We start from the raw sequence: 144,179 nt of genomic DNA, 5'->3' as shown, positions 1-144,179 counted from the left end.
TCCTAGCCTCCACACCAAGATCAATACTTGATTGATTATTCTCTTCTCCATACCCCTCCTTAAATAGACAAGAGATTTAGATCCAATCAAATACCTTTATGGGTTAGGAATAGGATTATTTAAGTTTAAATCAAATCCACACTTTCTAAACTATAAGGTTTCCTAATGGAAGTAGGAGAAGCGCCAACTTGTGCCTCTCCCTCCATGCCGCACGCCCAAGGAGAGGGGGCTGTTTTCAGCACCCTCTCCTCCAACTTGGTCAGCCCAATAGGTGAGAGATTACTTGGTAATCATGGCTAAGTGCATCAAATATAATTTGGTTCAAGTTTGCACTCAATTTGAATCCAATTCGAATCTGATTCGAATCAAAATTGAAAAGACTGCTAATCTTAGTCTAATTAGGATTTAGGTCCAAGTCCAACTTCAATAATTAATCCAATTTTAGCCTCAATAAAATTACGTCCAATTAAATTAGATCTAATCTAATTTAATTAGGACTTGAGTTCAATCTTTCATAATTTTTTGAATCATAGATTTGATCAAATTTATCTCCAGAATCAAACATGTGCCTCATGTGCAGTGGTAGCTGCACATAGTCAGTGTATAATTCTGTATGACCCATAACTTAATTCTCAATTACATAAATTTATATGTTCAATCAAGTCTCATACTTCTAAATTGAACATATAAATATCTGATCAATTCTCTCCTATGTTGTTTGACTTTGTACATGACTCCATAGGTTCGAATACTAAACCAGTAGCATGGGAACCACTTCCTATACTAATCGAAGTAACCATCTAGTAATGATACCCGATGTCTAGATAGGTCGAATAATTGTAAAGCAACATTCAAGAACCTCGGCATATGGTTACCATATAATTCATCTTTTTGACCCTAATACTCAAGGTGATCTAAAGTCTAACTGTCAACCCTGAAATAGTCATCCATATTGTATTTTAATCTTTTTCAAATTCTATGATAAATCACAAGAATTATCCTAATCAAGATTTTACTGGATTGAAATACAGTGATGCATTAACTCCTATAAACTGGAGGGGTCAATCCCATCTTGACTCATATACCAACTTTACAAGTACTTGACTGTATCCAATAGTATTTTATCACTGTATTAGAAATACAAGTAGTCTAACAAAGAAGCATAGTAAGTTGCTTGCAAGTCATCATGGTGATCTCAGATTGGAGAGATACTTATGTCCATATCTTTTGCGAGCTGCTCTTGACAGTAGAGTGCTCCATAGATGAGTCACTATTCAGTGATGATGTATTCTTACATCTCACTTATATGCCACATTAGTGTCTCCACACTTCTTGATTAAAAAGATAATTAATCTATATGGCATACAATGATCTATACTCGATAAATGTTATTCTCTTTGTTAATAACGTATCATTTAATCGTGAGCAAGTTTAAAAACTATTCGATAAATTCCCTTTTATCGATTATATTATAGTTTTAAAGACTTCATCATAATACAAGAGTTCAAAGAAAAATACACTTTTATGATGAACTTGCTAAAAATAATTTTTATTCATTAATAATTTATATATATATTACAAAGAGCTCAATCATCTATAGATAGATAATTAGCATTAGGACATATTTCCCAATAGGACATAGAGAAGATCCAAGGGTTCCTGATAGGTGGAGTCTGGGTTTTTCATAACAATTAGTATCAAAGCTTGGTGGAGTGTGAAAGTGAAGGAGAAGTCATATAGGGTAAAAGCAAAAATCTGCACACCTATTCCATGGTATGTCTCAGATTTACTTTCATTTTTTGCAGTGGTTTGGCCAATCGGGAGCAGTGGGTTGAAGGTGGAGGCTGAGAAGATTGACAGGAAGGGATGTTTCCCTAGGTGGAAGGTTTGGATGTATGATTTGTTGATCCAATTTTGGTTGGAAGCGGTCCTGGTGGAAAGATTGGGGTGTATGGTGGTTAGGCGATAGGGATCTTTGGGGAGAAGGATAGTATGGGGGTAGTTTGGTAGATAAGGAGAGTTCACTCAAGGGGTAATAGTCGAGGGGAAGCTGAAGAAGCAGCTGCCACCTTCGGATGTAGAAAGATGGGGAAAGAGTCAGGGATGCATTCAATGGTTCAATCAGAGCAAGGATTTGCAAAGCGGATGGAGATGGCTAATCCATGGAGCATCGTAGTGGATTCAAAAGGAGGAGGTCCTCTGGTGGTTTCGAAAATTCCCACGGGATGCGGAGATATCCGAAATGGATGCAGCGATGGTGGAGATCCAATAGAACAAAGCTGGATGACTGATCTTGGATCAGGTTTATCTTTTGCAAGGGCACCAGGAGAAGTCACGATTCAGGTGGAGCACCGACCAGAGGTGCATCCATGGATAGAGGATGTTTTGTCACAAGTTCAGAGCCAAAGAGTGTAAGGATAGGTGTCAGATTTCAACACCAATGGTGGTGACGCATTGCATGGATCTATGCGGGGTTGCGATATCGTGAATCAAGGATCTAGGGAGATCGTATCAGATGGGTTGTTTGCAGTAAGAGAGGATTCAGATACCTATGAGGATAGTGACGAGCCTCGAATGAGATAGGTGGGTCTGAGCATCGGGTAAGGTTTGAGCTGTAGTTCCTCTAGATGATGTTGAAGCGATGGTTGGTGCAAGGACAGAAAAGGATAAAGTACTAGGATGAAATTTTCTAGGGTTCAATCACTAAAGGAGAAGAGTTTATGAGCTCTTAGATTTTGGAGGAGCCTGCAGGGGTGCAGTGTATCCAAGATGGCTTCGGAGGTATCCACGAAGTGCGAAGAGTCCGAAGGGGGAATGATGGTATTCGAGGTACAATGGTAGGCCCAGTAGTGTAGTATTGGGTGGTTGGTCTTGGGGGGACTCAGATATAGAGTTGGCTTCTACAGCATCAGGAGGACTTTGGATTAAGGTGTAGCATTGGGCAAAAGTGGTTTCACTGGTGGAGAGGGATTTGGCATGAGTTTAGAGTGGCTTTATTCTGAGGATACTATATCAAGATATGCAGCGAGTGCCGGTTCAGGAATGTTGCGGCTTCTCCAAAAAAGTCCAGGATAGGTGATGCGGCTGCTTAACAGAAAAGAGTCTATAATTTTCAGGATGGTACCGAGGAGCAAGTCAGGGTCTTCAGCTGTAGAGGCGGTCATCCCAAAGGGTCTCCAAGGACAAGCAGAAGCTGAAGAGGGTTGGCGGTGACAAGGATATTTACAAAAGTGGCTATCCAAGCATGCAGCGATAGTGGGAGCATGCAGAAGAATATTGCTAGGTGTGCTAAGACTTGGGGGCACCAAGATGGAGATTGTAGGAGTTAGTGTGGTGCTTCCAAGCCTTGGGAGGCCAAAGAAGGAGCTAGGGTGTTGTCTCCAGGAGGCTAAGATAGGGTTTGGATCCCAGGGCTAGGATAGAAATAGTTCTAGGGTGGAGGCAGTGTATATTTCTCCACAGGCTCGAGGTTCAGGTGATAAGAACTTCGAAGAGCTTGGTTGGGGCTCTGGATATTTGGAGACACAAGGTGGAGCAAGGAACCAGAGTCAGGGCTGAAGCTATGGAGGAATGAGCAGATTTAGGGTGTTAGTTGGCTCAAACTGAGACTGGATCGACTAAGTCACAGGTGGGTCGACTCAATATCAGTCTGGATAAATTAAATCTCAATAAAATAGAAGATAGAGTTTTGAGAATCTATGGTATGGTATGCAGATTAGTCGACGCAGACCAATCTTAATCGACTAAGTCCCAGTTTAGTCGACTCAATCTGTGCACAATAGATTTTTTGTTTGGGTCTAGGATTGGATTTTGATCCTAAGGTCTTAAGATCTAATTTGATAGATCTTAAGGGGGCTAACCAAGGGTTTGGATTGGGATTAAGTCCAAAAGATGAGTGTTAGATATATGTCCTAGCAGCCAATCTAGTTGACACATTGTAATAAATCTAAGACATAATTTCATACTTAATACATTGATTTAATCAATAAAAGGGCAAGTTTAATTTTCATTCAAGAGTGATGTGTCCTTGAATCATTCATAGAATTAATACTTCGATATATATTCTTAAGATGTTGAGAATTAGAAGTATGTATAATTAATTCTTAAATACTCCCGATCATAGTATCATTATGAGGATGGTGATTAATCCGAATAAATCGATGTACAGATCACTTTCTTTGGGGTAGTTGAATCTTTAGTCTACAGTATTGAGATACTGAGCGATGAGTATGAATAATTGTTAGAGAACAACTAGTACTGAGTGTGACCATACAAGAGATTGCTTAGATTTCTAATCAATCGTCAATGATTGTCTCGATGCTGTAATTGTGTAAATGGTCTTTTGATCTATGATGGTACGACTACTCACAATGAGGCTACTGGAGTTTGACTGACACATAAACATGATCTCATCAAGACCTTATAAAGGATGTTGGCGATAGTTAGTTCACTGTAGGAGTAGGATGCACATCTAGATAGAATCTATTGATTTTGATAGAGAGTAATCCTATGAGATTTGAGAGGCAAAATTTGAGAGCCTGTGGCCATAGCAGTGTGATTGATGAAATAGAGTTTTCATGAAGATCATAATTAAACTTGAGTTAATTAAATTTATCATATGACTGATGATGAGATTTGACAATTTATTCATGACCTGCCATCTAGTCAGGACTCATGATAGAGAGACTGAATCACATATGAACTATGCCATGAGGTTTTTTTCGGTTCTACTGGGTTGTCACTACATACTGCTAGGTGTTACGGTGGATTGTGAGAGCTCACTAGGGTTACTTAGGATCGACAATCCTTAATAAGTTAGAGTGGAATCATTCTGATCCATTAAAAAGAGTTTCAATGATACTATGATAGAGATTATTGTATATCTCACTATCAAATAGAATTGAACCTATAAGATCACATAATAAAGGGATTAGATCTAGAATAAGCAATTAGACTTATGAAGTCTCAATTGGATTTAGAGAATCCTATTGGGTTCAAGGTAACCTTGCTAGCACATGGTTGAATCCAATTTTTTTTACACTTGAGTTACTTATTTGATAAGATTAATTTGAGTTAATTACCTACTAATAATCTTAATAAATTAGATTTATTGGGATCTAATTATTGGGTGCCTAGAATTTTAGATCATATGAATTAAGGGTTCAAACTTTTAATCAATTTTCTTGATTGTTTGCATGGGGTGCCACTTGATTTGATCAAGTTAGGCATGCCCACCTTAAAAAAGGTGTGTGGGACTAGCATGGGACGTCCCCTAGGCCCTATGTGGCATGTGAAAAAGTAAGTGCAAAGGCTCCAATAGTTGGCACCTAATAGATCGCCTAAAGGGGGTCAAATATCTAAGGCAACAAGGATTCCTAATGCAAGTAGGATTTGTATTAAGAGATTATTGGATTTTGAATAGGATTCAAATCTTTTACCTATTTAAAGGGGCCTTCTCTAAGTCTCTTATCATCAGAATTTCAGCAGCTCCCATGCCTCCCAAGAGTCCCCACACCTCTCTCTTTCTTCTTCCTTTGAATCCAATGCCCAAAGGAGTTGGGCATCCTCCATCTCCATGCCCAAGAGGAGCTTGGGCATCCCATCTTCTTTGCTAGTTTTCAGATCTTGGTTGCTTCATAATCAAGAAAAGAAGAGTAAGAAAAATTAAAAAAAAAAAGATTAAAAAAAAGATCAAAGAGTTGATCACAATCCAGACTTCGTTTAGATTCGTAAGGTAATTATTCTAAGAGAAGAAAGATCAATATCAAAGAGGACTGTTCCCAGCTGATTCTGAGTAGATACCCATAGAGATCGGATGTTTATATGGCTAAGAAAGAATCTACTCTCTTTCAGATCTAGATTTGAAGAAAGAAATTATAAAACAGATATGATTTGATCACATATTGAATTTCAGCATAAAATTCAACATGTGTCCAATTTCAGCATATGAAGTAGATTCATATATTTTATATTTTATGCATGCATGATTTTGATTAAAAAAAATTTAATCTTCTATTTCATTGCATTGTTTAAAAAAAAATTTAAAACAGACATGCATGTCTCGACACGAAAATTCCAATAGTGGTATCAGAGCCATAGGTTTCATATGCATGAAATTGACATCAATATTTTTGAAAAGAATTTCAAAATCTAATATTTTTAATACATGAGATATATAGATGATTATTTTAAATCTAAAATTTATTTTAGATTTAATTCTCAGTTCATACATTCGATATGTGAAGGCATCCATAAATCTGAAATTTATTCTAGATCGATTTCTAGTTCATATATATGTGATATATAGATGCATGCATAAATTTAAAAATTAATTTGATCTGATTTTTGATTCATATATGAGATATATGATTATATATTTAGATCTAAAAATTAATTTCAATATAATTTATGATTTGTATGTGAGATCAATGATATCATATTATGATCTGAATTTTTATTTAGATCTAAATTTTACATACATATATGAGATATATGCTTGTATGTTAAATCTGAAAATTAATTTCATGACTTTAAATTTAACTTTCATACAAAAAATTTAGATCTAAAATTTAATTTTAAAATCTAAAATTTATGTTTGTACATAAAAATTTTGGTCATGAAAAAATCAAAAATTGGGTCATGTAATTAGATTGCATTTAAAATTTTTGATTTGAACATAATGGGTCTAATTCAATTAAGTAATTGATCAAATCGAGTTAAGTATTGATTAAGATTAGATTAATTAAGTTTAAGATCATACAATTATTGTTAATCAAATCGATTAAATTCTTTATGTAGAATCGATTAACCTAAGGACCTAATTTGGCTCAATGGCTTGAGCCTAATTTACTTAAGCTAATCTATTTGGACCAATTATCCTATTGGTATCTAAGATAAGTAATTAAAAAATAATTATTTAATTAGTTTTATTTACTAACCTGATCAATTTATTGGTGTCTAAGAAAAACAACGAGGGGACCTCCATTAATCGCCACTTACCTAGCCAATTTAGAAGATTGAGTCTTGAATAAGGTTGCTTGATGGTTTGATTTAGCCCATACCAATTAGATTGGTCATACAATGATTGATTAGATAAGACCTAAATCTAAATCTCTTCATAAATATTAAGTCTATAGGTCTTCCACCGTTGTAGATGTATGGATGTGGTACTGGTGTTGATTATTCTTGACTAATCATAGTGATTCAGTTGCACCGAAAATATGCAACCACTCTATTAGTAAAGAGTTACTCCAGAGTGAGGATGGGGTTGGACCTAATAACTATTAGGTGAGAGTTCCAATAATAGCTTTGCACCTGCTTGTGAACGGTGGGTCAGATTTAACTAAAGAGTGTGATCAATAACTGTTAAGTGAGCCTACATAACTTAGAAACTAAGTAGCTGCAATATGCTTAGAAAAGCATCTGGACAAAGGGTTGTCCACGCATCGGTGTACATATTACCAATAACTGTTAAGTGAGGTGCATGGCATCGGTGAAACTACAGTACCCACTAAAAATTTAATTATCATGTTAGAATTTTTGTTTCTTATCCAGAGAGTGAAGGGATCCAAAAAAATAGTGGAAGTCATTGTTTGCTTCTTAAAATCTCTAGAGCAAATATAAATTAAAAATACAAAAATCTAATTTGAACCTCTACTCTCACAGTTAAATAATGTCAGCTTCAAACCCTCTATCCCGCATCCTTAAGTCTAATCATTTGATCAAAATCAATTATAAAGACTGGTTTAGAAACCTCAGGATTGTCTTGACTTTTAAAAAATTAGGTCATGTACTTGACCAGGAACTCCTAGTGTTACCAAACCATCCTACTGCAGAATAAAGAATAGTTTATGAAAAATGGATGGATGAAGATAGTCGGATTAAGTGCTATGTGCTGACTTTCATATCAAATGAGTTGCAGAGCCAGCATGAGTATACACTCACTGTCAAGACTATGATCACTCATCCGCAAGAGTTGTATGGCGAGCTGAGCTATACAGTGCGCTTCGAAGTATCCAAAAGACTCTTCAATTTGGAGATATGTGAAGGACAATCAGCCCATGAGCACTGTATGATAATGATCAAAGATATTGAGAAGCTTGGAAAACTCAAGCTTGATATGCAAAAGAAATTACAAATAGATTTGATCCTTCAATCCCTTACGAGTTTATTTAGTCAATTTATTATAAATTTTCATATGAACAAACTTGATTGCTCTATACCCAAAATGATCAACATATTGGTCACTACTGAGGAAACTTTGAAGAGTTCAAGGGATACTGTTCTCACTGTGGAGCGGACTTCTTCATCCAAGAGAAAGTCTGGTTGGAAGAAGAAGAATAAATCCATGAAGAAGCAGAAGAAAGAGAGCAAGCCAAAGAAGGATATTCTGAAGAAGACTGAAGCAAAGAAAAAGTATTTTCATTGTGATGCTGAAGACCATTGGAGGAGGAGCTGTCCACTCTATCTGGAGAGCTTGAAGATCAAAAAGGATGATAAACCTTCAGAAGGTATGTTTGTAATTGAATCTAACCTTATGGTTTCTTCTACTTCTAGTTGGGTGTTGGACTCTGGTTCGAGTGCTCATATATATACTTTAATGCAGGGTCTAATAGAAAGTAGAAGATTGAGAGAAGATGATATGATCTTTCAGGTCGATAATAAAGCAAAAGTTACTGCAGAAGTCGTTGGCACTTATCCTCTTCGATTATCATTAGAATTTAGATTAGATTTGAAAGACTATTATTTTATTCTTATAGCTGGTCGAAATTTAATTTCTAGATCTGTGCTAGCAGAGGATGGTTTTGATTTTAATTTTAATAAAAAATTTTATTTTATTTATTTATAAAATAAATTGATTGCACATGATTTTTTAATTGACAGTCTTTATCACTTGTATATTGATGTGAATGTGAATTTGAATAAGCAAGTAGTGAGTGCCATAGGTTAAAAAAGATCTAAAGATAAAATTAACTAAAAGTACTTATGGCATCATAGACTAGGCCATATTGAAAAGGACAGGATAAACAAACTGAAAAAGGATAGGATCCTTACCTTTTTTTGATTCAGAGTCATACCCAGCTTATGAATCTTGTCTTCAATGAAAAATAGTCAAGTTATCCTTTGTAAGATATAGGGAAAGGGCCATCGAGCTACTTATCCTAGTACACATCGATGTGTGTGAATCATTTGATGTACAGATCAGGAGTGGTTATAGCTACTTCATCACCTTTATCGATGATCTGTCATGATACGATGTGTATCTGATGAAACACAAGTCTGAAGTCTTTGAAAAGTTCAAAAAATTCAGAAATGAAGTAGAAAAATAAACAGGCAAATCCATTAAGATTCTTCGATCGAATTAAGAAGGTGAATACCTTAGTCGAGAATTTTTGAGATATATTAAAGACAATGACATAGTCTTTCAATAGACTCCTCCTGGAATATCTCAACTCAACGGGATATCTGAAAGAAGGAATAAGACCCTATTAGATATGGTCAGATCCATGATGAGTTTTACTGATTTATCTTTATTTCTTTGGGGACATGCCTTATTAACTGCTGTTCACCTATTAAATAGGATTCCATCAGAATTCATTCCTACCACATCATATGAGATATGGCATGATAAGAAGCTGAGTCTAGGTTATCTTTATTGGAAAATATGTCTCAAAAGCCAATCATCAATCTGTTGACGGTTGAGCAATTTTATATTGTAATTGATTTGTTAATAAATAAAATATATTTTTGATATTTTCATCAAAAGTTTTCATCTTCTAATGAACTCCATTGTTGTGATGAAGTCCTTAGGACTATTTAGGTTCGATAAAGAGAGAATTTATCGATTAGTCCTTAAAACTGTTCACGACCAAATAATAGGCTGTTAATAAGGACGACAGCTTCTATCGAGCATAGGTCACTGTAGGCCATATGGGTTGGTTATCCTCTTAACCAAGAAGTGTGGAGACACTGGTATGGTATACAGGTAAGATGTAAGGATACATCATCATGGAACATGACCAACTCCAAAGCATTCTACTGTCGAGAATATCTCTGATGGAATATAGGTATAAGTGTCCCTTAGACCTGAGATCGCCTTAGTGACTTGCAAGCAACTCACTGTGCTTTGGTACTGGACTAACTAAATTTCTAATTCAGTGATGGAAGGCTTCTGGGCACAGTCAAGTACTCACGAAGTCAAAGTATGATCAAGATGGGATTGACCACTCCAAGAGTTGGAGAAGAATGAGTCACTGTATTTCAATTTAGCAAAATCTTGGTCAGGATAATCCATCAGATGGATTTGATATTTTGAAATACAATGTGGACAACCTGATCAGAGTTGACAGTTGAACTCTGAGGTATCCTATGAGCATTTTGGTTAAGGGGATGAATTATATGGAAACTATATCTACATGGGTTCTAAGGATGTTGTTCTACTTATTCGACCTATCCGATCGTCGGATACCATTACTAGATGGTCACTTCGATTGGTATAAAAATTTATTCCTATACTACCAACTTAGGTTCAGACTTATGAGGTCACACACATTAGAGTTCACAATCCGATCAGATGGCTGATCAATGATTAAGAATCATTCTAGGATTAAACGATCAATACGATTGACATTAAACCTAGTGCAAGTGTTGCAGGAGGATCAATTAGTAATTTGATTGCTAATTGACTTAATTTGATTAAGCCAATAGATTGAGATTAAGTCTAATTGAATATAATTTAATTAAATTTAGTTTGGACTTGATTGGATCAAGTTCAATTGGTTTATTGGATAAGCCAAGTGCAAGAAAAAACTAGTCCTAATTCAATTAGGACTTAGGTCAACCTAATTTCTAATTCGATTAGAAAATTAAATCAAATTTAAATCTAATTTAATTTAATTAAATTAGATTCTTAATTGGGTTAAGACCTATTTTAATTGGATTGATTTGGTTTTGGTTTGATTTGGTTTGAGAAACCAAATTTTAACATGTCATAGATTGAATCCTAGTAAGACTAGGATTCCATCTTGCGCCACCTTAGCCCCCCACGCCCACTCTCTCTTATTTTGTATGACAAAACCTTCTCTCCCAAACCTTCACACATGCCCAAAGCTTTCCACTCTTTCTCTCTTTCATGGAATGTGGTTGTGGACCAAGTCAAAGTAGGAATTAGTTTGGATTTTAAATTCTATGAGATTAGAAAACCAAAACTCTTTCTTTATAGCACTGATTTTATCCAAATTTTTTTTGAGATTTTTGTGGTTTTTATGGCATATATTGTGCATCCTTTGTTGGTAGTCCATGATAGAAAAAGAAAGAGGGGGCACCCATGAGCTGGGCACCCCTTGTCTTGCCCTGTTTGGATTTTTCTTGACTAGGTATTTGACCTAGATAAAGATTCTTCATATCTCTTTATTTAAGATGAATTTTCTCTTAAATTTTTATGGATTATAGAGCATTGAGATACCTTTGGGGTGTATGAAAATTAGGGAGAAAGAGTGTAGGAGCGTAGAGATATAATAGACACAAAACTAAGTGTCTGGGTTAGAGCAAAGAGAGGAAGCAGAGGGTCTTCTTCTAGGGTTGCTGAGTTCACCTCTTTCCTTCCTCCATCTGTGAGTTTTCTGAGAGTGTCTTACATCTAAAACTCTTTTTTCTATTTTTTATATTTAGAAGAGTCCAAATCAAGAAGAAAGAGGCATCTGATCGACCATCGAAGAAGGATCAGCACAGTACTAGCATACTGTGCTGATTTCCTGGGCTAGGACTTCTAATCGTGATTCGTGGGCTCGTGTGGATGACTCCTAGAGGTCGGATGTGTGTGTGGCTCACAATATCATTCTCAAGTCCATATCAGCAAAGTTAGAACATCTAACTTGCAAGGTAATAGATTTGATCTATTATATTTTACATACATTAGATGTAGTATAGAAACATGTTGATATGATCAACATGTAGTTCTTACTCTTTATATTTTAATTTTTGATTTAATATCATGTAATAATCATGTAATAAGATCTTAGATCTAGAAATTTTCTAATTTTATAAGATAAATTTTGATTTATTTTAATCTTCCGCTGCCTGATCTTGAAAAAATTTTAAGATCTAACCCTGAAACCCTAGATCTGGTTCCTTCAATTGGTATCAGAGCCTAGATTATTTATTACATGATTATTTATACATGCTTAGATTATTTTTTAGATTAGATCTAATTTATAATCTGATTTTTAAATCTAAAATTAAAATTTTTAGATCAATCACAAACTGTAGGTTGTCCTGCTGTAAGGTTTACTCCTTATGGTGCAAAGGTTGTCCTAGTTCATGTAGATCTATCTTTAATCATAAATTTGTTAGATGTGATCTAGATTAAATTTATGATTTATTAGATTTAAATGGTGTTTAAATCTAAAATATAATCTTTTTGTTAATAATTTTCGTGCAAAGAACCATCATATATTTGTTTGGAAAATTTGCGCAGTTTAAACTTGAAATTATTTCAATTACATGAACTTGTTTAGATTAGATCTAAAGTAGTTTCATGCTTATTTCACTTGCATTTTGATTATAAATCAAACATGCAACTTAGTTGGTAGAACCATGTTGTAAAAATATTTTACAAACATGAAAATTATTTTCAAAAAATCGAACCCCAACCCTCAGCCCAAAACTTAATTGAGAATTAAGAAGTTGTTTGATTAGGTTCTAGGATTGTGAATTGAAGAACCTAAGACACAAACCATAACACATTGGGTTAATGGGTTAGTGGGAATTAGGTCTATTAATTGGGTTAGACCTAAGGTTAGATTAAAGATGAACTTAATTAGAGAATTGACTAAATATAATCAATTGTTGTCTTAGATTAGGTCAAAGATTTTCTAGATCAATTACAATAGTTGTAGTTGGTCAAGTCCATATCTTTAACGAGAACCAAATGGACTTGATTCTTGGCTAAGCGGTCTAGCACGAATTGTTAGGTTGATCTAATCGAAACTAATTAAATCAGTTGGTGTCTAAGGTAAACCAGACCTGTGGTTTTTAATTGGCAGTCCGCTTACCTGACCATTTCTGATGGTGTCTAAGGCAAGCTTTGGCAGACCCTCCCACTGATCGAACTTACCTGGCCTCTTGGTGAAATTATATTTTGATCAGATCACTTTACTATTCGAACTGACCCATGTCAGCTAGGTAAATCAGTGAGACTGATTTAGGTGCTCCTAGACCAGCCCTTTTAATGGTCTCCCTTAAGCTGACTTGGTGAAGCCAGTGGGAGGATCATGATAAGCTGGTTCATCTGACCTCCTCTTCTAAATCAATTAAATTCTCTAAAATTATTAGGTCTTTAAAATGAAATAGTTATGATGATAACTAGATCATAGCCTCCCATTAAGTGGATGATAATGGATCCATCAGTTGGATAATCATTGGAGGCCCAAAGGCCTGGTGCTTATCGGCTAATGGAATTGTCATTCATAATATGATTTTTTGACTGCATCTTTCTAAATGGTGGTTAGGTTAGCCAACCAAAGTTGGGCCTAATCATTCATTAGCTAGATGGGCCAAGTATGGTCATGTTAATGGTTGGACCTAACCAGACCTTTTCAGTGGAGGCCAAAGCCTACTGATTAGGGACTGAAATAAAATTAAAATTACTAAAAATTATTTAAAAAAAAATTGGTTATGAACCAATCCTTAGATATATATGGGTTGGCCAACTAAAGTTGGGTTTGTGTGCAGTCTAAGTGGATTCTAGCACCCACTAAGAAATTAGGATAATTCCTCGAATTGGAGGTAGAGACTACTAATTCGAATAAAATAGTAGGAGAAACCTTTTGATTAAAGTTCAAATCTTCATATTTAATGAATCAATTACTAATTAGGTTATTATTTTTCTTTGTACAGATATGGCTACTTCTCTATCGCTCCGATCATTGTTGGACAATGATAAGTTGGTGAGACCCAACTTCGGTAGCTGGTATCGAAAGTTGAAGATAGTCTTGGTGTTGGAGCATGATCCTAGCTCCTCCCATGGACCTTGGGTGTAGCAGAACTAGCAACGAACAAATCTGGAGACTTCTGGACTCGATTGAAGGCCCTTGACGAAATCAGCCTGGTTGCTGTCTTCTTCGTTAGCCTTTCATTCCAGATGAAGAACGCCTCTAAGATCACCTCTAAAAAATTCAAGATCTGGTACCCAACCAGATCAGGCCTGGACCGAGATCTTTCAATTCATAGATCTCAAATCAGGATATTCTAGATAGGGAAGAAGATAGATAGAACCAGACCTTGCAGATCTGTCCTGCTGCAGTCTTTCCTGTAGATCTGTTGATGGAGATCTCACCCGCACCTCAAACAACCTCAGATCAACTCTAGATCTGAGAAAAACTTGTACCAACCTCTTCGCAAGAGATTTCAGGTCCTGGACCTGATGTTTGGGTGGCTGCAAGAGAGGGAGAGACAAAGGGTTGGCGGCACAAAGGGGGAGGGGCTAGCGCCTCCCCTGCTTTTCCTGCCTTCTATGGACCTGGCGGCAAGAAACCCTAGGGTTTCTTGCTCCTGGGGTATGGAGAATAGCTGGAGAGAGAGGGAGAAGAGAGAGAGAGACTTGGAAGAAAGAGTTTTTGTATTTCTTTACTTAATCAAACCTATACAGTGCATGTATATATAAACACAAGGTCAAGTGACCCAAATCCAAAACTCCCTTGACCAACTCTAGGGGAGATTAGGTTAACCCAAGCCCATGCACACCCATGACTCGACTTAATCTCACCTATCCTAGACCCAGACCTGGCCCATAAAGAGTTGGTCCCTTGAGGCCCACATAACCTAGACCTCAAGAACCCGAAAGGCCCACAGCCTTTCAACCTAAGGCCCAACTAGCCCTAGAGCCTCCATGAAGCCCTCATGAATGATGGACCTTGGCCTTAGCCTTGGTCTCCTGGGTCTTGGACACACCACCTGGATCACAAAAATCTCCACCTTGGTGTCCCAAGGCCTCAACCAGCTCCACTCTGTCCATCAGCCGAATCAGCTCAACACATCTCTGAAAGCTGTCCCGTGGAAGTACCTTCGTATGTGTATCAGCTGGGTTCTCCTTGGTGTGTACCTTTACCAGCTCCACCTCGCCATCCTCCACAAGCTCCCTGATCTGATGATACCGAATGTTGATGTGCTTTGTCCTTGCATGATAGACTGAGTTCTGTGCTAATAGAAGTGCACTCTGGCTGTCACAGTGCACTCTAATGGCCTCCTGAGTAAGGCCCATCTCCATCAACAAACCCTTCAGCCAAATTGCCTCTTTAGCTGCTTCTGTCAGCCCGATGTACTCTACCTCTATAGTGGATAGGGTCGTGATAGGCTGCAGACTCAATCTCCAAGAAATAGGACCTCCATACAAGCTAAAGATGAAGCCTGTCGTAGACCTCCGGGTATCCACATCTCCACCAAAGTCTGCATCTACATAACCATCAATCAGCCCCTGAGCCTCCCTGGACATGTCAGAGTATCCCACTGCACCTCCTCACTGTCCGTAGCAGATGCCAGCTCCAACTGAACCCGTCAGGTATCTGAATATCCACTTCAGAGCTCTCCAGTGCTCCCTGTCAGGCTGCGCCATGAACCTGCTAACCTGACTCACTGCATGAGCGATGTCTGGCCTACAACAAACCATCACATACATCAAGCTCCCAACTCCTGAAGCATATGGAACCGTCTCCATCTCCTGAGCCTCCACCTCAGTCTGTGGTGCCATGGTCTTCGAGAGTCTGAAGTGACCAGCAAGTGGTAGCTCCGTCGGCTTTGCTCCCTTCATCCTGAACCTCTCTAAGACCTTCTGTATATAGTCCCCTTGAGATAGATGCAGCACCCTCCGGGCTCGGTCTCTGAAAATCTCCATGCCTAGGATCTTCTTTGCAGGGCCCAAATCCTTCATCTCAAACTCCCGAGATAAGGATGCCTTCAGATCCTGCACAACCTTCCTACTCTTGCATGCTATAAGCATGTCATCCACATACAAGAGTAGGAACACCCTAGAACCATCCTCAAGAGACTGAACATAAACACAGGGATCAAACTCGCACTTGGAAAGTCCAATGCTGCACACATAGGAGTCGAACCGCTTGTACCATTGCCTCAGCGACTGCTTCAGCCCGTACAGCGTCTTCTGCAACAAACAAACCTTTCCCTCTGATCCTGGATCCCTGAAATCGGGTGGCTGCTCCATGTAAATCCTCTCCAAATGCCCATGGAGGAACGCCGTCTTGACATCCATCTGCTCCAGCTCTAAATCTTGAGCTGCTACAATGCTCAGCAACACTCTGATGGAAGTATGTCTGACGACGGGAGAGAAGACCTCGCTGAAGTCAATGCCTTCCTTCTGGGAGTATCCCTTGGCCACTAACCTCGCCTTGAATCTGATACCTCCCAGCTCTGAAGGCCCTTCCTTGCGACTGTAGACCCATTTACAGCCAATGGGCCTCTTCCCCTGTGGCAACTGCACCAATCACCACGTCTGATTCTGGTGGAGAGACTGCATCTCCTCGGACATCGCCTGGACCCACTGCTCTCTGTCTTGGCTCTCAATAGCCTCCTGATACATATATGGGTCTCCATTCACTGTCACCAGGGTATATGATAGCATCTCCTTGAAGCCATATCGGTCCGGTTGCCTGATGGTCCTCTTGGGCTTGTGTAGGGCAACACCGATATCAGTCCTCGATCCAGCTCGCTCCTGCTGGACCTCTCCACCTCGATCATCCATCTGAGTCCTCTCCACCTGTGGAGACACCTTAGGTAGGTTCTCCACCTGAATGTCATGTCCTCCCGTAGTACCTACAAGAGGCAAAATCAAAGAGATAAGCTGTCCAGTAGCGCCCTACTAGACCTCCTGCTCCTGCTGCTCCTCCATGCCTGCTCACCTCCGTAGGACTGACTCCTCATCAAAAGTCACATCCCGACTAATGATGATCTTTTTTTTCAAGGGATCCTATAGCCTGTATCCCTTAACTCCTCGTGGATAGCCTAGAAACACCGTCTTGCATGATTTGGCATCTAGCTTGCTCCGCTCACCAGCTCCAATGTGCACATAGGCCGTGCATCCAAATACCCATAGATGGCCTAGCCCAACTATCCTCCCAGACCACACCTCCTCTGAAAGCCTGCCATCCAACCTGGTGTGAGGTGACCGATTGATCAAGTAACCCACTGCGTCAACTATGTCAACCCAGAATGCCTTTGGAAGCCCTGCCTGCAGCCTCATGCATCGTGCCTTTTTCAAAAGTGTTCTGTTCATTCTCTCGGCCACCCCATTCTGCTGTGGAGTCCCCTTAACTGAGAAGTGTCTCCTAATCCCACACTCCTCACAGTAGTCCTAGAACTCTCTGCTGGTGTACTCCCCGCCATTGTTTGACCTCAGACACTTCACGCTCCTCCCCTGCTCCTTCTCCACCTCAGCTCTTCAGATCTTGAACTTGGTGAAGACCTTTGACTTCTCTCTCATGAAGTAAATCCAGAGTTTTCTTGAGAAATCATCAATCAGGGTCATGAAGTATCTGGCCCCATTCCTAGCTGAAACTGGGGCTGGTCCCCACACATCCGTGTGTACTAACTCCAGAGGGGCTGCACTGTGGGTTGTACTGATGTTGAACTGAACTCTCCTCTGCTTTCCCATCTGGCAAGGCTCACAGATCTCCCCTGTAGCACCATCCTCCAGATCAGAGATGAGTCCTCTCCTGCTCAACTCCCTCAGCCCCTTGTCACCCATGTGGCCTAGGCGGTAGTGCCACATCCTGTAATCCCCCTGCTGGTCCTGTGCTGTAGCTGCTGCATCAGACTCTCCGGTCACCACAGATCCCTCCTGCGATAGAGGTTATTATCCAACCTCCTGCCTTTCATCACTACCATAGCTCCATTGGAGATGTTCAGTACTCTGCTTCTAGCCCTACTGCTGAAGCTGTATCCACTGCACTCCAAGTAGCCTAGTGACATCAGATTCTTTTCCAGCTCCGGGACGTGCTTTACATTTGTCAATATCCTCACAATCCCATCAAACATCCTCACCCTGACTGTCCCTATCTCAGCCACCTTGCAAGGATGATTGTCGCCTAGAGTCACTGATCTCTCATCTGTCTTGGTGTATGTCGCAAACCAAGACCTATGTGGTGTGTAGTGATGTGAGCACGCAGAGTCTGGTGTCCACTCCTCTGTGTAATGCCTGTGACCATCTGATACCACAAGTAGATCATCCTCCACCAGCTGCCCAGCAACTGCACTCACTGATTCTGAGCCACTTTTTTCTCCCTTCTTGCTCTTTCATAGTGGACATTCTCGCTTGAAGTGCTTGAACTCATTGCACTTGAAGCATTTCATCTCTTTCTTTCCCTTTCTGGACTTGGACCGCCCCCTGGACTTGCTTCTGCCTCTGCCTCTACCTATCCTCTCCCCTACTACCAAACCCTCCTGGAGAGCCCGATCTCTAGTCAACTTTTTCCTTTGCTTATTAGACCTCAGCATCAAGATCATGTCCTCATATTCCAGAGTCTCCTTACCGTAGAGCAGTGTAGTCACCAAAGAGTCATATGATCCTGGCAGCGAACACAAAAGCAACAGGGACTTGTCCTCCTCATCCAGCTTCACCCTGATATTCATCAACTTCGTGCACAATTGGTCAAACCTCTGAATGTGGCCAATCACATCAGATCCCTCCTGCATCCGAAGACTGTACAACCTCTTCTTCAGCATTAGCTTGTTGCACATATTCTTCCCCATATACATGGTGTGCAACTTCGACCAAAGGCCCTTTGGGGTCTTTTCTTCCAGCACTGAATACAACACCGCATCCACCAAACATCCTCTGATCATCGAGCATGCTTTCTTCTCCAACGATGCCCACTGTCTATCTGTCATTCCCTCAGGCTTCTCATCCAAAGCCTGATCCAGATCTGCTTGCACCAGAAGATCCTCCACCTGGATTTTCCATATGAAAAAATTTTCTTTGCTATCAAACTTCTCAAAATTGACCTTCATATTGCTGCCCATGACTGGATCTAAGCCAAACAAGCAATATAAAATCAAGAAGTGTAGAATATACTTTGATGGTACCTTGTTGAAAATTTTCAGCACTTGGGATCTTCAACTTCTCGTGCTCGAAATCGCTTTCTCACCATCGTGGATCTGATACCAACTATTGGAGTATGATCCTGACTCCTCCCACAGACCTTGGGTGCAGTAGAACCAGCAATGAACAAATCTGGAGACTTCTGAACTCGATCGAAGGCCCTTGACGAAGTCAGCCTGGTTGCTGTCTTCTTCGTCAGCCTTTCGTTCCAGATGAAGAATGCCTCTAAGATCACCTCTAAAAAATCCAAGATCTGGTACCCAACCAGATCAGGCCTGAACCGATCTTCCAATTCATAGATCTCGAATCGGGATATTCTAGATAGGAAAGAAGGTAGATAGAACCAGACCTTGCAGATCTCTCCTGCTGCAGTCTTTCCTGTAGATCTGTTGATGGAGATCTCACCCGTACCTCAAACGACCTCAGATCAACTCCAGATCTGAGAGAAACTTGTACCAACCTCTTCGCAAGAGATTTTAGATCCTGAACCTGATGTTTGGGTGGCTGCAAGAGAGGGAGAGACAAAGGGTTGGCGGCACAAAGGGGGAGGGGCTAGCGCCTCCCTTGCTTTTCCTACCTTCTATGGACCTGGCGGCAAGAAACCCTAGGGTTTCTTGGTCCTGGGGTATGGAGAATAGCTGGAGAGAGAGGGAGAAGAGAGAGAGAGATTTGGGAGAAAGAGTTTTCATATTCTTTTGCTTAATCAAACCTATACAGTGCATGTATATATAAACACAGGGTCAAGTGACCCAAACCCAAAACTTCCTTGACCAACTCTATGGGAGATTAGGTTAACCCAAGCTCATGTACACCTATGACTCAACCTAATCTCACCTATCCTGGGCCCAGACCTGGCCCATAAAGAGTTGGTCCCTTGAGGCCCACATAACCTAGACCTCAAGAACCCGAAAGGCCCACAGCCTTTCAACCTAGGGCCCAACTAGCCCTAGAGCCTCTATGAAGCCCTCATGAATGATGGACCTTGGCCTTAGCCTTGGTCTCCTGGGCCTTGGGCACACCACCTGGATCACAACACCTGGAGCATGAACGGATCCTATATGTGATAATAGATCCGACACTTGAGGAGCCAGCTGCCAATGCACGTGGAGCAGTCAGAGACACTTACCAGAAGTGGCTTAGTGATCAGATCACAGTACGCTGCATCATGCTGGCTGCCATGAGCAACGAGTTCAATCGTAGATTTTAGACAACTCAGCCAAAGAACATGCTTCAAGTGTTGGAGGATGCCTTTGGCACACCTGATGATGTAGAGAGGCACAAGACTAGTTGTGCTATCTTCAACACCAAAATACAGGATGGTGCCTCTGTCACTGATCATGTATTGTACATGATCGAGCTGATGGAGTATTTGAACAAGCTTGACTTTCCCTTGCGTGAGCAGCTTGAGAAAGATGCAATACTGAACTCACTGTCCAAGTCTTATCTCCCATAACTCACTTATTATAGAATGACAAAGCCTGAAGTAAACTACCACGGGTTACTGGGGTTGCTTCAAAACTTTGAGAAGGATCACCAACTCCACAAGGAGTCGATGAACTTAGTAAAGTGAATTTCAATGCAGGGGTAAAATAATAATTTTAAAACTTTTTCAAAATTATAATTTTACAGTGAAAATTATTAATTAATCTAATTAATTAATATGTATTAATCTTACACCAAGATCTAAATATGATATATAGCATACATTTAAATTTAAAATTTAAATTTCTACAGTAAATATTTTACTGTTATGTGTTCAGAATACATTACCTTCGTGCAGGTAGTCGATCATCGCAGTTTGATCACCGTCGGGATGGTCTGATTATCACAATACAGTCACACAGTATGTCTGACCTCTATGGATCATCCACATAAAGCTTTCGATCTGATCAGCTCCTCACGAATGCTAGTTCATTGTAGAACCCTTTCGACAGCTGATGCTGATCGAACTCCTTCGATCGGTGTCTATTGATTCCTCGAATACTCTGGATCATCAGCAGAGAGAGTAGAGAGATTGATGAAGCTCTCTCTAAAGTTTGGTGGGCTCACGACACTCGTAGCTCACCTTCTCACTTCCCGAACCCTAGGTAAAAACCCTAGGGTACTCTCAGAAAATCCTGCGCCCCTTTTCTTTCTTTTCTTTTTCTCTCGAAAGTTTTTTGATCTTTGATCCCACGCACAAGGCCTTCTCATGCCACTCTTTCTTTCTCAGATCAGATATTACACATGCCCCACCTTCTCATCTTTTTAAAAATAGTGCAAGACGCATTGTTTCAACATTTTCACCGCGTGAGAGGATAAAGCTAGGTGGTTGCTCACTTGAATTCAAATCGAATTTGAATTCAAATGCCAACCAACCTATCCTTATCCACTTAAGGTGTGAGAAGGGAGGGGTGTGGGCTTCTTTGTGTGTGGAGAGTATACATGAGAAACTTTTTCTCATGTAGAAAAAGTGGCGCACAAGTGGATAAGGTGGCGCATGAGATTAGTTGCCCATTCAAATTCAAATTTCATTTGAATTTGAATGGCCAACCAACCATCTTTATCCACTCAAAATGGCACACATAGGAGGGTGTGGGAAGGCTTCTGCATGGGAGAAAATTCATGAGAACTCGTTTCTTGTGAATTTAAATGGGTGCAGGATGAGGTGAGGTGGCGCAGGGAGATAAGTCAAGGTGGTTTCAAATCTAATTGAATTAACCTTATTAAAATAGGTTAGGCACAGTTAGGCTAAATTAAACCCAACACAATTATGCTTAATTAGGCTCAATAAAATTTTAATCAAATCAGAAATTGACCAAGCCCAACCCCTGATCAGATCAGGGACCAAACCACCTCAGCGATTAGGTCAACTCTTAACCTAATCGGGTCAAACCCAACTGAATCCAATTCAATTGGACTTGATCCAAAAATAATTACTCAATCAAATTGAGTTAATTAGTGATCAAATCACGAATTAAATCTCTCATAAATACTGAATCCAAATTCGATGGGCAATCAGGCATCAAAGTCCATCGATATGAAACCTTGATCGAAGAGTCCCAAACCAGTGGGACTCTTGACCCTGGTACCCAAAATGTGTGAAACTCATGATCAGAGAATCCTAATTCTTGATCACAGAGTCCCAGACACGTAGGACTTAGAGTCTCCGAGCATTAAGACTCATGGTCGAAGAGTCCCAGTCCAGTGGGACTCTTCACCAGCCATCAGATCAGATAGGAACCTCTAATGTGTGTGACCCCACAAGTTCGAACCTAAGCTGGTAGCACAGGAACCAATTCTTATACTAATCGAAGTAACCATCTTGCAATGGTATCCGACATCTGGATAGGTCGAATAGTCACAATCGCAACATTCAGAACCTACGCGAATATGGTTACTGTATAATTCATCCCTTTTGACCCCTATGTATAGGACGACTCAGGGTTAAACTGTCAACCCTGATCAGATCATCCAAATCGTTCTCAACTCAAACAGTCCTGTGACTCCTCACTAGGACTACCCTAACCAAGGTTTTGCTAAATTGAAACACGACTGTACATGGCTCCTGAACTGGTGTGGTCAATCCCATCTTGACACACGCACCGATAAGTCAAGTACTTGACTACACCCAGCAGCCTTCCGTCACTGAATTAAAAATTCAGGTAGTCCAGTGCCTAAGTGCAGTGAGTTACTTGCAAGTCACTATGGCAGTCTCAAGTCGGAGGGACAGTTATACCCATATCCCATCGGAGAAATCTTAACAGCAGAAAAAGCTCCGGAGTCGGTCACGTTCAGTGCAGATGTACCCTTACATCTCACCTGTATGCCATACTAGTGTCTCCACACTCCTTGGTTAAGAGGACAACCAACCCATATGGCAGACAACGACCTATGCTTGATAAACATTGTTGTTCTTGGTAACAACGTATCATTTGGTCACGAACAGGTTTAAGGACTAAACGACAAATCCTCCTTTGTCGAGTCTAAATAGTCCTAAGGACTTCACCACAACACAGGAGTTCATTAGAAGATGAAATAATTTATCATGAAAAATACTAAAATAATTTTTATTTAATTTATAATTCATATACTAATACAAGAAAGAGCACAACCGTCAATAGGCTGACGATTGGCTTTGGGATACTATTCCCAATAATCTCCCACTCGGCCTAAAGCCAATCGGTGCAGTATCTAATACCCATCTTTGACTTGAAGTCATTGAACTCCTTCACCGCAATGGCTTTAGTGAATGGGTCGGTCAGGTTCTCCTTCCCATCGATCATTTGAAGGTCGACGTCACCTCTATCGACGATCTCCCGGATAAGATGGTAGCGACGCAGAATATGTTTCGTCCGCTGGTGTGCCTTCAGTTCTTTCACCTGAGCAATAGCTCCAGAGCTGTCACAATAGAGCAGAACTGGACCAACAAGGTAGGGTGCTACTCTGAGCTCGATGATGAATTTTTTCAGCCACACCGCTTCTTTGGCAGGATCTGATGCAGCGACATACTCTGCCTCGCAAACTGAATCAGCCACAGTATGCTGCTTGGAACTCTTCCAACAGACAGCCCCTCCATTAAGGGTAAAAATAAATTCCGACACACTCTTGCTGTCATCATGATCAGACTGAAAATTGGAGTCTGTAAATCCTATAAGTCTCAAGTCTGATTCACCATAAACAAGCCACTGATCCTTAGTATTTCTTGAATACTTCAGGATGGTTTTAACAACCTTCCAGTGATTCTCCCCTGGATCAGATTGGTATCTATTCACTACCCCTAGTGAGTATGCCACATTTGGTCATGTACATGTCATGGCGTACATGATAGATCCCACTGTCGAAGTATATGGAATTCTACCCATACGCTCTCTCTCTTGAGGTGTTGTCGGACAATCCCTCTTTAAGAGAGAAATTTCATGGCCTATCGGTAGATAGCCTTTCTTGAAATTCTTCATGCCGAACCTCTTTAGCATAGTATCAATGTACGTGAACTGGGATAAGCCAAGCAACCTTTTAGATCTATCCCTATAGATCCTCATCCCTAGGATGTAGAAAGCTTCTCCCAGATCCTTCATGAAGAACTGTGACGACAGCCAAATCTTTATTCCCTATAATGCAAGGACATCATTCTCTATTAAGAGAATGTCATCCACATACAATACAAGAAATACCACTACTGGACCATTAGCCCACTTATAAATGCAAGGCTCTTCTCCGTTCTTAACGAAGCCGTACGTTTTGATCGTCCTATTAAAACGTATGTTCCAACTCCGGGATGCCTGCTTAAGTCCATAAATGGACCTTTGTAGCCTGCATACCTTAGACTCATCTGTGGATGTGAACCCTTCAGGTTGTATCATATACATCTCTTCTTCCAGCTCTCCATTTAGAAAAGCTGTCTTCACATCCATATGCCAGATTTCATAGTCCAGATGGACAGCTATCGCAAGCATAATCCGAATAGATTTGAGCATTACCACAAGAGAAAAAATCTCGTCATAGTCTATATCATAACGTTGACGATATCCCTTGGCAACCAGATGGGCTTCATAGGTCTCCACCTTTCCGTCTGCGCCCCTCTTCCTCTTGAAGACCCACTTACACCCTATAGGTTTTATACCTTCGGGTGGGTCAACCAATGTCCACACATCGTTGACCTTCATGGACTCCATTTTGAATTTTATGGCCTCTAGCCATTTCTTAGAGTCAGATCTCTGCATTGCATCCATGTAGGTGATCGGATCCTCATTTTCATCAAGTTCGACAGGATCACCGTCCTGGATCAAGAAACCATAGTATCTGTGTGGTTGACGTGGTACTCTACCAGACTGCCTTAAGGGTGCAGGAACAATGGGCTCCATATCTGATCTAACCAAATCCGGTTCAGGTTCAGCAACTTGTGTTGATTTTTCTAGCTGTCGAACTTCCTCAAGTTCGACCTTAGAGGCAACAGTCCCTTCACCAAAGAACTCCTTTTCCAAAAAGATTGTCTTAAGGCTGACAAACACCTTTTGCTCATCAGCTAGGTAGAAATAATACCCTTTGGTCTCTTTTGGGTACCCTATGAAATAACACTTATCAGACCTAGGTCCAAGCTTGTCCATAATTAAACGTTTAACATAAGCCGGACACTCCCAAACCCTAAGGTGCGAGAGTACTGGCTTACATCCTATCCATATCTCATATGGCGTTTTGGTTACAGACTTACTCGGAACCCTATTTAGAAGGTAACAAGCTGATTCGAGCGCATATCCCCAGAGAAAGATCGGCAGACCAGCAAACCCCATCATGGATCGAACCATGTCCAACAAGGTCCAATTCCTCCTTTCAGACACACCATTATGCTGTGGTGTTCCAGGAGGAGTCCACTGAGAGAGAATCCCATTCGCCCCAAGATATGTCAGAAACTCATTGGAAAGATATTCACCTCCTCGATCAGATCGAAGAGTTTTAATATACTTTTTTATTTATTTTTCTACCTCATTTCGGAGTAGTTTGAACATTTCAAATGACTCTGACTTATGCTTCATTAAGTAGACATACCCATACCTCGATAGGTCGTCTGTGAAGGTTATGAAGTAGAAATATCCACCTCTTGCACTTGAGCTCATGGGTTCACATACATCAGAATATATCAGACCCAAGAGTTCACTAGCTCGCTCACCTTTTCTAGTAAAAGATGATTTGATCATCTTCCCAAGAAGACAGAACTCACAGGTTGAAAGTGATTCACAATTACCAACTTCAAGAATTTCTTCTTGAGCCAACCTGTTTATCCTGTTCTTATTGATATAACCTAGCCTACAGTGCCAAAGATAGACTTCTGACATATTTTTCATTCTAGGATATTTATCGGAGGTTTGAACCACATTAACAGGCTGTGATAGTAAGTCAATTTCATTATTTAGTTGTCCAACAATCATTGTAACATCATTCAAAATGATATTACAAATATTTTTTTTTATTAAAAATTCATAACTGTACATGGCCAAAAGGCCTACAGAAATAATATTTAATAAAAAACTTGGACAATAGTGACATTCACTCAGAATTACAATACGAGAGTTGATTACAAGGTTCATGATTCCTAAAGCTAAAACTGAAACTTTGCTTCCATCTCCAACGTTCAGGAACCTCTCGCCTTCATCAAATCTCCTACTGACCTGCAGACCCTGCATCGAATTACAGATATGATAAGGGCTTCTGGTATCCAATACCCAGGCAGTAGTATCACAAATGAAAAAGTTGTAAGGTGTTATCATATAATTACCTTGCTTCTTCTTCGGCCTATTCGGGTCTAGGGAGGCAATGTATAGAGGACAGTTCCTCTTCCAGTGTCCCTGCTTTTTGCAAAAGAAGCACTCCACCTGGCTCTGGTCGGGCTTGCACTTCTTGGTCTGACCATGTGCAGATGTCTCAGCATGCGGCTGCACCTTCTTATTCTTCTTCTTCTTGTTCTTCTTCCCTTTCTCAAAGGGTCGACGACCAGAAGAAGACCCTCCCACAACATTCACCGACTCCTTATGGAGCTGGTGGTCCTTCTCAAAGTTCTGCAGCAATCCCAACAAGCCGTGGTAGCTCACTGCAGGCTTTGTCATCCAAAAATGAGTAAGGAAGGGGAGGAAGGATTTGGGCAAAGAATTAAGGATCGCATCCTTACCGAGCTGCTCGTGCAAGGGAAAGCCCAGTTTACTTAAGTGCTTAATCATTTCGATCATGTACAGTACATGATCAGTGACTGAGGCCCCATCCCTCATTCAAGCATTGAAAATGGCACAACTAGTTTTATGTCTTTCAACATCGTCAGGCATGCCAAAGGAGTCGTTCAACTTTGAAGCATCTCCTGCGGCTGGGCGTTCTCGAACCTACGGCTGAACTCATCATTCATTGCCACCAGCATTATGCACCAAACGGTGGTGCGGTCGTTGAGCCACCTTTGGTAAGTGTCTCAGACCATCCCTCTAGCATTCGGGGCTGGCTCCTCAGGTGTCGGATCCGTTACTACATAAAAGATCCGTTCATGCTCAAGGATGATTTTTAATTTTTGATACCAGCTATCGAAATTAGGTCCCATGAGCTTGTCATTATCTAATAATGACCGAAGCGATAGGGTAGTGGCCATAGTTGCATAAAGAAAAATCAGACTTTTATTAGTACATAAATTATTAATACTAAAGACTTAAACTTTAGTCTAAAGTTTCTCCCAGTATTTTTACGAACTGGTAGCCTCAACCTCCAATTCGAGAAATTATTTTAATTCCTTAGTGGGTACTAGAATCCACATAGACTACACACGAGCCCAACTTTGGCTGGTCAACCCATGTGCATCTATGGGTAGGTTCATAACCAATTATTTTTCTAAACAACTTCTAGTAATTGATTTTGCCCCAGAACCTAATCAGTAGGCTTTGGCCTCCACTGAAAAGATCTGGTTAGGTCCAACTATTAACATGACTTGATTTGGTGAATCTGACCAATAAATGATCGGGCCCGACTTTGGCCGACCAACCTGACCACTATCAGAAAGACTCAACTAAATGATCATATAATGAATGATAATTTCATTAGTCAATAAGCACCAGGCCTTTGGGCCTCTAGTGATTATTAAACTAATGGACTCATTATCACTCACTTAATTTCAAATTTTGAATTTTAAATTTTAAATAAATTTTAAATTTTAAATTTTAAATTTTTGAATTTCAAATTTTGAATTTTAAATTTTGAATTTTAAATTTAAAATTTCAAACAAATTTTAAATTTTGAATTTTGAATTTTAAATTTTTGAATTTTGAATTTCAAATTTTAAATTTCAAATTTTAAATTTTAAAATCTAAATTTAAATTTTAAATTTAAACTTTTAGATTACTACTTAATCTATGCATGCAAATGTATATCATATTTTAGAACCTGCTCTGATACCATTTGAAGTGAATTTCAATGTAGGGGTAAAACGATAATTTTAAAACTTTTTCAAAATTATAATTTTATAATAAAAATTATTAATTAATTTAATTAATTAATATGTATTAACCTTACATAAGGATCTAAATATGATATATAGCATACATTTAAATTTAAAATTTAAACTTCTACAGTAAATATTTTACTGTTATGTATTTAGAACACATTACCTTCATGCAGGTAGTCGATCGTCGCAGTCTGATCACCATCGAAATGGTCTGATCATCACAATACAGTCACATAATATATCTGGCCTCTATGGATCATCCACACGAAGCTTTCAATCTGATCGGCTCCTCACGAATGCTAGTTCGTTGCAGAACCCTTTCGACGGCTGATGCTGATTGAACTCCTTCAATCGATGTCTGTCAATTTTTTAGATGCTTTGGATCATCAGCAAAGAGAGTAAAGAGGTTGATGAAGCTCTCTCTGAAGTTTGATGGGCTCACAACACTCGTAGCTCACCTTCTCACTTTTCGAACCCTAGGTAGAAACCCTAGGGTACTCTCAGAAAACCCTGCGCCCACTTTCTTTCTTTTTTTTTCTCTCGAAAGTTCTTTGAACTTTGATCTCATGCACAAGGCCTTCTCACGCCACTCTTTCTTTCTCAGATCAGATATTACGCATGCCCCACCTTCTTATCTTTTTAAAAATAGTGCAAGATGCATTTTTTCAGTATTTTCACCGCGTGAGAGGATAAAGCTAGGTGGTTGCTCACTTGAATTCAAATCGAATTTGAATTCAAATTCCAACCAACCTATCCTTATCCACTTAAGACATGAGAAGGGAGGGGCGTGGGCTTCTTTGTGCATGGAGAGTATACACGAGAAACTTTTTCTCATGTAGAAAAAGTGGCGCACAAGTGGATAAGGTGGCGCATGAGATTAGTTGTCCATTCAAATTCAAACTTCATTTGAATTTGAATGGCCAACCAACCATCTTTATCCACTCAAAATGGTGCACATAGGAGGGTGTGGGAAGGCTTCTACATGGGAGAAAATTCATGAGAACTCGTTTCTCATGAATTCAAATGGGCGTAGGATGAGTTGAGGTGGCGCAGAGAGATAAGTCAAGGTGGTTTCAAATCTAATTGAACCAACCTTATTAAAATAGGTTAGGCACAGTTTGACTAAATTAAACCCAACATAATTAAGCTTAATTAGGCTCAATAAAACTCTAATCAAATCAGGAATTGACTAAGCCCAACCCCTGATCAGATCAGGGACCAAACCACCTCAGCGATTAGGTCAACTCTTAACCTAATCGGGTCAAATCCAACTGAATCCAATTCAATTGAACTTGATCCAAAAATAATTACTCAATCAAATTAAGTTAATTAGTGATCAAATCACTAATTAAATCTCTCATAAATACTGAGTCCAAATTCGATGGGCAATCGGGCATCAAAGTCCATCGATATGAAACCTTGATCGACGAGTCCCAAACTAGTGGGACTCTTGACCCCGATACCCAAAATGTGTGGAACCCATGATTAGAGAATTTTGATTCTCAATCACAGAGTCTTAGACATATAGGACTTAGAGTCCCCGAGCATTAAGACTCATGGTCGAAGAGTCTCAGTCCAGTGGGACTCTTCACCAGCCATCAGATCAGATAGGAACCTCTAATGTGTGTGACCCCACAGGTTCGAACCTAAGCCAATAGCACAGGAACCAATTTTTATACTAATCGAAGTGATCATCTAGTAATGGTACCCGATATTCGGATAGGTCGAATAGTCGCAATCGCAATATTCAGAACCTATGCGAATATGGTTACTGTATAATTCATCCCTTTTGACCCCTATGTATAGGACGACTCAGGGTTAAACTGTCAACCCTGATCAGATCATCCGAATCATGCTCAACTCAAACAGTCCTGTGACTCCTCACTAGGACTATCCTGGCCAAGATTTTACTAAATTAAAACATGACTGTACACAGCTCCTGAACTGGAGTGGTCAATCCCATTTTGACACATGCACCAACAAGTTAAGTACTTGACTACACCCAGCAGCCTTCCATCACTGAATTAGAAATTCAGGTAGTCCAGTGCCTAAGTGCAGTGAGTTGCTTGCAAGTCACCGTGGCAGTTTCAGGTCGGAGGGACAGTTATACCCATATCCCATCAGAGTAAATCTTGACGGCAAAAAAAGCTCCGAAGTCGGTCACATTCAGTGCAGATGTACCCTTACATCTCATCTGTATGCCATACCAGTATCTCCACACTCCTTGGTTAAGAGGACAACCAACCCATATGGCAGACAACGATCTATGCTTGATAAATATTGTTGTCTTTGGTAACAACGTATCATTTGGTCGCGAATAGGTTTAAAGACTAAACGACAAATCCTCTTTTGTCGAGTCTAAATAGTTTTAAGGACTTCACCACAACACAGAAGTTCATTAGAAGATGAAATAATTTGTAATGAAAAATATCAAAATAACTTTTATTTAATTTATAATTCATATACTAATACAAGAAAGAGCACAACCATTAACAGGCTGACGATTGACTTTGGGATACTATTTCCAACACTTAGTGGGAGGTTCATCTTCTGGTTCTCGACCTTTTGAGAAAGGAAAGAAGAACAAGAAGAAGAAAGTGAAGAAGATGCAAGTTCAGACTGGGACATCAGTGCAGGACCAGACCAGAAAGATCAAGCCTGATAAGAGTTAAACTGAATGCTTCTTTTACAAGAAGTGGGGGCACTGGAAGAGAAAATATCCTCAGTACATTGCCTCCCTAGATCCGAACAGGCAGAGAAAGAAGCAAGCTGTTGCTGGGCAAGGTATTTATATGATAACTTCTTGCAATTTCTCTATTTGTGATATAACTGATTGGGTATTGGATATCGGTAACCCATACCATATTTGCAATTCATTGCAGGGGTTGCAAGTCAGTCGAAAATTTGAGCAAGGCGAGAGGTTCCTGAACGTTGGAGATGGAAGACCAGTTCTAGTTCTAGCATTAGAAATCTTGAAACTTGTATTTGAGTCCCATACCATTGTTCTTAATGATTGTCATTTCTATCTCAATTTTTTTTAAAATGTTATTTCTGTAGGCCTTCTGGCCAAAAATTATTATGAAATTTTAATAAAGAAATAAGTTTGTAATATCATTATGAATGGTGTTACTATTTTTTGTGGACATTTGAACAATGGTGTGTATATGTTATCACAACCTATTAACATAGTCTATTCTACTGGCAAGCATCCTAGATTAGATAGTGTATCAGATATCTACTTATGGCTCTGTAGGCTAGGTCATATAAACAAGAACAGAATAAACAGGTTGACTCAAGCGGGAATCCTCGAAGTCAGTGATTGTGAATCACTTCCAACCTGTGAGTCCTGTCTTCTCGGTAAAATGATCAAGTCACCTTTTACTAAAAAAGGTGAGAGAGCTACTGAGCTCTTGGGCCTAATACATACTGATGTATGCGGGCCCATGCGCACAAGTGCTAGAAGTAGATATTTCTACTTCATCACTTCCACAGATGATCTATCCAGATATGGATATGTCTATCTGATGAAACATGTCGGATTCATTTGAAATGTTCAAATGATTTCGAAGTAAAGTAGAAAAACAAACTGAGAAGAGTATTAAAACTCTTCGGTCTGACCAAGGAGGAGAATACCTTTCTGATGAGTTTCTCACATATCTAGGAGAGAATGAAATTCTCTCCCAATGGACTCCTCCAAGAACACCATAGCATAATGATGTCTGAAAAGAGAAATTAGATTCTATTAGACATGATCCGATCCATGATGGGTTTTGCCAGCTTGTCGATATTCTTCTGGGGATATGCATTCGAATCAGCCTGTTATCTGTTAAATAGGGTTCCAAGTAAGTCTGTAATTAAGACTCCATATGAGATATGGACAGGGCGTAAGCCAGCACTTTTACATCTTAGGGTTTGGGGGTGTCCGGCCTATGTCAAATGGTTAGTTACAGATAAACTTGAACCTAGGTCTGACAAATACACATTCATAGGATACCTCAAAGAGATCAAAGGATATTTTTTCTGTCATGCTGATGAACAAAAGGTATTCGTCAGCCTTAAGGCAATCTTTTTAGAAAAAAAGTTCTTTGGTGAAGGAACTATTGCCTCTAAGATTGAACTTGATGAAGTTCAACAGGTAGAAGAACCGACACCAATAGCTGAACCTAAGTTAGATTTGATTAGATCAGATCCGGAGCCCAATCTACCTGCACCATTAAGGCAATCCGATAAAGTACTGCGTCAGTCGGACAGATACTACAGTTTCTTGATCCGAAATGGTGATCCCATCGAACTCGATGAGGATCCGATCACCTATATGGATGCAATGCAGAGATCTGATTCTGAGAAATAGTTTGAAGCCATGAAATCCAAAATGAAGTCCATGAAGGTCAACGATGTATGGACATTGGTTGACCCACCTGAAAGGGTTAAACCCATTGGGTGTAAATGGGTCTTCAAAAGGAAGAGAGATGCAGATGGAAAGGTGGAGACCTATAAAGCTTGTCTGGTTGCCAAGGAGTATCGTCAATATTATGGTACTGACTATAACGAGACATTCTCTCCTGTGGTAATGCTCAAATCCTTTCGAATAATGCTTGCAATAGTTGCCCATCTGGATTATGAGATCTGGCAGATGGATGTAAAGATAGCTTTCCTAAATGGAGAGCTGACCGAAGAGGTGTATATGATACAACTTGAGGGGTTTACATCCATAGATGAGTCCAAGGTGTGCAAGCTTCAGAGATCCATTTATGGATTGATGCAAGCTTCTCGGAGTTAGAACATGCATTTTGATAAGGTGATCAAAACGTATGGCTTCGTTAAGAATAGAGAAGAGCCCTGCATCTATAAATGGGTAAATGATCCAATTATAGTATTTCTTATCTTGTATATGGATGATATTCTCTTAATCAAGAATGACATCTCCGTACTACAGAGAATAAAAATTTGGTTGTCATCGTAGTTCTCCATGAAGGACTTGAGTGAAGCATCCTACATCCTAGGGATGAAGATCTATAGGGATAGATCTAAAAGGATGCTTGGGTTATCCCAATCCACGTACATAGACACTGTGCTGAAGAGGTTCAGCATGGAGAATTTCAAGAAGGGCTATCTATCGATAGGCCATGAAATTTCTCTCTCTAAGAAGGATTGTCCGATAACTCTTGAAGAGAGAGAGCATATGAGTAAAGTCCCATATGCTTCGACCGTGGGATCTATCATGTACACCATGACATGTATAAGGCCAGATGTAGCATACTCACTAGGAGTAGTGAGTAGATACCAATCTGATCCTGAAAAAATCATTGAAAAGTGGTTAAAGCCATCCTTAAGTATTTGAGAAATACTAAGAACCAATGGTTGGTTTATGGCGAGTCAGATCTGAAACTTGTGGGGTTCATAGACTCCAGCTTTCAATCTGACCATGATGACAGCAAAAGCATGTCGGATTATATCTTTACTCTGAATGGTGGAGCCATCTGTCGGAAGAATTTCAAGTAGCATACTGTGGCAGACTCTGTTTGTGAGGTGGAGTACATCGCAGCATCGGATACCGCGAAAGAAGCTGTGTGGCCGAAAAAATTCATCAACGAGCTCAGAGTAGCACCCTCCCTCGATGGTCTGATCCTGCTCTACTGCGACAGCACTGGTGCCATTGCTCAAGCGAAGGAACCCAATGCATACCAGCAGACAAAGCATATTTTGCATCGCTTTCACTTAGTCTGGGAGATCATAGAATGAGATGACGTCGACCTTCAGAAGATCGACGGAAAGAAGAACCGGGCCGACCCCTTCACTAAAGCCCTGACGATAAAGGAGTTCGACAATCACAAGTCGAAGATGGGTATTAGATACTATGCCGAGTGACTTTAGGACAAGTGGGAGTTGTCGAAAAATATGTCCCAAAAATCAATCGTCAATCTGTTGACGGTTGAGCAACCTTGTATTGTAATTGATTAGTTAATAAATAAAATATATTTTTGATATTTTCATCATAAGTTTTCATCTTCTAATGAACTCTGTTGTTGTGATGAAGTCCTTAGGACTATTTAGGTTCGATAAAGAGAAGATTTATCGATTAGTCCTTAAAATTGTTCACGACCAAATGATAGGCTGTTAATAAGGACGATAGCTTCTATCGAGCATAGGTCGCTGTAGGCCATATGGGTTGGTTGTCCTCTTAACCAAGGAGTATGGAGATACTGGTATGGCATACAGGTGAGATGTAAGAGTACATCATCATTGAACATGACCAACTCTAGAGTATTCTGCTATCGAGAATATCTCTGATGGGATAAGGTATAAGTATCTCTTAGACCTGAGATCGCCTCAGTGACTTGCAAGCAACTCACTGTGCTTTAGTACTGGACTAACTGAATTTTTAATTCAGTGATGGAAGGTTTCTGGACACAGTCAAGTACTTACGAAGTCAGAGTGTGATCAAGATGGGATTGACCACTCCAAGAGTTGGAGAAGAATGAGTCACTGTATTTAAATTTAACAAAATCTTAGCCAGGATAATCCATCAGATGGATTTGATATTTTGAAATACAATGTGGACAACCTGATCAGAGTTGACAGTTGAACTCTGAGGTGTCCTATGAGCATTTTGGTCAAGGAGATGAATTATATGAAAACTATATCCGCATGGGTTCTAAGGATGTTGTTCTACACATTCGACCTATCCGACCGTCGGGTACCATTGCTAGATGGTCACTTCGATTGGTACAAAAATTTATTCTTGTGCTATCAGATTAGGTTCGAACCTATGAGGTCACACACATTAAAGTTCATGATCTGATCAGATGGTTGATCAATGATTAAGAATCATTCTAGGGTTAAACGATCAATACGATTGATATTTAACCTAGTGCAAGTATTGCAGGAGGATCGATTAGCAATTCGATTGCTAATTGGCTTAATTTGATTAAGCCAATGGGTTGAGATTAAGTCTAATTGAATATGATTTAATTAGATTTGGTTTGGACTTGATTGAATCAAGTTCAATTGGTTTATTGGATAAGCCAAGTACAAGAAAAAATTAGTCCTAGTTCAATTAGGACTTGGGTCAACCTAATTTCTAATTCGATTAGAAAATTAAATCAGATTTAAATCTAGTTTAATTTGATTAAATTAGATTCTTAATTGGGTTAAGACTTATTTTAATTGGGTTGATTTGGTTTTGATTTGATTGGGTTTGAGAAACCAAATTTGAACAAGTCATAGATTGAATCCTAGTAAGACTAGGATTCCACCTTACGCCACCTTAGCCCCCCACACCCACTCTCTTTTATTTTGTGCGATAAAATCTTCTCTCCCAGGCCTTTATACACACCCAAAACTTTTCACTCTTTCTCTCTTACATGGAATGTGATTGTGGACCAAGTCAAAGTAGGAATTAGTTTGGATTTCAAATTCTATGAGATAGAATTTTAGGAAACCAAAACTCTTTCCTTATAGCACTGATTTTATCCAATTTTTTTCTAAAATTTTTATGACTTTTATGGTACATATTGTGAACCCTTTGCTAATGGTCCATGGCAAAAAAAGAAAGAGGGGGTGCCCATGAGTTGGGCACCCCTTGTCTTGCCCTATTTGAATTTTTTTGACTAGGTATTTGACCTAGATAAGGATTCTTCATATCTCTTTATTTAAAGTAAATTTATTCTTAAAATTTTTATGGATTATAGAACATTGAGAGACCTTTGGGGCGTGTGAAAATTAGGAAGAAAGAGTATAGGAGCATGGAGATATAATAGACACAAAACTAAGTGTCTGGGTTAGAGCAAAGAGAAGAAGAAGAGGGTCTTCTTCTAGGGTTGCTGAGTTCACCTCTTTTCTTCCTCCATCTGTGAGTTTTCTGAGAGTGTCTCACATCTAAAACTCCTTCTCCTACTTCTCATCTTTGGAAGAGTTCAAATCGAGAAGGAGACATCTGATCGACCATCGAAGAAGGATTAGCATAGTACTAGCATACTGTACTGATTTCTTGGACCATGACTTTTGATCGTGATTCGCAGGCTCGTGTGGATGACTCCTAAAAGTTGGATGCATGTGCGGCTCACAATATCATCCTCAAGCCCAGATCAGCAAAGTTAGAACATCTAACTTGCAAGATAATAGATCTGATCTATTATATTTTACATACATTAGATGTAGTATAGAAACATGTTGATATAATCAATATGTAGTTCTTGCTCTTTATATTTTAATTTCTGATTTAATGCCATATAATAATCTTGTAATAGGATCTTAGATCTAAAAATTTTCTGATTTTATAAGATAAATTTTGATTTATTTTAGTCTTTCGCTGTCTGATCTTGAAAAAATTTTAAGATCTAATCTTAAAATCCTAGATCTGGTTCCTTCAATCTTAAAACTTGAAAATATCTAACCTATGTCAAAAGACAAATGACTAATAAATTAGAAGATAGATCTATAATAGCTCATTTTATAGGATATCCAAAAGAATCAATGGGATACTACTTCTATTTTTCATAAGATCATAATGTGATTGTAAGTCAGAACATCATATTTTTAGAAAAATAATTTATCCAGGATGATGGCAGTGGGAGGTTAGTTGTGCTTGAAGAGAAAGTCTCTGAAGAGCAAAGAGCTGTGGATCCTCAGGAACCCATTATTTATGAGCCAATAGTTGATGTTTCTCTACCATCTCATAGATCTAACAGGATCTTCCGATCTTTTGAAAGGTACATGGGTATGCTTATGGAGAAAGTAAAAAAAATATTTCTTATGAGAGATAAGAGTCATGGTGATGATCCTAATATTTTTGATGAGAGGATGTCTGATATCGATTTTGAGAAATAGTTAGATACAATGAAGTCAGAGATTGACTCAATGCACTCAAACTAAGTATGGACCTTAGTGGATCCACCCAAGGGTATAGTACCTATAGGGTGTAAATGGATCTATAAAAAAAAAATAGATGTCGATGGTAAGGTAGAGACCTATAAAGCTAGGCTTTTGGTAAAATATTATAATCAGCATGAAGGTATTGACTATCAAAAAATCTTCTCACCCATAGCCATGCTGAAATTCATCCATGCTCTGCTTGCTATTGCAGCTTACTATAATTATGAAATCTGGCAGATAGATGTGAAAACTGCTTTTCTGAATGGATATCTTGAGGAAGATATTTATATAAAGTAGCCTTTAAGTTTCACATCTGGTGATGGTGATCATCGAGTCTGCAAACTGTAAAAGTCCATATACGGATTAAAGCAAGCTTCTCAGAGTTGAAATATTCATTTTGATGAAGCAATCAAATCATTTGATTTTATCAAGAATGAAGAGGAACCTTATGTATACAAGAGGATCAGTGAGAGTGCAATAACATTCCTCCTATTGTATGTAAATGATGTTCTTCTCATTAGGAATGATATTCCCATATTGACCTCAATCAAAAGATGGTTATCCAAGAAATTCTCCATGAAAGACCTAGGGGAAGCATCTTATATTTTTGGAATAAAGGTCTATGGGGACAAATCTAAAAAGATGCTAGGTCTGTCACAAAAGCTGTACATAGAGAAAGTACTGAAGAGGTTTAGCATAAAAAATTCTAAAAGAGGACTCTTACCTCTTAGGCATAGTATAAGTCTTTCCAAGATGATGTGTCCGACCATATCTGAGAAAGTTTAGTGCATGAGTAGGATTCCTTATGCCTCGGCCATAGGGAGCCTTATATATGCATACTATGTACTCAACCTGATATTATCCTTGCGTGAGTGTCACGAGCAGGTATCAGTCGAATCCAGACGAGGAGCACTGGATAGCTGTGAAGAATATCCTTAAGTACTTGAGAAGAACTAAGAATTTATTCTTGATCTTTGAAAGAGGTTCTGAGTTGCGAATCGAGGGGTATACTAATTCAAACTTCATGTCTGATCCTAATGATAGAAAGTCTATGTCAGAATATATGTTCACATGCAATGATGGCATAATCAGCTAAAAGAATTTCAAGCAACCCATCATAGCAGATTCAACCACAGAAGCTGAATATGTCGCTGCTTCAAATGTTACGAAGAAGGACTTCTGGTTCAAGAAGTTCATCGCAGAGCTTGAGGTAATGACATCAGTGCCATACCACTTTATTATGACAACAATGAAGCAATAGCACTTGCTAAAGAGCCAAGATCTCATCAAAAATCAAAGTACATCGAGCGACGGTTCCATATTATATGTGACTACCTCGAAAAAAAATATATCGATATATGAAGAGTAGACTCCGTAGATGACATGGTATACCCATTGACAAAATAATTGAGCTAGTCAAAGATGGAAGTCCACTTTGAGAAGATAGGACTTAGATTAGTGGTCAATTGATTTTAGTCTAAGTAGGAGATGTTAGATTTATATCCTAGAAGTCAATCCAGCTAACATATTGTAATAAATCTAGGACATAATTTTATACTTAATATATTGATTTAATCAATAAAAAGATAAATTTAATTTTTATTTAAGAGTGATGTGTTCTTGAATCATCCATGAAATTAATACTTCAATACATATTCTCAAAGTGTTAAGAATTAGAGGTATGTATAACTAATTCCTAAATGCTCCTGATGATAGTATCATCATAAGGATGGTGATCGATCTGGATAGACTGACACACAGATCATTTTCTTCAAGGTAGATGAGTCTCTGATCTACAGTATAAGGACACTGAGCGACGAATGTAGATAGTTGTTAGAGAATAATTAATACTGAGCGTGATTATATGAGAGATCACTTGAATTTATAATCAATCATTAGTGATTGTCTTGATGTTATAGTTGTGTGAATGATCTTTTAATCTGCGATAGTACGACTGCTTACAATGAGGCTGCTAGAGTTTGACTGACATATAAACATGACCTCATTGAGATCTTGTAGTGGATATTGACGACAGTTGGTCTATTATAGAAGTAGGATGGCATCTAGATGAAATCTATTGATCTTGATAGAGAGTAGTCCTATAAAATTTGAGAAGCTAAATTCGAGAGTCTGTAGCCACAGCAGTATGATTGATGGAAAAAAAAGGATCATAATCAGACTTGAGCTCATCGAATTTATCATATGACTAATGATGAGATTTGATGATTTATCCATGACTTATCATCTAATTGGGACGCACGATAAAGAGACTGAATCACATGTGAACTATACCTTGAAGTTCTTTTTTGATTCTACTAGATTGCCACTACATATTACTAGGTATCATTAATGGATTGTGAGAGCTCACTAAAATTACTCAAGATCGATAATCCTTGATGAGTTATAGTAGAATCGTTCTGATCTATTGAAAAGAGTTTCAATGATACTATGATAGAGATCATTCTATATCTTACTATCAGATAGAATTGAACCTATGGGGTCACACAATAAAGGAATTAGATCTGAAATAAGTAATTGAGCTTGTAAAGTCCCAATTGGGTTTAGAGAAATCTTATTGGGTTCAGGATAATCTTGTTAACATATGGTTGAACCCAATTTTCTCTTTGCATTTAAATTACTAATTTGATAAGATTAATTCGAGTTAATTACCTGCTAATAACCTTAATGAATTAGATTCATTGGGCTTGAATTGTTAGGTGCCTAGGGTTTTGGATCATATGAATTAAGGATTCAAAATTTTAATCAATTTTTTTGATTATTTACATGGGGCGCTGCTTAATTTAATCAAGTTGGGCATGCCCATCTTAAAGAGGGTATGTGGGACCAGCATGGGGCATCCCCTAAGCCCCATGTGGCATGTGGAAGATCTCCTAAAAGAGTGGGTGTAAAGGCTCTAATAGTTGGCACCTAATAGATCTCCTAAAAGGGGTCAAATATCTAAGGCAACAAGGATTTCTAATGTAAGTAGAACTTGTACTTAGGGGCTATTTGATTTTGAATAGGATTCAAATCTTTTGTCTATTTAAAAGAACCTTCCCTAAAGCTCTTATCATTAGAATTTCAGTAGCTCCCATGCCTCCTAAGAGTCCCCACGCCTCTCTCTCTCTTCTCCCTTTGGATCCAACACCTAAAGAAGTTGGGCGTCCTCCATCTCCACACCCAAAAGGAGCTTGGGCATCCCCTCTTCCTTGCTGATTTTCAGACCTTGGTTGCTTCATAATCAAGAAAAGAAGAGCAAGAGAAAAAAAGAAGAAAAATATTAAGAAAAGGATCAAAGAGTTGATCACAATCCAAGCTTCGTTCAGATTCACAGGGTGATTATTCTTGAAGAAAAAAGATCAACATCAAAAAGGACTGTTTCAGACTGATCCTGAGTGGATATTTATAGAGGTCGAGCACTTGTGTGGCTAAGAGAGAACCTACTCTTTTTCATATCTAGATTTGAAAAAAAAATTATAAAATAGGTATGTGATTCGATTACATATTGAATTTTAACATAAAATTTAGTATGTGTTCAATTTCAGCATATGAAATAAATTCATGTATTCTATGTTTTATGCATGCATAATTTAGGTTAAAAGGAGTTTTAATCTTCTATTCTACTACGTTGTTTAGAAAAAAAATTTTGAAATACACATGCATGCCCCGATATGAAAATTTCAACAATGACAGCATGTGAGACATAGGTGTACATGGACTCGGTGAATGCTTTCATGTATTGGGTTTAGCCAGGGGAGTTTTTAGTTGGGCCTAATGGCTATGTATATATATAGGTTGTATTAGGGTTTCAGATTGAACAGTGGAATACAGATCTTTTCTCCCTCAATCTCTTTTCTCTCTTTCTCTAGTGTTGCCACCCCAAGTCTTGAAGAAATCCTAGAGAAGGGGGGCGCCTCCCTCAAGCCCTAAGAGAGAGGCAACCCATCATAGATCCAGGTAGTAGATGGGTGTGCGCTGCCTTCAGAGAGTCCGGATCTATTGTAGATCTCTTCAGATACACGCCAAAGATTCAGAGGTTCCTAACAGGTGGAGTCAGAGTTTTTCATAACAGTTTGTGTACTCGATAATGAAGGTCAAGAATATGAAAGAATGGATCAACTATGAACAAACTAAATCCCTTTGAAGATAATGAAGGGTCGATAATTAAGGTCAACTAGGGCAGTCGACTACTCAACAATGAAGGCCGATAATAGTGATCGACAATGAAGGCCGATTATGGTGAGCAGGTTAGGATGATGATGCCCGCTCTGATACCATGTTAAGAAATCTATATATTATGTATATCATTGATTGATTATAGATAATACAATACATAAATGAGAATTAATCATTCTAATGGTTCAAATCCCTATATTTAAGAAAATAAATCAAAAGAAATAATTATAAGATTATGTAAAGAAAGAATCAAAAATTTAAAATTCAAAAAGAGATATTCTGGAAGAGAATATTGGAGATATTCTAAGAGAGAATATCAACTCTATCCAACATGATAAAGAGATATTCTGAGAGAGAATACCAGAGATATTCAAGGAGAGAATATCGGCTCTATCCAATATGGTAAAGAGATATTTTGAGAGAGAATATTGAATATATTCAAGAAGAGAATATCAACTCTATCCAACAAGCACCGAACTCTTAGTTTATCTACATTATGGATCCGGCCATACAAGGGTTATATGTTGACAATTGACATTGATTGTTGCAAAACTTGGTACCGTTGACCTTAAGATTGATTTTGATGATAATAAAATATTGAGTGTAAATGGTACTAATCATGTATTTCAAGGATGGATATAGGATTTCTTAGATACTCAAATAAAAAAATTATCCATGAAAAAAATTCTCTCAAAGATACTAAGTCAAAGCACTTTAAAGAACAAACTTTCATAAGTTCGATTAAAAGGATCGACTCCTACTGAAGAAGAGTCGACTCTAACATGCTTGGAGCTTACTGGCACATACTTGAGTCGACTTCTATGAAGCAAGGGCCGACTCTCTCAGATAGATAGAAGATCATATTTTTAAAACCCTACAAGAGCCGACTCTGAATTCTATGAGTCAACTCCTAGATAGGCCGAGTCAACTTATGAAGAAGATGAGCTGACTTTTTTAAGAAGATAGAACATAGGATTTTTCAAACCTAAGGACAAGTCGACTCTTGGGCAGCTCAAGTCGACTCCTGAAGACTGCAAGTCAACTTCTAACATGGGACAGATCTAATGACTAATTTTTTTGTCTTATTTTAATGACTCTTTTTTCACTCCAATGACTAGTTCAACCCTTCCAACGGTCAAAACTTATTTTGCAGCCACTTGCAAGCCCATTAAAAACTAGAGAATATTTGGACAGTAAGAGAAGAAGATTAAAAGGAGAAATACATTATTTATGAGAGTCATAATTGAATATTCTTGAGAAAGAGAAATAGAGAAATTTTTTATGCAAAGATTTCAGTAAGCTTTCAAGAGAGATCCATTCCTTTATCTGTTACATCCTCTCAAGCTTCAAAAAAAGAGAAGTTAAGCCTCAAAAGAGCCATCTTTTAGCATATACTCCAAACTTAAAAGAGTTTTTATCTCCATTTTTTATTTGTGCTCAAAATTTTTATCCATTATATTTTGGGTTCTCTTTATAAGTTTCTTTGGGGTGAAAGAAACTTGGATTAGATCCATCCAAGCTCGAAATTGGACTTTGTATGGTTTTAGTTGGTGAGTTCAAAAAATTAACTAAATTTGATTGTTAGCTCAAAAAATAATTATGTAAGATTTTGGTTGGTGATCCTGAAAAATCAATAGAATTTGATTATGAGCCCGGCTAAAATAATCATATTATAATCGGAGTGATTATAGTATAATTCTCAAGTGAAGCTTGGGTAGTAAACGTAGATGCGGTGTTGCATAAATTTCTTTTGTTTGTGTTGTGCTTTGTTGATTTGCTTTTAATTCTTGCAAAGCATCATTTATTTTTAAATTCTGCTGCTCCATATTGTATACACCATATGTACACTTGAGTTAATTTGATTAAAAGTACATACTTGTTACATGTGCTAGAAGTTTTTAAAAAATTCAATTCACCCTCTTCTTCTTGGGTTGCTAACCTTTTGAGCAATAAGTACTGCAGACTTACTCTATCGATATTAAATGCGATACTATAGATCTACTCCATAGGGGTTAAATATGGTATATAGACTTACTTTATAAGAGTTAAATATGGTACACTAGGCCCCATCATAGGAATTATATGTGGCTGTAGTTATACTGATGAGTTAATAGAATGCTTTCGATAGATACAATATTATGATATTCTTGGAAACTTTGATGTACTCATTTGATTTTGATATGGATTCTGAAATACTTTTAGTTACATATGAGTTTTTGCTTTGCATGGTTATATCTATATTACAGAACTATAACTTTGACTCTAACTATAAATATTATAGTGTTATGCTAGTTTTTATATCAAGTGCTTATTTAGCTCGAACAGCTTGATTTCTTTGATTATGTCTAAGTTACTTACTAGACTATTGACTCATTTTTTCAATTCTCATGTTTTTACAAAGTCTGAAGTGTGAAGAAGATGGGTAGAGATTGAATTATGAGATAAAAATGTGGATTTAGTTAGTTATCTTAGACCAACCTTCTAAATTTTGTAGAGCCCTCTCTATACTATTTTATGTATAAATATGTAAATTATGTGACTGAAGTTATCTTTGTATGGTAGCTATGAATGATTTATTTTAGAATTTGAATTAGTAGATCTTAAGTTGTGAATATTATTTTCTTAATTTAGTATGTTATTGATAGGTTATCATCTTGTATGCTCATGGAACCCTATCCTATGAGTATGCAGTGGATTGTCGCATTCCTAGTTATGTGTCTGTCCGACTAGGGATGTGATATAAAAAGTCCAACTTTGAATGCCTGATATATATGGTTGACCTTTTCTTTATTAGCTTAAGTTTTATAGGTCAATTTGTTATTTAATAATACTAGAGCCCAAGTTTATTATCTTCCTAGGCCATTGTCATTCTAGTCTCCATACATATGATCCAACCACACATGATTACAGGGCTTAAGTCTGATACATCCCCTCTCAATTTAAGCTTCTGGAGTCAATTGATTGGTTAACGCAACTCATTCAGCATGGCATGCATATTTCTTACCATCAAAACATGCAAGGTAGGTTAAATCATTTGATTTTGGGTAGGTTCTTTTTTTTTTCTTTTCTTTTCCTTTCTTCTTTTTCAAAAAAAAAATTGTGGGTGGGTGGGGCAGTACCTCCCTTTTCTCAACCCAAAAAAAGGAAGAAAACCAATACAAGATCATGTCTTAGTTTCCAAACAAAATGCATCCTTTGCCATTACAAAATCTGCGGTATGGTGGGGAATCCTCGAGCAAGCGATAACCAATCAACCCAGAGTTAAGGATATCACCATTTTTCAAGAGAAACATTGGGAAGAGTCCAAGGATATCGGCAACGGTTAGATTTAATGGTACCAAGTACTGGAGAATTCAATGCCAGGGTGTTTGACTAAAACATATGTGCTTTAACTCTTCCAGTGAGAACTGACTTCAAGTTTTTCTGAAAAAAAAGGAGAGAAAAATCACATCTACTAGAAGCCGAATGCAAGTGTTGTGATTCAAAAGGGAAAGGTTTGATCGCTTTCTGTCATAGCCCAAAATCAAGTCCAATCCAGCAGACCCAAGCCCAAAAAAAAAAAAAATAGAAGAATCAAATCGGGAAGAAGACTCCCGATAGGAGTCTTCTTCTCCGACGAGATTCGGACGAAACGGGAATCCTAGGACCTCTCGGAGTCCTAGGGTCCTCTATAAAAAGACCTTCCCTTTCCCTTGGAGCCGATCATCGGCCCTTTTCCCCTCTCTTCCTCTCCGATTTTCTCGAATTAGAGCCGCGGACACCCACCTTGTTCTCGCCGTGACTGCTCACCGACGAGGTCACCGGAGGTCGAGGTGAGTTTCCCTTTTCTTCCTCTCTTCCTTCCCCTTCCTCCCGTGCCCTTGTGCGCGGCTGCCGGCGACGAGAGTCGCCGATTTTCGGTCGAAAAAAGGGACCTCTGTTTTGGTCTCTTTTTCCCGTGAATTTTTCGGCACCGGCGATCGCAATCGATCGCCGGCCATGCTCCTCCGTGACCGGGGGAGTGGCCCCCCTCTGCCGCCGGCATCCGCCTCGGCGGCCGTGGCCTGAACGGCCCAGCACAAGGAGGGGACCGCCGGTCCCCTGTTCGACCTGGAAGGAGCTGAGAGAAGAAGAAGAGAAAGAAGAAAAAGAAGAAAAGAAAAAAAAAAAAGAAAAGAAAAGAAGAAAACGAAGAAAAAGAGAAAAGAAAAAAAAAAGAAAAAAAAACAAAAAAAAAAAAATAATAATAATAATAACAAAATATATATATATATATACTTATATATATATATATATATAAATAAATAAATAAATAAATAAATAAATAAATAAAAATAAATAAAAAAATGATAAGAGAGAGAGTTTCTCTCTCTTCTTTCAGTCTGAACCCTGACTTTCTTTCTCTGAAATTGGACTTTCTCTCTCTACTTTCTCTCTCTAGAATTTTCTCTCTCTAGATTGTTTCTCTCTTTTGATGGATTTCTCTCTCTCTAAAGTTATTCCTCTAGGATTAGCGTAGTGGAAGGCTTCATCTGATGATTTTGATCGAGTTTAGGGAAGAGTCTGATTTTAAGTGAGGTTTTGATTTGGGATTTGTTTAGATTAAATTTTGAATTAAAATTAATATAAAAATATAATTTTGGATAATAGGCACGGAAGAATCTCCTAGAAGTTAGTCGATCTGTTCATTCAGTGCTCCGTGAAAGGTAAGTAATGAACCATCTTCTCGAGATATTCCATATTTATTCTGAAAATAAATAATTATTCTCTGAAATTATGCATGATTTATGAAATTATGTTTTGAAAGAAAAGTATTTTTGAATTGTTATAGTATGTCGATTTATGCACATGTTCAGTGAAAAATTATGATATATTATGATACTAAGTATTTTGAGATGGATCGGATTTATGCTCTCAGCCTAACTATGTTTCAGTGGGCCCCGCCAATGGGGATTATACGTTGGTACTCAGTGGACCCTGCCAGTGGGAGTTGTGCGCTAGTATTTGTGGACCCTGCCAGTGGGGGTTGTGCACTGGTATTCTGTGGACCCCACCAATGGGGGTTAAACGTCGGTCATAGTCAAGGCTGTTGAGTTATGAGTGTTTTTGAATCGAATCGGATTTATGATTATATTATATGTGAATATTTAAAAATATTTGATTTGTATTAAATCAGCATGAAATATACTCTTATGTTTATTTGCAACATTATTCTTGAAAATTATATAATATCTGAATTATCTGGTTGAGATATTTGTTACTTACTAGGCTGTCTAGCTCATTACCTTTCTTTCTATTTTTCAGATTCAGATAATTAATTTCGAGCGTGGGAAGAAATATTGGGACAAAGCTTTTAGAGATGAGATTTAGCATTGTCAACTTCATTGAACTTAGATCTATTGTTTTATTTTTTAGTAAAATTTTATCGGATGTAAGATATTTATTTTAATTACTTGAATTAGAATTGAATAATAAATATTTCAATTTATTCCGCTGTGATGCATTGATATCGTGATGAGATGCCTTGCATGCTTATGGAGAGAGTTCTTCATAAGTATGCGGCAGTTGCCATGACCCTCGATTCACAATCTCGGGTCGGGGGCGTGACAATTAATATGGTATCAGAGCATAAGTGGATAAATTATGACACATAGAATTTGACATAGTATGAGTGTAGGTGGGTAAACATTAGAAATATTGGGACGTTAAAGTATGAGTATCATAATAAATCTATCCTAACAAATAGATAAATGAATCTAATAAGGTTTTACTACTACAAGGTTACCATGCCTCCCCGTAGAATGATAAGAACTACTCAAGAAATTGCAAGAGAGACATCACAACCACGGGATGGTAGCACTCCCCATCTGATCAGTGGCACCCCTCAGGAGGAGGGAGTCGTAGATCCTAATGGGAGTACTTCGAGAGCACGTCAAGAACCAGATATGGCTCAGTTAATGCAGACCCTAATCAGAATGGTACAAGCACAACAATAAATACAGCAGCAAATGCTTGAACAACAGCAGATACATCGAGATACACAACAATATCAGCATCCACCACCACAACATGGAGAGCAACCAGTACAACGGAACAACATTTCAGAATTTAAAAAGCTTGCTCCTCCAGCTTTCAAGGGGACTACTGAACCTTTGGAGGCTGATAACTGGATAATGGAGATGGAGAAGGCCTTCGCTGTCCAAGAGTGTCTTGATGAAGAAAAGATTCGATATGCAGCTTATTTACTACAAGGAGAAGCATATAACTGGTGTCAGCGACTACAGCGCAAGCATGAACAAGACGGCAAAATACTTACCTGAAAAAGATTTCGGGTTGCATTCTACGATCAATATTTTCTTCGGAGTACAAGGATCCAGAAAGAGCAAGAGTTTATTTATTTGAAGCAAAAGGGTATGAGTGTGACTGAATATGAAGCAAAATTTACAGAGTTAGCAAAATTTGCTCCGAGATTAGTGGATGGTGAGCAAGAACGTGTTCACAAGTTTGAGATGGGACTGAGAACTGAGATTCGAAAACAAGTGGTTCCATATGAATTGACAACTTATGCCGATGTGGTAAACAAAGCACTGATAATTGAAAGGGAAGTCAATGAAGAATGCATGGAAAAGGAAAGAAAGCAAAGAAAGAGAGCAAAATCAAATGATACACAAGGGCAGAATAATAAAAACATCAAAAGATCAGCTAAGGGAGCAGTAGACAATAAGACTCAACAGATTGATGATGAGCCGTGCTCCAGATGTGGCAAAAATCATGCAGACAAGGATTGTTATTGGAATACAGGTGCTTGTTTCAAATGTGGTCAGATGGATCATAAAATTGCTAGCTGCCCGCTAAATACTAAAAATCAAGTTGGCCAAAGAACTCATGAAGGACAACATAAGGGTGGTGGACAGATTTCTAAAACCCAGGGAAGAGTTTATGCGCTTACTCAACAGAATCCACAGGCTTCCAATACACTGATGACAGGTATGAAAAATTTCGAGGACGAAATTTCTTTTTAGGGGTGAAGAATGTCATAGCCCAAAACCAAGCCCAATCCAGCAGACCCAAGCCCAAAAAAAAAAAAAAACAGAGAAATCAAATCGGGAAGAAGACTCCCGATAGGAGTCTTCTTCTCCGGCGAGATCCGGACGAAACGGGAATCCTAGGACCTCTCGGAGTCTTAGGGTCCTCTATAAAAAAACCTTCCCTTTCCCTTGGATTAGAGCCGCGGACACCCGCCTTGTTCTCGCCGTGACTGCTCACCGATGAGGTCACCGGAGGTCGAGGTGAGTTTCCCTTTTCTTCCTCTCTTCCTTCCCCTTCCTCCCGTGCCCTTATGCGCGGCTGTCGGCGACGAGAGTCGCCGATTTCCGGTCGAAAAAAGGGACCTCTGTTTTGGTCTCTTTTTCCCATGAATTTTTCAGCGCCGGCGATCGATTGACGGCGATCGCAATCGATCGCCGGCCATGCTCCTCCGTGACCGGGGGAGTGGCCCCCCTCTGCCGCCGGCCTCCGCCGCGACGGTCGTGGCCTGAACGGCCCAGCACAAGGAGGAGACCGTCGGTCCCCTGTTCGACCTGGAAGGAGCTGAGAGAAAAAGAGAAAGAAGAAAAAGAAGAAAAAAAAAAAAAAAGAAAAGAAAACGAAGAAAACGAAGAAAAAGAGAAAAGAAAAAAAAACAAAAAAAAAACAAAAAAATAATAATAATAATAATAATAACAAAATATATATATATATATATACTTATATATATATATATAAATAAATAAATAAATAAATAAATAAATAAAAATAAATAAATAAAAAAAATGATAAGAGAGAGTTTCTCTCTCTTCTTTCAGTCTGAACCCTGACTTTCTCTCTCTGAAATTGGACTTTCTCTCTCTACTTTCTCTCTCTAAAATTTTCTCTCTCTAGATTGTTTCTCTCTTTTGATGGATTTCTCTCTCTCTAAAGTTATTCCTCTAGGATTAGCGTAGTGGAAGGCTTCATCTGATGATTTTGATCGAGTTTAGGGAAGAGTCTGATTTTAAGTGAGGTTTTGATTTGGAATTTGTTTAGATTAAATTTTGAATTAAAATTAATATAAAAATATAATTTTGGATAATAGGCACGGAAGAATCTCCTAGAAGTTAGTCGATCTGTTCATTCAGTGCTTCATGAAAGGTAAGTAATGAACCATCTTCTCGAGATATTCCATATTTATTCTGAAAATAAATAATTATTCTCTGAAATTATGCATGATTTATGAAATTATGTTTTGAAAGAAAAGTATTTTTGAATTGTTATAGTATGTCGATTTATGCACATGTTCAGTGAAAAATTATGATATATTATGATACTAAGTGTTTTGATACGGATCGGATTTATGCTCTCAGCCTAACTATGTTTCAGTGGGCCCCGCCAATGGGGATTATACGTTGGTACTCAGTGGACCCTGCCAGTGGGGGTTGTGCGCTGGTATTTGTGGACCCTGCCAGTGGAGATTGTGCGCTGGTATTCTGTGGACCCCATCAATGGGGGTTAAACGTTGGTCATAGTCAAGGCTGTTGAGTTACGAGTGTTTTTGAATTGAATCGGATTTATGATTATATTATATGTGCATATTTGAAAATATTTGATTTGTATTAAATCAACATGAAATATACTCTTATGTTTATTTGCAACATTATTCTTGAAAATTATATAATATCTGAATTATCTAGTTGAGATATTTGTTACTTACTGGGTTGTCTAGCTCATTACCTTTCTTTCTATTTTTCAGATTCAGATAATTAATTTCGAGCGTGGAAAGAAATATTGGGATAGAGCTTTTAGAGGCGAGATTTAACATTGTCAACTTCATTGAACTTAGATCTGTTGTTTTATTTTTTAGTAAAATTTTATCGGATGTAAGATATTTATTTTAATTACTTGAATTAGAGTTGAATAATAAATATTTGAATTTATTCCGCTGTGATGCATTGATATCGTGATGAGATGCCTTGCATGCTTATGGAGAGAGTTCTTCATAAATATACGGCGGTTGCCATGTCCCTCGATTCACAATCTCGGACTGGGGGCGTGACACTTTCCATGCAGGAGTTTGCAGACGAATAGCTGATTTCTTGGAAGCACTGGACTACAGGAGCATAAGTGCCACTAAAAGTGGTACATTGATTCAGTGTACTAGCAAAATGTCATTGGTATGCAGATTTAACAACGACCAGGTCATCAGCTATGCAAGGCCAAATATTTTTGTCTAAAATATCATTATAAATGGCATGCCAGCAAAGAAATTATTCAACAACAAACCTTTGAAACTCAGATAACACCTCAAGCTACCATGATCTGTCCAAGCTAAGTAAATAAGAAATGATGATGCAAGAAGTGGCGGCCCAAGAAACCATAAGATCTAAAAACAGCACTTGCTGTTCATGATCAAAGTACAAGCCGTTGTTTGACCACACCAGCCAAAACCTCCTAAACATCCCAGCATCACGTAGCATAAAACAAGCCTTCTGAAAACGGTTCTCATTATTCTTCTGTTACCGAGTCCCTAAGAGCTAACATTATGTCAAGTCTTATCTCTAAATACTTGGTTGTACTGCTTGTATGCATTTATCAGAAAAAAGAAAAAGATGGGAGAGGGAGGGGCATGCAACCACACATACATAAAATTCGTTTGAAATTTCCCATCATATTTCTTGAAAGATGTATGAGCCATCCAACAAAAGACATGCTCATTATTAAAAATTAAATTCAGATAATCAGGAACTTATTATATTTCATGCAACAAAGAAAAGCAAAACCTTGCCCTCATGCTTCCCATCCTCGCAGGACGGTTGCTCGTGCAACCCGGTTGACTCCAAGGGTGAAGGCTCCCATGCGGAGATTGCAGTTGTGGGTCTTGCACATTTCCTTCACATCTTTGAAACCTCTGGTCATGTATGTCTTCAGCTCAAAGTTCACCTTCTCTTCATCCCACATGAACCCTTGGATATTCTGCATGTGGGAGAACAAATAGACTATGTAAAGGATTGCATCAATAAATAATAAGAATGCAAGAACTACATATTTTATAAATCAAGCATTTATCTCTTGTAATATCTGTTGATTAATGGCTTTCTAGTTTACTTTTGTAGGTTCACTTGCATGGAGGAAAGGACTACTTGACACTATCCTCTGGTCCTCAAAAGGGAAAAATGATGGTAAGTGAAGCCATGGCCAATGCCATGATACCCACTTACATTGTCACAGGCATTTGAAACATGTCTCGGACCTATTTTTGGTGGTATCCTAGAGCTCTATTTAGTAGGCATAATTATCATGCTGCTATAATCCTTGGACAGGTGGCTGGTATGAAGGGTCAAGTACTCATCCTCCATGACAATGTGACTTAGTAATTCATAAAACCAGATTTCAGGATCATGTGAGAAAAAATGATATTACCCTCCCATATGCTTATTTTTCCTAGTGCACTACCTTTCCTCGAATAACTTTCACAGGAAAACACACAAAGATTTAGTGGCTGGTTGAATTGCTTTCATACAGTCCATATACCCAACAGGCAGCTCAAAGTATGCCATAGGTACATGTATATGTCCTACTTTAACAATCTACCGGTGTATCATTACAAGAACCAAAAAGTACCTTTTTTTTCCCTAAGCACTATCTCTCACCTTTGGGGAACAATGTTAACAAATTATGTTTTCTTGCAGACTCAGAAACCCTAGCAGCATTCCAGATTGAACCAACAAAGGCACAATTTGGTTGACCTGTTGTCAGTTTGAGCCTGTAGGGAGAGTAATTCAAATGGGCTAACAGATGCATGTCTGTGATCATGGGATTTGGTTGTTTTGTTAGTTTAGTATTTTATTAATTGGTTGTTCTAAATTTCTAGTTAGTTGATAGAGTCTTTAAGTGCTGTTGATAGGGGTCAATGCATTCTGATAGCAAATTTAGGAAGTAGTGGCCACGTGTGACTAATTGTCAGGAGGTGCATATTTATTTAAACACTAGTTAGTTGTTTGTTGAGTAGTAGTCTGCTTTACAGATTAAAAAATTTCTGTCGACAAAGTTCATTCCTTTCATATTTGCTGTGTGCGTTTTCCTTCTTGAGTGAGATTCCAGTTTTACTTTAACAGAGTTTGGTATCAGAGCAGGTTAGAATTTTGTGAATTCCAATTTATTATGGCTTCTACTAGTGTTAAAGTAAACTCATCTCAAAATATTCCCATCTTTACCTGTCTCAATTACCAGTTCTGACATATCAAGATGAGGATTCAATTTATGTCCAATGATTTACGGGACTTGGTGGAGAATGGCTTTGCTGATCTTGGCGATTCAGAACAAGATACAAGATTGACTGTAGCCCAATGTAATGAGCTGAAGGAAAAGCAAAAGAAGGATGCCAAAGCTTTATCTCTAATCTGGCAAGCACTGGATGATGCCTTCTTTCCTTGGGTTATGGCTGCCTTTACACTGAAGGAACCTTGGGATCTGTTCAAAGAAGAGTATCAAGGCACAAGTAAACTTGTTGCAGTGTAGTTGCAGACTATGCAGTAAGAATTTGAGAATTTGTCAATGAAGCCGTCGGACTCCATTCAAGAATTTTTCTCAAAAGCTTACTCAGTGGTGAATCAGATTAGATCATTTGGAAAAGAATTGACAGACCAAAAGATAGTTGAGAAGGTTTCATGAAGCCTTCTTTCCAAATTTGATCATGTTGTAGCCGCAATAGAAGAATCAAAAGATCTATCTACCTATTCTCTTCATGAGTTGATGGGGTCTCTTCAAGCACATGAGCAGCGGATGAACAAGACAACTGAAACTTCTCTCCAGCAAGCTTTTCAATCCAAGGTTGATCTAAAGAAAAGTCAAATGACACTGGACAAGGAAATTCTAGTTGACGGCATGGCGAATCATCTCGTGGAAGAGGAAGAGGTAGAGGCAAAAACAATGGCCAGCAAAGAAATTTTAATAGAAGTAACAATGCTAACTCTATTCCTTGTTCATATCATGGAAGATCAAACATGAAGATAAAGATTGTTGGTATAAAGAGAAATATGGACAAAACAAAAATGCTCCTCAATGTTATTATTGCAAAAGATATGGCCATGTTGAAAAAAATTGTAATCAAAAGGCTAAGGACCAAACAAATTTGCATGAAGAAAAAGATGCTTCTAAAGAAAATTTAATCCCGACTAGTTTAACCACTCATGTAGACATGCTTGAAGATGTTTGGTACCTTGATAGTGTTTGTAGTGACCATATGACTGGCATCAAAGAGATCTTTATGGAGATTGATGAGTCCATGAAAACACAAGTTGGGCAACCATGTTTAGGTATGCGGAATGTGTACTATTGTTGTGATGTCAATATTCGGAAGGAAGTGCATTCATGATGTTATGCATGTTCTTGATTTAGCTCATAATTTGCTTAGTGTGGGTCAATTAATGAGAACAGGCTATTATGTTATGTTTGATAATGATGAATGTATGATATATGATAAAAAAGGAGCATGAACTTAGTCTACTCAGTCAAAATGTCAGAAAATAAAATATTTCCACTTGTATTTTCAAAAGTCTCGATTAATACCTTCAGTGCATCCAGTGGTAATTTTATGCTTTGGCATCAAAGGTTTGGCCGTCTTAATTATGGCAGACTAACCTTGTGTTGCTGCAAGGCTCTGGAGGTGAGGTCGGTAATAAACCAAGCTAGAGAGTTGAGGGTTGAGCCGATTTGAACTGCGAACAAAACCTGCAAAAAAAGTCCTAAAACCGTGAGGTGCCCTCCGATTTAGGACCCTCTGATGTTTAAGTCAGCCGGAATCTTGAGAACAGGTGGCGGAAATGGAGAAGTAGAAAGCAAGAATTGAGAATTTAAGAGTAGAGAGAAGTGAAGAGAACTCTGATTTCTTAGTAAAAAATTTAGCAGAATTTTGTCTCTGTGAATTCAGACATACCTCCCAGAGAGCACCCTGTCTCCCTTTATATAGAAGGAGCTTTCTTAGGCCTTAAAAAAAAATTGTTAAGTCGTTAGAGATCTTTTAGGCTGTTAGACCGTTAGAGATCTATTAGGCTGTTGGAGATCTGTTAGGCCGTTGGGCTATTAAGCTGTTATAACAGAATGATCAGCTGTGCAGAGATTGTGAGGCGGCCACCCACGTGACGATCAGCTGTAATATAGCTGGAAGACAGTTACTGCTGAGCTGGATGATAACTACTGGATAACCGTCTATATTTTTGATGGCACGTCGGTAATAGATCGATGTGAAATAGCCGATTTCGGTAACTATCTGAGCTAGGCATTATGCCTTTAATGTTGATAACTATGTCGGATGCTAACCAAAGTAAGGTGTCGCAGATCGGACACAAACTAAGATGAGCATCCCGCTTACTAGCAGTTCTGGATTAAATCGATTTAACAGATAGCGATGAGGATGCAGGTCGGTCATTGATCGATGTCATCATGAGAGAGCTATTAACTCAAATAATAATTAGCCACCACGTGTCCAAGCGATGATGAGGTCGAATAATATACACCAACATATGCCCCCCACATGTTTTGACCAATGTCGAGCTTCAAAAACTTAAGGAGAAATACTCAATTCCTAAAGAGTTCCAACTAATAGAACCAGATTGGGATGGTAGGATAACTGAACCTCCAGATGGTTGTGTCACATTTTACGATGAGGTTCTTCGGTCTCATCTTCACTTTTCTTTATATTCCTTTTTTAGCAATGTTTTTGACTTTTATAGAATCCACCCAGTTCAAGTCACTCCCAATGCCATTAGGGCAATCATAGTTTTCATCATCTGCTGTAAATTTTCCGTCATAGAACTTAGGATTTCTCTCTTTAGGGTAATTTTCATCCTAAAGAAATACCCAAATAAAAAAGGCAGGTGGTATTTTTCACCTCGACCAAGGTGTAAATTCAGTCCTACCCTTCTTCCATTCATAACTAGAAAAACTATTTCTTTTTTGTTTCCTCCGATGTTCCATAAGGTTTTAGCTGTAAATGGCATACCCCGAAACCAAATGAAACTCACACAATGAAGTACTTTTTGGGGATGAGGAGGTTTTTGCAGAGCTTTTGGGTATGAAAGTACCTAAAATAAGCTTACGGGTGATGGATCAGTCTTTTCTTGAAGCCGGCATCAGTCAAGTCTCTCCCCAAGGCAAGTCCGATGTCGATTTTTTCAATAGCTTTACTATTTTTTATCAATATCTTTATCCACTAATAACTTTTTCTTTTCATGGAACAGAAATAATGAAGTTCAATATGCAGAAGTTGGTGGAAGCTAAGAAGAGAAAAATCTAAGCCGATCAGCCTGTTGCAGCCCCCACACCCAAGAAGGCCAAGGAGTCTGCTCCTTCGAGGTCTGCTGCCTCCCAACCATCATCCGAGGCCTTAGTCATGACATCGATGTCATGCCAATTTCTGCTGTTATCCTAAAGCCAGCTCGTAATTCGATCGAGGTGGTTCGACCGCCACCTCCAAAGGGACCAACACAAAGAAGGGGTCCTCCCCAGCGCCTCCTCTGACGTCGGCCAGGGTAGCTCGGCCAGCCGACCAGCACTCTATGTCCTAAGCATCAGAGAATCTGCCATCCACTTTGTCAGAGGCAATAGACTTGGCGAAGGCGTCACTTCTGAAGATGCCAAGGCTGACCCGAGACCTTTTCGCCAAGATGATGCCCCAAAGAGATCTCGACTTTCGGAGGAGAGATCTTTCTATAGATCAACTAGCGAATTATGGGTTCCCCAGCATTATAGACGTAAGTGCCCATTTCCCTTTTTTCTTTTCTTTTTTCTTCTTTTTCTCTTCTTTTTTTTTACATCAATTTTTATCGATCTAGCCATATTTTTCTTTTCTGTTCTCTTCCCCCCCACTTTTTTACATCAGCTTTTAGCCGATCTAATCATGATCCTTTTTTATTTGTTCTTTTTACAGTCCGCCATGTACTTCAGGCTATTGCACGAGCACATGACGTGGTTCTATGAAAATAAAAATCCCTAAAAAAGGGGCTCAAGCCCGAGAAGGAGGCCAAGAAGACGGTTGAGGAAGCCGAAAAGGCAACTGAGAAGAAAGCTGCCAAAGAGAAGGAAGGAGCGAAGGGGCTGAAGAAACAGCTCCAAGAAAAAATGGATACAATAAAGGATAAGAATAAACAGCTGATGGACAATCAACGTCAACTCAATGAAAAGATAATCAGTTGATCGAAAAAGACAATCAGCTGCAGAAAAATATTGAAAGGATCTCCGAACTGGAGAGCAAGCTGAAAGAGGCTGAAGACACCATCAAAAAATGTGACGAGACCTTGGTCACATATTGACGTCAGTTCGATAAGGACAAGGAACGAATGTCTTGACTTATCGAGGAGTATAGAGCTCGGAGGCTTTTTAGGATGAGATGATCGAAGCCTCAGAAGGGGCCTTTAACTATGGCTTCAAGAGCTGCCAAAGCTTGATCATCAAGCTATTTCCAGTCCTTCACCTCAGCAAGGTCACAATAGAAGCAGCAGCTGAGGTAACTTCTGATGCCACCGCCATCCAACTTCCTTCAACTCCTCTCAATGCACCTTCGATCGAAGTCCCAGCCAGTCCGACTAAGGTCGTCACCGTGGAAGCTTCCTCGGAGGAAAAGGCCAAGGAAAAATGCAGCTCAGCTCCTCCAGCAAAAGATTCTCCAGTTAAAGCCTGACATGTATTTTTCTTTTCTTTTCAACTTTTGTATCAACCTGATGTGCATTTTTGTAACCATTCTTTTCATATCAATGAAACAGAACTTTTTTAAAATCTATGTTTGTCTTTTTAACCAATCTCAGATAATCCGATCTGAGTTTTCATTATTTCAAGATGCATATGTAATTTTAGGTCAGTTAGTCAAATAGGTCGAATGATGATTTTCAGATCAGAGAAACAAAATAAATCGATGTGGCTAACTTTAACAAGTAATCTTCATCATTGAACTGAATTGAATCAGATTATGTAACTAGAGATAAATCAATCTCTATTAATAAATCAATCTCTAATAATTCAATGTAAAGGTTTTAAAAATACCTTTAACTGAAGTTGAGGTGACAGATCAGATTTTATCATCCATAGACCTATAATCCACATTATCCTCTCGTAGTCATCATTAGAGAAATCCAATTATAGATCTGGGCACTCTTTCCACAGAATTTAGCCCATTCCTTCATATTTCTTGATAAGGCCTGATCTAGAGATCGGATGTTCCAAAATTGCTTGGTAAGATCCAATCTGGAGATCGAGTGTTCCCCACTTTTTGGTGAGATCCAATCCAAAGATCGGATGTCTCACATTTTTTGGTTAGGTCCAATCTGGAGATCGGGTGTCTCACATTAGGTTGTCCTGATTTGATCGAAATTTTCATGGCCTTAACATGGCCTTTCCCGACCTCATTTGGACATCTTGATTTTCTTCTTATAATCATCCTCATTTGATCGATTTTTACCAATCTAATTTGGATGAAGAAGGATTCTTCAATGAAAATTTTGGCATGAACTTTGTCTTTATTGGGACAAAAATTGAATGCTTTATTGAAAAGATTTCATTAATAGTACATTCTGAGATTTTCAGTATTTTACGTTCTTGGGATGGTTGTACCATCTAGATTTTCAATTCGATAGTCTCCTGGACGAATTACTTCAGTAATCCGATATTGTCCTTCCCAGTTCGCAGCGAGTTTTGCTTGTTCCATTGGTTTTGAAACTTTAGCTCGCTGAAGAACTAGATCGCCCTTGTGAAAAATTTTGGGCTTCACTCGAGAATTATAATATTTGACTACTCTTTGTTATAAGCTGCCATGCGAATCTGAGCTCTCTCAGATTTTATCAAGAAATTAAGATCATTCCTCAATCGATCTGAATTGCTTTCAGCATAAAAATCTTTTGTTCTGATCGTAGGAAGATCGATCTCAACAAATATCACTGCCTCTATTCCAAAGGTAAGTTTAAAGGGTGTTTCCTTAATTGGTATCCGAGATGTAGTTCTGAAGCCTAGAGAATATTATAAAGCTCTTCTGCCCAGAGTCCTTCAGCTTCAGTGAGCCTTATTTTTAAACCCTTAAGGATAGTTCTATTAGTGACTTCGGTTTCTCCATTTGACTGTGGATGTCCAACCAAAGTGAATCTGTGATCAATATAGAGCTCAGAATAGAATTTCTTAAACTTTTGATTATTAAATTACCGCCTATTATCAGTGATTATGACTTGAGGCAAACTGAAACAGCAAATAATCGATTTCCACACAAAATTTCTCATCTTTTTCTTAGTGATTTGTGCTAAAGGTTCAGCCTCCACCCATTTAGTGAAATAATCAATGGCTACCATCAAGAATTTTCTATCCTGTGGCCATTGGAAAAGATCCCAGAATATCCATTCTCCATATAGCAAAAGACCAGGGTGCTGTGATAGAAATGAGCTCAGATGCAGGCTGATGTTGAATATTGGCATACCTTTGACACTGATCACAATTGTTGACTAGATTGGCAAAATCTTTTTGAATGATAGGCCAATAATAATCTTGTCAGATTATTTTATAAGCCAAAGATCTGCTCTCCAAGTGATTATCGAAGATTCCTTCATGAACTTTTCAGAGAGCATAATCAGCTTCTGATGGTCTCAAACATTGCAGCAATGGAGAGGAATACGATCTCTTATATAACTGGTTATCTAGAATGACATACCACGGGACTTGTCTTTTGATTCTTCTTGCTTCAACTGGATTAGCCAGCAAAACTCCTTTGGTGAGGTATTCCATCAATGGATCAATCCAGCTAGGCTCATGTTCAATTTGGGCAATAAGCAAGGCCTCAATACTGGACTTTTCAAGGACATCAATAGAAATATTTGAATTAAGCTCAGAGAAATCTGATGTGGCCAAATGAGATAGAGTATCAGCTCGGGCACTTTCCAACTTGGGTATCTGTATGACCTCTAGATCTTCAAAGTTTTTTGACAATTCTTTCACATTATATAAATATTGAGACATAGTAGAATCTTTAACTTCAAATTAACCTCGCACTTGGCCGACGATAAGCTGAGAATCAGTAAAGACTTTGAGCTTGTTAACACTGAGCTCTTTAGCCATCCCAAGTCCTGCAATCAATACTTCATATTCTGCTCTGTTATTTGAAGTATTAAAATTGAATCTCAGAATACGTTCAGTGACAATGCCTTCTGGGCTTGTTAGAATCAAAACAGCTCCATTTTTTTTGAATTAGAAGCTCCATCAGCATGCAATATCCAGAAAGAGTCTGTATTGACATTTTTCAAATCTTCTGAGACTGGCTCTTCATCGAGAATAGAGCATTCAATAATAAAATCAGCTAACACTTAAACTTTCAATGAAGACCGAGATCGGCGGTGTATATCAAGCTCGCTCAATTCAATAGCCCATTTAGCAATCTGACCTAAAATATCAAGCTGCTGCAAAACTGACTTTAGAGATTGATCGATCAAAACTATGACAGAATGAGCCTGAAAATAAGATCGAAGCCGTCTTGCCAATGTGATAAGAGCATAAATTATCTTTTCAGTTTTATAATAATGAATTTTTGCATTTCTAAAGAATTTGCTTGTGTAATAAATTGGCCTTTGTGTTCCTGCATCACTTTAGACCAAAAATCGAGCTAACAACGTTAGCTGAAACAGATAAATACATGAATAACTCCTCACCTTCCACCAAAAAACTTTGATAATAATGGAGTGGATCCGAGATATTTCTTGAGGTCGTTGAAAGCAACTTTTGATATGCCTGAGAATTTTAAAGAAAGAAAGACTTTTTTCGACTGATCTGAAACTAAATCAGCTGAGAGAAAATATTCGCCTAGTGAGCTGCTGAAATTCTTTAATGGAGTTTGGATGCTTCATTTCAAATAGAACTCGAATTTTTTCAGAATTGGCTTCGATTTCTCTTTGAATCACAAGAAAATCCAAAAAAATTTTCGAAATCACTCTGAAAGCATATTTGTTGGGATTGAGTTTCATTTGATACTTACGAAGTTCATCAAAGGCTTCTTTCAGATCGGTAATGTGCCAATCTGCTTCAATGCTTTTTACTAACATATCATCAACATAGATCTCCATATTGTGATCAATTTACTGCTTAAAGGTCTTGTTCACCAAGCATTGGTATGTGGCACCTATATTTTTAAGACCAAAAGATATCATTTTATAATATACATACCTCTTTCAGTGATAAAGGCCGTATTTTTGTCATCTTCAGGTGCCATTTTAATTTGATTATAACCAAAAAAAGCATCCATGAAACTCAACAATCTATCCTGAGGATGCATCAATAAGCCGATCAATCCTTAAAAGTGGAAAACTGTCTTTTGGACAAGCTTTGTTAAGATCGGTGTAATCAATACAAATCCTCCACTTTTTATTGGTTTTCTTTACCATGACAACATTTGCGATCCACTTCGGGTACTGGGCTTCTCTAATAGATTTGGCCTTCAATAATTTATCAACTTCCTCGTCTATTGTTTTCTGCCTTTCTGGAGCAAAGCTTTTTTTCTTTTGCTGCACTAACTTATGTTTTGGATCAACATTGAGCTTATGCACAATAACATCAACTAAAATTCCAAGCATATCGAAACCTGACCAGGCAAAGATATCGGCATTTGCCCAAAAAAAAGATATCAGTTTCTCCCTTAAGTCGGGCTCTAGTAAAGATCCGATCCGAACTATTTTTTCTGGATCATTATCCAAAGGAACAGTAACAAGCTTCTCGACTGGTTCTCCTTGATTTTTTCCAACATCAGCTTTATTTTTCTGAACGTATATTTCAATTGGTAAAGCTTCCATTGATCTCTTCATTTTTGTTGCTATCAGGAAGCACTGTGTATTGAGCATTTGGTCTCCTCGCATTTCTCCGACTTCATACTTAGAAAACGAACTAACGGGTGATAAGTGAAAACTACAGCTTTAAAAGCATTGAGTCCAGGTCGACTAAGAATTGCATTGTAAGCCGATGGCACTTTAACGATCAAAAAAGTAAGTCTTACAGTTGACTGATAAGGTTCCATGCCCGCAGTGACTGGCAAAGTAATTTCTCCTTCCATATTTACAGAATTCCCAGAGAAGCCGATCAAGGGGATGCCGACCTGCTTCAGCTGACCTGCCAAATTCATTTTTTGGAATGTGTCATAAACTGATACATCAACAGAGCTTCCATTATCAACTACTATTTTTTTCGCATCATATTTTGCTATTGTCATAGAAATGACAACAACATCATTGTGAGAAGTTTAAACTCGTTTGACATCATCATCAAAAAAAAAAAAACAGTATTATCTATGCATTGACATTTTTGATAGCTCCCAGTCACTTCAGCTGTCTTCTCAGTTTCACTGAGATCGAGAATCATGTTGATAACTCCAGTGGTAGGTCTGTTCAGGTCATTCTCATTGTCTGGCTTCTATCACTGGTCATCAGACTGATTGGCCCGATCTTGGACATACTTGCTAAGTTGACCTCAACGTATCAGTGCCTCAATTTCATCTTTCAGTTGCCGGTACTTCTCAATGTCATGACTGTGATACCAATGGTAGTAGTAGTACTTTCTTTTATCTCTTTTTGCTAGTGGGGCCCTTATAGGGCTAGGTCAGCGAAGATATCCTTGATCCTCAATCTCCATCAATATCTGAGCTTGAGGGGCAGATAAGTGTAAGAATCAAATCGTCGAGGGGGGCTCCCGGATCTCGGATTTTTCCAAGGTCAATCAGAGTTATTTTGTTGATTTTTGCGGTCTTCCCGAGGCCACTTTTTTCCACTTTCTTTCTTTCTGGCTTGACGGAGTACGCTTTCTTCTTCTTCTTCAGCTTGAGTATACTTCCATACCCGGACAAGCATTTGCTCATAATTATCCAAGTAGTTCTTATTAAGAGAGAAGATCAAGCAGTTGCTCCTGAGTCCCTGCTTCAGAGCTGCCATAGCAACGGACTCATTGAAGTTCTTGACTTCCAGTGTAGCTGCATTGAAGCGTGCAATATAATCCCGCTGAGATTCACCTTCTTGCTGCTTCACAGTAAAAAGACTTAATATTTTTCAGGTGAACCCTATTATTGCCAAAATAGGTAACAAATAGTTTCGCTAACTGTTCGAAAGAAGAAATAGATCCTGATTGGAGGCCAGAGAATCAGATTCTTGTAGATTTTTTGAGAGTGATGGGGAAGGTGATACAGAGTAGGACATCAGATGCCTTTTGTAGCCTCATAATGGCTCTAAAACTTTCCAAGTGGTCTAAAAGATCAGTGGAGCCGTCAAATGACTCCACAGTATGCATCTTGAACCGTGAAGGGACCGATTCATCAAGGATCTGCTAAGAAAAGGAAGAACAAAGGCTGAAATCCCTTCCACCCTGTGAGCTTTCAATCTGAATTTTCATCAATTTCTTTTCAAGATTTTGGATTTTTGGCCCAAGACCTTCTTCTACACTCATCTTTTTATTGGGAATAGATGATTTTGCCCCTCAAGACTGATCCATAAGATCTAGAGCATGATTATAAGGGGGATCTTAAGGAACTTATTGCTGGGAATGATGGGATTGGACCACTTGAGGGGTTGCTTCCTGTTGCTGCTCAGTGGTATGTTGGACTTGTTGTACTACTGTAGTAAGGGCCGGAACCTACTGTACCAGGAGACTGAATTACTGTGGATCAATAGCTATTAACGGTTGAGTGACTTTCTGAGCATCTCCAAGAGAATAGGTAGCAGGTGGAGGATGAATTGATGCTTTTTTGTGTTAAATGTATGTCCTAAAAACCAATATGACTGACACATTGTAATAAATCTAAGACACAATTTTGTACTTAAAATATTGATTTGATCAATAAAAGAATAAATTTTATATTCATTCAAGTGTGATGTGTCTTTAAATCATCCATGGAATTAATACTTTCGATACATATTCTCAAAGTGTTAAGAATTAGAGGCATGTATAATTAATTCCTAAATACTTTCAATCATAGTATCATCATGAGGATGGTGATCGATCTGGATAGATCGGCATATAGATCGCTTCCTTTGGGATGAATAAGTTTCTGATCTACAGTGTAGAGACACTGAGCAACGAGTGCGGATAGTTATTAGAGAACAACTAGTACTGAGTGTGACCATACGAAAGATCACTTGGATTTTTAATGAATCGTCAGTGACCATCTCGATGCTGCAATTGTGTGAAAGGTCTTTTGACCAACGATGGCACGATTGCTCGTAGTGAGACTATTGGAGTTTGACTGACACATAAACATGACCTCATTGAGATCTTATAGTAGATGTTGGTGACAGTTGATCTACTATAGGAGCAAAGTACGCATCTAAAAGGAATCTATCGATCTTGATAGAGAGGAGTAGTCCTATGAGATTTAAGAGGCTAATCCAAGAGTCTGTGGACACAACAGTATGATTAATGGAAATGAATTTTCATAAGAATCATAATTAGACTTGAGCTAATCGAATCTATCATACGACTGATGATAAGGTTTGATGATTTATCCATGACCTGCCATCTAGTAGGGACTCACGATAGAGGAACTGAATCACATATAAACTATACCTTGAAATTCTATTTTGGTTCTAATAGATTACCACTACATACTGCTAGGTGTCACTAGTGGATTGTGAGAGATCACTGGAGTTGTTCGGATCGACAATCTTTGATGAGTCAGAGTGGAATAGAATTGAACCACTGAAAAGAGTTTCAATGATACTATGACAGAGATCATAATATATCTCACTACCAGATAAAATTGAACCTACGGAGTCACACAACAAAAAGATTAGATCTGGAATAAACAATTGGGCTTATGAAGTCTCAATTGGATTTAGAAAAATCCTATTAGATCCAAGATAACCTTGCTAGTAAATGATTGAACCCAATTTTTTCTTTATATTTGAATTATTTATTTGATAAGATTAATTCAAACTAATTACCTCTTAACAATCTAAATGAATTAGATTCATTGGACTCCAATTGTTGGATGTCTAGAGTTTTGAATCATATGTATTAAGGGTTCAAACCCTTAATCAAATTCCTTAATTGTTTGCATGGGGCACCATTTGATTTGATCAAATTGAGCGTGCCCACTTGATTGAGGGTGTGAAGGACCAGCTAGGGGGCATCCCATATCCCTATGTGGTGTGTGAGAGAGTGGGTTAATGGGCACCAAGTGTTAACGCCTCATGAATCTCCTAAAAGGGGTCAAAAATCTAAAGCTATAAGGATTCCTAATGCAAGTAGGACTTGTATTAAGAGCCTATTTGATTTTGAATAGGATTCAAATATTTTATCTATTTAAAGGACCCTTTCCTAAGGGTCTTAGCATTTGATTTTCAGCAGCTCCCATGCCTCCCATAAGGTCCCCACGCCACCCTCTCTTCTCCCTTCTAGTTCCAATGCCCAAGGTGGTTGGGCATCCTCCATCTCCATGCCCAAAAGGAGTTTGGGCGTCTTTCTTGGTGGCTGATTTCTAGAGTTTGATTGCTGCTAAATCAAGTGAAGGAGATTAAGAAAAAAAAAAGAAGAAAAAGATCAAAAAAAAGATTAAAGAGTTGATCGCGATCCAGACTTCGTTTAAATTTGCAAGGTGATCATTCCTAGAGAAAAATAATCAACACCATAAAGAATTGTTCTAGACTGATTCTGAGTGGATATCCATAGAGGTCGGACACTTACGCAGCTAAGGAAGAGCCTACCTTCTTTTAGATCTAGATTCAAAAAAATTGCGAAATAGGTATGTGAATCGATCATATTTAATTTCAGCATAAAATTCAACATGTGTTCGATTTCAGTATATGAAGTAAATCTTTGTGTTCTTCATTTTATGCATGCATAATTTAGATTAAAAGATATTTTAATCTTCTATTCCGCTGCGTTGTTTAGAAAAAAAATTTTTGAAACGCACATGCATGCCCTTACATCGAAATTTTCAATAATGGTATCAGAGCCACAGGTTTGATATGCATGAAATTGACGTACATATTTTTGAAAAGAGTTTCAAAATCTAATTTTACTTGATATATGAGATGTATAGATGTTTAATTTGAATCTAAAATTTATTTTAGATTTAATTTTCAGTTCATATATTTGATATGTGAAGGCATGCATAGATCTAAAATTTATTCTAGATCGATTTTTAGTTCATATATATGTGATATATAGATGCAACTGATTTGTTGAAAAGTGTTGGAATGACAAATTGTAAGCCTACCAAGACTCTACTGAATACAAATGAGAAGCTATGTTCAAATGATGGAGCTGAAAAGGTTGATGAGAAGTATTTTAGAAGTATTATTGGAGATCTCATGTATCTCACTCATACAATACCATACATTGTTGTTATTGTCAGTCTCTCATTTCTAGATTTATGCATAGTCTAAACAAACATCATTTGGGTGCAGCCTGTTGGGATTTCATGATTTCATGCATGCAAAATTTTCCAAAGATATACGCAGTGAAAATTTAAAAATTCAGATTAAAACTATTTTAATCTAAGCATGCATAAGATCAAATCTTAAAATCACACAACAGGATCTACATATGTGAGATAGAATTTAGATACAAAAATCAAATAAAAAAAAATATAGAAGATCTTATCTTCGTACCTTCACGCGGGTCGATCTACACCGCGAATCGATGATCGTGGATATCTTCAGAAGGTCTCTTAAAGCCGCACAAGCATCCGATCTCTACGGGTATCCATATGAAACTTTGATCTGATCAGAAGCTTCTTGATCTCACCGGGGTGCTAGCTTCCTTGCAGAGATCGTATTTTGATGGTTGAAGATGACTCTTTTTTTCTCTCAAGACTTTCTTAAAGAAGAAGAAGAAGAAAATATGAAAAAGATCTCTATGCTAGAGATCATGAGAATGAATGTCCAACTCTTGGACAACTATGGAGGAGAAGACAAGTCCAACTCTTAGACATCTAGGGAGAAAGAAAAAACATGTCCAACTCTGGGACAAAGAGGAAGAAAGGAAGAGACCTTAACAACCAACCTTTGGTTGTAAGAAAGAAGGGATGAACCCCTAACTACCTTAGCACCCCACCCTTTTCTCCTTTTTGTGCGCCACACCCTTTCATGCCATCCCTTCTCTTTTTCTCTTCTTTACACGCCACAACAACCTCCAAAATCAGTGTTAGATCTGATAAGAGGCGCCCGCTATTTATCCCTAACAATTAGGGTTAGGTTAGGAGGGAGTTAGGTTGTTAAAGTCCTCAAAAGAGAAGGATTTCTCCCTTACCGCCCCATCCTTCCTCTTTTGCGCCCACATCACTCATGGAAAAATGACTTAGGGCATGATTTATTTCACGCAAAAATAAGGGGGTGTAGGGTATCATGGGTGTCTCCTCATGAGGCTTCTATAAGTGGAATTGGGAGAGAGAGTCCTAGTCAATTGAGACTTCTCTTTTGGCTGATTAAAACCAAATCAAACTCCAACCAATCCTAATCTAATTAGAAATTGATTAGACCCAAGGAGATTAAAATCCTAGTCAAACTAAGAATCCAAACTCTCTTGATTAAATCTTAATCTAATTAGGAATTAAATAGCATCTAAATCCTAAGCAAATTAAGAATTGATCTCCTTTGTAATTGAATTATCTTATAATCCAATTAGGCCTGATCAAATCAAACCCAAGGCAAGCCAAATTGAATCCCATTCAATTAAACTTGATCCAAACCCTATTACTCAATCAAATTAAGCCAATTAGCAATCCAATTGCTAATTAATCCTCCTATAACTCACTAACTCTTAGTGGGTTATTTAATTGCAACTTTTGCATTTGATTAATCATCAATCATATTGATAATTAAATCCTATTGTAATTCATAGTCGCAATTCAACCATCTAATCAATCAAAAGTCTCTTTTGTGTGTGAACTCAGAAGTTTTATTCTGTCCAGTAGTGAAACATATTGTGATCCCTATTACAATATCATTGAAAATCCTTTCAATATATTGGAACTATTCCAACTCTGCCCATTAAGGATCATCGATTCTCAAGATGATGCTCGTGGATCTCACAATCTATCAGTGATACCTAGCAGTATGTAGTAGCAATCCAGTAGAATAAAAAGTGATGAACCACTAAGTACAGTTATCGTATAATTCAGTCTTCTATCGTGAGTCCCGACCAGATGGCAGGTCATGAATAAATCGTCAAACCTCAACATTGGTCATATGATAGATTCAATTAGCTTGAGTCCGTCTGTGATTCTTATGAAAATTTTTTTCATCAATCACACTGCTATGGCCATAAACTTTAAAGACTCAGCTTCTCAAATTCTATAGGACTACTCTCCTCTGTTAGAGTCAATAAAATCCATCTAGATACGTATCCTACTCATACAGTGGACAACTATCATCAATATCCACTATATGGACTCATTGAGACCATATTTATGTATAGTCAAACTCCAGCAGCTTTACTGTGAGAAGCTGTCGCACCGCAGGTCAAAGGACCAGTCACACTACTGCAGCATTGAGAAAGTCACTAACGAATGAGCAGACATCTATGTGACTTCTCATGTTGGTCACGCTCAGTGCTAGTTATTCTGTAATAACCACCTACACACTCGCTCTAGTATTTCTACACCACAGACTTGAGACTCGTCTGTCCAAAAGAAGCGATCAGTGTATCAATCTGTCCGGATCTATCACCATTCTTGTGATGATCCTATTATCATGAGCAATTTAAAAATTAACCATCAATGACAGATGTCTCAAATTCTTAATTCTTTGAGAATATGTCATTATCTTGTTAATCCCTTGGACGATTCATAGACACATACAACATGAATGGTTATAAAAGTACCCATTAAGTATAAAATCATATCCTAAAAATATAATATGCATTAGCCAAGATTGACTTCTAGGATATACATCTAACAATCTCCCACTTGCACTAAAGCCAATCTACCATATATCAAGCCCCATCTTCTGAAGACAGGCTTCGATTTTCGGCTGGCTAAGTAACTTAACCAGTGGGTCTACCACATCTCATATGGAGTATACTCTCTTCACCTCTATGTATTTCTACTTAAGATAGTCGCGTATACTACGGTTCTATGTGCTTGAATTTATGGTGAGACTTTGGCTCCTTAGCGAGAGCTATAGCGCCGTTATCTTTGCAGTACAGTGTCATGGCATCTGATGGCATAACATCCAATTCTGTAACTAACATTAGAACCAGAATGCATCCTACACATCTAAGCGTACTCAGCTTCCATTGATCAGTTGCTTGGAACCCTTCCAATATACCGAACCAACATTACACAAGAATACACCCTGATGTAGATATTCTGTCATCAACATCCGCATATCCTCCCACTCCTAGCTTTGACCCTTCTCTAAAGATCAGGAACAAATTCTTAGTGATTCTCAAAGTATTTAAAGATATTTTCACAGCAATCCAATGCTTCTAGCCTAGATTTGACTAATATCTGCTCGTGACACTCACAGCAATAACTATATCAGATCAGTATATAGCATGGCATACTCTTATATCCAAGAGGGTAGCAGATCCCTCTTGAGGTTTTCATACTGAATCCTTTTAGCATCTCCTCAATGTACTTTTCTGTGAAAACCCAAACATCCACTTGGATCTATCTCTATAGACCTTTATATTCTCAGAATATAAGATGCTTGTCCTAACTCTTTCATAGAGAATTCTATATACAATCATATTTTAACCGATGTCAGTATGGGATACTCTCAGTCAGGAGGATGTCATCCATGTATAATACGAGGAACGTGACAGCACTCCCACTAATCTTTATGTAAACACATAATTTCTCTTCATTCCTGATCAAATAATTTGATCACATCATCGAAATGAATGTTTCAACTCCGAGATTCTTACAGACTTTGTGATCTCTATCACAGGAAGTGAAATCCATAGGCTACTCCATTCAGATATCTTCTCAAAATATCCAATCAGAAAAGCTATTTCACATCTCTTTTTCGAAATCGATGTCTAACATCGTCTCCTTACTGATTTTAGGATCATCTTTATGTTCCCTATCTCCCATGAGAAATATTTTTCTCTATTTCCTTTGTAAGCATACCTAGGTATCTTTGGAGAGGATAGGAGATCCTACAAAATCTATAAGGTGGAAGCGGTACTACATATACTGGCTTATCATGAATAAGTTCTATAAGTCTTTTAACTCGTTGCTCTTCAGAGATTTTCTTTTCGAGCTTAACTTTCCTCCCACTGCTTCATCTTGGATAAACCATTTTCCAAGAAGGTAGCTTGATGAGTCAGAATCATATTATGATTCTTTAGGAAGAAAAAGTAGTATCCCAAACTCTTTTAGGATATCCTATGATACGAGCTTCATAGACCTAGCCTCTAACATGTCTGCCTGCTGTCTTTGACACGAGCTAAACATCTCCAAATCTTGAGATAATCAAGATTCGATTTCTTACCATGCCATATCCCATACGGTGTGATAGGAACGGAGTTAGAGGGAATCCTGTTCTATAGGCAAATTTCAAAAATAATATCCTTAAAGAAACTAAAGTTATATCAGTGAATTTCATCATAGACCAGACCATATCTTATACAATCCCACTCCTCTTAAATACCTCCATTAAGCTGAGGCGTGCTATGAGGGGTCCACTATGAAACTATGCCATTTTTATGAGATAACCAAAAAATTTCTTACTTTGGTATTGCATTTTCGATCTGATCGAAGTATCTTTAGAAATTTTTTGGTTTGCTTATCTACTTCACATCTGGATTCTTTGAACTTTTCAAAGATTTCAAATTTATATCTCATACATGTATCCGTACCATAACTGATCATCGATAAAGATAATGAAGTAGAGACAATCTCTCTGAAACTGACACATCAAATGGGCCGCACACATATCAAATGTGTATCAGGATAAGTACCTTAGTGGTTTTTTTCTTCTTATCCCATAAGAGTAACTTGATCATTTTTTCTCAAAGAGATGATACATAGACTAGATATGACTCAACAGTCAATGAGCCCAAAAACTCATATTTCTCTAATCTATTAATTATTTCTTCTCCTATATGACTTAGCCTAAGTCCCACATATACTTCAGGTTTATCTCAAATTTAGATCTCTCAGATCCAATGGCATTCACTATTTGCTCAAATAAGTTCATAGATGCATCACCATGCAAATGATAGAGACTATCTCTAAAAACTAAATCCAAACGATAGTTACAGAGATTAGGTGCCCATGGTGATAGCATAACTCTTGCTCTATTGCCATGTTGAAGGGTTACTTCACCTTCCCTCAGCCCTCTACCTTTCCTGAGACCCTATAATGAAGTGCATAAAAAGCATTAGAGTCTAATACTCAACTAGGAGAAGAGGAAACCGTAAGGACAGTTTTGAGCAATTCCGATATGCCTTCACAAGGCATGTCCTTATTTTTTAAGCTCTCCAAGTATATCTCTGAACTTTTCAAAGTTCCTTAGTTACCAACATATCGACAAATTCAGATAATATGCTATCATGGTCATTCATATGGTAGTTTACCATAAATTACCCATACAAACCAAAAAGGGATTGCGGGATCAAATTCACTAGCAATTTCTTGTGCATGATCATGTCGAGCTTTTTAAGCTTCTCAATATCCTTGATCAGTATCAAATAGTGATCATGGACAAACTGCTCATCGCGCATCTTATACACTTTACGACTCTGATCATCTCACAACACTTGTAGATAAGTCAGCATGTACTTGGCAGTGTACATGTTCTCATACAAACGTTGGAGTTCATCTGACATGGACGCCAACATAAAACACCTATCTTTATTGTCATTGTCCATCCACTTATCAAGTATAGCTCGTTGACTTTGGATTGGACGAGCTGGTAACACAAGGATATCTTGGTTGAGAACATGATTTAATTTTCTCAGAACTAAGAACGATTCTTAAATTTCTGAGCCAATCTATGTAATTGGTTTTGGTTAAATGGTTAATATCCAGGTTTGAGCTAGAGGGTTGGAAGTTGACACAATCAACAGCAAAAAGTAAAGATTCTAATTAGATATTTGAACTTGTTTTATAATTTGCTCTAGATGCAGACTCCCACTATTTTCCCAGATCTCTCACACTCTGGGTGGAGAAACGAAAATTCTAACACAACAACTAGATTTTTAGTGGGTGCTGCGGTCCCACCGATGCCGTGTACCTCACCTGACAGATATTGATAACACGTATACCGATGCATGGACAACCCCTTGCCCAGATGCTTCTTTAAGCATGTTGCAATAACTTGATCTCTATATGGGCTCACCTGACAGATATTGACCACACTCCTTAGTTAAGTCCGACCCACCATTCATAAGCAGGTGCAAAGCCATCATTGGATCCCTCACCTGACAGATATTGGACCCAACCCCATCTTTATCCTGAAGCAACTCTTTGCTAATAGAGTGGTTGTGTGTTCTCGATGCAACTAAACCACTGTAACCAGCCGTGAACAATCAACATTGATAGCACGCCCGCACATCTACAATGATAGAAGATCATTGGACTTAATATTTATAGGAAGGTTTAGGTTCAGACCTCATCTAATCAGTCATCACATGGCTGATCTAATTGACATGGACTAAATCAAACCGTCGAGCAATCACGTTCAAGACTCAATCTTTCAAATTGATCAGATCAGTGAAGATCGATGGGAGGCTCCCTCTTGATGGATCAAGGATCCTAATTAAGTAACCATCTCTCAGTTACTTGTCTTAGACACCAATTGATCAATTGGTCCAAATCGGCTAGCTTAGACGAATCAGGCTCGAGCCATAGAGCCGAATTAGATCCTTAGCTTAATCGTTCTACATATGGGTGTCAATCAATTCGATCAACAATGATTGTATGATTTTAAGCTCTATTGATCTAATCCTAATCAACACTTGACTCGGGTTAATCAACTGCTAAATCGATTTAGACCCATTATGATCAAATCAAAAATCCTAAGTGTAATTCAATTACATGACTTAATTTGATCTACTCATGGCCAATCCCTCATGTACAAACATAAATTTTAGATTTTAAATCTAAATTTTCAAATCTAAATTCTTTGCATGAAAAGTTTTGGATCTCGAAATAATTTTCAGATCATACATACAATCATATATCACATATATGAATTAAATTCAGATCATAGAAACTAATTTCAGACCTAAGTATGCTTTGATATATCAAATATACGAATCAAAATAGATCTCGAAACTCTTTTCAGATCTAAACAATAAAACATATATCATATATATGAAGAAAAATCAGATCTTAAATTCTGTTTTAATCAAAAATTTTCAATATCGTTCTAGAACAACCATACAGCATAACAAGTTATACCAAGATAACTTTTTGTCAGAATGACATCAAAAATTTTCAGATCTAAAATTTTTCTCTACAGATTTCAGATCTAAATCCTAATCTCATGCATATGACGTGGCTCTGATACCACTGTTGAAATTTTATGGTTTCATGCATGCAAAATTTTCAAAACATATATGCAGCAAAAATTTAAAAATTTATATTAAAACTATTTTAATCTAAGCATACATAAGATCAAATCTTAAAATCACACAACAGGATCTACATATATGAGAGAGAATTCAGATACAGAAATCAAATAAAAAAATTATAGAAGATCTTATCTTCATATCTTCGCGTGGGTCAATCTACACCGCGAACCGATGATCGTAGATGTCTTCAGAAGGTCTCTTGAAGCCGCACAAATGTCCGACCTCTACGGATATCCACACGAGGCTTCAATCTGATTAAAAACTTCTTGATCCCACTGGGGTGCTCGCTCCTTTGCAGAGATCGCATCTTGATGGTTGAAAATGACTCTTCTTTTCTCTCAAAACTTTCTTAGAGAAGAAAAAAAAATAGGAGGAGAAAGATCTCTACACTAGAGATCATGAGAATGAATGTCCAACTCTTGGACATCTATGAAGGAGAAGACAAGTCCAATCTTGGACATCTAGGGAGAAAGAAAAAACATGTCCAACTCTTGGACAAAGAGAGAGAGAGAGGAAGAGACCTTAACAACCAATCTTTGGTTGTAAGAAAGAAAGAATGAAGCCCTAACTACCTTAGTGCCCCACCCTTTTCTCCTTTTTGTGCGCCACACCCTTTCACGCCGTCCCCTCTCTTTTTCTTTTCTTTACACACCACAACAACCTCCAAAATTATCCCTAACAATTAGGGTTAGGTTAGGAGGGAGTTAGATTGTTAAAGTCCTTAAAAGAGAAAGACTTCTCCCTTGCCGCCGCATCCTTCCTCTTTTGCTCCCACATCACTCACGGAGAAACGACTTGGGGCATGATTTATTTCACGCAAAAACAAGGGGGCGTAGGGTATCATAGGCAGCTCCTCATGGGGCTTCCATAAGTGGCATTGGGAGAGAGAGAGAGTCCTAGTCAATTGAGACTATTCTTTATGTAGCTGATTTAAATCAAATCAAACTCCAATCAATCCAAATCCAAATAGAAATTGATCAGACCCAAGAAGATTAAAATTTTAGTCAAACTAGGAACCCAAACTCTCTTGATTAAATCCTAATCTAATTAGGAATTAAATAGCACCTAAATCCTAAGCAAATTAGGAATTGATCTTCCTTGCAATTGGATTATCTCATAATCCAATTAGACTTGATCAAATCAAATCCAAGGCAAGCCAAATTGAATCCCATTCAATTAAACTTGATCCAAGTCACATTGCTCAATCAAATTAAGCCAATTAGCAATCCAATTGTTAATTAATCCTCCTATAACTCACTAACTCTTAGTGAGTTATTTAATTGTAACTTTTGCATTTGATTAATCGTCAATCATATTGATGATTAAATCCTGTTGCGATTCATAATCCTAATTCAACCATCTGATCAGTCAAAAATCTCTTTTGTGTGTGATCCCATAGGTTCTATTATATCTAGTAGTGAGACATATTGTGATTCTTATCATAATATCATTAAAACTCCTTTCAATGGATTAGAATCATTCTAACTCTGTCTATCAAGGATCATTGATCATCAAGATGATGCTCGTGAGTCTCACAATCCACCAGTGACACCTAGTAGTATGTAGTGACAATCCAGTAGAATAAAGATGATGAACCTCTAGATGCAGTTATCGTGTGATTCAGTTCCTTTATCGTGAGTTCCGACCAGATGGCAGGTCATGGATAAATCATCAAATCTCAACATCGGTCATATGATAGATTCAATTAGCTCGAGTCCGTCTGTGATTCTCATAAAAATTCTTTTCCATCAACACACTGCTATGGCTATAGACTTTAAGGACTCAACCTCTCAAATCCCATAGGACTACTCTCCTCTGCTAGGATCGATAGATTTCATCTAGATGCGCACCCTGCTCCTACAGTAGATCAATTATCGCCAACATCTACTACATGGACTCATTAAGAGCATGTTTATATGTAGCCAAACTCCAACAGCCTCACTGTGAGCAGCTGTCGCACCGCAGGTCAAAGAACCAGTAATACTACTACAGCATCAAGAAAGTCACTAACGAGTGAGCAGACATCCATGTGACTTTTCGTGTTGGTCACGCTCAGTGCTAGTTATTCTCTAACAACTACCTGCACTCTCACTCCAGTATCTCTATATTGCAGACTCGAGACTCGTCTGCTTAAAGGAAGCAATCTGTACACCGGTCTGTCCGGATCTATCACCATCCCCGTGATGATCCCATGATCAAGAGCAATTTAGAAATTTACCATCAATGACAAATGCCTCAAATTCTCAACTCTTTGAGAAAGTGTCAATCATCTTGTTAATTCCTTGGACAATTCATGGACGTATAGAATATGAATGGTTATAAAACTATCCATTAAATACAAAATCATATCCTAGAAATATAATATGCGTCAACCAAGATTGCCTTCTAGGGTATACATCTAACACAGCCAAGAGAATTCTTGGATATGTACAAGGAACTTCCAATCTTGGCATAAAATATTTAAGAAATAAACCAAATAATCTTGTTGCTTTTATTGATAGTGATTGGGCTGCTTGTATAGATGATAGAAAAAGCACAATAGGATATGTTCTTAGCCTTGGTTTAGAAGCCATTTCTTTGTCCTCAAAGAAGCAACAGAGTACAGACCTTTCAAGTATAGAAGTTGAGTATACAACTGCTACATCTACAGCTTGTCATGTTGTTTGGCTAAGAAGAATCTTGGAAGATTTGAAGCAAGTGCTAAGTGAACCAACTATGATCTATTGTGACAACCAATCCACAATTGCAATTTCAAAAACCCAGTCCAGCAAGGAAGAACAAAACATATTGAAACAAGCACCATTTCATTCAAAAGCTAGTCACCAAAGGAGTTGCGGAGCCATAGTAAATCAACATTGACAATCAACCAATAGATATTCTTACAAAAGCTTTACCTGAAGCCAAATTAAAGAAACTTCGATCCATGATGGGAGCTGAAGCCCTCCGTGAATTAAAGGGAGGAATTTTGGGAGAGTAATTCAAATGGGCTAACAGATGCATGTTTGTAATCATGGGATTTGGTTGTTCTAGATTTCTCGTTAGTTGACAGAGTCTTTAAGTGCTGCTGATATGGGTCAATGAATTCTGTTAGCAAATTTAGGAAGTAGCTGCCACATGTGACTAATTTCCAGGAGGTGCATATTTATTTTAATACTTCTTAATGGTTTGTTAAGCAGTAGTATGCTTTACAGATTAAAAAAATTCTGTCAACAAAGTTCATTCCTTTCATATTTGCTGTGTGCATTTTTCTTCTTGACACAGATTCCAGTTTTACTTTAACAGAGCCTTGATGCCAACAAAAGTTAATATAATGCATGCATGGGTAGATTCTTCTTTTTCTTTTTCTTCTTTTTTTTTTTTTTTTGAGGTAAATGTCTGGGTGGATTCATGGTATAACCAGTTCCATGATTCTCATCAACCCAGTCAAAAGTTGAAACCGAATTGTTGATTGTGACAGGATATTACACTGCCTGACTGGTGTCAGTGAAGCACAGCAGATTGTGGAGAATGGCATAGAAAAAACATAGTACTAACCTGAACCCACTCAAAATAACTAACTGTAACACCACCTGAGTTTGCAAATATGTCTGGCAGAATAAGAACACCTTTCTTCGATAAGATCTGAATGAAAGAAGCAAAAGAGTTCTGCCTTACATCTTGGACCAACATAACATATTCGAACTTAAAAATAAACATTCACCTCATCAGCCTCTGGGTCAGTTGGGTGATTTGCTGCCTCAATAATGAATTTGGCCCTTATGTCATTTGCATTTTCCCTGTGACAATGGCATAAAAAAATTGAGTTATATGATAAAGCTCCTTTGTCAGTCAATGGCTTATGTGCTAAATTAGAGGAAGAATCAGCATCTATCATAGCAGTATAAGGCAGTTTTTGAGTGGAGAATTCATATACTCCTACCAAATGAGAGAACAATTTGATTGATTGTTCTGGAAATTGGCATATTTCAAAAGTTTAAGCACTAAGCAGCCCAGTCTGTCCTGCCATTAATTTGTGATCGTTCCTTAAAAGGACAAAGGCATCCTACAAGGAAACAAACCTTTTGATTACACCACCAAGTGCAGCTGGAACAAGAACATCACAGTCCTCAGTTAGCAACAACTTTGGATCAAGAGCATCTCCACCACTGAAACCTTTGACCCCACGGTTCTCCATGGAGTGTTCAACGAGTTTTGGAATGTCAAGACCATTGCAGTTCTTGACTGCTCCTGTGACATCACTGACTGCAATAACTTTTCCACCAGCTTCACTAATGAGTTGAGCTGCCCAAGAACCCACATTACCAAAACCCTGAAATCTTGAAAGAAGTTATTGCATAAATATTCCATGAAAAAGAAATGTTGAGATAATAGTATGGGCCAAGGTTTTCCATACTATACCGAACTAGAAAGTACACACCAAACCATATGGTACACCCACCGAACCATACCGTATGGGGCTACCGTGCTATACTAGTTTAGTATTGGTATGCAGTATGAAGGGCATACTGACACTCAGTACGTTGAACCAGCGTCGAAGCGACACAATAATAAATTGGCAGCCATATGAGGAGCGGTACCAAGACAGTGGACCTTGGTATGGTCAATGTCATCAAAAACTCTTTGTTGTGTGTGTATGTGTCTCTGTGTCTTGCCCCTATATGCTGACAGCTTAATCTCATTCAGGCCCTAGCCCATTTGTTGCAAGAGTGCCAGTTCCCATGTTGGTGGCTTCAAGTAGCTCAGTAAATATGTCCCAGAAGCAGAAATGACTCACCCTAGGATTATAGATGGTTGAAGAGAAAAGATTAACTCTGCGTATGGACAACAAATTGGTTATCATCTGTTTAAAAGTCTCTCTTTTCATATCATATTCAAAATTCTACATGAACTCTTCTGCACTTCTGGTAATCATTTCTCATGTTGCATATTCAATTTTACTGCTTACCAATACAATCAAATTCTTTGGAGTGTGTGATCTTGCAAGGCTTACCTTTGGAAGTGATCAAAAGTGTCTAATTTCTGGAAAATGGTGAACATGATTTCTGTCTGCAATAGCTTATTAATTTTCCTAGCATTACCGTCAAGATGATTGTGATGGGCTCTTTTAATTCTTTGGGTGTGTGCATGCTAGTGGTTAAGACCTTTTTATGGCAGATAGAACTAACTAGGTAGCTTAGAGTTTGTTCACCTGTATTACAAACCGCTGGTCTGAAGTGCTTTTCCCATACTCTGCAAGCAGGGCCTCTGTTGCAAATAGGACTCCTCTTCCAGTTGCTGCATCTCTACCAAGAGATCCACCAAGATCCTTAAAGGTGAAAAATAAAGAACAAGAAAGAAGCAAACTAGTCAAACTATTTGAGAACCCAGAATTATACACTAAGGCTACTATCCAGATATAAATTTGCATCCAGGATTACTGTATCTCTAGGAAATAGAACAACTTATCCACTGTTATTATTGCCAAAAATGGCAATAGAGTATAACATAATTGCAATGTAAAAATGTTATAGTGGACAAGTTTCACATAACGCAGTTAAAATTGCATATTACATTGTACTTACAACAGGTTTTCCAGTCACAACTGCAGGTGAATAGCCATGAAACTTCGAGTACTCATCAAGTATCCATGCCATAGTCTGTTACGAATCTTAGAAAGCACTAGATTAGACTGCTGATAAATGCGATATCTGAAAATATAAACTTGTAGTAAACATATACAGAAAGACTCCCCAACAAAAAAAGGGCAAAAAAAAAAAACACCTGTGAGTTAGTCCCCATATCAGGAGCTGGAACATCAGTGTGGATGCCAATACAATCATGTAACTTTTGTGTGAACACCCTGGTAAGTCTCTCAAGCTCAGAAATACTTAGTTCTCCTGGGCTGCATCCTATGCCACCTTTTGCTCCACCATACGGAATATTCGCTACCGCTGTCTTCCAAGTCATTAATTGAGCCAACGCATTGACTTCATCTGGATCAACCTGCATCATCCACAGATATAAGCATGAGAACTATTTGAGAGGCTTTTAGATGTATTAAATCTTTACAAGACCTCTGCCCTTTTGCACTTATTTTGGATAGAAAAACAACAAAATGTCAGAAACATGACCCTCTTTTTTCTAAAATAATTAAGCCTAGCATGTATTTTCAGTAATCTGCTCTATATCTACCTTCAATAATAAAATGGTATATAGGTCAAGGCACATAATGTTACAGTTATCTTTGCTTGTCACATGCCAGAAAAAATTTCCTTAAAAGTTTAAGCAGATTTTCATGTCTGGTAGGATGAACACAATATGGGGATCAATGATTCAAATCCCATGGGATAGGACCATCCTCATTTTCCCATAGAATGGGATGCGCAGCATCCCACAACTTGGGAAGGTGGATATCCTTTCCCGTCTTGGTCCCCATCCCATTGAGGTCCCACCTCATCACTTAGGACAGTTGGATGCTTTGCCATCAAATCAGGACTTGCATCCTTACTTTGGATATGAGGATATCAGTATAATCTGTTAAATGAGAAAACTTAAACATGGTAATGAGTAATTTTTGTGTAAACCTGCAACAAAATAGATAAGTACAAAAAATAAGGTGAGAACTAATTAATTATGTGTCTGTTGCTTTCTATGCAAGGCTTAGAAGGCCTTGGTAGGAAGCAAAGGTGGAAACCAAATTATGCCATACCGAATTGGGTGACACAAGGCATACTGTACTGATGCATGGTATCCAAGGGGACTACCACCACTCGGTATACCAAACTAGCCCCCATACTGGGAATTACTGACACATTGATAGGGTGGCAGGGATATGGTGCCCGATATTGAGATGGCAAACCTTGGTGGAAACAACTTGGATAATACCTATGTGGATTTATTTCCATAAAAGAATTTAATAGGGCTTGATGCAAATTTCAGCATCTAACTAACATCTATATTTGTATTTGTACAATCAAAGAAAATCCAGCATGAATATGACAAATAATAATATTCAATTTGTACCTGTTGGGTATAAAATACCCCCCGGCCGAAGTTTGTAAAAGACCGACCCTTCCAGGATTTTTCTGGCTTCCGACCTTGTGTGGCGTCTCTCTGAACCCCCTCAACCGTCCGAGCTTCTGGACTTCTCCAACAATGAGCTTCTCCATCCATCTACCAGGCCGCTCCAAAGGCTCTCTAGGCTTCACTATCAGCCGACCTTCTACAGTGATCAACTACTCTCCGAATCCCTTCCAGACTTCTTCCGGCTGCGGACGACCCTACTCCGAACTTCTTTCGGACTTCGTCAATATCCGAGCTTCTCCAACGGCGAGATTTCTACAGTAACCAAATTCCATCCAAGTTTCTACGGCGGTCGACCGCCTTCAAGATTCCAACCGAGCTCCTGCGAGAGCCGAACTTCTACTACGAGCGGTCTACTCCGAACTCCTACAGCGGACGGTCTACCCTAGATATCTACCGTAAGCAAATTCCATTCGAGCCTCTACTGTAAATAAATTTCTTCCGAACTTCTATTACAGGTAGACTTCGGCCGAGCTTCTTCGTAGCCGGATCCCAGACGAGCTTCTACAATGGGACAGGATCCACCAGCCAGGTCGCCACTCCGAGCTCCCACGACAACCGTTCTTCGACCGAGCCTCTACAATAAGCGGTCTCCTTTCAGCCTTCTACAAGAACCAGACTCCGTCCAAACTTCCATAGCGGATGGATATCGGACGAGCTTCTACAACAGACGGGCTCCAGTAACTGGATTTCTACAACGGTCGATCGTATCCGGTGTCTGCCGAACCTCCCCAACGCCATCCGAGGTCCACCGCCGGCCGACCCTCCACCAGATTCTTCATGAAATCGGACTTCTCCGACGGATAATCTTCAGACGAGCTTCCACATCAGGCAAATCCCAAACGAACTTTCCTAGCAATCGGACTCCTGTCGGACTTCACCAACGGAAAGTCTCCATTCAAGCTTCTACAGCAGATGACTTCCGCCTGTAGCATCAGCGCCTGAGGCATCCAACAATAGTAGACTCGTCAGCAACCTCGGAAACATCCGAGCTTCTTCTAGATCGACGGGATAGAGAGCCATTCCGCTCCATCAGACATCCCAGTCGAGCTCCAGCCGACAGATCCGAACTCTCCGGCAAGTCACGACAACGGCCACTACCCTACTCCACTCTCTGCAACGGATTCCGCGTGGCTCCATCACTCTCTGGCGAGTCACAACAACGGACACCACTCCACTCTCCGTAACAAACTCCACGTGGCCCTGAACGACCCCTGACGCCACTACTCTCCGTAACAAACTCCACGTGGCTCTGAACAGCCCACTATCAGGCGGTTACAGACGTCGCTGTCAATCAGTTACGCTCTCCGTCTATAAAAAGGGACTCCTAGATACGTTCTTCTCTAAGCTCTAAACTTTATCTCAAAATTCTGCTAAAATTCTCACTCGAGCACTCCATTTCTGTTGAAGCAAAGTACTGACTTGAACGTCGGAGGGTCTTGCCGGAGCACCCCCAACTCCAGTTTAGACTTTCCTTGCAGGTCTTGACGGCGGCCGCAGTCATCTCGACTCCAGCAACTCCGGCTTCGGTAGAATTCTGCACCAACAGAATTGGCGCTAGAGGAAGGGCACTGTGTCTTTGCAGTACCCTTGTTCTTAAAGGAGTGCTCAACAGGACTGTCTCCGGTCATCTTCTCCGACGTCTTCTTCTCCTTCTCCTACTAGATCTCCACCTGATGCCTCCCCGAAAAGCATCCACCAGGCGATCTACGGCCTCCGCGGCCAGATCTCAGGCTCCGGCCTTGCCTCCAGTTTTTCAGGCTCCTCCTCCGGCAACGACGATCAGTATGGAGCAGTTCGACCTGCAGGTTCAGTAGGTCAGAGGCCTCACCGAAGCAGTGCAGGCCATGCAGCAGCAGCAGCAGCAGCAATAGCCGCAGGCGTCAGTGCGGTTGGAAAGAGCATCACCGGAGTTCCAAGATCCGGTAGTAGGGCGGGCCATCTGGGCCAGTCGTCCTGTCTTCCCCGGAAAGGGGATCCGAGGGTGGAGAGCCCTCAGTCTAATCACGATTCCACTCCCGGAGGATCCCTACCTCCACTCTACCAGAAGACCCTCGAGACTCGCAGTCGAGAGGACCTCCTGGATCGAAGGCTCCAGGAGATGAACCGACGGATCGAAGAGCTCCGCCACGCTCTCCCTACTTATGGTGAGGACATCTGTATTGACCCTCCTTTCTCTCAAATGATCATGCAGGAACCGATCCCGCCAAACTTCAAGCTCCCCCAATTCGAAAGCTACGACGAGACCTCAGATCCGGTTGACCACCTGGAGGCCTTCCAGATAATGATGCTGCTCCATGGCGCGCCAGATGCCATCCTGTGCCGAGCTTTCCCATCTACCTTGAAGGGAGCAGCAAGGAACTGGTACTCGGTGCTGAAGCCGGGTACTATCTTTTCCGTTGAGCAGATGAGCCACCAGTTTGTGGCTCATTTTGTTAGCAGCCGGCGTCCCCGGACAGGTTCGGAGTCCCTTATCAACATCAAGCAGAAGAAGAGAGAATCCATCCGAGCTTACGTCAACCGTTTTAACGTTGCCGCATTGGAGGTCCGAAACTTGGACCAATCGGTCGCGATGGCCGCCCTGAAGGGCGGTCTTCAAAAGAATGATCTTCTGTTTTCCCTGAAAAAGAAATATCCCAGGGACTTTGCTGATTTGCTGGCTCGGGCCGAAGGATATGCCCGAACAGAAGAAGCCTTTAGGATGAAGGATAAGGAGGCCGCGAAGGAGCGGCCGGCGGGAGACTCCAACAAGCTCGCAGTTGAAAAAGGGCCGAGTGAAGCTCGGCCATGTTCTCGAACTCCCTCCGGACACAAGCGTGTCCAGACTCCTCCCCGGGCTCGTAGGCAGAGGAGCCCGGACCACAGAGTTTGGCGGAGCTCTCCCCCGGAAAGATTCCACAGCTACACCCCTCTCAACACATCGAAAACTCAAGTGCTGATGGAGGTCAGGGAGCAGCTGTCAAGGCCGGAAAGGATGCGCACACACCCCGGGAAGCGCAATACTAACAAGTTCTACCTCTATCATCGTGACCACGGCCATGACACGGAAGAGTGTATCCAGCTTCGAGACGAGATCGAGGAGCTCATCAAACGAGGTCGGCTTGACAGATTCATTCGACGCTGACCTGAAGGTAGGGAAGACCGGCCTAAGGCCCTACTGCAGCCGGAGCCGCCAAGGAGGGAGGAGCAGCCTGAAGATCGGCCTCCGATTGGGATTATCAACTCCATCTCAGGAGGAACCCGACAGGGAGCAGACCTTCCGCGACTGTAGGATTCGAAAAATCTGCGAATGTATTACCAATAGCTTTGTCTTAAATAAAAATTTTACATTTGCATATTTATCCTTTTAGCATGAGCTTATAACGATAGGAAGTAACTCCCTCATTCAGTCGAAATTAAGCTTGTTAGGAACAGGAGGAGAACCTCGTCCTAACATGAGCAAAGTCGAAGGCCCGATTACTTAAAGATCGGATGGGGGGAGAGGTCCTCGCAACGGCCCTTATATGCCCCCACAGCCTTGTTAGGAACAAGAGGAGAACCTCGTCCTAACATGAGCAAAGTCGAAGGTCCGGTTACTTAAAGACCGGATGGGGGGAGAGGCCGTCGCAATGGTCCTTATGTGCCCCCACAGCCTTGTTAGGAACAGGAGGAGAACCTCGTCCTAACATGAGCAAAGTCGAAGGCCCGGTTACTTAAAGACCGGATGGGGGGAGAGGCCCTCGCAACGGCCCTTATGTGCCCCCACAACCTTGTTAGGAACAGAAGAAGAACCTCGTCTTAACATGAGCAAAGTCGAAGGTCCGGTTACTTAAAGACCGGATGGGGGGAGAGACCCTCGCAACGACCCTTATGTGTCCCCACAGCCTTGTTAGGAATAGAAAGAGAACCTCATCCTAACATGAGCAAAGTCGAAGGCCCGGTTACTTAAAGATCGGATGGGGGGAGAGGCCCTCGCAACGGCCCTTATGTGCCCCCACAGCCTTGTTAGGAACAGAAGGAGAATCTCGTCCTAACATGAAAAAAGTCGAAGGCCCGGTTACTTAAAGACCGGATGGGGGGAGAGGCCCTTGCAGCGGTCCTTACGTGCCCCCACAGCCCTGTTAGGAACAGAAGGAGAACCTCATCCTAACACGAGCTGAAATTGACTGTCGGGAACAAAAGGAGAACCTCGTCCTGATGCAAACAAAGACCCAATCGATCAAGACCGGACGAGGAGGAAAGCCTCCTCAATGGCTCCTTTATGCTCTCACAACCCCGCTAAAAGAAGAGGGAAAACCCTCACTCGAACACAAAAAAAAAAAAGAGAGGGGGAGATGAAAAGGGAAAGTGACGAACTACACCAGCGACAAGTGAAAAACAAACTACATCAAAGACACAATGGACCTCATCTCAACGAGGAAGGATACTCCTATCAAGAAACCCTCAGTCACTAAAAGGGAACTCAACACAGGCCGAGGAGAAATTGACTTTCTCAAAGTAACGAGAAGTTCGGATCCCCAAGCTCGAGCACCGGGAGGAAACGTCAAACTCAAATAGCCTCGACAAGACCTACGGTCATGAATCAAAAAGGCAAATCAACACAGCGACGATCGGGAACCTTCAAACAACGACGGCGTCGGACAAGACAAAAGACAAAATAAGTTCGGTAAACGACAACTCAATACCAAAATGGACAAGGTAATGAAAAATTTTCTTTTCATTTCATTAGTGGAGTATATATTACAAAGTTTTGAAGGCCAAAAAGAGAGGCGACAAGAAAAGAAAAAGAATACATGGAAGGATGAAAGGCAAAAAAAAAAAAAGAGAAAGGAGCTCTAAGGAAGCCCAGCTTCTTCCGACTTCGAGCTCTCGGTTTCGGTCCTTATTAGGGATTGCCTTAAGTTTTCGACTTCTTCCTCTAATTCCATCTTTCTCAGCAGCATATCCCGGTACATCTGGTGGAACCGCCGGCTCTCGCCCTCCGACTCTCGAAGCCTCTTCCTCAGGACCTAGGACTCTGCCTCGGCATCTTTGACCGCTTGTTGCTCGTGGACTAGCTGAATCTTCAGCCGCTGCAGTTCGGCCTCCTCCCGTCCAAGGGCCACGGACAGTTCTGCCACAGTCCCCCTCAAGGAGCGGAGCTCGTCGGAGCCTTGTGCAGAGGCAAGCTGGACTCTCTCAGACAACTGCCTCCGAAGGTGGGCAACTTCGTCGGTCACCGTCTGGAGCTTCCTTCGGTAGTCCTCTACTTGTCCACTCCAGCCGACTCGGTAGGCGTTGTAGTTCGCCTCAACGTCCTGCAGCTGCTTTTAAAGGTCGGAGAACTTCTTCGACCAGTCTCGATCGCGGTCGGCTTGGGTTGTGAGCCAGGACGAGCTCCCTTCCAACTGGCCGATCTTCTCCCGTGCGGCCGCTAGCTTGACTTCAAGGGAGCTGATCTTGGAAGCCTGAGTCCAAGATCGATCGCTGGCACGTTTCCGGAGTTCCTCAAGCTCCGTCACGAAGTCAGCCTTCCTCCGAGTGTATTCCATGAGACCCTTTCTGTGGAGGTCCTGAAAGCGAATAGCCTCTGCAGTGACTTTCGAATAGCTCTTCCTCAGCCGATGAAGTTCATTTTCCAGCTTCTTGGATTTCTTCATCAACTGACGAACTTCCCTTCTGAGGTCTCGGATCATCGACTGCAGAGGAATCCCCTGTGGCAGGGGAAGAGCTTCGGTAGGGCACTGTCGTTGGGAGACAAAAGTGCCACGACTCAAATTAGTACAAGAAGACAAAAGAGAAGGGAAAGAATACAGAAGAAAAAAAAAAGGGGGGCCCTCTATGAAGAAGAATCTAATTTCATTGATTAAATAATTTTCAAGTACAAGAGGACGAAGAAAAGTCACCACAAAGGAAAAATACAAAGCTAGAGGTTCCGGACCTCTGGGGCAGAAGTGGAGGGGCTCCACATCTCCGGAAGGTCGGCAGCAGCGGCCGCAGCGGTCAATGAGGTCCCGGCTGGAGGAGGACCGGCAGCGGTTTCGGATGGTCCGGCTTCATCGTCGGACGCCTCATCCAGGAAGCCGAGATCCAGTTTGGGAAACCTTCCAGCCATCTTCTTTTGGCAGAGTTCGAATCCCTTGATGAAGGCGTCCTGGCCGAACTGGACCTGTAGATCCTCCGTCTCGGAAGAGGCCTTGAACTCCTCCACTGCTCGGGCCCCTACCTCTGAGACCAGGGACGGGATCCGCGCTTTCAGCTCGGAAACTTGCGCCTTCAACTCGAAAGCCTGCACCTTCAGCTCGGAGACCTCGGCTTCAGCCTTCTTTCTCTCCTCCTCCAAGGCGGTCCTCAGATCGGACGAGGTTTGTCCCTCTTTTTTCAGCACCTCCTGAAGACCTAGGACCTCGACGATCTTCTCCTCGAGGCGGGCGGCCCCAGCCAGGCAACCTTCCTCCGCCCGAGCTGCCTCCCTCTTGGCGATCTTCACCGCCTCGACGTTGGCGACAAGCTGGTGTCCAATCTGCAAAAGGGGCCAGAGGGTCAATATAAAGGCTAAAGAATAAATTAAGTAAAGAAGCAAGAAGGAGAAAAAAGTGAGTTAACCTACTTCGAGAAAAGATCCCAGAGAGTCCCAGACCGCAGCTCGGGATCAGCAAGGATGATCCTCTGGACAACCTCGGGCAGAATGCACCCTTCGACCAGCCTCTTTATTAAATCCCTATTGTTGAAGGGATTTTCCCCCAGGTCCTCCTCGGAGCCGCCAGCCCCCTCGACGGCAGCCTTGCGACTGCAGCTCTTCCGAGCCAGGGTCTTCTTTCTCCTCCTCCCTTCGGCCCCGGGTGCCCCCTCGGGACGAGCCTCTGGAGCGGGATCCTCAGCCGGAGAGCTCCTTGAAAGGGCTCGGGGGACTTCGGATTCGACGTCGGAGGGGACGTCGACGGCAATGGCCACCTGAGCAGGCGCAGCCGAGCTTGTCCCCTCTGTCCTGGCTTTCTTCACCGACCCTGAAGTCGAGGCATCTTTTCTCTTGTGGGTCTTGAGACCCTGGGCTAACCTCCGAGCCATGCCTGCGTCCATGTCTGCAATAAAAGAAGATCAACACGGCTCAGAGATAGAATAAGAGAAAGGGGAAGCAGCAAAAAAAAAAAAAAATGGTACCGACAGGATTAAGAGGACTCAGGCCGACGTTGAACAAGAGTTGTTCCTTCAGAAGTTCGGAGAGGAGGGGGGTTTGATAGGCCTCGAGCTTTTTGGAGGCTTCGAGGTCGTCCCTTTTCAAGCTAGAAGCCCGACGGACAGAATCCCTCAGAGAGCCCCAAGGGGGTAATCCTAACTCCAAGGTCGGGCATCGGATATAAAAGAACCTCTCCTTCCAGTTGTGGATAGAAGAGGGGGCGCCTTTCAGCAACCCCTTTCTACCGAACTGAGGGGAGAAGTACCACCAGTCCTTTGTCGAGGGATGACGTTTGAAGGTATAGAAATTCTTAAACAAAAAAAGAGTCGACCGAACTTCAGCTAAACTATAAAGAGAAAGAAATCCTATCAAAAATCTAAAGGAGTTCGACGCTACTGAGACTAGAGAAATATTCAGAAAATGGAAGAGGGCGACGACAAAAGGCGGAAGTGGAAGCCGAAGTCTGGCACGGAAGGCCTCCTGGTACATACAGAAGCGACCGGGAGTAGGGGCACTAACCCGGTCAGTTGGCTTGGGAAGTTCCAGCTCGTACTTTGGAGGAACTCCATACTGATCCTTATCAATGAGAGTTCGTCCGGAGTCAAAGAGCTGGGGATGGTGTCCGGTGCAAAGACCGGACGAGGTTCGGTCCCGACTACGGGTCCGTCTACGGTGCAAGGACTCTGAGAAACTGGGGCTGACGAACTCCTAGAACCGCTAGAAGAGGAGATATCGGAAGGTATTTTGGATCAAATAGAAGCCACAAAAATCTCGAAAAAAAAATCAGAAAAAACAGCAAACAAGCTCTCGAGGAAGCTAAACGAACGGAATACGAAGAAGAAAGAACAGAAAAACGGCAAGAAGTTCCGGGACTAACCTAGGTTGGCCCGAGGAGTGCAGGAAGACGGCAAAGACGATGGAAGTCGACCCGGAGGATGCCTAAGGCCGAGAAGCATGCTAAAGGAGGCTGGAGCTCTCGGGGAAGAGGAAGAGACCGAGGGACTCTCTCAGACAAAGTAAAACCCCTGAAGGAAGAGGACGTGTTTAAATAGGCAACAGGGCTCGGAGCAGTTATGATCGCGGATCTCCTCTAGCCGACCTACACTTGCCGCGTGTCCCACTCACTATGACAGGCTGCCGAAAATGGCTGACAGCTGACAAAGTCATTATTGCACCGTACCTAAAGCCACGCCCCAGCGGGAATTCTGAAAAAATCTTTTCGGATCGCCTTGATTTGAAAAGACACCGGCACCAGTACGCCAAGCGCCAAAATATCTGACAACCACCGAGTGCGAAAATCGAGGGGGGAAACTTCGGTCGAGAGAATTTCTCTGTACTTCATTCGGAACCCGAACTCGGAAGTAGAGGGACTGGTGTTAGGTATAAAATACCCCCCGACCGAACTTTGTAAAAGACCGACCCTTCCAGGGCTTTTTCGGCTTCCGACCTTGTGTGGCGTCTCTCTGAATCCCCTCAACCGTCCGAGCTTCTGGACTTCTCCAACAATGAGCTTCTCCATCCATCTACCAGGCTGCTCCAAAGGCTCTCTAGGCTTCACTATCAGCCGACCTTCTATAGTGATCAACTACTCTCCGAATCCCTTCCAGACTTCTTCCAATCGCGGACGCCCCTACTCCGAACTTCTTCCAGACTTCGTCAATATCCGAGCTTCTCCAACAGCGAGATTTCTACAGTAACCAGACTCCATCCAAGTTTCTATGGCGGTCGACCGCCTTCAGGATTCCAACCGAGCTCCTGCGAGAGCCGAACTTTTACTACGAGCGGTCTACTCCGAACTCCTATAGCGGACGGTCTATCCCAGATATCTACCGTAAGCAAATTCCATTTGAGCCTCTACTGTAAATAAATTTCTTCCGAACTTCTATTACAGGTAGACTTCGGCTGAGCTTCTTCGTAGTCGGATCCCAGATGAGCTTCTATAATGGGACAGGATCCACTGGCCAGGTCGCCACTCCGAGCTCTCATGACAACCGTTTTTCGACCAAGCCTCTACAATAAGCGATCTCCTTTCAGCCTTCTACAAGAACCAGACTCCGTCCAAACTTCCATAGCGGATGGATATCGGACGAGCTTCTACAACAGATAGGCTCCAGCAGCTGGATTTCTACAACGATCGATCGCCTCAGGTGTCTGCCGAACCTCCCCATTGTCATCCGAGGTCCACCGCCGGCCGACCCTCCACCAGATTCTTTATGAAACCGGACTTCTCTGGTGGATAATCTTCAGACGAGCTTTCACATCAAGCAAATCCCAAACGGACTTTTCTAGCAATCGGACTCCTGCCAGACTTCACCAACGAAAAGTCTCCATCCGAGCTTCTACAGCAGATGACTCCCGCCTGTAGCATCAGCGCCTGAGGCATCCGATAATAGTAGACTCGTCAGCAACCTCGGAAACATCTGAGCTTCTCCTAGATCAATGGGATAGAGAGTCATTCCGTTAAAGAAAAAACCACATTTTTCCTGTGTAGGATCTTTCAGATTTCATCAAATCTGGGGCGGAATAAATTTTAAATTTTATCTTACGCTATTTCAGATCTAATATCTATTAGATCTAATTTTATTATCTGATATTTTAATTTCAAAATTAAATCTAAAAGTATGTGAAACATCGACATACCTCAAGGATAATCTAATTACCTTGTAGATGATCGCAGCACTGCCTGAGGTTCTAATGTAGCCACGCAAGCGCCTGGCCTCTACCAGTATCCACTCAGGTAGGATCTGGAACGTCTTCTCCTCGCGATTCTACGCTCCAAAAATCAGATCTAAATCTGATTAGGAAGATCTTCAAAACTCTTCCTAAAGTTAGAGCAGCAGCCTATCGAAGAAGTCCTGCAGCCTTCTGTTCCAGGCGTCACCACGCCTTGCGCCTATGCCAGATGAACGTCCAACTTCTTGGACGTGAAGAGGGGAGAAAGGAGAGCAGGGAGGATGTGGAGAAGAGGGGAGGGGGTGGCAGCCAATGAGTTTTTTGCACAAAACAAGTTCTGCCTCGAAACCCTAGGTGCAGCAGGATTTATATAGACCCTGTATGCTGCGCAGTGCCACATCATTCGATCAATCAAAAAATTTCAATAAATTCTGAAAAAATTCTGATTGGTGGAGTGATGTCATCTGATCACATCAGATAAGAATTCCCATGCTCTCTCCTATGTTGGCGCCAACAATGGATAGGCTCAAATAAGGTGGCGCCAAAGAGTCCAAGTTTATCAGGACTCTTTGGTTCTTATCCATTTGGGGCGCCCACTTAAATCCAATTGGGCTCATGCCATAATCTGATTATGGCACCCAATTTGATTAGGTTTAGGCATGTGGACACTCCACAAAAATTCTCCAATAAGTCCTCTTCAGTTTAAGACCCATATGTCAACTTTTGACAGATGTCCTAAAATGAAATTGGCAGGTGTTAGAAATTAGCAGGTGTTGTCTTAAATTCATCTCATGAATTAAGACAAGCCTTTTCTGAGCTGGACAAGCTTCATTTAAACTGAGAGAAACCTTCCCAAGGTTCTCTGGATGAGCCAGATCACATTTGGCTCAGTAGAGACAGAAAAGATTACACGAGGAGAAAGTTAGGCTCAATCGAGTGCGAGCACGATTTCTTTGAACCTAATTGGATCTTATCCAAATCAATTGGGCTAGCCAATTGATAACATCCAGATCCTAACCCTTGTTTGTGTGACCCAGTTAGGTTCAATTCTGTATAGTAATGAGACATGTCGTGATCTCATCATCAACATCATCGAAACTCCTTTCGATGGACCAGAACTCTTCCGATTCAGACAATTAGAATGATCGATCATCAAAATCATTCTAATTGCTCCCAAAATCCACCAGTGACACCTAGCAGTATATGGTGACAACCCATCAGAACTGAAGATGAACCTCTCGGTGCAGCTACCTGTGTGATTGAGTTCCTCTATCATGAGTCCCGACTGAATTAGGGTTAAGGTGAACTCGTCAAACCCAACATCAGTCATATGAATCAATCGATCGATCCGAGTCCGATGTGAAACCTCAATGGAAAACTCTTTTCCATTATTTCACTCTGCCATGGCCATGGGCTTAAGGACTCGATCTTTCGATCACCATAGGACTACTCCTCTCATCTACCGAGGTTGATAGATCCCATCTTGATGCGATCTGGTTCTTACAATGAATATGCTACAGCCAACATACACCTCAGGGTTCCGGATGGCTAGGAGATCGAGTTATGGTGTAGTCAAACTATAACACACTCAAGGTGAACCGACGATGCACCTCAGGTCAAAGAACTAGACACACAACTGCAGCATCGAGCTAGTCATCGACGAGAAGGTAGATTTCTTTATGACTGCTCGAGGTGGTCACGCTCAGTACTCTCGTTCTCAACGAATACCTGTACTCTCACTCCGGTATCTCCACACCGTAGACTCAAGACTCATCTACCCTAAGGAAGCGATTGTACACCAACCTTCCGAATCGATCACCATCCTCGTAATGATCCTATGGTCAGGAGCAGTTTATGAGTTAGTTATGTAAATTCATGCCTTAAATTTTCAACTCTTGAAAATATGAATTAACATTCCCACTAACTCAAAGGATGTATCACAGACACAATGTACACAATGTGATAGAAGAATAACCCTTTTATTCATTTATAGTCAAAATTACAATTTTGTCCTTAGATTTGTATAGGAATATGTCAGCCGATCTGGCATCTAGAGCACACATCTAACAAACTCCCACTTGACCTAATGCCAATTGGCTACATATCTAAGTCTCATCTTCTCAAGGTGGGCTTCGATCTTCTGTTGGCCCAATGGCTGAGTCAGCGGGTCTGCCACATTGTCTGTGGAGTCGACTCTCTTGACCTCGATATAATCCTTTTCGAGATAATCATGGATCAGATGGAATCGCCGCTCAATGTGCTTGGACTTCTGGTGAGACCTTGGCTCCTTAGTTAGGGCTATAGCGCCATTATTGTCGCAGTAAAAAGGGATGGCATCCGATGACATCACTCCAAGCTCTGCGGCAAACTTCTTATACCAGAATGCCTCATTCGCAGCTTCCGATGCAGCAATGTACTCTGCCTCCATGGTGGAATCTGCAATCACCGTTTGCTTGGAACTCTTCCAGCTAACTGCACCACCATTACAAATGAACAGACTCCCAGATGTCGACTTTCGATCATCTATATCAGACATAAAGTCTGAGTCTGTATATCCCTGAATCTGGAGTTCTCCATTCCCAAAGACTAAAAATATATCCTTAGTCCTTCTCAAGTACTTAAGGATACATTTCACAGAAGTCCAGTGCTCTTCGTCTGGATTCGACTGATATCTGTTTGTGACACTCACAGCATGGGGCTATATCAGGTCATGTATATAGCATGGCATACATGAGACTCCCTATTGCCGAAGCATAAGGGATCTTGCTCATGCGTTCAATCTCCTCAGGTGTGCTAGGGCACATCTTCTTGGAGAGATGAATGCCATGTCTAAAAGGCAATAAACCTCTTTTGGAGTTTTTCATGCTAAACCTCTTTAGCACCTCCTCTATGTACATCTTCTGTGAAAGTCCCAGCATCCTCTTTGGTCTATCTCTATAGACCTTAATACCCAATATAAAGGATGCCTCTCCTAGATCTTTCATAGAGAACTCCTTAGACAACCATATTTTGACTGAGGTCAATATGGGAATGTCATTTCCAATTAGGAGGATGTCATCCACGTACAATACGAAGAAGACAACTGCACTCCCACTGACCTTTTTGAACACACATGGTTCCTCCTCGTTCTTGATGAAACCAAACGTTTTGATCACATCATTGAAACGAGTATTCCAACTCCGAGATGCTTGCTTAAGTCCACAAATGGATCTTTGCAGCTTGCAGACCTTGTGATCATCATCACTGGATGTGAATCCAAGCGGCTGTTCCATATAGATATCTTCCTCAAGATGTCCATTTAAGAACGCCGTTTTCACGTCCATCTGCCATATTTCATAATCGAAATAGGCTGCAACAGCAAGCAATGTGCGGATGGACTTTAGCATGGCTACAGACGAGAAGGTATCCTGATAGTCAATGCCTTCGCGCTGACTATAACCTTTCGCTACGAGCCTAGCCTTGAATGTCTCCACATTCCCATCTGCATCTATCTTTCTCTTGAAGATCCATTTACACCCAATAGGTACAATACCTTTAGGTGGATCTACCAAGGTCCAGACTTGGTTTGAGTGCATCGAGTCAATTTCTGATCTCATTGCCTCTAACCATTTCTCGGAATCGATATCTGATATCGCCTCGTCGTAGGTCTTGGGATCATCACCATGAACCCCATTTCCCGTGAGGAATATTTTCTCTACATCCTTTTGTATGGTATCTAGGTACCTTTCAGGAGGACAGGAAACCTTAGTCGATCTACGAGGTGGAAGAGGTTGTGTTAGGACTGGTTCTAATTGATTGGGTTCCTCAGGTTCTTTAGCTCGTTGCTCTTGGGAGACATTCTCCTTGAGCTTAATTATTCTTCCGATGCCACCATCTTGAATAAACTGTTTTTCAAGAAAAATAGTATTTCGACTCACAATCACATTGTGGTCTTTCGGAATATAAAAATAGTATTCTAATGACTCTTTAGGATATCCTATGAATCGAGCTCTAAAAGACCTGAACTCTAACTTGTCCGTCTGCTGTCTCTTGACATGAGCCGAACAATCCCAAATTCTGAGATGATTCAGACTTGGCTTCTTACCATGCCATATCTCATACGGTGTGGTAGGAACGGTTTTAGAGGGAACCCTATTCAATACATAAATTGCTGTCATGAGACAATGTCCCCAAAGAAAATCAGGGAGGTCCGTGAAGCTCATCATGGAACGGACCATATCTAATAGGATTCGGTTTCTCCGTTCTGAAATCCCGTTGAGTTGAGGTATTCCAAGTGGAGTCCATTGAGAGACTATACCATTATCTTTAAGATAGTCTAGGAATTTTCGACTAAGGTATTCACCTCCTCGATCTGATCGAAGAACCTTAATGGACTTTCCTATTTATTTTTCTACCTCATGTCTGAATTCTTTGAACCTTTCAAAAGCTTCAGACTTGTGTTTCATAAAAAATACATACCCATACCTAGACATATCATCGGTAAAGGTAATGAAGTAGACAAAGTTGCCTCTAGCCGGCACATCAAATGGGCCGCACACATCCGTATGTACTAGGGCAAGTAGGTCTGTGGTCCTTTCCCCATATCCCACAAAAGGGAGCTTGGTCATTTTGCTTTGAAAGCATGATTCACAAACTGGATATGACTCGAAAGTCAACGGACTCAGTAGCCCGGATTTCTCCAATTTGTTAACCCTGTCTTCCGCTATATGACCTAGCCTTAGGTGCCACAGATACTTATCATTTAGACTATCTCTAGGCCTTTTAATTCCTATGGCATTCACATTTTGCTCAATATTAAAAATAGATACATCAACATGTAACTGATAGAGACCATTAATAACAAAACCATTTGCAACTTTATTATTTTCATAAAAAATATTACAATGGTCCTTATGAAAGCTAATCACATAGCCTTCTTGTGCTAAACATGAAACAGAAATCAAATTCCTGCTTGCTGCAGGCACATAATAACAGTCTCTTAAAACTAAATCTAATTCTAACGGTAATCGCAGAGGGTAGGTTCCCACGGCCACGGCAGCAACTCTTGCTCCGTTTCCGACGTGTAGGATCATCTCCCCATCCCTCAGCCTCCTGCTCTCCTCAAGACCCTGCATAGAAGTGCACAAATGAGCACTAGAACCAGAGTCAAGTACCCAACTGGATGCAGAAGAAACCGTAAGGTTAGATTCGATAATGAGCATACCTCCAGAAGGACCATCCTTCTTGTTCTTCAGGGTGGCTAGGTACTGAGGACAGTTCCGCTTCCAATGGCCTTCTGACTGACAGTGGAAACACTTTCCCTTTTCAGAAGCCTTCTTCTTCAGTCCTGTCTTCTTGTTCTTGCCATCCACCTTCTGCTTCTTCACAGACTTTTTTTCTTTCCAAAAGACTTTCTCTTGGAAGAAGTCCGCTCCACAGTAAGAACTGAGCATTTTGAACCTTTCATTGAAAGTTCAGCCGTAACCAGCATATTCATTAACTCGGCCAAGGTACATTACATCTTATGCATATAAAAGTTCATGATGAACTGACTATATGTATCGGACAAGGACTGAAGGATCACATCAATCTGAAAATCCTTGTCTAAGATGATACCGAGCTTCTCAAGCTCCTCAAGATCCTTGATCATTGTCAAACAATGATCTTGGACTGACTGCCCATCACGTATCTTGGCCTTAAAAAGTCTTTGACAGACTTGATACTTGGCTGCGCGACTCTGTTCACCAAACAACTCTTGTAGGTGAGCCAACATTTGGCGGGTAGTCAAAATATTTTCATGTTGGCGCTGCAAGTCATCAGACATTGCACCCAACATGTAGTACCTGGCTTTGTTATCATCGTCTGTTCACTTTTCCAGAGACGCTCTCTGTTCAGCAGTCGGACGTGCTGGCATGGCAGATGGGTCCTGGTCCAAGACATAGTCAATTTTTCGAAACCCAGAACAATTCTGTAGTTCCTCAACCAGTCCTTAAAATTTGGTCCAGTCAGTCTATGAGTGTCTAGAATTTTGGTCAGGGGGTTTGAGGCAGACATTTTTCTGTAGAGAGTCGAAAGTTTCTAATTAGATTTTGTAATCAGACTCAACCAATTTGTTTAGGATTTTCATTTTTAAACAAATTAGGCTCCTACTATTTTCTCAGATCCCTACACTCCCTTGGTAGAGATGTGAAAATCTCCATGATTAGTGATTTCTAGTGGGTGGTGCGGTCTTACCGATTGGCTCATCACCTCACCTAACAATTATTGGTGATGGGTCAACCGATGAGTGGACAACTCTTGTCCAATGATTCTCTAATCATGGTGCACCCAAAACTTGATCTCTAATTCATGAAGCTCACCGTATCTGGGATATTGCTCCAATCCTTAGTTAAGCCAAATCCACCATTTGCACGAACTAGATTCCTGATTGGGTCCCTCACCATATCCGGAATATTGAGCCTAACCCATCCTCTAATCCGTAGCATCCAATGCCTAATGGACATGGTTGCGTCTTCCCGGTGCAACTGAGCCACTGTAACCAGCCGAGAACAATCAACCCCGGGAAGGGCCCGCACATCCACAATGGTGGAAGACCTAGACTTAATATTTTCTTAGGGAAATTTGATTTAGGTCTCTTTAAACTTGACTTGATATAGTCATAACAATTATGACTAACCTAGTGGCATGGGTTAGCTCGAATTGTTAGCCACCTCAAATCAGAACTGGGTCGACATATATGGCCAGGTAAGTGAGACCGGTGGAAGGTGTTATGATCCAGGTGGTGTGCCCAAGGCCTAGGGGACCAAGGCTGAGGCCAAGGTCCATCATTCATGAGGGCTTCATGGAGGCTCTAGGGCTAGTTGGGCCCTAGGTTGAAAGGCTGAGGGCCTTTCGGGTTCTTGAGGTCTAGGTTATGTGGGCCTCAAGGGACCAACTCTTTATGGACCAGGTCTGGGCCCAGGATAGGTGAGATTAGATCGAGTCATGGGTGTACATGGGCTTGGATTAACCTAATCTCCCATAGAGTTGGTCAAGGGAGTTTTGGGTTTGGATCACTTGACCCGGTGTTTATATATACATGTACTTGTATAGGTTTGATTAAGCCAAGAAAATAGACGACTCTTTCTCCTAAGTCTCTCTCTCTCTTCTCCCTCTCTCTCCAGCAATCTTCCATGCACCAGGAGCAAGAAACCCTAGGGTTTCTTGCCGCCGGTCCATAAAAGGAAAGAAAGGAAGGGAGGCGCTAGCCCCTTCCTCACTTTGCAGCCGCCAGACATTTCTTCTCTCCCCTCTCTTGCAGGTGCCCAAACACCAGGTCCAGGACCTGGAATCTCTTGAGAAGAGGTTGGTACAAGTCTCTCTCAGATCTGGAGTTGATCTGAGGTCGTTTGAGGCGCGGATGAGATCTCCATCAATAGATCTACAAAAAGGCTGCAGCAGGACAGATCTGCGAGGTCTGTCTCCATCTATCTTCTTCCCCATCTAGAACATCCCGATTCGAGATCTACGAATTGGAGGACCTCGGTCCAGGTCTGATCTGGTTGGGTACCAGATCTTGAATTTTTTAAAGGTGGTTTCAAAGGCGTTCTTCATCTGGAACGAAAGACTGACGAAGAAAACAGCAACCAGGCTGATTTCATCAAGGGCCTTGGATCGTGTCCAAAAGTCTCCAGATCTATTCGTTGCTGGTTCCGCTGTACCAAAGGTCCGCGGGAGGAGCCGGGATCGTGCTCCAACAGAAGGGATATGCCATTAACTCGACAAGAACGCATTCGAGTCGAGTAGCTCCCAATTAAAAACCAATCGGTCGCATCTGCCGAACTTACCTTAGACACCAAATTGTCGAATCAGAACTAATTGGGTTAGCTTACAATCCAGACTCTAACCTCTGAGCCAAATTAGGTCTTAACATGATCGAGTCACATCTAAATGTGATTCGACTTTGACCCAGACTTAATCCTATTAGGCTGGTCAATTATTAGCTTTCATGATCCCATCTAACCAACTCTTGATTCGGTTTGATCAACCGCTAGACCTAATTGAGCTACCCAAGCCCGAACCCAATCTTATGAAAATGTATTAGATCTGAAATTCTCAATTTTAGACCTAATTTAATTTCATAAACTTAATACATTAATTAAGTTTTGGGTTCATAAAAAAGCATATATAATAAATCCTAGGGTTTCAGGATCTAGGATTTTGCAGAAAAGTAAGTTTTGATTTCTGATTAAGGATGAATGCGCGGCACCCCTACACATCATATGAACGCCCCATTGAATGAGAGGAGAGGGCCTTTAAACCCTACTTCGTTCTTATGACCGGACGGCCACGAGGAACACCTTAACCAGAAATATAAATTTAACTATAAAACTAGTTAGATCTAAATTAACATATCACATATACAATTTAAGATCTAACTAATACATGCTTTGCATACATCTCATGTATCAAAAATTAATCTAATTAACATGCTTTCAGATCTGATACATCACATGTAATATCTGAAAAATAAGATTTAAATTGAACTATTCAAAATTAAATCTATTCTAGACAAGTTACTAGATCAGTTCTACAACTAGTCTAGGCATGTAACAGATTAATTTTATGAAAAAATTAAAATTTTATTTTCTATTTTCTGATCTGATTATAACACTTATAACATCAGAAAAATAAAGAATAAATTAGATTTAAATTATATTTTAATCTCATTAAAATATAAAACTTAAGACTATTCATGGATTCAACTAATCCTAGTCTAGTCATGCATCTCATGCATGTTAGATCATCTTAGATTTAATTTTAAATATTTTAATTTTAGATCCTATCATATCTGATGTGATATCTAAAATTCTTTAATATCAGATAAATTAAAATTAAAATCAGATCTAAATTAGATCTGAAATAGAGCCAACAACCTGGCTCTGATACCACTTGAAGAAAAAACCGCCTTTTTCCTGTGTAAGATCTTCCAGATTTCATCAAATCTGGGACGGAATAAATTTTAAATTTTATCCTACGCTATTTCAGATCTAATATCTATTAGATCTAATTTTATTATCTGATATTTTAATTTCAAAATTAAATCTAAAAGTATGTGAAACATAGACATACCTCAAGGGTAATCTAATTACCCTGTAGATGATCGCAGCACTGCCTGAGGTTCTAATGTAGCCACGCAAGCGCCTGACCTCTACCAGTATCCACTCAGGTAGGATCTGGAACGTCTTCTCCTCACGATTCTACGCTCCAAAAATCAGATCTAAATCTGATTAGGAAGACCTTCAAAAGTCTTCCTAAAGTTGGAGTAGCAGCCTGTCGAAGAAGTCCTGCAGCCTTCTGTTCCAAGCGTCACCACGCCTTGCACCTATGCTAGATGAACGTCCAACTTCTTGAACGTGAAGAGGGGAGAAAGGAGAGCAGAGAGGATGTGGAGAAGAGGGGAGGGGGTGGCAGCCAATGGGTTTTTTGCACAAAACAAGTTCTGCCCCGAAACCCTAGGTGCAGCAGGGTTTATATAGACCCTGTATGCTACGCAGTGCCACATCATTCGACCAATCAAAAAATTTCAATAAATTCTGAAAAAATTCTGATTGGTGGAGTGATGTCATCTGATCACATCAGATAAGAATCTCCATGCTCTCTCCTATGTTGGCGCCAACAATGGATAGGCTCAAATAAGGTGGCGCCAAAGAGTCCAAGTTTATCAGGATTTTTTGGTTCTTATCCATTTGGGGCATCCACTTAAATCCAATTGGGCTCATGCCATAATCTGATTATGGCACCCAATTTGATTAGGTTTAGGCATGTGGACACTCCAAAAAAATCTTCTAATAAGTCTTCTTCAGTTTAAGACCCATATGTCAACTTTTGACAGATGTCCTAAAATGAAATTGATAGATGCTAGAAATTAGCAGATGTTGTCTTAAATTCATCTCATGAATTAAGACAAGCCTTTTCTGAGCTGGACAAGCTTCATTTAAACTGAGAGAAACCTTCCCAAGGTTCTCTGGATGAGCCAGATCATATTTGGCTCAGTAGAGACAGAAAAGATTACACGAGGAGAAAGTTAGGCTCAATCGAGTGCTAGTACGATTTCCTTGAACCTAATTGGATCTTATCCAAATCAATTGGGCTAGCCAATTGATGACATCCAGACCCTAACCCTTGTTTGTGTGACCCAGTTAGGTTCAATTCTGTATAGTAATGAGATATGTCGTGATCTCATCATCGACGTCATCGAAACTCCTTTCGATGGATCAGAACTCTTCCGATTCAGACAATTAGAATGATCGATCATCAAAATCATTCTAATTACTCCCAAAATCCACCAGTGACACCTAGCAGTATATGGTAGCAACCCATCAGAACTGAAGACGAACCTCTCGGTGCAGCTACCTGTGTGATTGAGTTCCTCTATCATGAGTCCCGACTGAATTAGGGTTAAGGTGAACTCGTCAAATCCAACATCAGTCATATGAATCAATCGATCGATCCGAGTCCGATGTGAAACCTCAATAGAAAACTCTTTTCCATTATTTCACTCTGCCATGGCCATGGGCTTAAGGACTCGATCTTTCGATCACCATAGGACTACTCCTCTCATCTACCGAGGTTGATAGATCCCATCTTAATGTGATCTGGTTCCTACAATGAATATGCTACAGCCAACATACACCTCAGGGTTCCGGATGGCTAGGAGACCGAGTTATGGTGTAGTCAAATTATAACACACTCAAGGTGAACCGACGATGCACCTCAGGTCAAAGAGCTAGACACACAACTGCAGCATCGAGCTAGTCATCAACGAGAAGGTAGATTTCCTTATGACTGCTCGAGGTGGTCACGCTCAGTACTCTCGTTCTCAATGAATACCTGTACTCTCGCTCCGGTGTCTCCACACCGTAGACTCAAGACTCATCTACCCTAAGGAAGCGATCGTACACCAACCTTCCGGATCGATCACCATCCTCGTGATGATCCTATGGTCAGGAGCAGTTTATGAGTTAGTTATGTAAATTCATGCCTTAAATTTTCAACTCTTAAAAATATGAATTAACATTCCCACTAACTCAAAGGATGTATCACAGACACAATGTACACAATGTGATAGAAGAATAACCCTTTTATTCATTTATAGTCAAAATTATAATTTTGCCCTTAGATTTGTACAGGAATGTGTTAGCCAATCTGGCATCTAAGGCACACATCTAACATCCGCTCCATCAGACATCCCAGCTGAGCTCCAGCCGACAGATCCGAACTCTCCGGCAAGTCACGACAACGGCCACTACCCTACTCCACTCTCTGCAATGGATTCCGCGTGGCTCCACCACTCTCTGGCAAGTCGCGACAACGGACACCACTCCACTCTCCGTAACAAACTCCACGTGGCCCCGAACGACCCCTGACGCCACTACTCTCCATAACAAACTCCGCGCGGCTCTGAACAGCCCACTACCAAGCGGTTACAGACGTTGCTGTCAATCAGTTACACTCTCCGTCTATAAAAAAGGACCCCCAGATGCATTCTTCTCTAAGCTCTAAACTTTATCTCAAAACCCTGCTAAAATTTCCACTCGAGCACTCCATTTCTGTTGAAACAGAGTATTGACTTGAGCGTCGGAGGGTCTTGCCGGAGCACCCCCAACTCTGGTTTAGACTTCCCTTGCAGGTCCCGATGGCGGCCGCTGTCATCTCGACTCCAGCAACTCCGGCTTCGATGGAATTCTGCACCAACAGTACCCAATTTGTTTTTACCCTATATTAAAAAGAGAATAAGGGTCCAAATCAACATATTCTAAATTTTTTATTATATAGTGTTAAGCCTAATATACATTGTTGTTGCTCCTAGATTGATTTTGATGATTACAAAGCAGATTGAAGGGATACATTCAATTGAAAAAGTCCTTATGCTCTTCAAGGGCAAAATCGTAATTTTACTAAAATCCTGATTTGATAATACCATTTGGTAGAACAAATGATTTGAAATCTATTGGTGAAAATTTCATTGTGTTTGGACTAATATTTTTGAAGTTATGAAGGTTTGAAGTGCATGAGTCGACTCATGAGTCAACTCATGGCACTATGAGCTGAATGGCACGAAAAAATTCCCATGGCACGCTGGATTTTTGGCTTGGCACGACCTGTGAGTCGACTCATGAGTCGACCCACAAGGCATGAGTCGACTCATGAGTCGACCTCTGCTGATTTGAGCCGAAAAATCCAGAAATCAGATCTTCTGGTCTGTTGCAACAGAAGTCGACTCATGAGTCGACTCCTGAAGCATGAGTCGACTCATGAGTCGACCCCTGCGACGGGAAATGTCAGCAACGGCTATTTTTTTGCCCGTTTTAATTGCCATTTATGCTTCCTAAAAATCCTCTAACGGCTCTTTATCTGCCTAAATTGTTTTCTCTTGCTTCTAATGCTACAAAATACTTTAAATGATGAAAGAAATTGCAGATTAAATAGCGGATCAAACGTGAAATCAAATGGAAAAGAGAAAAAGAAGAAAAAGAGAAGAACAGAAGAGAGGATCCGAAATTTGCAAGAAAAAGCCTGAGATCAACGAAATATCTAGAGAAAAAGAGAGAGGATCCACAATATACCAGAGAGATTGTGAAAGAGAAAAGGAAGATCTTTCAAGGAGAGAATTCTTCACGCCTATCGTTTCAACCTTGATCTAGAGATCGTTCAAAGCTTTCAAGAGATCTTCAATCAACAATCAACCTCTTCTCAAGCGTTCAACCGTTCATTCATCTTGAGAAAATCTGAAAAAGGGGTTCTTCATTTGAGTAAAGCTTTTATTGTTATATTTGCTCATTTAAGGAGCTGTTTTTGTATTCATCTGTGCTCTAAATATTCTTACTCTTTGTGAGTTTTTGCTCTTGTTTTTGGAGGATTTCCAAAACAAGGAAAGGTTAATCCGAACCTGAAATCGGAGTGTTTTGGGTTTGCTTGTACCCGGGAAACAAGTGTTCTAGCTTGGGATAGCTAGGGTCGGAGTTTCCGACGTCTTGTATTCTAGCTTGGGATAGCTAGTGTCGGAGTTTCCGACGTTTTGTATTCGGGTTGAATACAAAGGATAGTGGATTGAAATTCCCAAGTGGGATCTTGGGGAGTGGATGTAGGTGCAAGGTTAGCACCGAACCACTATAAATCCTTGTGTTTGTGGTATGCTTTATTGCTTTATCTTATTTCTTTATTATATCCTTGCAATACTGCTTTAGTTAATTAATATTGATTTAAAGCCATTGTTTTGTTCTTCATAAGTTATCTGTTGGGCTTAAATTTTTTAGAAACCCAATTCACCCCCCCTCTTGGGTTGCATAGCTGGGCAACAAGTGGTATCAGAGCCAGTGCTCTAGCCCTTCTTTGATCTAACAATCAAAGAGCCAAAGATCTATGGCAACCCATGTTGGAACTTCTCTAGCTGAGGGGCAATCAACAAACCGACCTCCACTTTTCAATGGGTCTAATTACACCTATTGGAAAGCTCGGATGAAGATTTTCATACAAGCACTCGACTATGATATGTGGAGTATCATAGTGAATGGTCCTCACACACCCACCAAGATTATAGATGGTGAGGAGTCAACCAAACCCGAGAAAGAATGGGATGAGGTTGACAAGAAATTGGCACAATTAAATGCCAAAGCTATGAATGTTCTTTATTGTGCACTAGATGCTAGAGAATTTAATCGCATTTCTACTTGTGCATCTGCTAAAGAAATATGGAATAGGTTAGAAGTCACCCATGAGGGAACAAATCAAGTAAAAGAGTCTAAAATAAACATGCTTGTACATAAATATGAATTGTTCAAAATAGAGCATGATGAGTCCATAACTGCTATGTTTACTCGTTTTACTGATATAATCAATGGTTTAAAGAGTCTTGGCAAATCTTATACTAACAGTGAACTTGTAAGGAAGATTCTCAGGTCACTGCCAAGAACTTGGGAAGCCAAGGTGACTGCCATCCAAGAAGCAAAGGACTTGAACACTCTACCTCTAGAAGAGCTTCTTGGATCCTTGATGACTCATGAACTTAGCATGATGCAACATCAAGAGGATGAAATCAAAAAGAAAAGAACCATTGCCCTCAAATCCACAACTTCACCTGATTATGAAACAGATGACTCTGAAGATGAAGATCAGGATGAGGAGATGGCTCTCATCACCCGGAAATTCAAGAAGTTTCTAAGAAAAAGGAAACAGGGGATGAGAAAGAAATTTACAAAAGGGGATCAAAGCATAGAAAAGGAGAAAGATCAAACCCCTATATGCTACGAGTGCAAGAAGCCAGGACATTTCAGATCCGAATGTCCTCAATTGAAGAAAGGTCCAAAGAAATTCAAAAAGAAGGCAATGATGGCGACCTGGAGTGCGAGTGATGACTCAAGCTCCGACGAGGAAACCTCAACCGAACAAGCCAATCTGTGCCTGATGGCACATGAAAATGAGGTAACTTCTGAATCCACTAGTGAATTTACTTTTGAAGAATTGCATGAAGCTTTCTATGATTCAATTGATGAATTAAAGAAACTAGGGAAGAAAAACAAAGAGCTGAAATTGAAAAATCAGTCCTTAGTGAAACAAGCTGAAATTCTTTCAATTGAAAAATTCACATTGATTCAAGAAAATCAAAACTTTAAGGATGAAATTAACAGGCTGAAATCTATAGTAGATAAGTTCACCTTAAGTTCAAACAAGCTAAATATGATCCTTGATAATCAGAAAGCTATATATGATAAGGCTGGACTTGGTTATAAACCCCTGAAGAAACAAAAATTTTTGAAGGATATTTATGCAAATTATTCAAGCAAAAAGCCTACAAATATTACTTGTTTTAAATGTGGAAGAATAGGACATAAATCATACACATGTCTTATTAACAAATATGCAAACACAAAGAAAATATGGGTTCCAAAAGGAACCATTCTGACTAACCTGAAAGGACCCAAGAAAGCTTGGGTACCTAAGACAGAAACTTGATCTGTGCTTACAGGTGTGTCTAGCATCCCAAGAAGGAAACAGGAAATGGTATCTTGACAGCGGATGCTCGAGACACATGACTGGTGATGAATCACAATTCATCACGCTTGATGCTAAGGATGGAGGGATGGTCACCTTTGGAGATAATGGCAAAGGAAAGATCATCGGGATAGGTAACATTGGTATCACTCCCTCCAAATACATTGAGAATGTTTTACTTGTTAAAGGTTTAAAGCATAACTTACTTAGCATTAGTCAATTCTGTGATAAAGGGTATAAAGTAAGTTTTGAATCATCTGTATGCATTGTGACGAGTCCTATTAACGATGACATTAAATTTATAGGACATAGGCATGGCAATGTTTATATGGTAGACTTGAATGATTTAACTAAATTAGACATGCAATGCCTAGTTTCCTTAAATGCTAAAATAAATGAGACTAGTTGGCTGTGGCATCGTAGACTTGCACATATTAGCATGCATTCTCTTTCAAAATTAATCAAAAAGAATTTAGTTCTCGGTTTGCCAAAATTAAATTTTGAAAAGGATAGAATTTGTGATGCATGCCAATTAGGTAAACAAACTAGAGTATCATTTAAATCCAAAAACACTATTTCAACTTCTAGACCTTTAGAGCTCTTACATATGGATTTATTTGGACCAACTAAAACCACTAGTCTAGAAGGAAAACGATATGGATTTGTATTAATTGATGATTACTCTCGTTTTACTTGGATTTTCTTTTTAGCTCACAAAAATGAAACTTTTCAAATTTTCACGAAATTTCATCGAAAAGTCACTAATGAAAAAGGGTTTTCAATTCAAAATATTAGAAGTGATCATGGAACAGAATTTGAAAATCATGACTTTGAAAATTTTTGTGATGAAAATGGAATTGGCCACAACTTCTCTGCTCCTAGGACACCCCAACAGAATGGGGTAGTTGAAAGGAAAAATAGAACCTTAGAAGAAATGGCCCGTACCATGCTCTGTGAAAGTAACCTTCCAAAATATTTTTGGACGGAAGCTATTAACACAGCATGTTACATTTTAAATCGTGCTTTAATAAGACAATTTTTAAAGAAAACCCCCTATGAACTTTGGAAAGGAAGAAAACCAAATATTGCCTATTTTCATGTTTTTGGTTGCCGATGTTTTGTATTAAATAATGGCAAAGAAAAACTTGGTAAATTTGATGCAAAATCAGATGAAGCAATCCTTCTAGGTTACTCCTCCACTAGTAAAGCATTTAGAGTGTTCAACAAAAGAACCTTAGTAGTTGAGGAGTCCATACATGTTGTCTTTGATGAATCTAACGATCTTCCTTCAAGGAAGAATGAGGGTGTTGATGATGCAGATCCACTAATAGAAGGTATGAAGGAGATCACTCTAAAAGATTCAGCAACTCCAGAAGACAAGGATCAAGAAGATGAACAAAATGAGAAAGGTGAAGAAATTCAAGAACAACCTCAAGGTACAAATGACTTACCCAAGGAATGGAGGTATGTTCACAACCACCCTAAGGAATTAATTATCGGTGATCCTATGCATGGGGTAAAAACACGTTCTTCACTTAGAGATGTACTTAATCATTGTGCTTTTGTATCTCAACTTGAACCTAAAACTTTTGAAGAAGCTGAAAATGATCATAACTGGATTAATGCTATGCAAGAAGAACTCAGTCAATTTGAAAGAAATAATGTTTGGACCTTAGTGAAAAGACCTAAAGATTATTCAATAATTGGCACAAAATGGGTCTTTAGAAACAAATTAGATGAGCATGGAAATGTAATTAGAAATAAAGCAAGACTGGTTGCTAAGGGATATAATCAAGAAGAAAGAATTGATTTTGATGAAACCTTTGCACCTGTTGCTAGATTAGAAGCCATTAGACTTCTACTTGCTTATGCTTGCTTTATGAAATTCAAACTATTTCAAATGGATGTTAAAAGTGCATTTTTAAATGGATATATTTCTGAAGAAGTATATGTAGAACAACCCCCTGGTTTTGAAAATCATGCTTTTCCCAATCATGTCTTTAGATTAAATAAAGCTTTATATGGTCTAAAACAAGCACCTAGAGCATGGTATGAAAGGCTAAGCAAATTTCTACTAAATAATGGTTTCTCAAGAGGCAATGTGGATACAACTCTATTTATTAAAAGAAACCAAAATGATATGCTAATTATACAAATTTATGTTGATGACATAATTTTTGGGTCTACTAATGAATCCCTTTGTCAAGACTTTGCTAAGCTTATGCAGGGAGAGTTCGAGATGAGCATGATGGGAGAACTCACCTTCTTCCTCGGACTCCAAATCAAACAATCAAAAGAGGGAATCTCCATCACCCAAAGCAAGTACACCAAGGAACTACTCAAAAGATTTGGAATGGAGAACTGCAAACCAATTGGCACACCAATGAGTCCCTCATGTAAGCTTGACAAGGATGATGAAGGTAAAAGCGTAGACTTAAAATACTATAGAGGTATGATTGGCTCATTATTATATTTAACTGCAAGTAGGCCTGATATCATGTTTAGTGTTTGCTTATGTGCAAGATATCAATCTAATCCTAAGGAATCTCATTTGAATGCTGTTAAAAGAATCCTTAGATACTTAAATGGTACACAAACTATAGGGTTATGGTACTCTAAGGACTCACAAATTAATTTGTTAGGATATTCTGATGCTGATTTTGCTGGATGTAAATTAGATAGAAAAAGCACAAGTGGAACTTGCCAATTTCTTGGAGTTAACCTAATCTCATGGTTTAGCAAGAAACAAAATTCGGTGGCACTGTCTACGGCTGAGGCCGAATACATTGCAGCCGGAAGTTGTTGTGCTCAAATCTTGTGGATTAAGCAACAACTCGAAGATTTTGGAATCAAACTTAATAAAACACCAATAAAATGTGATAATACAAGTGCTATAAATCTATCTAAAAATCCAATACAACATTCAAGATCTAAACATATTGAAATAAGACATCATTTTATAAGAGAACATGTTCAAAACAAAAATATAATTCTTGAATATGTTTGCACTGAAAATCAATTAGCTGATATCTTTACAAAGGCCCTTAGTGAGGAAAGATTCTGTGAAATTAGGAGAAATCTAGGAATTCTAGATCCATTTATCTGAAATTTCTCAATTTCCAAAGAATAGATGTCAAAAACTCTTAGAGCTCAATTTTCAACATCTATCCTGGTTCCAAAAGCTCAGTTTTATCACTCTAAAAACTTATCATTGAGCAAAATTCTTTCTCCCAAAATTTTGAATTTTTCTGAAATTTATTTGCATTTTTCCTGATTTTCTGAACTTCATGAGTCGACCCCCATGAGTCGACTCAATGGCAAACTTGTAAATCCCACCAACTTCCATCGGGTTCATTGTTTTTAAAACGGGAAACCTTGTTTATGAGACGACTCATCTTCTCGTCGTCTTCCTTCCGAAAGCCGTCCTCTCCAAACTTCTGTTTTGCTCCAAATCCAAGGATTAATTTCGAGGCAATTCTCCCTCCTTCTCTCCACCAAAAATCGCCTCCTTGAAAAGGATTTTTCTGTGCTTTCTCGCAGTGTTAGGCGCGGGTGGAACGTGCCCTAGAACTTCACCGTTCATTCAAAATCCACTTCTTTTCTCCACCAAAATTCTTCTTTACTCTTTTGTGATCCCTCCTCCACTGAATTCAAGTCTTCTTGTCTGGATATGGCTCCAAAGATAAAACTTCCCCAAAGAAGGAAATCAATCCGAGAGCCTGAGGAAATTGTCCGAAAGAAAAGGCATGCTCAGTCTTCCACTGTTCCCAATCCAGTTTCAGTACCTGCTCAAGGTCCCTCTCAACCCTCCATAAGCCCCAGTGTAAATCTTCTTTCTGATAGAAAAGTAGAAACCGGGAAAAATATAGATTTTCGGTTCTTTGAGAAAGAAGGCTTTACTTTTGCTACCAAGATCAAAAATCAAGGATGGGAACTTTATTGCTCTCTTAAGGAAGTCACCTATGTTGATCTAGTCAGAGAGTTCTACCAGAACCTAAATTATGGAAACGGGTCTGTGACTTCAACTGTAAAGGAGATTGATATCTGTTTGGATGCTAGGATATTGGGAGAGATACTTCAGTTGCCTAGTGAAGGATACTCATATATGGAACTCCCAATTAAAGAAGAAGGGATCAGAATTATCTTAGGAGAAGATTTTTCAGGAAGTTTAAACAAATTGGAAGCAAAGCTACTGTCCATTGAGATGAGGGTCCTGCATCAGATTGTGACAAAACTATTCTTTCCTAGGAGTGGTAGACATGACTTACTATCTGGCAGAGATGTATGTGTCATGTTTCATATCATCACTCAGACCCCCCTAAACCTCCCTACACTTATGATAGAGGCCATGAGAGAAACTTTGAACAGATCCAAGGCACACTTGCCTTATGGTATGGCCCTTACTAGAGTTTTTAGGAGGTTTGGAGTTAGCTGTGAGGGGGAGACACCTACCAAGCTCTCACATGTGGACACTTTCAACCAACACAGCCTGCACCGAATGGGAATTACAAAGACTGTTGATGGTTGGATCAAGGGCTCTGAAGAAAGAGCTGAGGAGAGAGCTGAGGAAAGAGCTGAAGACAGAACTGAAGGCAGAGTAGAAGAAGAAGGTCCATCTTCTCCTGTACATGATTTCAGGGCAGCTTCACCAGATACCCAGTTCATTCATGATACTGAGGCTGGCCCTTCTGAGTTTACTAGGATGCCCACACCAGTGTATCAGCCAGAGAGCAGAGCACCTCATTCACAGTTCAGACTGGCTGACGATCAGATCGAGCATATATCTCAGCGTGTGGCTTCTTTGTTGTCTAGCCAGTGGAGTAGTACTTCTTTTGCACCTGGAGCTACTTCTTCTGATCAGACCATTACTCCCCACATCTCCACTATATTTCAGATGATTTCAGATCAGTCCGTCAGGATACAGCAGCTTGAGGATACAGTCTGGAGACTTACTGGCAGAGTTCTTGACTTGCAGGGGCAAGTCCTTGCATTGGCCCATCCCCAGCCACAGGAGTCTACCATTGAGGTCACAGACCTCACTGCAGAGGCTGGCAGGCTCAGAGGAGCACTAGAAGGTGGATATGAGCTACTGAGGAAAGAGATCAGAGGATCGAGTGAGCATGCTACCACCCAGTTCACTGCTCTACTTCAATCTGTTTCCAGAGCACTGAACGTACTTGATTCTATCAGACTCATGATATCAGCCCTAGTATCTCAGCGTTCTCAGCCTCCCAGTTCATCTCGTTCTCCTACTCGTGGCAGAGGCAGAAGGGGTAGAGGACGCACTTCTGATCCATCATCTTCTCATACTATATCTGATGACTCTGATCATTGACTTATCTAGATCTTAGGAGTTAGTATCTTGTTCTAGGATCTATACCTTGGGGCCATGTATTGACATTTAGCTGGTTGAATTTTATGTATTGAAACAATTATAATATTAATGGAATCATCTTTTACCTATATTTCTACCTCTTTGTAATGATTATATTTTGGTCTCCGATACATCTGTTGAAATATTAGCTTCTCCTTATTGTTGTTTGCTATTGATAATTGCTATATTGAGGGGGAGCAAACATCTGTGAAAAACTCTAAAGAGGAAGAAATTAAAGAATATTTCAGAAAAAGAAAAGAAAGAGTTAACTATGTTTGATGATGTCAAAAAGGGGGAGAAATTAAAATTAAACAAAAATTGAAATTAGACAAAAAGCAAAACCCTAAATTATGAGAAAAAGGGGGAGAAATTAAATTAAAACAAATATTGAAGAAATTAAACAAATATTGGAGAAAAACAAGGATTGAAAGATTAAACAAAACCTTGAGAAATTTTGGTATCGAAATTTGGTATCAGACAGAGAAATTTGGTATCAGACAGAACTTTAATCCATCAAAAGCAAAATCATGAGTACAATGCAAATAAGTATTTTTTATATATATGCTCTGATATTCAAACTTGCTTTTGAAATTTTACTCACCTTGAGACATCAATAAGAAATTTGTTTTACTCTGATACATCCTACAATTTCTTTCAACTTGATCTGATACATGATAACATTTGATCCGATACAGTGTGAAGGTTTCTCTAAAATATTATAACATTTGCTCTAATACTGTATGAAATTTTCTCTGATACATTAAAAAAAAAAAATTTCTTGCTCTGATACATTATAAAATCTTTTCTGATATCATTGTAAAAATTATTTTTGCTCTGATACATAGAAAAAGTTATTTATCTTCTCTTGCTCTGAAATATCTTGAACTCAAAATGATCTAATACCCTTTTCAAATCTTTAAGAAAATGGACAAACTATTTTTGCATTTATATTACATGCCAAAAGAATCATACTCTTTTCAAGCATATACACCCATAATGGATTCTTTTGAAATTAATGCATTAACATAAATATTTTTGTTCATATGTTTTGTCATCATCAAAAAGGGGGAGATTGTTGCTCCTAGATTGATTTTGATGATTACAAAGCAGATTGAAGGGATACATTCAATTGAAAAAGTCCTTATGCTCTTCAAGGGCAAAATCGTAATTTTACTAAAATCCTGATTTGATAATACCATTTGGTAGAACAAATGATTTGAAATCTATTGGTGAAAATTTCATTGTGTTTGGACTAATATTTTTGAAGTTATGAAGGTTTGAAGTGCATGAGTCGACTCATGAGTCAACTCATGGCACTATGAGCTGAATGGCACGAAAAAATTCCCATGGCACGCTGGATTTTTGGCTTGGCACGACCTGTGAGTCGACTCATGAGTCGACCCACAAGGCATGAGTCGACTCATGAGTCGACCTCTGCTGATTTGAGCCGAAAAATCCAGAAATCAGATCTTCTGGTCTGTTGCAACAGAAGTCGACTCATGAGTCGACTCCTGAAGCATGAGTCGACTCATGAGTCGACCCCTGCGACGGGAAATGTCAGCAACGGCTATTTTTTTGCCCGTTTTAATTGCCATTTATGCTTCCTAAAAATCCTCTAACGGCTCTTTATCTGCCTAAATTGTTTTCTCTTGCTTCTAATGCTACAAAATACTTTAAATGATGAAAGAAATTGCAGATTAAATAGCGGATCAAACGTGAAATCAAATGGAAAAGAGAAAAAGAAGAAAAAGAGAAGAACAGAAGAGAGGATCCGAAATTTGCAAGAAAAAGCCTGAGATCAACGAAATATCTAGAGAAAAAGAGAGAGGATCCACAATATACCAGAGAGATTGTGAAAGAGAAAAGGAAGATCTTTCAAGGAGAGAATTCTTCACGCCTATCGTTTCAACCTTGATCTAGAGATCGTTCAAAGCTTTCAAGAGATCTTCAATCAACAATCAACCTCTTCTCAAGCGTTCAACCGTTCATTCATCTTGAGAAAATCTGAAAAAGGGGTTCTTCATTTGAGTAAAGCTTTTATTGTTATATTTGCTCATTTAAGGAGCTGTTTTTGTATTCATCTGTGCTCTAAATATTCTTACTCTTTGTGAGTTTTTGCTCTTGTTTTTGGAGGATTTCCAAAACAAGGAAAGGTTAATCCGAACCTGAAATCGGAGTGTTTTGGGTTTGCTTGTACCCGGGAAACAAGTGTTCTAGCTTGGGATAGCTAGGGTCGGAGTTTCCGACGTCTTGTATTCTAGCTTGGGATAGCTAGTGTCGGAGTTTCCGACGTTTTGTATTCGGGTTGAATACAAAGGATAGTGGATTGAAATTCCCAAGTGGGATCTTGGGGAGTGGATGTAGGTGCAAGGTTAGCACCGAACCACTATAAATCCTTGTGTTTGTGGTATGCTTTATTGCTTTATCTTATTTCTTTATTATATCCTTGCAATACTACTTTAGTTAATTAATATTGATTTAAAGCCATTGTTTTGTTCTTCATAAGTTATCTGTTGGGCTTAAATTTTTTAGAAACCCAATTCACCCCCCCTCTTGGGTTGCATAGCTGGGCAACAATTGTTGAATCATTTCCTTTCAGCATAAGCTTTTAAGGTCAACTACTTAACATCAAGGAATGTTGAACTGTGCTAAATTGGCTGATTCAAGACGTACCGAGCTGGACCAATCGATTTCCAGCATGGTTCAACTCATCAGTTTGTGATGTTTGGGTTATAATATGTTGCCATTTGTTCATCGAAGCCCTAACGTTCAAAGCTCTTGGTATGGTACAAACCTGCAGTTGGTACAAGCCCTGATACTAATTCAACAAACCTTGGTTAACATGGTATTAGAGCTTAGGCTTGCTAGAGGTCATAAGTTTGAATCCCCTCCAGTATGGTTATTTATATAATTATCTTCGGATATTTGTTATTATGATTATGATTTGTCTTGATCAATTATCCCTCCATGTGTATGGTCTAGGCCATACGTGGGTAGCTATTAAGCTTGATCTACATTATTGATTGATGGTTTGCCATACCAACCCGTACTGCCTGATACGGGATGTACCATACTGATCTCACACTAGTATGCTGTCATGTACCGTACTGACACTCAGTACATTGTCTCGTACCATACCAAATTGCGTACCGATATTGTAATAGAATGGTAATGGTATGGGGTCCAGTATCGAGACAGCGAACCTTGATTGACTCATTCACTATCAGCTTAAGCTCTTAGATCAATTGGCTAGTTAAACACAATGATACATCAAAGGGATTGTATCCCTCATAGTCAGCTATTTAACCCACATTTAGCAACTTAGATGAGACTAGAAGACTCATGTGATTAGGTGGATCAACAATCATTCGTTTGACTTAGAAAAATAGGAAAAAAAATTGAAATACCTGTGTGTTTCATTTGAGCTAGTAAAAAAATGAACAATACCCTACTAAAAAAGTTGATACTTATTTATATCCACATTTATATCCATAGCTTTGATATTTAAAACAAATATGAACATAAATTTTGGCATCCAGATCTACATTCACATTCACTATATAGAAAAGGATAGAAATATTAATACACTAATATCTTATTTGGATTCAATCCATTTTGAGCCCAAGCGAAGAGGTAGCCTTGATCTATGAGGATGGTTCAAAAGGCAGCTATAGCTTGGTGGTTGCACCCTATTGCTATGGGGCATGGTGGTGTTTCCCCACTCAGCATGGTTATCCTCTAGGATGCATTGATATGGATATGGGATACAAATACAATGATATGGATATGCTGATACAACAAATCTTTAAAAAAAAAGACACAATACAGTCAAAATGCAATAGTACATAAATATTTTTTTTTTATACAAGGATTTAAGTCTCGATGGCATGGTAGGGCATCCCACTATCTAGAGTTTTGGAAGAACTAGGATAAAGCAGTGACCTGGACAAGGTGGGAGATCCACCATCCTAGGTGTCGAAACATAGCATATCCATTCCACGAAAAAGTTGGATGGCTTTGTCCACAAGATTTGAATCCTTGTATATCAAGGTACTTCTGGTATACTTGACAATATGCCAATGGACTTTCAAGCTTGGTTCAAGTGGATTGTAAACTTGGATCCGTCTCAACCCTCAATAATAAAGTTATAGCTATCCCCTTTTTCTCTCACATGCCTTAACTAAGGTCCACTTTTCATTTTTATTGTTTTCCTTTTCCTCTTCTTCCTTAAAAAATTTGTTTTCTTTTGGCTTTTTCCTTTCATTTCATCTTTACCATGACTAGAACTTGATAAATGTAATATTATGATATAAGAAGTATTAAAATCTTTAATAATAAATCCCTATTTATTTAGAATTTGATACTTCTTTTTTTTTTCCAGAAAACTTGTCAGGAGAACCAATTACGCAAATAGAAACGGATGAAGTCACAAACTTGAAACCTCTCGCTTTTGAAGGCAGCCCACAACTCATGCACCTTTGAAGACTAGTCTGAATTGGATTCAAGCCTAAAGAAAACAACTAGAAGATTTGGGCCCAAGTAAGCTATGGCCCAAATGCCACCCACCAAAGACAAGAGGGACACATGAGAGAGTTTGGAAGCCACGTGGGGAGTTCATGAGGAAAGGAGTTGAAGCAGGCCCATAGCTTTGTTTTGGAGAAATCATTAGCTAGACCACACCCAGGTCTTCATGTGAGATGGGCTAAGATAGGAGCAAGTTGGGATTTTGGGCATGTTTTATAGCGGGCATGACAGGGGTTTCAACGCGGTTCAAAGCAGTTCGGTGAGCTGATGGTGTGGTGCACGTGGAAGTGAGTGCGACGTCAGGCATGGGTGTGGCACAGAAGCGGATGCGAGCGAGGGATCGAGAGTTCACACGAAGGAATGTGGCTGCGCGGAGAAAATATTTGGAAGTATTTTTTAAAAGAGAAACCCCATCCTCTCCTTTCATCTCATCCATCCAAGCCTCCTTACCACTTCATTTCATCCATCCATTCTCTTAGGATGCATCCTTTGTTTAGTCCCACATCTAAAAAAATAAAAAATTCCTTCCTACCTACATCTATAAATAAAATCCTATATCTTTCTATTGAGGAGATCTCTCTCCACACCATACCTTTTGTAGGGGCCCATGTGATAGACGAGAATACCCACTTTTTTAATTCTTTAGCTTTATTCTCACTTTCTTCCACCCTTCCAACATATGAAAAGGAGAGTCAGCCAAAAAAAGGTACGAGAATCAAAAGGCTATAGGAAGAGATTCTAGTTTAGATTCTTCCTTTCTTCTTTTATTTTTTTGTTTTAATTTTTGTTCCAACTCCATGTCCTGTTAACGACTTAGGAGTTAATAATTTTTGTACCAAAAATTTTATTCCTGCAATAAAATTAGATTTTCTCTCTTTAATTTAATTTATGCAATTTTTTATTTCAGCACTAGGGTGGTTTAAATTCTTGCATTTATTTTTCTGCAATCCTTTAATTCCTGTAATTTTAAATTCCTACAATTAGCATAATTCTATTTTATGTTTACTTCAAATCAATTTATGTCCAACTAAGCAATCCTCTTAGGGTTTGCAATGAAGCTAGACCATGATTAGAAGCCTTCTTCATTGAATTTCTTTACGAACTTTTAATTTTTAGAGTTTTTCTCCCTTCATCTTTCTTGCCAAGAGAATTGATGGGCTATAGTTGGGTCAGAATCCCTTCATAATCCATGCTTGATTCCGTGCAAGAGGGGATAATAGGTAGAAGGCTCACAAACTTTTAAAATCCTTTCTTCTTCTTCTTTGTGAAAAATTTTGATGGATTATAGTTGGGTTTGAGCCCCTTCATAACCCATATTTGGGTAATATAAGAGAAGTAGTTGAAAGGAGAATCTCTTATTTAGGATGAAAGCGAAATGCTGATGGATCGTAGTTGAGTTAAGTCTCTTCATGGTTCATGCTTGTTCATGTTTTACACTTTAATCAAGAGACATCATAAAAGAAACCATAGAAAGGCATTTTAAATCATTCGTCTAGTGGATTCAAAGGTCCTAGATCTTTTAGATTATTTATCTTTACAATTAATTATTTTACTGCTTTATTAGTTAGTAATCCAACATAATCCGACAAATTCTCCTCCTCTCTATTAAAGCTCGTCTGAGCAAGAATTTGAATACGATTCAAACATCTAGTTCCTTGTGAGATCGATCCGTACTCGCCGAACATGCTACATTGCACACCGTATGCTTGCAGTTACTTTTAAGAGACATTAGAACCCCTTTTTTGTACTTTTAATTATAGTATTTGTCATCCTATCATCCATGTGTATCACATATGGGTAGAGAACATGGCAAAGTTGGGGAATTGTACCCTAATCTCATTCTTTTGGAGATAGCATAATACCTTTCATACATAACTATGTTATGATATGGGGATTTTTTTTTTTTTTTGCAATTAGTTGCTAGCTTACTGCATTTGTCTTTATTTAATTCGAGCATTTTTATTTTTGTTAATTTTGTTGCTGACTCATTGAATATTTCTGTTGTTATCCTTATTCATATATTTTGCTAATAAATTCTCATTAGCTTGCTGCATTTGTTTTAGTCATGTTGCTGCTTGCTGCATTTATATTTCCAGGATAACGTTGGTACTTACATATGTTTATTAGATTTTCTTTGTTTTATTGTTAGATATTTATTGAATTTTCATTTAGACGTATCTGGATGCATCCTAGGAGTATCCGAGAAGTATCCAGACATATACAAGAGTATATAAATCATATGTTAATCATAACAAAATTCAGGATACTTCTTTGCTACATTGGAGGCATATCAGGACTATATCCGTTTCTAATGTGTAACGGATGATGGTCTGTTGAAGTATTTGTGCTTCCTAGGTTATCCTCCAAGATTTCCATGAAAGGATTTGCAGTGCTACTACCATTATGAGAAAGAGAAAGAAGTGCTTGACAGTAAATGGGAAAGAGTAAAAAGAATTTGAAGAACCTATAAAAAGATAATAGTATAGTTGATATGTTGTATGGCCTTGATTATAAGGGAATGGAAAAACTACATCTCCAAATAGGGTAAGGTTTCTTGGATAATATGCAAAAAGAGAGAGAGCAACAATTGAACTATTTTTATCATATAGGAGGAAAAAGTAAAGATTGCAGGTGACAATAAAAGAATGCTAGAAAGGCCTGTAACAGGAAAAAGGATATATTGGAAGCACAATTAACACAATGTCCATTAAATACTCAATCAATGAATTGCTTAAGTTTGTAGTATGCATATTATCCTGAATTTGTTATGGTTAAGTGTTATTGTTATTTGGGTTACCCATCCAAACAGTAAGGATTACCAAGGAAATTGTTTATATCTTACTGCTAACAGAAGCCAATAATTAATTTATGAAACAAAAGAAGATGAAATATGCATTGGAATAAAACATAACAAAATCATAAATACTAAATGCTTGTCAGCTAAGATTACAGCAAGGAAAACATTTTGCCTTGCATGAAGTATTTGGAATCAAGACCTGTTTCATTGGCTTATTTTTTTTATTATTCTTGAAATAAGTAAAAACATGAGAAGAAAAATATTTAAAAGGTTCTCTTGAAAAATATGCTTGCAGCTGTTGTAGACGTAAAAGCACTTGATCTAAATTTTTCCCAAAATAATTGTTCATAAGTAACCAACATTACATCTAGCATACTAATTAAAACACTATTTTGTCATGGTGCACGATAATATCCATAGAGACAAATCAGGCAAAGCTACACAAACAAACAGTTTATCAGATAATAAAGATACTTCAACAGATAAAAAAGGGAAAAGAATCGAATTTAGCCCACCTCGTGGTGGTATCTGATTCCACCCTTCATTGGGCCTCTGGCATTGTCATGTTGCACCCTAAATCCCACAAATGATGCCAAAGTGCCATCATCTTTTGGGATCGTGCATTCAACCTGCAGTTAAAATATAATTCAGATTCTATTACAGGGAAAGGCAATAGAAGCACTTTGTATTACTTTACTGCATGCTGAATACAACAGTGATAGAATCATAAATTGATAAAGCAATCTTGTACACTCTATTGAAAAAAATAAAAATAATAATAATGCAATCTTGTACCAGCAAAATGTAACAAACGGTACAGATTTACTTATCAAAGACTGGCCCCATTGATGAGTGCAAATCATTCAAGAAGCCAATTTATATTTTCGCACTAAAAGTGGTCCATCAAAAATTACTCTGGTTCAAAAGTTTAGAGAAACATCAAGACAAAAGTTTAGCCAAGAGCCTAAAACATAAATTTAAGATTGAAAAATTAACAAAAGTCTTCACGCGATGACGGAAATTGATCCAGCGTACGCCATCATGTTGAATGATGTGGAAGGAACAGAATTCTAAATTGGGAACATTTTGAACATGAAAAACTCTCAAAAATGTTATAAGACCCTCCACTTCACAACTCTCTTAGATTTTTTTTTTTTTTTTCCGACCAAAAACTTCAGCGACCATTCTGTCTTAGTGTGGCAAATCTGATCAGGCCTAATTCGAAACATTAAACTTGGAAACAGGTATGAAATTCGAGAGCGGGGATCTTCAAAAGAAATCAAGCAACGATAATTCAAAAAAAAAAAAAAAAAACGTAAAAGAAGGGTAAGGGTTTTAAGACCTCGACCTTGATTTCTCGGAATGGGATGAGCAAACTCTTTTCCAGCTTGGAGTCCAAACCCAGAAGCTTTGCAGCCTGCTTGAAATTCCGACTAGTTGCAGCCAACGCATTCATGTTGCGTCAAGAACACTTCCTTAGAACACAAAAAGGAGGAGACTCAGAAACACGGACACCAGATATTATTAGAAGAAAACCAGAGGCCGAGGAGGGAAGTGAGCCCCATCCTTCTATAGGTGGTAGCAAGATAAATTTTAGTCCTCAACTGAAGCAGAGCAGAAAAAAGTGACGTACTAAATGAAGAGGGGTTAGTCATCTAGTGTATGTTAAACTAACTATACTTAAAAACTATAAAGTTTGGTGGTGGGTGGAGAGGGCTTAGGAAACCTACTAAATTATTATATATATTTGTTGCAATTAAATCAATATAAATATTTAATCTGACGGTTTCTGAACTTGAGCCACATCAGTCCACATGGATCCAGGAACGTGTTGAATAAGAAAAGCACGCGTGACTCCTGAAACAAGGACAATAGTAACAAAAACAATAATTTACTTGCCATTAAGTCCTTGGGAAATATATAAGGAATCTTCGAACTATTTTCATGGAAAATATTTTGTCTGCTTTCATAACTTATCTTCAATAATCTATATCGCGGATCTCTAGCTCTTCCAAGCTTTTTTTTTTTTTTTTTTTTAACCAAAAAAAAAATTTATTGTTAATTAATTTCGCTGCTCAAGCGAGATCCAGAGGCCGTTATGATTGTTAAGTATTATTTTTTTTTTAATTTTAAAATTTAGTTGCACATGCCCTATCTTGGTGTCAGTGTATAACTGACTTTGGAAAGGCAAATATAAATTTTCCCGTGTGCCTTGGTAAGAGGTTGTTTTAAAATTGGGAGGTGGGCCCTAATCCTCCCCTCCTACCTTTTAGCCAATCCACTCACCAAGTTGCGAAGGAATTCTTCGCATGAAAGCCTTCAATTTGTTGGATTTGCCTCCCAACTTATGATTCAATAAAACAACAACCAAAGAAAAAAAAAAAAATAGTGCTGATGTTAGGATATCCGAAGAGAGTCCAACTAGCATCATTATCATCGTACTCACTGCAAGAACTCTCCTCTGCATGAATGCCCATGCACATGGGTCATACATCACACACTTAGCGTGTCGATCGATACGTATGCGAACCAGTATCAAAAGCCAAAGCCATGTGGTTCATCTCCAAGATCGCCCCTTGAAAAGACTGGAGTAAGGTGCACATAGAGGTAGATGTTATGTTACACCAAACACAACAAACAACATGCACATTTTTGCGATGCCTGACCTCCCATCTCTCATTTAAGCTATGTAGCAAAAGGAAACCTCATAATGCTAGGTTTAGATTTCTGATTTGATTTCACACATTGCTTCCATACTCTAAGCCCCCATGAACATCTTTGCCCTAAATAATTTGGCTTCAGATAAGAAAACTCATTTATCAGTTTATGAGTTGGGCCCTTGTTTCCAAATGCATGCGTAGAGACTAACTCTCCCGGGGTGCACTGTGCTTAACCGTGCACATAGAAACTCCACTCTAAATCTAGTATTCCCAAACGCCAAAAATAGCTTTTTGTTTGAGTTAATTGCAATTTACCCACCTGAGATTAAATCCGATTTCATTAAGCCACATATGGTTTGAAAAGTAGCACTCAACCCATCTGAAATTAAATTCATTAGACTCCATCTAACTACATTACCCACTTGTGCTGTAAAATAGTTTCGAGATTTTTTTTTTGCCGTGATTATGTTCCCTTGTTCTTCCCTAAATCGCTCAATCAAACATGTAGTTCTTCAAATCGAGGATTTTCCCTCTCTGTTGAAGCCTTCATCATGATTTGGCTAGCCCATTTTCAAATCCAAACTCTTTTTTTAACCAATCCAAAGGAGAAGAGGAAGAAGACCTATATCAGTTATTATCCCTTTTTCAAATCATTTTTAGTTTTGATATTTTTGAAATTTTTAAAAACCAAATCACCTAATACAAATATTGTAAAACATGTCATCATTATTATCTTCTTCAAACAATAGCAGTAGCAAATAACTTCTTACTATTGTGGGAAATGATCTATAGTTCGAATATTATGGATGATAAAAAAATTTTGAAAGACAGTTTCGAAGTTGCTCCAAATATGATATAAGTTTTTTGATTTTTTATTGATTTCCGTATTTTACCAGAAAGATGAGAGAACTAATATGATTTTTTAGTTAATTGCTTGGTAAATTGATTAGTAATATTGGTACTTTGAGTGACTTGACCCTTGTGGATACAGATATAAGACTGAATTTACTTCTAAAATTTTAGACAAATTTTCAAGACTTTAGTAAATAGTAGATGTTGCAAAAAAGAAGGAAGATCTTGCTCGTGCAAAAGAGATTATTGTCCAGATAGACAACCCAAAAGGAGAGATGAATTGATTTTCAAAAATTTAAAGGCTAATGTGCACAGAATTTAACTATGTGAAATAACAGTGAAGTGAGAGCAATGTATTATAATTAAGTTATGAAGATACAAATGAAAGCAAAGAAGATAATAGCTAAAGCATAAATAAACATAAGTTTTATAGTGGTTCAACATCAAACCAAGCATCTATATCCACTCCCTAAGCAACTTTTAAAAATTCCACTACAATCTTCCCTAGATTAAAGCTTGATTATTTTTCTGAACTTATAATCAAAATACAATTGATTTCCTCAGCAAAAATCAACCAGAACCACTCTTTTAAGCCACTCCTAGGCTTACACGATAATACTATTAAAGAGTGATGCACTTTCAAGAAAGTTCTAAAGAAAATATGGAAGAAAAAGACACTTATAGAGTATTCTAGAAATATTATTATGTGTAGAACAATAACATGTTCTATATTTTTCTTTGTCTAGGAGTTTGTGAGAAATCTAGATAAGAATACTATAGAAAAGTCAGAATGTAGAGTTACCTAGACAAGAGTATTCTAGATGGAAGATTCTAGAGAAAGTGAGGAGGTAGAGCCTTAGCTACAAATATCCTAATGGGGTACCATTTGTAAGTTAAGCCAAAACACAAAAAGCTTTGTCTAGTGTTGTTGGAGAGCAAGTGCTCCAATCAAAGAAGCCTTTCCTTTATATAAAATCTCTTTCATCACTACTGTCCAAAAACCTTTCCTCCATCTTCCTACTATAACCTCGGAACTATCCTATACTCTTCCACCATTTCCTAAATACTTGAACTATCACCCACTCACTAACCCACCTATTTTTCAAATAAGCTAGATTTCGAACCTGCAATCTCGCTCTGATACCAACCGTTAGGACTGTAGTCCCTAACCAACTTCCAAAAGGCCAATATCCATTGGGAGGTGGGGTTGATTAGCCTTTATCCACTAGGCACAGAGGCTTTACACCTGAGTTGACCCGCATCAAGCTAAATCACCCTCAACCAGCAGACTGGATAGTTGATCCATTTAATCTTATCAACCAAGCACCAGCGACCCTTCTTGTCGACTCTCTCAATTGTTCTCAATACATCAGCCTTCCTTCAGCTACCAATCCCAACCAGAGTCTCACCGAATCTTTTGGCTACCATCATCTTCCAGAGTCTCACTGAGTCTTCTTCGACTATCAATCTCTTTCTGAATTTCACTGAATGTACGCTGGAATCTTGCACAATAATCAAAGCTCTAAACTGATCATCATTGGGCGTAGGGCACACCAACCTCAACTAAGTCTCTCAAAATAAACCATCCTATCAACCATAGCCAATTTTGGATCAAACCAACCAAAATGTCCCTATTTTTTGTGAAGAAGATTATGACTATTGGAGCATTATGATGAAGACTTATTTCAAGTCTCAAAATCTATGGGAGATTGTTAAAGAAGGATACATGGTTTCTGAAGAAGGTACTACTCTTTCTCAAGTTCAAACAAATAAATTAGAAGAAAATCAATAGAAGGATGTAAGTGCCTCATGCATCATCTAGTGTACGATTGATAAGACAATTTTTTCAAGAACCATGAGAGCTACAACTGCAAAGAAGGCTTAGGATATTCTGTAGGAGTAGTTTCAAGGCAATACTAAGGTACGCACCATTAAACTTCAATCTCTAAGAAGAGAGATGGAGAATATTAAAATGAAAGATTCTGAGATAGTTAAAGAATATTGCTCAAGATCGATTGAATTAATTAATCAAATGAGAGCCTACGGGGAAGATATTTCTGATCAGAAGGTCATACAAAAAATATTAGTGAGCCTTACAAAAAAAAATATGACCCAATCATAGCGGCTATAGAAGAATCAAAAGATATGCCAGCTATGTCAATTATAGAATTGATAGGCACTCTACAAGCACGTGAGCAAAGGCTGAGTAGGCGCAATGAAATTTCACTAGAAAAATGCCTTTCAATCTAAGCTCAACTTAAGATCTCAAAATTCAAGAGATGGTGAAAGGAAATATCAACAAAATTCTAAAGGAAAAAAATCTCAAAGTAAAGAAAATTCAAAAGGAAGAATGGCAAATACCCACCATGCAGCATATGTACAAAGATAAATTATCTTGAGAAGGATTGCTAGCATCATCGGAAGCCATAGTGTCGAAACTATCAGAGATTTGGATATATTGAAAAGGATTGTCGATACAAAAAAACCACCAATCCAACTTCTCTGAAGAAAAGGAGCCAGACAAGCATCTATTCTATGCATACCATGTTGCTTCTAAAGAAAAGAAGAACAGGTGTATATTGATAGTGGCTGCAGTAATCATATAGTTGGAGATGGAAGTATCTTTTGCAACATCAATACATCAGTCAAATCATAAGTCAAAATGGGGAATAGAGTAGTAGTGAAGGCAACAGGCAAAGGCACAATTATGGTCAAGACAAATGAAGGAACAATATTCATCAGAGATATCTTACTTATTCCTAGCTTGAAGCACCATCTTCTAAGTGTTGGCCAAATGATGCAAAATGGGTATTCCTTGCATTTCGAGGGAGATTCTTGCACTATATATGATATGAAGAATAAGAAAGAGATAGCCCAAATAAAAATGGAGGAAAATAGAAATTGTTAAATTCAATGGCTGCATACAAAAGAAATTGCTGTGAAGGCACAAGTTGAAGACTCATGGTTATGGCACTGGAGATTTGGCTATTCAACTTCCATGGGCTTAAGTTACCACATCAAAAAAAATATGATGAGAGATCTACCCAGCATATTAGAGAAAGATGATGCATGTGAAGGTTGTCTTCTCGGCAAGCAACATTGACAGTCATTTTCTTCTGGCAAAACTTGAAGAACAAAGGAGCTATTGGAGCTAGCACACATAGATGCATGTGGCCCAATGAGGACACCCTCACTTGATCAAAATGTTAGAAAATTGGATAGGTAGCATGTGTAGATTTCTAAACTTTTGAAAACTGCAACAAAAAATAAAATGGGTTAAACTTTTTAACCCCACATGCAAAAGATCAAATCTAATTCTACCCAAGCCCAGGAGAAAACACATATATACCATCTGAAATTTAGAGATAACTAGGAGATCAGATCTCATTATCTTGGCGTAAATAGATATTCACCGCTTCTGATGATCACAGATTCATAGATGCTGGAGCCGCACACGTGTTCGTGCAGGAAAGCGTGGTGGGTGATGTGCATGCATTTTCAAAATTTTATAGTGGAACATATATAGATTAAACAATCTAATCTATAATGCACGCATAGATCAAATCTAAATCACCATACAAGATCTATGATATGAACTAATATGCATGTATGTACATCTGAAATCTAAAATTCAGTAAGTACAGAACATATCTAATCTATATTTAGATCATATCTACATATTGATTGAATATAAAACTTCATACCTGAGCACGGATAGCAGATCACTGCATCTAAAATCTATGATAGATAGTTTTTCATGATGCTTGACAGCCGCACATGTGTCCAACCTCTATGGGTATCCACACGAAGTCCTGGTGCTGATCGATCTCTTCGGGAGTGCTAGTTTGCGAAGACACCATCCATTGGTTGATTTGAGAGAAACATGATAGAATTGAAGAATAAAAAGACCTTCTCCTTTTCTTTCGAGATCCATACATCTGATCTCTATAATAGAGATCAAGAGAAAAATCTTTTCTTCTCAATTTTCTATGTACAAGAGATAACATTTCTCTCTTCCTTTCATGCCCTTAAGAAGAACTTTTCTTCTCTGATTTTCTATGATGAAAATCAGATCTAATTTAATTTTTTATGCTAAAAATTATATAAAATCTTAAGATCTAGAAAAATTCAAAAGAGGGATCCAAGAGAAGAACCGTTCTTCTCTCTTCTTCTCCCTTTTTCTTCTTGATCTAAAACTCAAGGAAGCCCCAAATGCCCAACCAGATTTTTTTGATATTTTTTCTTCAAATTTTTATGTTAAAAATTAGATAAAATCTAATTTTTATCTTAAAAAAAATAAAAAAATCTAAAAGAAGAACTCCTTCTTCTTCAAGGCTGCGCACAAGAAAGAAGTTCCATCTTCTTCCTTGATCTAAAACTTTAAGAAGCTCCAAACCCAAACCAGATTTTTTTTGATATTTTTTCTCTAAATCTATATGTTAAAAATCAAATCTAATCTACTTTTTATCTTAAAAAAAATAAAAAAAAAATTTGAAAGAAAAACTCATTCTTCTTCAAAGCTGCACGCAAGAAAGAAGACCTTTCTTCTTCCTTAATCTTTCTTTCCTTTAGAAAAATTTTTTTTTCTCCAATTTTTTGTTGTATAACCAGTAGCAAAAACTCTCTTTAATAACTAAAAATCAGTAAGAAAAAATCAAAAAAATATATCAAGAAGAAGAGGAGATAGTGGATGTTGCAAGAGGGATCTTGGGGCGTCCAACTCTTGGACGCCCCCCTCCTTGTTTTGGGCGACCATAAAGAGAAGATGGGGTGCCTCCTTTTTCATGGGAGGCGGTGCTTCTTCATAGGGTGTGGAGTTTCTCATGATAAAAAATGGGACGTGGAGAATTAATTATCACATGGGGTGACTTTATTTTGGGTTTAGTCCTATTCTCAAATAGGATTCAAGATCTTGATCAAATTTTAACTAATTATTGGATCAAATCCTAACCAATTTAAAAATTAATTATAACAAACTAACTTATTAAATCCTAGCCCAATTAGATCTCAATCTAATTAAAAATTAGTTAGATTAAAACCTCATTGATTCAAAAATTGATTCTTAATGGATATCAGAGAAGTTTTTTTAATAATAGGGCTTGATCCAATTAAGCCTATTTTCAAATGGTAGTTGATCAAATCAAAGCCTATTATCCAATAGGGATAGAACCAATCCAAGCCTATTTATAAAATAATTTTAAATTCATGCATTCCTAAGATCAATTGGAATAAGTCCTGTTATTCAATAGGGCTACATCCAATTAATCCAAATCCAATCTAATTGAATCCAATTCAATTAGATCTAATCCAATCTTCATTGCTCAATCAAATTGAGCAAATTAACAATCATATTGTTAATTAATTATTCCTCTAATTCATCAATCATTAGTAAATTATTTATTACAATCTTTGCAAAAAATTAATCATCAATCAAATTGATAATTAAACCCTTCAACGATTCATAATCATTGATCAGCTATTTGATCAGATAGGTACTTTTATGTGTGTGACCCCATAGGTTCAAACCTAAGCCAGTAGCATAGGAATAATTTTTGTACTAATTGATGTAACCATCTAGCAATGGGATCCGACATCCGGATAGGCCGAATGTATGCCTAGAAACATTCTAAAATCTATGTGGATATAGTTACTGTATAATTCATCCTTTTGACACTTGATACTTAAGGATGACTTTGGGTTAAATTATCAACCCAAAAAAAGTTGTCTACATTGTATCTCAATCTCAAAAATCTTATGACTTCTCACTAGGACTACTTTGATCAAAGTTTTACTGAATTGAAATACAATGATGCATCATCTCCAATTTTACTTGGAGCAGTCAATCCTATCTTGACTCACATTCAGACTTCACAAGTACTTGATTACCCAGAAATCTTCCATCATCAAATTAAAAATTTGGATAGTTCGACACCAAAGCACAGTGAGTTGCTTGTAAATCACTGAGACAACCTCAGATCCGAGAGACACATATACCCATATCCCATCAGAGCAACCCTTGATAGCAGAGTGCTCCAAAAGTGATTACGCTCAGTGAAATATACTCCTACATATCATCCGTATGCCATATCCGTGTCATCACATATCTTGATTAAGAGGACAACCAACTAATATGGCATACAATGACCTATACTCGATACAATTATTATTTTTGTGACAGTTGTATCATTTGGTCGCAAGCAGGTTTAAGAGCCACATGATAAATCTTTCTTTATCATTTTGGAAGTAGGTCTAAGGACTTCATCATAATATATGAGTTTTATTTTAGAAGATATATTTTTTATGATGAATCTGTCAGATAACATTTATCATTTTATAATTCATATACTTATATGGAGCACAATCATCTATAACCTCGATGATTGACTTTAGGACATATTTTTCAACAACTCCCACTTGGACTAAAGTCAATTAGATTGGTATCAAATATCCATCTTCTATTTTAGATCATCGAACTCATTAAATCCGGTTGCTCTAGTCAATGGGTCAGTCAAGTTCTCCTTTCAGTCAATCTTCCTAAGGTCGACTTTATTTCGATCTTATCGAACAAGTTGATTACAATGCAGAAAGTATTTGGTTTACAGATGGAACATCAATTCTTCAGTTTGAGCTATGGCTCCAGTACTACTATCAATACAGAAAGACTGGACCATCAATAGAAGGTGCCACTCCATGCTTGCTGATGAATTTATATAACCAAACAACTTCTTTACCAGCATCAAATGCTGTAAGAAATATCGTATTGCAAATAAAATTGGCTACTAACTATTGCATGGAACCTTTCTAGCATGTCGCTTATCCTTTTAAGATAAAAATACAATCTGACACAACTTTATCATTTCCATCCGACTAAAAATTGAAATCAGTATTCGCAAGTTTTAAGTCAGATCCTCCATAAACGAGCCATTGGTCCTTAGTATTTCATAAATATTTAAGGATAGTTCTCATAACCTTCTAAATCTTTATGAAGAACAGAGATGACAACCAAATTTTTATTCTCTGTAATATAGGGATATCATTTTTGATTAAGAGAATTTTAACCAAATAGCACAAAAAATAGTTTTACAGAACTATTAGCCCATTTGTATATACAGGATTTTACTTCATTCTTAACGATGTCATATATTCAAAATATATATTCTAACTCCGAGAAGCTTGATTCAATCTGAATGGACTTAAGGATTGCCACAAGAAAATCATCTCGTCATAGTTAATACTATAACTTTGATGAAATCTTTTAGTAATCAGATAGAATTAATAAGTCTCCACCTTTCTATCTGTGCCTCATATCCATCTAAAATCTAATCACACCTTATGGGTCTTACTCCTTTACGTGAACCAATGAATATTCATACATCGTTGATCTTTATGGACTTCATTTCAGATTTAATGGCTCCAAGCTACTTCTCAATATTAGATCTCTGTATTGCATCCGTATGGAAGATCAAATCTCCATCTCGAACCTAAAAATCAAAATATTTGTTCGACTGATACGGTACTCTACTGTATCTAATCAAGAATGCCTTTACATCGGATTTCGGATTTGATCTAATTAACTTCAACTCTGTTGGTTTGTGTCAGAGTTGGTTCTTCTACCTATCAAGCTTCATCAAGCTTGCTCTTAACGATATCAGTTTCTTTATCAAGAAACTTCTTTTCTAAAAAAATATCTTAAGATTCATGAACATCTCATATCCATCAGAAAAGTAGAATAAATACTCTTAGATAATATTTATTAGATTAAGATCTAAGCTAATCAATTTGTAAATATTTCACACAAATTCGACACCCCAAATCCTAAGATAAGAAAGTATCGAATTATCCAAATCCATATCTAATATGGAGTTTTGGTAATCGATTTGCTCGGAACATTCTCGAGCACATATCAAGTAGTCTCTAAAACATGACCTCAGGTAGAACAGCAAATTCTATAGTGGAATGAACCGTGTCTAACAAGATTCAAATTTTCTTTTTAGATATCTTTTTAAATAGTGATGTTTCAGGAGAGGTTCATTAAGAGAGAATCTAATTTTCTTCAAGACATGTCAAAACTTACTATAAAGGTATTCACTTCATCAGTCAAACCGATGAATTCTAATACTCTTTGCAGTTCATTTTCCTACTTCATTATAGAATTATTTGAATATTTTAATTGATTTGGATTTATGCTTCATAAGTAAGACACACCCATACCAAGATAGATCGTTAGAGATTTAATGAAGTAGTAAATCCTCTTCTGACATTAATGTTCGTGAGTGTAAATACATCAATATGTACTATAACTTAGAACATTACTGGCTTATTCATCCTTTTCAAACAAAGATGAATAAGTCAACTATACCAAAATAGACTTCAATGATATTGTCTAATCTAGGATGTTAGTCAGATGTGTACACTACACTAACAGGCTATGGTACTAAGTTTATGTCATTTTCAATTATCTATTCATTATTGTAGTATCATTCACAATGATATTATAATAATCATACTTATTGACACTATCAATAAGATTGGACAAAAGTGACAATCACTTAAAAATGACATCTCTAAGATTGAAAATAAGTTCGATGATTCCTAATGTTAAGATTAGAATAGACTTCAATGTCTTACATTTAGGAATCTCTTGCCGTTTTCAAATCTTCTACTATCCTGAAGTCTTTTGTAACTATTTACAAACATGACTTGCACTATCGGTATCCTATATTCAGATGGTAGTATTACCAATAGAAAAACTTCAAGGAGTTATCACATAACATCTTGACCAGCAATAATTTGCTGATTTCTTTTTCAAGCCTGTTTGGGCCTGAGACTTCTTGATTAATTCTCTCAAAAATTATATTCAACTTTCGATGTTGGCTATCAAAATTAAGTCTGATAATTTTTTCACTATCTAGCAGTGAAGAGAGCGATTATTTTTCAATCATTTTTAAAAAAAGAGAATAATTGATCTATTAGTATATGAATTATTTTAAGCCTAAAGACTTAGACTTTAGTCTAAAGGTTCTCTTACTATTTTATATGAATTGGTAGCCTCTACCTCCAATCTAAAGAATTACTTTAATTTCTTAGTGGGTGCTAGAATCTACACAGATTGCATTCAGGCCCAAGTGTGGCTCGGCCAACCCTAGTGCATCTATGGGTAGGTTCACAACCAATTATTTCTCCAAATAATTTCTAGCAATCAGATTTTGCTCCAAGCATTCCTTCAACAGGCGTGTGGCGTCTTCACTAAAAATTCTAGTTAGATCCAACCATTAACATGACAACATCAAATATATCCAACAAAATATATATCCAGATTTGAGTGTGGCTCGACCAACCTGAGCATTGATCTGAAGGTAGAATAAGATAGTCATATAATGAATGATAATTCTAATACGTAATAGACACCAGGCGTGTGGCACCTCCAATACCTATTTGGGATATTGGACTCATTATCACACACCTTAATAGGAGGCTATGATCTAGTTATCCCCATAACTAGCTTATTTTATGGATCTAATAATTTAGAAGATTTGGTTAATATATCTTAGAGGACATCAGTCGACCTACAAGTCATAATCCTCTCACTGACATCACCAAGTCATGAGAAGGATTAGTGACTAGTGGGTCCAACCGACATGTCGTACATCCTCTCACTGACTTTATCAAGTCATAAGAAGGATTAGAGATAAGTCGGTCCAGGATACCTAAATCAATCATACTGATTAACTTTAACAACATGGGTCAACTCGAGTCACCTAGAGATCTAATCAACCTAATGACTCGTGCTCAACCTTTGAGCCTGAATCAAGGTCCACTTAGTTTGATCAAAAACTGTGATGGCCCGGTCCGAGTAACGAATCTCAGCCCACCAAAGCCCAAAAAAAAAAAAAATATGGGAGAAGACTCCTGAAGGGAGTCTTCTTCCTCCTCTCACCGACTCCCAACCAAAGTCGGAAAGAGCCCCCTCCAGCTCTATTTAAGGAGGAGAACGCTCCTCTCTCCCTCTTACCGAAGAATCTTGGGTCAATCGATGGCGATTGTCGGGAAAAGTGCTGCGGATACCCTTACTGTGCCCGTCCCAGTTTCTTGCTGGAAAACCCCACCAGCGTCAGAGGTAAGCCTTCTTTTCTCTTTCTCTCTCCTTTTTCTTCCTTCCCATGCCGGTGTGCATGTTCACCGATGACCGAAGTCGTCGGATTTTCATGAAAAAGGGGTTCAGTTTTCTTTTGATTTTTTTGGGTGCTGGTGGTCATCGTCGGCCATCGATTTGGGCTTATTCAGGCAGTGAGTCATGCTCCTTCGGCCACCGACCATCTCTGTGCTGTCGGCTGTCGGTCGGCCAACAATTTGGGGGGGACTGTAAGGTCTCCTGTTTCGATCAAAGCAAGCCCGGGAAGAAGAAAAGAAAAAGAAGAAGAAGAAGAAGGAAAAGAAAAGAAAAAAGAAAAAGAGAAGAAGAAGAAGAAGAAAAATAAAATAATAATAATAATATAATAATAATAAATAGGATTTTCTCTCCTTTCTCTTTTGTGAAGAAAAAGAAAAAAAAAGAAAGAAAAAAAGAAAAAAAAAATTAATTAATAAATAATAATATAAATAATAAAATATGAGAAAGAGAGTTTCTCTCTCTTTCCTCTCTCTTTAGCCTGAACTAGTATTTTCTCTCTAGAATTGGACTTTCTCTCTCTAGATTATTTCTCTCTCCTAAGATTTTCTAAAATTTTGAGAAGAATGATGAAGAATTTAAATGATCCTAGTGATGAATTTTTGATCTGGGATCACCGGACGGTACACCGACACCCACTTTGATCAGATTAGGTATTTTTAAGATTCTATTTTTCATAATTTTATTATATTATCCGCATAATAATCTTAGCATGATTTGATCTGATCGATCAAATTTGTTGAATCATATCGTCTGAGGAGTCCAAGATGAATTTTCTCTCTCTAAAATTTTCTCTCTCTAAAGCTATTTCTCTCTCTATCAATTTTTCTCTCTTGATTGATTTATCAATGAGAGTTTCTTTTAATATTTTTGATCTAATGAAGAATTCTGATCCATGATTGTCAGACAGCATACTGGCATCCATCTTGATCAGACCATGAATCTTTAGATTTGATCATCCATGATCCCGATCTAGCCATGACTTGATTTGATCATGTTGATTTCACCAATCGAGATATTGGATCAATCGTAATGTTGGATTGTGTCACCTGATCAATTCGAATTATACCTCATAAATTCTCTCTCCTCTGATTTTTTCTCTCTCTTGATTTTATGAAACCAATGAAGAAACCTCGATCCATCACTTCGAATCTAATTTGTTCTGATAGTCAAATTTTGGATCGTATATGTCCTAATTAGATTTTAATTAGATAAAATTAGATGATCAGACCCAATCTAAACCGTTGAAATATAATATTCATATTCTTTTTGATTATTGAATTTGATCTCATATAGGTATCATTGACACCTAATAATCAGATATTGTGATATGGTTTATGAACTGAAAAATTTTAGAAGAAAATTTATAGAATTATGTGGATTTATTAGAATGCATTCGAGGTAAGTAATGTTTCACTTTTTCTAGATTTATCGATAAATTATAATGTATTTTTCTGATATGATTTGAGAAACGATGCATGAATTGAATGAAATGATATTTTGTTATGAAAATATCTTATTTGAAATGTTATGATGAAGCATGATTGAACATATTGATTTCATGATGCATTATATTGATTAATTTCGATACTATATGATTAAATATTTTCTTATTGGAATTAGAATATGAAACATGATTTATGAAGAATTTCGATATAAGAACAACATGAATTGATAACCTGACTATGTAAAAGACCCCGCCAATAGGGGCATATACGTTGGCAATTGATTTATCCTGAGGGTTTATGTCGCCAGCGAGACCAGCGACATGTCTCCAGAGAGACCAGTGACAAACCGCTAGAGAGACCAGCGGTTCCAAAGGACTTTGCTGCCAGATGATTCGCAGCTCACTGCAAGAAGATACGCGGTGTTATGACCCTGCCATAGGGAAAATATGGTCATAGCTCATGGTTGATGAAAAACTTAAGAATGAAAAAAATTGAAATCTTGAAAGAAACTTGAATTTTTTTTTAAAAAAATAAATTTGACATGAATTATGTTGCATAATTAAAATTGATTTCGAATTGATGAACTTGATATACTTATTTTCTATAAATAATTATTTACTTAAATGCTTAATAAAATTTGTTGAAAAGTGATCATTGCTTACTGAGCTGTCTAGCTCATTACCTCCTATTTTACTATTTTTACAGATGTTGAAAAATTAAGATGATACAAGATATGAATGGAAGAATGATCAGAAGTAGAATCTCTATACTTTTATTTTAGGTTAAAAGTCTTATTGAATTTGATGTAAGGCCTATGAAGTATTGTTGAATTTATTGAGATATTAAAGAAGAAATTTAGATCATTATGTTTTAGATTTAAATTATTGACTAATTATTCCGTTGTTATTTTAGGATAGCATGATAAGATGCCTTGCATGCTTATAGGAAGAGTTTTCTATGAGTATGCGGCGGTTGTCATGACCCTCGATTCATAATCTCGGATCGGGGGTGTGACAATTGATATGATATCAGAGCATAAGTGGATAAATTATGAAACATAAAATCAGATATAGAATGGGTGTAAGTGGATAGACACTAGGAACATTATGGTGTAGATCTTTGATGATTGTAGTGGGAGAAATCTTTATAATTTTTGATTAAATATTGAGATTATGTATGAAAAGATCACAAGAGATTATGACATATGGAGTTTGAAATATGATGGATAATCTATAGATTATGATATGATTAGTTAGATCTTGATCGAAAGTAATCACAAAAGGATTGATATAAAATTTTATTGTGCATTGTGGTTATTAATTTGATCATTGGTTATTCAAGTGAATCGTAAGTTTAAATTCGATGTGAGAATAATACTATGATATTACTTCTAGTTAAGAAGTTGACTATTATTGACAAGATAAAGATTTAATTATAAAATATTATTCCAGAATGGGCTAAGAAATTTTTTTTTATGATGCTTGATTGAAATATTTATCAAAAATAAACTTGGTATGTGGATCATATATAAAGTGGCATATTAGGATGAATGCATATTTGAAGATATTGCAAAGAAGCCTATTTCTTATTAATGAAATTGATTTTGAGATTGTAGGATATTCATCATACTGGAATCTTTAATCATTATCCTTGGATCTAAATAATGGATCTTATTATGTCTCTTGGAGACTACATGATGTGTATAAAATTTCAATTTAAAGATTTCGTATCTAAGTTGATCAAGAGATTTTCTGATATTATTGTTGAGGTTGTTAATAAAAAATTGATATCTTTAGATTAAGATAAAAGATCTGATTTATATTTATTTCAGATTATCGAAACCATGTGAATTTATAATTTAAAAATTTTGGATTTAAAAATTGATATGGAGTTCCTTTGCTTTTGTCAACGAGGTCCCTAATTGAATCTACTATTAAATGGAGATTTGATTTTTGAGGCTTGTATGATTGATGTGAAAAGATACTTGATAGATATTAAGGATCTTGATGATAGAAAATTTAGAAAAAAAATAATGATTTGAAATTTTTATATATTCAGATTATGTCCAAATTTGGTGGAGCATCGAAGGATTTTCTCGTTGATTTGACTTATAAAGATTTTGATTTGAAAATTATCGAATTGGATTGATATGAGAATTAAGATTTGATTCATATTGATTATAGTAAATCTATATGGTTTTAAATATGATATTGGACTCAAGGGTTAATCAAGATTATTGTACACCAGTAAAAGTATGAATGAGAATTGAAAGTTAATCTTTGACTTCAATTAAAATTTAAAATTTTAGATCTTTTCTATTGATAAGGTAAAGAAATAATTTGATCAAACTTTTTTTGGTGAATCTAAGAAATTTTGATTGTTAGAACAGAGTGCGCAGCAGAAGCATGGTAATCTGGATTACTTTGAGTAAGTCAGAAATGTCGACTCTTTGAGTTAAAAAAAAAATTATGATAGATGATATTATTTGATACAAAAAATTTATTGATATCAGAAAGAATAATATTTTAAAATTTTGAATTATTTTGAATATTCTAATATAATTTTTTTAAAAGTAGTGCTTCCACCTACTATGTTATAAAAATAATTAGCATCCTAATTCTAGGATGAGTGGACCTTTGATTTTTGATTTTAGATTTAAAATATTTAGAGATAAATTTTCTCTATCTTAGAATTAAATTTTATAATTCTCTATTTATTAAAAAAATTTTTAGATTATTTATCGAATGATGATTTTGATCTTAAATTATTATACTCAAATATTTATCTCCATGGTATAATAAAATTTAAAGTTTGAACTCTTTTGATCATTATTATTTTTCTGACTGAATGAAAAAGATTGAGGTTATCTATTGATATTGACGATTATTCTACAAAAGATAGATTGGAGTTATTTATAATTTAATTTGATAATGAATTGATTAATTAAGAATAGCTAATATTTAGATAAAGTAAATTGATATACTTACTTAGAATAGAGATATTGATTTTGATTATAAAAAATATATAGTTTTGATTTAGATCAATTTTTGAGTTATTGATTTTTATTATGGAATGACTTAATAATAAAATTTACTTCAAGAATTAGAATATATAAGAGTTTGAGAGTTTGAGTAAAAAAATTTTGATGATTAGAAATAGTGATATTGATTCTAAATCAACATCGATGATATTGATCTTTTTCTACGAAATGACTTAATGATGAAGTTGCATCAAAAATTAAAATATCAAAAGTTCAAGAATGAGATTGAAATGATAAATCTTCAACCTTTGAAAGTACGAATAAGAGAAAATATTTTTGAATTTTGATTGATTAGGATATCATCAAATGATTCATAGAAGTATATTTTCCTATCTTATGATGGGTTGAAACTAAGAGTGGTTAATATTTTAAAAAATAAATAAATGATGATAAAAAATAAAATTTTTATTCAAGAATTAAGATATTGATTTTTTTCTATTCACAAGAGATAGATTTGATTTTAATTTGAGTCATGAGACATTGAACATTAATTTTATAGGAAATGAGATCATAATTTTGAAATCTTAAAATATTAAAAATCTTTGAGATGTTGATCTTGATAAATAAGAAAATGAATGATTCTGTTTCAGATCAATATTTGATGTATTGACTTTTTTCTTATGAAATGATTTAAGAATAAATTTTATATCAAGAATTAGAATATTGAAATATTTGTGGATGAGATTCAAGTAAGAAAATATGAAGATTCAAGCAAAAAAAATTTTGAGAACGAAATTTCTTTTAGAAGGGAAGAATGTGATGGCCCAGCCCGAGTAACGAATCTCAGCCCACCAAAGCCCAAAAAAAAAAAAAATAGGGGAGAAGACTCTCGAAGGGAGTCTTCTTCCTCCTCTCACCGACTCCCAACCGGAGTCGGAAAGAGCCCCCTCCAGCTCTATTTAAGGAGGAGAACCCTCCTCTCTCCCTCTCATCGAAGAATCTTGGGTCAATCGATGGTGATCATCAGAAAAAATACTGCGGATATCCTTATTGTGCCCGTCCCAGTTTCTCACTAGAAAACCCCACCGACGTCAGAGGTAAGCCTTCTTTTCTCTTTCTCTCTCCTTTCCCTTCCTTCCCGTGACGGTGTGCATGTTCACCGGTGATCGGAGTCGTCGGATTTTTATGAAAAAGGGGTTCGGTTTTCTTTTGATTTTTTTGGGTGCCGGTGGTCATCGTCGGCCATCGATTTGGGCTCATTCGGACAGCGAGTCACGCTCCTTCGGCCGTCGACCATCTCTGTGCCGGTCGACTGTCGGTCGGCCAACAATTTGGGGGGGGGGACTGTAAGGTCCCCTATTTCGATCAAAGCAAGCCCGGGAAGAAGAAAAGAAAAAGAAGAAGAAGAAGGAAAAGAAAAAAAAAGAAAAAGAAAAAGAGAAAGAAAGAAAGAATAAGAAAGAAAAATAAAATAATAATAATATAATAATAATAAATAGAATTTTCTCTCCTCTCTCTTCCGTGAAGAAAAAGAAAAAAAAAGAAAGAAAGAAAAGAAGAAAAAAATAAAATAAATAAATTAATAAATAATAATATAAATAATAAAATATGAGAAAGAGAGTTTCTCTTTCTTTCCTCTCTCTCTTCAGCTTGAACTAGTATTTTCTCTCTCTAAAATTAGACTTTCTCTCTCTAGATTATTTCTCTCTCTTAAGATTTTTTAGAATTTTAAGAAGAATGATGATGAATTTAAATGATCCTAGTGATGGATTTTTGATCTGGGATCATCGGATGGAACACCGACACCCACTTTGATCAGATTAGATATTTTTAAGATTCTATTTTTTATGATTTTATTGAATTATCCACATAATAATCTTAGCATGATTTGATCTGATCGATCAAATTTGTTGAATCATATCGTCTGAGGAGTCCAAGATGAATTTTTTTTCTCTAGAATTTTCTCTCTCTAAAGTCATTTCTCTCTCTATCAATTTTTCTCTCTTGATTGATTTATCAATGAGAGTTTCTTTTAATATTTCTGATCTAATGAAGAATCCTGATCCATGATTGTCAAACAGCGTACTGGCACTTATCTTGATCAGACCATGAATCTTTAGATTTGATCATCCATGATCCCGATCTAGCCATGACTTGATTTGATCATATTGATTTCACCAATCGAGATATTGAACCAATCATAATGTTGGATTATGTCACCTGATCAATTCGAATTATACCTCATAAATTTTTTCTCCTCTGATTTTCTCTCTCTACTTGATTTTATGAAACCAATGAAGAAACTTCGGTCCTATCACTTCGAATCTAATTTGATTCGATAGTCAAACTTTGGATCGTATATATCCTAATTAGATTTTAATTAGATAAAATTAGATGATCAGACTCAATCTAAACCGTTGAAATATAATATTCATATTCTTTCTGATTATTGAATTTGATCTTGTATAGGTATCATTGACACCTGATAATCGGATATTGTAATATAGTTTATGAACTGAAGAATTTTGAAAGAAAATTTATAGAATTATGTAGATTTATTGGAATGTATTCGAGGTAAGTAATGTTTCATTTTTTCTAAATTTATCAATAAATTATAATATATTTTTTTGATATGATTTGAGAAACGATGCATGAATTTGATGAAATGATATTTTGTTATGAAAGTATCTTATTTGAAATGTTATGATGAAGCTTGATTGAACATATTGATTTCATGATGTATTATATTGATTAATTTTGATACTACATGATTATATATTTTCTTATTGAAATTAGAATATGAAACATGATTTATGAAGAATTTTGATATAAGAACAATATGAATTGATAACCTAACTATGTAAAGGACCCCATCAATGGGGGTATATACGTTGGCAATTGATTTATTCTGAGGGTTTATGTCGCCAGTGAGACTAGCGACATGTCGTCAGAGAGACCAGTGACAAACCACTAGAGAGACCAACGATTCCAAAGGACTTTGCTGCCAGATGATTCGCAGCTCACCGCAAGAAGATACGTGGTGTTATGATCCTACCACAGGAAAAATATGGTCATAGCTCATGGTTGATGAAAAACTTAAGAATGAAAGAAATTAAAATCTCGAAAGAAACTTGAATTTTCAAAAAAAAAGAAATGAATTTGGCATGAATTATGTTGCATAATTGAAATTGATTTTGAATTGATGAACTTGATATGCTTTTTTTCTATAAATGATTATTTACTTAAATGCTTGATGAAATTTGTTGAAAAGTGATCATTACTTACTGAGCTGTCTAGCTCATTACCTCCTATTTTATTATTTTTACAGATATTGAGAAATTAAGATGATACAAGATATGAATGGAAGAGTGATCAGAAGCAGAATCTCTATACTTTTATTTTAGGTTGAAAGTCTTATTGAATTTAATGTAAGGCCTATGAATCATTGTTGAATTTATTGAGATATTAAAGAAGAAATTTAGATCGTTATGTTTTGGATTTAAATTATTGACTAATTATTCCGCTGTTGTTTTAGGATAGCGTGATAAGATGCCTTGCATGCTTATGGAAAGAGTTTTTTATGAGTATGCAGCGGTTGCCATGACCCTCGATTCATAATCTCGGGTCGGGGGCGTGACAAAAATATAGACTCAATCAACTACAACTATTATTTTTGATCTAGAGTACCGTTGATCTAATCTAAATCAACTATTGGTTAGATTATCAACTACTCTTTTTAGTCTATTAAGTCTTTGATTCTAGTCTTAAGTCTAACCCAATTAAAAGGACCTGATTTGAGCTAACCTATGCTCCATGTTTTATGCAATGTCATTAGATTTTTCATCACAATTCTAGATCTAAAATATATTTCTTAATTCTTAATTAAGTATAGCATCAACATGAGTTAAGGTTATGAAATAATTTCTTATGTAAACTTTTTAACATTAAATCATAAAATCTTTTAGATCAAATCTAAATTTTTATGATTTTTAATCAAAGTAATTTTGATTAATCAAAATTAGATGTAATTAGTTTTTTCGCAACTTGTATCACATACAACAATACCTAGAATTTTAAGATCTAGGATTTTGTAAGAAAGTAAGTTTTCTCTTTTCGCTTTCTTCTTTATGGGACCTCACAGTGGCACCTCTACATGCCATGAAGAGCACCCCATTGAATGGAAAGAGAGGGTTATGTAATCTTATTTGCTCCTATGACTGGACGGCCTGGTGATTATCCAATCCAAGTACTTTGCTACTCAGAACATCTAATCTAATTCACATATTATATATGCAAAAATTTAGATCAAATCTAAATTATATTAGATCTGATTTTATATTAGATTATATCTAAAATCAGATCATAACACATCTCATGCATTGCTAAATCTAGATTTTAACTCTACATACATATATGTTTATGTCATAATGAACTTGGCTCTGATACTATTTGAAGGGAAGCATGGTGGGTGATGTGCAAGTATTTTCAAAATTTTACAGCAGAATATATATAGATTAAATAATTTAATCTATAATGCATACATAGATCAAATCTAAATCACCATACAGGATCTATGATATGAACTAATATATATTTATGTACATCTAAAATTTAAAATTCAGCAAGTATGGAATATATCTAATCTATATTTAGATCATATCTAAATATTGATTGAATATAAAAAACTTCATACCTGAGTGCGGATAGCAGATCGCCACATCTAAAATTAATGGTAGATAGTTCTTCATGATGCTTGACAGTCGCACATGCATCCAGCCTCAATGGATATCCACACGAAGTCCTAGTGCTGATCGATCTCTCTGAAAGTGCTAGCTCATGAAGACACCATCCATTAGTTGATTTGAGAGAAATATGATAGAATTGAAGAATAAAGAAATTCTTTCCTTTTCTTCCTAGATCCATGCATCTAATCTCTACAATAGAGATCAAAAGAAGAACCCTTTCTTCTCAATTTTCTATGCACAAGAGAGAACCTTTCTCTCTTCCTTTCATGCCTTTAAGAAGAATTTTTTTCTCTAATTTTTTATAATAAAAAAATCAGATCTAATTTAATTTTTTATACTAAAATCATATAAATCTTGAGATCTAGAAAAATCCAAAAGAGAAATCTAAGAGAAGAACCGTTCTTCTCTCTTCTTCTCCCTTTTTCTTCTTGATCAAGAAGTCAAGAAAGCCCCAAACACCCAACCAAATTTTTTTGATATTTTTTCTTTAAATTTTTATATAAAAAATTAAATTTAATCTAATTTTTATTTTAAAAAAAATAAAAAAAAATTTAGAAGAACTCCTTCTTCAAGGCTGCGCACAAGAAAGAAGATCCATTTTCTTCCTTGATCTAAAACTTCAAGAAGCCCCAAATCCAAATCAAATTTTTTTAGTATTTCTTCTCTAAATTCACATATTAAAAATTAGATCTAATTTGATTTTTATCTTAAAGAAAAATAAAAAAAATTTGGAAGAAGAACTCATTCTTCTTCAAGGCTGCACGCAAGAAAGATGATCCTTCTTCTTCCTTAATCTTTCTCTCCTTGGGAAGAACTTTTTTCCTCTAATTTTCTGTTATATAACCAGCAGAAAAAACTCTCTTTGATGCTCAAAAATTAATAAGAAAAGATTAAGAAAACATACCAAGAAGAAGAGGAGAAAGTAGATGTTGCAAGAGGGATCTTATTTTGGGCGACCATAAAGAGGAGATGGGGCACCTCCTTTTTCATGGGAGGAAGAGAGGAGAGGGGTGCGACGCTTCTTCATGGGGTGTGGGGTTTCTCACGGTAAAAATTAGGGCATGGAGAATTAATTATCACATGGGGTGGCTTTGTTTTGGGTTTAGTCCTATTTCTAAATAGGATTTAAGATCTTGATCAAATTCTAACTAATTCTTGGATCCAATCCTAATCAATTTAGAAATTAGTTATAATAAACTAACTAATTGTATCCTAGCCCAATTAGGCCCCAATCCAATTGAAAATTAGATAGATTAAAATTTTATTGATTCAGGAATTGATTCTTAATGGATATCATGAAAGTTTTTTTAATAATAGGGCTTGATCCAATCAAACCTATTTTCAAATAGCATTTGATCAAATCAAATTCTATTATTCAATAGGGTTAGATCCAATCCAAGCTTATTTATAAAATAATTTTATATTCATACATTTTTAAGATAAATTGGAATAAGTCCTGTTATTCAATAAGGCTACATCCAATTAATCCAAATCCAATCTAATTGAATCCAATTCAATTAGATCTAATCCAATCTCCATTGCTCAATCAAATTGAGCCAATTAACAATCATATTATTAATTAATTATTTTTCTAATTCACCAATCATTAGTAAATTATTTATTACAATCTTTACAAAAATTAATCATTAATCAAATTGATAAATAAATCCTTCAACGATTCATAATCATTGATCAGCTATTTGATTAGACAAGTACTTCTATGTGTGTGACCTCATAGATTCGAACCTAAATTAGTAGCACAAGAATAATTCTTGTACTAATCGATATAACCATTTAGTATCTGTTGGAAAATGTGTCCCAAAAAAGCCAATCGTCAAGCTGTTGACGGTTGAGCAACCAAGTATTGTAATTGATTTGTTAATAAATAAAATATATTTGGCATCTTCATCATAAGCTTTCATCTTCTAATGAACTCCGTTGTTATGATGAAGTCCTTAGGACTATTTAGGTTCGATAAAGAGAGAATTTATCGATTAGTCCTTAAAACTGTTCACGGCCAAATGATAGGCTGTTAATAAGGACGACAGCTTCTATCGAGCATAGGTCGCTGTAGGCCATATGGGCTGGTTGTCCTCTTAACCAAGGAGTGTGGAGACACTGATATGGCATACAGGTGAGATGTAAGGGTACATCATCATTGAATGTGACCAACTCCAGAGTATTCTACTGTCGAGAATATCTCTGATGGGATATAGGTATAAGTGTCCCTTAGACCTGAGATCGCCTCAGTGACTTGCAAGCAACTCATTGTGCTTTGGTACTAGACTAACTGAATTTCTAATTCAGGGACGGAAGGCTTCTGGGCACAGTTAAGTACTTGCAAAGTCAGAGTGCGATCGAGATGGGATTGACCACTCCAAGAGTTGGAGAAGAATGAGTCGTTGTATTTCAATTTAGCAAAACCTTGGCCAGGGTAATCCATCAGATGGATTTGATATTTTGAAATACAATGTGGACAACCTGATCAGAGTTGACAGTTAAACTCTGGGGTGTCCTATGATCATTTTGGTCAAGGGGATGAATTATATGAAAACTATATCCGCATGGGTTCTAAGGATGTTGTTCTACACATTCGACCTATCCGGTCGTCGGGTACCATTGCTAGATGGTCACTTCGATTGGTATAGCAATTTATTTCTATGCTACCGGTTTAGGTTTGGACCTATGAGGTCACACACATTAGATTTCATGATCCGATCAGATGATTGATCAATGATTAAGAATCGTTCTAGGGTTAAATGATCAATACGATTGACATTTAACCCAGTGCAAGTGTTGCAGGAGGATCGATTAGCAATTCGATTGCTAATTGGCTTAATTTGATTAAGCCAATGGGCTGAGATTAAGTTTAATTAAATATAATTTAATTAGATTTATTTTAGGCTTGATTGGATCAAGTCCAATTGGTTTATTGGATAAGCCAAGTGCAAGAAAAAACTAGTCCTAGTTCAACTAGGACTTGGGTCAATCTAATTTCTAATTTGATTAGAAAATTAAATCAGATTTAAATCTAATTTAATCTCATTAAATTAGATTTTTAATTGGGTTAAGACTTATTTTAATTAGATTGATCTAATTTTGATTTGATTTGGTTTGGAAAACCAAATTAAAACAAGTCATTAGACAGAATCCTAGTAAGACTAGGATTCCACCATGCGCCACATAAGCCTTCTCCATGCCCTCTCTCTTATTCAATGCCAATCTCCACTTATTTTGTGTGACAAAAGCCCTCTCTCAGATCTCTCCCACGTTTACAAAAGGTCTCCTCTCTTCTTTCTTACATGGAAGGTGGTTTGGATCAAATTTAAAAGGAATAAGTTTGGATTTCGAATTCTATGAGATAGAGTTTTAGAAATCCAAAACTCTTTCAATTTTGCATCAAATTTATCCAAATTTTTTTTAGAATTTTCATAGATTTTAGGATATATATTATTCACCCTTTTCTATTGATCCATATATGAAAATATGAAGGAGGTGCTCAAGAGTTGGGCGTCCCTTAACTTGCCATGTTTGGATAAGCCTTGACTAGGTGTTTGACCTAGATAAGGACTCTATCATATCTCTCTATATAAGATGAGTTTCTTCATGAAATTTTAGAAAAAGTCAGATATTTGAGAGACCATTGTGCCATCCAAAAATTAGAGAGAAATACATTTGGGTCGTGGAGATATAAAAGATGCAAGTTTGGGTGTCTAGAGAGAAAAATGTGAAGAAGAGGGTCTTCTTCTTGGGTTTTTATTTTCATATCTATCCTCCCTCCATCTTGAGTTTCCTGAGAGTATCTCAGATCTGAAACTCCTTCTTCTACTTTTCATCTTTGAAAGAGTCCAAATCAAGAAGAAGGAGGCACCTGATCAACCATCAAAGAAAGATCAGCGTAGTACTAGCATACTGTGCTGATTTCCTGAAGCAGGACTTCTGATCGAGATTCGTGGGCTCGTGTGGATGACTCCTAGAGGTCGGACACGTGTGCAGCTTGCAACATCATCCTCAAGCCCAGATCAACAAGGTTAGAACATCTAACTTGCAAGGTAATAGATCTGATCTATTGTTTAATACATACATTAGATGTAGTATAGAAACATGTTGATATGATCAACAT

At 38.3% G+C, this 144,179-nt stretch overlaps 1 protein-coding gene across 5 annotated transcripts; it reads right to left on the bottom strand.

Annotated features, from left to right (window-relative positions):
* Positions 1-50,749: 50,749 nt before the first annotated feature.
* On the bottom strand, positions 50,750-118,836 carry LOC105034975 (glutamate dehydrogenase 1, mitochondrial). 5 transcript variants are annotated; one of them, XM_073259555.1, is made up of 10 exons: positions 118,552-118,836; positions 117,719-117,832; positions 78,387-78,608; positions 78,188-78,262; positions 77,815-77,931; positions 76,685-76,935; positions 76,327-76,402; positions 76,161-76,247; positions 53,742-53,880; positions 50,750-51,074 (listed from the first exon to the last, which is right to left on the bottom strand). In XM_073259555.1, exons 1-10 carry the CDS (start codon positions 118,657-118,659, stop codon positions 51,049-51,051), a joined length of 1,215 nt encoding a protein of 404 aa, XP_073115656.1. In that variant the 5' UTR covers positions 118,660-118,836; the 3' UTR covers positions 50,750-51,048. The 5 variants fall into 5 exon arrangements, 3 of the variants coding, with proteins under 3 accessions (XP_073115656.1, XP_010908644.1, XP_010908645.1); XM_010910342.4 differs by having other exon boundaries at positions 53,742-53,831; XR_012142146.1 differs by having other exon boundaries at positions 50,789-51,074; positions 53,670-53,880.
* Between the last annotated feature and the right edge of the window lie 25,343 nt (positions 118,837-144,179).

Source organism: Elaeis guineensis, chromosome 6 (genome assembly GCF_000442705.2).
Source record: "Elaeis guineensis isolate ETL-2024a chromosome 6, EG11, whole genome shotgun sequence".
Classification (NCBI taxonomy): Eukaryota; Viridiplantae; Streptophyta; class Magnoliopsida; order Arecales; family Arecaceae; genus Elaeis; species Elaeis guineensis.
This window is presented reverse-complemented; position numbering and strand designations above follow the sequence as displayed.

Excerpts from the sequence above, each read along its gene's own strand:
- LOC105034975 (XM_010910342.4), bottom strand. The coding sequence starts at position 118,659 with ATGAATGCGTTGGCTGCAACTAGTCGGAATTTCAAGCAGGCTGCAAAG. Across the intron at positions 117,833-118,551 it reads TCCCATTCCGAGAAATCAAG|GTTGAATGCACGATCCCAAA; the intron begins GTCGAGGTCTTA and ends TTTTAACTGCAG. Across the intron at positions 76,403-76,684 it reads CTTGGTGGTGTAATCAAAAG|GGAAAATGCAAATGACATAA; the intron begins GTTTGTTTCCTT and ends CCATTGTCACAG.